Below are 138,181 nucleotides of genomic sequence, written 5' to 3'. Positions count from 1 at the left end.
CAGCAGGTGTCTGGGTAACCCCACAGCTGGGGCAAGGAGCACTGGCCTTGCTCTGGGGTTGGCAGGATGCCCCAGCCTGGGGTTATTCTGTTATCCTGCAGCTGGAGGGGCACAGCCATGGGCAGAGCTGGCATCCACCTCTGCCCCCGCCCCTGGACCCCCCGCTCTGCCCCTGCTCATGGTCCCTGGTGTCACCTCCCTCCCACCTGCCTCTCCCCACCCCGGTGCAGCTCCATGCACCAGGGGATGGTTCTGCTCTTCACAGCAGCAGCTGCAAGCTGGAGAAATAGGAAAGGAGCCTTTGGTGCCCTATCCTGACAAATTCAGCTTGCTCAGAACTGCCCTGGCAGCCTGTGTGCCGTGTGTGGGGACATGGCTCCTGCAGGAGTGTGGCCTCCCAGGTTAGGGCTGGGCCAGCACCAGTGAGCTCTGAGAGGAGCCAGGGGGAAGGGGCATCACCTCAGCTCCTGCCTGCCCTGTACACTCAGAGCAATTCCTGCTTTCTGCCTGGCTGTGGCAGAGATAAAGAAAACTGTCCCACCTGGTTTTAACAGGTGGCCTAATTAACAGAAGATAACTGCCCCACCTTTAACCGATGGCAGTAGAATAAACAGCCCCAAACCACATCTTACAACCCAGGACACTGGGACAGTGGAAGGTGTCCCTGCCATGGCAAGAGGGGTGGAAGGAGATGATCTGTAAGATCCCTTCTTGCCCAAGCCATTCCAGATTCTGATGCTGGAGGCTGCTGAACAGCTCGGCTTTCACCCAAAGTATTCCCCCCCACTCCTCCCCACCTTGCTGTGGCAGAGACAGGTTGGAAAGGCTACTGAAAACCCTGGGAGACAGGAGCAGCATCCCTGGGAAAAGAGCCCCTGTCCCAGCTGAGAACTAGACAGTGTTCAGACCCCAGGCAGCTCATTCCCAGAGCTCCAGGCTGTTTTGTGTCCTGAGCCCTCCTGCCCTGTGTCCCCCGGGTGCCGGGCAGGGGCTGTGGGGGTCCTGCTCTATGCGTGCCTGGCAGGCTGTGAGGAGCTCTGGGAATGCCATCCTGCTGGCAGCACTCCCGGGTGACATGGGGACATGGCTGTGGGGGTCTGGCAGTGTCAGAGGAGAGCCACTCTTTGTGCAACAAACACTTTGACAGCAGCTTCTTCCTGCCCCTCCTTTCTCGCTATTTTTTGGGGGGTGCTGCAGACAGGTACTGGTCTGTCTGAAACCATCCTGGCTGGAAATGCCGTGGCTGGTCTCTCATCTGGCTGATGCTAATCCCTCCCCACTGAGAGAGAAGGAAAACACAGCAAACCCCACATCTTAACAACCAGGATTTGCCTGTGGTGTTTGCTCCCTTCCAGGGCTCCCAGGGATTCCTTTCCCTGGAAGGGAAAGCAAGTTTTCTTCCTTGCCTCTCAGGGAGGAGAGCCAGACTGAAGGGGGCTCTGCTGCAGTGTGGCTAATGCTGAGTGCCAGGGGTTGTGTTTTGGGGTCAGTTGGGCCAGAAAGGAACTCAAACCCTATCAAATCATGGAATCATTAAAGTTGGAAAAGCCCTCTAAGATGATCAAATCCAACCACTAACCCAGCACTGAAGGTCCACCACTCACCCCTGCCCCCAAGAGCTACATCCACACATTATTTTGAGGAGAGATTTGAGGTTCAAGGCATCCCTTGGCCACATCACTCCACTCCTGCCCCAGCTTTCCCTCTGGATGAGCTGTCAGCAGTCATTTCCTGGGGGCTGAGGGCTCAGGCACATCCAGCAGTGCTTCCCAGGAGTGAGCCATGCTGGAGTGCTGGCTCTGAGGCACGGGGCAAAACCTGCATCCCTGCAGAGCCCTTCTGGGCCCGGGGACAGGCTGGAGCTGCCTGCTTTTTCCAGGGGCAGTCTTCCCTGCACAAGGCAGCTGCTCATGCATTTGTGAGTTGCCTGCCTGGCACCCGGGCAGGACACAGAAAAGCTCTGGAGAGCAGCCTGGACACAGGGAAATGGAGTCTGGCTTTAACCCTGCTGTCACCTGTCCCTTCCCAACAGGAATGTGAGCTCCAGTGTGTCCGCGGGGTGAGGGGGTGCTGGCACCCCTGGAGCAGGGGAGTGGGGAGCTGCCAGCTGTTCCCAGCTTCTCTTGCCACGGGAGCAGTGGGTTCTGCTGGGAGAGGAGCACTAATGGAGCTCCCCAGAGCCCCAGCACAGATCCGGTTCCTGGTCCGGAGAGCCCAGGGACAGGATGCTGGCACTGGCCATCCCCAGCTGCTCTGGGGGAAGCTCTGGTGCTCCACATGAGCTGCTGAGGGAAATCTGCATCCAGCCCTGGAGCCATGAGCAGCATGGGGATCAGTCACTGGAGGACAAGCACAACACAGCTCCAGATGACAACCCTGCTGCCTAGGGAAGCAGAGGGAGTAAAAGTAACACTTAGCTCTTCAGAGCAGCCCATCCTTTCAAACCCTTTAATGCACAACATCTCCTTAAGCCAGTCCTCCCCAAGAGCACTTCCTGTCACTGTGATTTTGTACACTGCCTTCAACATGGCAAAATTTACCCAATTTCACTGCAAAATGAACATTCCAGTCTTCTGCTGTAACACCCAGCTTCTGATCTAGGAAAGAATTCAACAAAAAACAAACAAACAAACAAACAAAAAACCAACCAAACAAAAAAAAACACCAAAAAAACCAAAACAAAGGCAAACCAGGTGTGGTCTCCTTCCTTCCTTTTCATTACCTGGCTGCAGGCAGAGGGGCAGTGTTTGCACTGCTCAGCTGCTCTGTAGAGCTGAAATGGCCCCTGAGCATTGTCACCCTGTGCCTGGGCCACTGCCCTCCGTGTGGGACCACTGGCCTCACCCTGCAGCACGGCCAGGCCTTGGGGGCCCCTTCCTCACCTGGGCTTAGGATGAAAGTTTCCGTGCCCCATGGATTATTCTCAGTGCACCCTGAACTGCTCAGCCCTCATGGGAGGCCGTTCCCTTCATAGTTTTCCCTGAGCTTGAGAGCCCCAAGGATGCAAAACTGCTGAATTCCAGGCTGTTGGCTGCTGATTAGACATGGGAGCTGGTGCTCCTCTGGCACATCAAAACTCCACTGAGACTGGTGGGGGCTTCATAACCCTCCACAGGAAGGGCAACCTGTGATCCCTTATCCAGACTGATGGGACACTGTCAAAGGCACTTATCCTTCCAACCTGACCTGCTGGACTGCTCTGGTCAGCCCTTGGAATGCAGCTGAGCAGGGATCTTGGTGGCACCAGCTCAGCTCCTGCTAGCCTTGCACAGCAGAGGGGATTTGTCACCACATCACCTCTCAGATCCAGCCCTGGGTCCATTGTCAACGCAGGTGAAATTTCAGGCAAGGAGGAGCAAGAGCCACGTTCCCATCTGATGGCATCTGTGTTTTTCCACAGAAGCAGAGCTTTTCCTTAGCAAAAGACTCCAGTGCTTGTGCTCTTGAACTTCTGGGGTGATTGAAAATTGCACTCTCAGAAAGGAGAAGAGTAATTAAAAAGGCCCTCAGCCTTCTCTGTTCAAAATAACTCACGGTTTTGAGAGCCTGGGCTCTGACTTGGGAACTCTTGGAGGCTGGAAACACCATGATTGCAACCCAGGGCCCGAGGCAGTGCCTTTGGAGGGCCAGCTGGAAAAGCAGCAGCTCAGAAAACTCTGTAGGGCTGTTAAAATCATGGATTTAACAGCTCTTCCAAGTTTTTAGGTATCAAGATGTTCTGGATGCTGGTTTTACTCCTCTCCCCCAACCACGGTGCCCAGGGCTACAGGAGAGTGAGATGTTCCCCCTCCTGGGCTGGGAGCAGCACCTTCATCTGCACAGGAGGAACTTTGGCAGGTGCAGAGGTCTGCAGGGATTTAGGATCCTCCTAAATGTAACAGAACTGTTTCTGCTGACCCCTGAACACCCTGGCCTTGTGGACAGCCTTGTTCACAAGAGCTGGAGAGCAATGTTTGCACCAGCCCCTTGCTGTGCCTCAGTTTCCCCCGGTGGGGCACAAGGGGATGATGGGCAGCAGATCCCATTGACAGGTGTTGATTTAAACTCTGGTACGAGCAGAAATGAGATCACAAGAGGACAAAGTGCAGTTTTTCTTTTCAGTATTCCCCTTAATGACTGCAGTTAACCCCCTTTGCACTCATTTAAGATGGATCTGGCTTTTCCCATGTTCTTTTATGGGCCTTAATTACCTCTACATTTCCTCTTCTCCCAGCCTGGAGCTCTGGCACATCTGGCCAGGCCTGACTGTGGGTTTTTTCCACTTCATCCACGGTGTCTTTGCTGTGTCAGGGCAGCATGAGCACATCTCCCTGCCCAGCCAGGGCCACTCCCAAGCCTCAGAGCAGCTCCCCAGGACCGATCTCTCCAGCTGGGAGTGTAAGGAGCCATCAGAGCCCCTCTCCCCCCTTGCTGGCTCTGTGCCCTGTTCCTCAGCTGAGAGCACCCCTGTCCATCCACACCAGGGCTCTGAGCATGGCTCAGATCAACACTCCCACTCTTTTAATCCAGCACAAGTTAGATCTGAGCTGGGCTCCCTCCACACCACTTGAGCCTCACTGGGGTGTTCTGAGGGCATTCCCAATCCTGAAAAACGGGCCTTGGAGCAGGAAGAGAAAGGGGAAACAATTCCCGAGCTGCTCAGCTGACAGCAGCCTAAAACCTTGAAAGGAGCCTTTAGTGTCACTCCACTGCAGGTGTGACAGGGGGAGTGTCCCAGCTGGAATGGCACAGCCTGGAGCTGGTGGGCAGTGTCCTGGCTGGAATGGCACAGCCTGGAGCTGGAGCTGGCAGCACGGCTGGGCTGGATCTGTGCTGGCAGCAGGACACGGATCCATCTCTCCAGGGGGGGCTGGACTTGGGATCTTGCACGGCACAGCCATGGATCAGCAGAGCTGAAGGGGTGGAACAGCATCTGGGAACACCTCCAGCAGTGTGGCCTCTCCCACAGGGGATCCAATGCCCTTTCTTTGTGTGTCTGATATTAAACAATCACTCGATTCAGTAAAAATCCACGGAACTGCTGGAACTCTTAAGTACAAAAACTTTCTTCACACAAAGAGTGCTCAGGCACTGGCACAGCTGCCCAGGACAGTGGTGGGGTTGCCATTCCTAGAAGGATTTGTCAACCCTGTGGATGTGGCACCTGGGGACAGGGGCTAGTGGTAACCTTGGCAATGCTGTGGTATTGCTTGGGCTCAATGACCTTAAAGGGCTTTTCCAACCTTAATGATTCCATGATTCAAACTCCTGCCTGAAGCACAGCCAAGGGAGCAGGTTGGTGTCCTGGGTTGTAAAATGTGGTTTGGGGCTCTGTATTCTATTTCTGTATCTGTCAGAGCTGGGGCAGTTCTCTGCTGTTCATGGGGCAGGTTTCTTTCTCTCTGCCACAGCCAATCCTCCCTCCAGGAGATCTCTGCTGTCCATGGCCACTGAGTGTCCCTGCATGGCTGATCCAATTCCATCATCCCATGGGGAGATGCTGCGCCCAGGGCAGGAGCCAAGCATTCCTGCCTGGATCCAATCTGAGCCTGGAACAGCACAGCAGCCTTTGCCCCCTGCATTGCCAGAGGAGCAGCTTTCTTCTGCCCTGCATTGCCAGAGCAAGAGCAGGCCCATCTCCAGCAGCCCTGGAGCTGCAGAGGAAAACTCCAGCCTTGTGCAGGATCACTGCTCCAGCAGAAGCACAGCTGGCCCTGCAGGAGGGCTGAGCCACCATGGAATGGCACTGCTGCCACCACCCTGACCCACTGGGGGCCAGGTCCTCTTCTGAATCTGGCAGTGTTGTTTTGTATTACTGCATTGTTTATTTTATTGTTATTTTCTTCCCTAATAAAGAGCTGTTATTCCTACTCCCATATCTTTGCTTGGGAACCCCTTAATTTCAAAATTATAATAATTCAGAGGGAAGGGGTTTACATTTTCCATTCTAGCAGAGGCTCCTGCCTTCCTTAGCAGACACCTGGCTGTTCAAACCAAGACATTTTGTCAGGGCCATCTCCACCTGAAACTCCAGTGATGGAGATTCTGCAGCCTCTCTGAGCAGCCACCCATGTTCAGCCACCTCATGGTAAAATGGCTCTTTCTGATATTTAGGAAGGATTTTCTGTATTTCAGTTTGTGTCTGTTGCCTTTTGTCCTCATGCTGGGCACCACTGGAAAGAACCTGGCTCTGTCCCCTTTGAACCCAGCTTCAGTTATTTATATCCAGCAATTAGATCGCTCACAAGCCTGCTCTGCTCCAGGCTGAGCAGTCCCAGCTCTCTCAGCTTTCCCTACAGCAGAGCTGCTCCAGTCCCTCCATGTCCTTCACAGCCACTGGTGTAGCTGCAGAAGCCTTTCTTGCTGCCTTTCTGTTCCCTGCCAGAGACCCAGCTCTAGGTGGACTTTGGCTGTCCTGACCTCATCCCAGCACTCCTGGATTTGTATTCACACAGTGTCCTTGGATTCCTTGTTTAATTCCCTGTTGCCTTTGCTGGATTCCCTGCTTGTCAGGGTGCAGTGGAGGAGCTGATCCTTGAAAATGAATTGTGGCTCCTGGACCCCTTTTCTCTCCAGGACTGCATCCTGTGAGACTCTTCCAAGCAGATCCCTCAGGAGGCTGAAGTCTGCTCTCCTGAGCCCAGGTTTGTGATCCTGGTTTTTGCTCTGCTCCCTTCTCTCAGGACTCTCAGCCGTGCTCTCTCCAGCCAAGGCTGCCCCTCATCCTTCACAATCCTCACCAGTTCTTCCAAGATTTTAGGTGTCAGATCCATCACAGCGTTTCCCCTCTTTGTGTTCTTGACCACCTGTGCTAGGAAATTGTTTTCAGAGTGTTCCAGGAGCTCCCAGGATTGCTGTGCCCTGCTGTGCTGCCCTCCAGCTGGTACCACAGGGGTTAAAGACCATGGCTGCAAACAGGACCCTTCTTCCAACTGTGCGAAGAAAGCTTCGTGCTCTGCTCCCCTATCCAGGGGTCTGTAGGGGACACACAGGACTCTGTCCCCCACATCCCTTTTCCTCCCAGCCCAGATTCACTTCCCCAGTTCCTGATCCATCCCAGGGCAGAGCTCCGCCCATTCCTGCTGCCCTCACACTAAGGACAGCTTCCTCTCCTTGGCTTCTCACCAAGGGCATCCTCGCCATCCACGGAATGACGCAGGGATTCATAGGAAAAAGCCTCACAAATGCCACTGAGACACGGCTGGGTGCCAAGGGAGCAAAGGGCCCGGCCAGCCCCGGCCTGGCGCCTCCTGGCTCCCACCTGGACCTTCCCACTCTCTCCAGTCTCTCTCTGGCCGTGGCACTGCACTCCCACGGCACAGGAACCCCTCTGACAGCCCCGTCTGGCGCTCAGCCTCTCTCCCACCTCCCTCTGTTTTCCCTCTCCCTCTGGACTCCCATTCATGTCTCATATTTAACTCTTCCCTGTTTCCTGACAGCTTTGATAGCTGCTCAGTCATGGCCATGCTCCAAACGTGTCTGCTCCTGGAATGCCTGTCATTTCCTGCCAGTTTGCCTTCTCTGAGGAGGCTGCAGCCTTCTCCCGAGGGTGCTGCACGGCTCCATCCCTGTATTCCAGCTGGGAATGTCACCACTGCCCCGGCCCCAGGCACGCCCAGCACCTGCTTTGGCACACAGCCCTGGGAAGAGGAGCTCCCCAGTGCTTCTCCCTTTAGGATGCGGGCTGTGAACACGCAGGGTTTGCAGAGCTGAGGGGGGATTTTAAAGGCAGGCAGAGTTGTGTCTCCTGCCCTCTTTTCCTGGTGGAGACCCCAAGCACAGATGGAGAAGCGAGCTGGGGCCTCAGCCTCAGCTTTACAATCAGTAGATGCTGCAGCACAAATTCTCTTGGCTGGAACACAAAACCCTCACCCAGCCAGACCCTTTGGAGGGGCTGGGAGCTGGGAACCAAGGTCAGAGACCTGTCCTGGGCACAGCTGCTGCGAGCTGGGGACCATGCCCTGCCACTCCCCGGCGCAGAGCTGCGCCTCCCACTCTGCCTCGCTCTCCTGAGGGCTCTGCTGCCCCTCCGCTCTCCTGGTGTGAGTTCTGTTTTCCCTGTGCCATCTGCGCTCCCTCTGCCCCTGCTCCCTGCGGGGCACGGGCTGATGGAGGAGGGACGGCTGGGCAGGCTCCGGGGGGCTCCTGGCCCTGGGAAAAAGGGAAAGCACCACAAAGATCCTCCAGGGGCCGGGGCAGCCCTGCTGTGGGGACGGGCTGGGGGAGCAGGGCGTGCTCAGGGCCGGGCTCCCAGGAGCTGGATGCACCTTAATGAGCGTTAATGAGCGGCTGGGTGGCACCTGCTCTGCCCGTGGGGCTGGACACCCAGACTGGGCACCGGCAGACCTCTGAGACTGGGGCTGCTCCCAGCCTGCAGCTCCCAGGGGCCAGGTGACCCTGCCTTGCATGTCCCCCCTTTGGTCCTTACCTCCCCTAATCTTGGGGGGCTGTAAAACTCTGGGCTGCCCACAGGCTCCGTGGTTTTCCTCAGCCCCACAGCGGTGTCCTGCTGTCTTGGTCCTGCCTTAGCCTGGTGCTGAGGGTGGAAGGTGCACCAAAGGACAGCAAAGAAACTTTTCCTGCTCTTCCTTTCAGGTCAGGGTGTCTCAAACAAGCACGGCAGAGCAACCACACCCTGCAGAACCTGCCTGACTCCTCAGATCAGGAGAGATTTTTCCCAGCTTCTGCTGGACTTCACCAGAGGCTCCTGCATGGCTCTGCCATCACATGCCATGGCCTCAGTGACCTGGGGAAGCTTTGAGTCCCTAAAAGTTGGCTCCACCACTGATGCACCACTGGGCTTCTAAAACAGGTGGTGCAGGAAGCAGGGTACGGAGAGAAGGTGAAGGGGAGGAGGAGGAAGAGGAGGTGTTCCTCCACTTGGAGAGGATCCCGTGCTTGGCTGTGGGAAGGGACCTGAGGGAGGGAAAGGGATCCATGGAGAGGAGCAGAGGGCCCTGAGGGTGCTGGGACTCCTGGATACCTGCAGCTTCCAACCACAGTGGCGCAGGAAGGGCTGGTGGCTGCTGGGTCTCACGGGGTTGCTGGTGGCAGCAGCAGTGGGAAGGAGCCAGGGGACAGGGGGACCTCACTGGCTGTGCCTCAGGAGGGGCACCAGGAACCAGCATTTCTTGGAGATACCACAGCGAGGAGGGAGGATCCAGACTTCCAAGGAAACTGCCTTTGTTTGCCTTGGAGCTTTAGGAAGCCCCTCTTTGATTCATGAACAAGGCTGATATTTACATTTTCTTCTTTGCGCTCAGCTGTCAGCTCAGGCCAAATTTGAGACAGGGAAAGCAGGAAACCAGGGAGGGAAGGGATGAATAGGGAGCTGAGGTGGGAACAGAAGAGGCAGTAAGGAGGGATGTGCTGGAGGATGGTAAGGAAGGAAAACACAAGAGGATCTGAGTATGGAGGCCTCCAGCCAAGCCACCAGTGCTTCTCTCAGGCTGTCTTTCATGTCTTGTAGTGTTTGGGTTTCTCTAAACTTAGAAAATCCCACATAAAGATTTTTTTATCTTATCACCAAGACTGCTAAGTGCAACCCAAACTAGGAGACACCACATAGAACAAATGCTTAAACATTAAACCCACAGAAATCACAAGCAAATGGTGCGTTAGTTATTTCTATGTTAACCCCAGGAGCTCCGGGCAGGATTGGAGGGAGCAGTGAGAGAGGAAGCAGCAGGAATCAAGGGGAACTTGGTAAAGCTGAGAGAGCGACAGGAAGGAGAGCATTGTGTGGGTGCAGGAGTCTAGAGAAAAGCAGGTTCAGGTTCCTGGAAGCAGAGTCCTACATGCCCAGAGACATGTGGAGGTGCCAGCACTCACACAACCTCAATTCTGACTCTGCATCCCATTTGCAGATTTCAGTTGGAGCTGGGAATAGCTTTCTGCTTCTTCCAGGGTCAAAAGTTCAAAGTTTTGTCATTTGCTGGGTGCTAAGTGGAACCCCAGTATTTACTGCTTCACTCCACCCAAGCTCTTAATTTCCTCATGAGATGAGGATCAGCACTCCCAGGCTCAGGGTGGGATTGTTGGGATGCCCTGGGCAGGACCAGGAGTTGGATTCAATGATCCCTGCGGGTCTGTTCCAATGCAGGATACTCTTTGATTCTATGATTTTAGCCTAAGCTTTTGAACTTTGCAGCAGACAAGTTTTTGGCCAGATTCTGCTTCACCCACTCTCACAACCCAGATCTTTACCTGTTTTCCATAACCCTGCCCAGCCCAGCAGCTGGCCCAGCTCCTTGGCAAGGCTCTGCTGGGGCACGTCCCCCGTTCCAGGTCCTGCTGAGCCAGATGTGATGTGCAGCAGATGTTGTGCCACCATCCTGACCAGGCTGTCACATCCTCACAGGAGCTCTGCAGAGGGGAGTGGCTGCAGAGTCAGTGTGGGGATCCAGCCTGTGCACCCCGGCAGCCTGGGGAACTGTAGGATGAGGGATGGCAGCACAGGGATGAGCTGGGGAGGGCTGATGAGCTTCCTGGCATCCTGCCCGTGCTCCCAGTGTCACCTCTCCCCAGATGTCTCAGCTGCTCTGAGTCTCTCCCTGCTCCCGGGGTGTCACCGCTGCCCGGGGTGGCTCTGGGGAGGAGCCTGCAGGAGCAGCGACTCATCTGCCATCCCAGCTCCTGAGCCTCCCACCTGGAAGCAGGCTGGAGCTGCGCTCCCGGCCTTGAGTGTCCCCAAACCTCCAGGACCTGCCTGTGCAGCCCAGGCTGGAGCCGTGAGCAGCTCTCTGGCATCACCTGGCACTGCCTGCCCGAGCCCTGAAGGAGCAGCACCCTTCCCCTGCCCCACTCCAGGGGAGACCTTCCCTCTGCCCCTCTGCTGGTGGCTCCATCAGCATCCGTGGCACAAAGCTGAGCCCTCCGGGGATGAGCCAGGGGTGGGACCTGTGTTTTGCAGCCTGCAGGAGCCTGGCTGAGCAGTGAGGAGAGGGTTTGCTACAGCCCCACATGCCCAGTCATCTACTGGGGAGCAGAAAACACATCCCCCTGTGTTTGGGCACGCTGTGCCCAGGTGCCAGAGGTTCTGGCCAGGGGAGACCAGTCCTCAGTGCTGCATCCCTGGGCTGGTGCTACGAGCAGACTTGGCTCACAGCCCCTTTTCCCAGCTGCTGGACCTCAGTGTGCACTGGGGTGCATCAGGGTGCCTTGATGGAACAGGGAACGTCCTGGTATCCTGAGAGGAACTTCAACAGCACTGGGGAAACCTCTGTGCTGGGTCACTCCAGCCCAGCAGGCACGTGGAGGGCAGCACACACCCAGCATGTGGACATGGCAGAGCTGAGCAGCGCCAGGACTGGGGCAGCAGGGACAGACAGGGACCAGAGAGTGTCGGGGCAACAACAGGGTCACTCTCTGGGTGTCAAGGACAGAAGGGCCTGTGGAAACCTGTCTCGTGTGCTGGCAGCAGGCAGCCCACATGGCCCAGCAAGGGTAGGGTTGGGCTGGCAAGCAGAGTGCAGCCCTTCCAGGGATTCCTCCCAAGCGTTGTGCCCAGATCCGTGCAGCCTAAATCCATCTGCAGTGAGGGGGTGGAGAGCCATCAGCACAAGCAGGAAGCACTGTCAAAAAAAGCCTCATCAGTGTTGTTACACCGGTGCAATCGTGTCAGAAACACAAAAAGGCAGCGCCACCTGCAAAAGAGCAAAAGAGCAGGAGCCGCCTCTGCAGGAGCCGCCTCTGCCAGCCCCAGCCATGGCTCCAGCCCTCCCAGGGACCGGCACCGAGCTCCTGCCTGAGCCCCGGGGCCCCGCAGGGGACAGGGCGCGGTCCCCTCAGCCACACCTCAGCCCTGCACTGCTCCCTGCCAGCCCCCCAGCCCAGCACAGCCAGGGAGAACAGGGGGCCCCTCTCCTTTCCCATCAGCTGCGCCTCGTGGGACCAGGCCCTGCCCCACTGTCCCCTGAGCCCTCACTGTGGCTCCAAACCCGTGGAGGAGCAGGGCTGCAGCCCAGGGGCGGCGTTCTGTAGGTGCCAGCTGTCTCTGGAGAGCATCAATCAATGCTGGCTGCTGCCCCCCCGGCTGCTGCTCCCTGCCAGCTCCTGCTGCCGCCTCTGGAAAAGCAAGGACGTCACTGAGCAGCCCCGGCCCTGTGCCAGGGGCCTCACCTGATGCCCAGGGAAAGGCAGACTTGCTCCCTGACCCTGCCTTTCCCCCAGTTCTGACAGTGAGCCAAGCAGGCTGTAGGCAGCATGTAGGCACGTGGGGGCTCCTCATCAGTGCTCCTTCCTCATCCTGCACTGCCCCCCAGTCTGGGGGACTGCTCAGACACCCCCACGGTCCCTCCCAGGTGGGCAGGGTGTGCCAGCAGCAGATGCCAGCAGCCAGGGGCTCCTGGGGCACCTGGGGAGCACACCAGGACACTTCCCTTCCCCTGTGCCAGGTAGATTTCAAACCTCCTGTACAACATCACTCCAAACCTGGCCTGGCAGCCCAGGAGCAATATGTGCTCATGCACAAATCCAGAGGCATGACAATCCCTGAGGAGGAGCAGCAGCTGGCATGGCCCGAGGAGCAGTTCCTGCCAAGCTGCTTATCTCCCCAGGGAGGATCTGCCCTGGTGCTTCCCGGCATCCCTGACCTTGCTGTCACCTGCCAGGGGCTGTTGAGCTCCTGCAGGCCCTGGGAGCTCCTCCCTCTGCTCTGCCTCTGTAGTTATGATATTTTATGAAAATCCCTTTGCTAGGATTTTCTTCTCCTGAGAAGCTGAAGGGCCTCAGCTTCAAGTGTGAACAATTTGTTATCTGCTGCTGTGGGATGCAGCAGGTGTTCCTCCATTGGTCGATGTGGGATGTTTCTACTTGCTGACCAATCAAGAAAGCAACGCCTCTCGGACTCTCTGGGTGTCACAGAACTTTGTTATTCATTCCTTTCTATTCCTGTCTCACCTTCTGATGAATCTTTCTCTCTCTTCTTTGTAGTATAGATATGGTGTGGTCTTTTTAATGTAATATATATCATAATGTAATAAACCAGCCTTCTGAAATGGAGTCAAGATTTCTCCTTCTCTCCACCAAGTCCTGGCTGCCCTGAAGACCACCACATCAAAGCCACAGCCCAGCTGCCGCATTCCTGATGGGCACAGCTCAGCCTGGCACCCTGACACTCCCCTTGGCACACCCACGGGCCAGGAGGTGCCTTCGGGAGGGAGCTGAGGATTCCTGGCACTGCTGAAGCACCAGAGACACAGAAGAGTCACTTTGAACTGACCCATATTAAATGTTTGGGATCTGCTTGTCGAGCCACAGCAGCTCTTCCCATGCTGGCAAAACGTGCTGAGTGCACATCAAACCCCCCCACCTGCTTTCCTTCTCCAGCAGGGACACCTCTGTTCTGTTCCTCGCGCCGCTCCACTTAAAGAGATCTGGTGTCTCCCTTTTTGGAAGGTGGATGCATTGTGTGCAGGAAGTTCTGCGGGGGAAGGAGAAGGTTCCTCTGCTCAGCTTGAGCCTTCGCTGCTCCTGGACAGCCCCAGCTGCCCACCCTACCCTGCCCCATGCCCTGGTGGGGATTCTGTGCTCCAGAAGGTTCTGCGCACCTGCGTTTGGCCATCCCCTGAGCTCCAGACACATCCCTGCTGGGGTAAATGAAGGGCTGGCAGAGCTGGGGGTGCTCACCTGGGCAAGAGGAGGCTCCAGGGGGAGCTCAGAGCCCCTCCCCTGCTCAGGGCCTAAAGGAACTCCAGGAGAGCTGGGGAGGGACTTGGGACACAGGAAATGGCTTCCACTGCCAGAGGACAGGGATGGATGGGAGATTGGGAATTAGGAATTGTTCCCTGTGATGGTGGTGAGGCCATGGCACGGGATCCCTGGAATTGTCCAAGGCCAGGTTGGGCAGGGCTTGGAGCGACCTGGGATAGTGGAAGGTGTCCCTGCCTTGTGGCAGGGGGTGGCATTGGTCCCTTCCAACCCAAGCCGGTCTGGGATTCTGTAAATTCATCCATGAGTATAAGAGATGCAGGAGGGAGGCTCAGGCTTGCTTCCCTCCTCAGCAGAACAGGATTTCTTGATGAAGAATGAAATTGCATCCAGGAACCCAGTGCCCCTGGCCAGCGAGGAGAAGTTTGTGTCCCATTTGAAAGAACTGATGGCAAAAAACCAAGAGGGAGAAATAAGAAAGTTTGATAAAAGCCTTCAGGAAGAATGGGAGGGTGCAGTGGAGCCCGAACAGGGCTGAAGGAGGGAGCGTGGTGAAGACTCCTGACACCTGAGCAGAGCACAGACAAATGCCAGCAGCAATGGGGACAACAGGGAAGAGCTGGGAATATCCCCTGGGAGCAGAACATCGCAAGGGCTCGTTGAGACAGCACAGGCCAGCTATGCCATGAAAAAAGGGAGAGCCTGGAAAAAGGGAATAGTGCAGAATTTCTATACATCAAGGATGGATGTGTGAAGATGAACGTAGAGCAAAGTACAAATGCAGAGAGGAAAATCAGGAAAAATGAGTTCTGTCTAGAGGGATAAGACTATGAAAATATAAATCTGTCTGTCCAGGAAAGTCTTGGTTAAGGCAGTGGGACAGAGAAGGGAATGCCAGGTGACACGTGAAATGGCTGAACCTTTGTGCTTTAAATACGTACAGAAGTGTTCACTCTAACCAAATTACAGTTGGCAACAAGAGGCTTGGAGCAAGAACAGAATAATGGAGAGGAATAGAGCATGGGAATATTCAAATTGTCAAAATCTCATATAGTTTACCTTGGCATACACAGGGAACCAGTCACAGCCATCTCTGACCTCAGAAAACACAGGCACAGGTGAGGTCCTCGTGGAGGGGAGCAGAGGGAAGCACAGCCTGTGGCATTAAAAAGGAGTAGGGAAATCCACTGGGCAGCCTGACTTTGATCCTGAAGAGATACAGAAGGAATTGTTACATGGCATATGCTAAACCTCTCAAGGATAAGGCATGGTAAGTGTTATAAATGTAATTGCCAATTAAGCCGGATCAAGAATTTGTGAAAGTCAAATTATTATAAAGTAACAAAGTATAAAATTTATTTCGCGTTCGAATTTCACAGTTTAAGCAAGCCATGAATTAAAACGGACAGAGTCAAGCCCGGGACTTTGGCTCTGGGTGACACACATATGCAGCTCTGGGCCTCTGTCGCTCCAGAGTGGCTGTTGCACCCCTTGCTCGAGTTTGAGTCCAGTTCTTATACGCTTTTTCTTGCTGAAGGCGAGGATGTCCTTTGTCCTTTTCATAATCAAGCGAGTTTCCAAAGCTCCTCCAGTCCAGGGACAATACTATCAGATGGAACACAGTCCAGGTCCCGGCGTCTCGGGAATAATTCATGGGTTACTTGTTCCTTGCTAGATGAGTCCTTGATGACCAAGTTTACAATACACAAACCCGTGTCTGGGAAGATATACAGTTTAAACAGTCTTTTACCTGTAGCTCTTTATAAGTTAACGGATTTCCCAGAAACAGACTATAGGCTGAGTTATCATCAAATATGCTATCTCTCTAGCTATCTGTGGCCAGGTGTGCCACAGATAGCTTATTCCTGACTTAGTCACGATTCCCCAGTTCCTGTGCTGCTTCTGTCTTCTTCACATGTAAATGTAGCAGGACTATGTGTGGTAAGTGTGAGACAACTGGCTTCTCCCATCCCCTGAGAGCCACTACACCAACCTCCACAGGTTAGCTCTAGTAACTAGCCTGGCCATGTTTCCTCTAGCATTCCTCATATGTAGCTTTAAACCTCTAATATTCTTCTAATAAATCTAAGTTCTTATAGTAAAATCATATTTCATTATAGTCATAATGATAATAACATCACACCCTGTACCTTTAATTGTATAATACTATTTTATCCACCTATGAATTTTGACATATCTCTAACAGTAAGGAACAGGCAATAGGGATTTGCCAATCATACAAAATATTGAACCATGCAGTGTCCATCACTGATGGGGATTCAGCCCAGCTGGAAACAGGAAGCAGTGGATATGGTGTGCCTTGGTTTCCATGGGATTTTGGGATGTCCCATGGGAATGCTCCTCAGGAAACACAGGTGAGGGGGCACAATCCCAGCTGGGTACAGCACTGAGGGGGGCCTGCTCAGCCTGGGTGCCACTGAGGTCCTGTCAGATCTGTCCTGGGGCAGGTCCTGGTCAACATTTTCATTAACCACAAGGTGGATGGAACAGTGACCAAGCTTATAAAATGCTGAATTAAAAACAGACCACAAAGGGCTGCAGCTGCTTCAAAGGACATGAGCAGAATGTGAAATAAAACTCAACTGCTGAGAAATGACTGGGAATTGGTTAACAGCAGTTCAGTAAAGACAAATGCAAAGCAGGCGACCTGCAATGCACCACCCTCGTGCAGAGATTCTGGCTGAGGACCAGAGCCACTGCTGGGCACTCTGGTGATGGCTGCTCTGCCTGGGCACCTTCTGCTGCCAGGGCAGGGCCAGCACAGGCTGGGCATGGCCAGAGAGGTGACCCCTGTAAGGCAGGGATAGAACAATGGAATGGTTTGGGTTGGGAGGAACCATAAAACTCACCTTGTTCCACTCCCTGCCATGGAGGGACACCTACCACCATCCCAGGTTGCTTCAAGCCCTGTCCAGCCTGGCCTTGGATGCTGCCAGGGATCCAGGGGCAGCCACAGCAAAGGACAGCCCCAGTGCTGCTCTGTTTGGCCTGGGGGGAACTTCAGCCATGTTGCTTTTTTTAGTTTTTACAGAGATTCAAAACAAATAAACGTACAATGAAAAACCCCAAAAAAGCTTACAAAACTATGAAAGCTTTCTTTCAAATTTTAAAAATTATTTACAAATCTGTTTCCTACACAGCCAGAAATTTCTGCTGATCATCTCAAGGAGCAGGAAGCAAACAGGTGAAAGTCCAGGGGAGATGGAGGTGCTGACAAGCTTAGTTAGAAGTTTGAAACACTTGAGCTTCAAGAAGGGGAAGAACAAATCAAATCTGGGTCTGGCAGGGTGAAGCCAGGGATATGAGAACACCCTTCTAAAATGCAAAAAAATACCAGAAAGAGATTAGTGATCACTCATTCTCAGGTCTACCAAGGGTGTTTTTTCCAGTAATTGGTTTAATTTGCATGTAGAGAGATTCAGGGTGGATTTTGATATTGCAAGGAGATTTTCCTTGTGCCACATGATGATGAATCAAAGGCTGGCTGGGATCGAGGTGCTCCAAAGCTGCCTGCAGTCCCAGCTGCTCTGGGGCTGCCAGGCACCCTGGAGGGACCCCCCTGTGCTGAGGTTCCTGGGGAGACATCCCCGGTGAGCCAGGGCTGGGCAGGGGAGGGCTGGGCAGAGCCACCCCGGGTGCAGGAGGGAGGAGGAGAGGCAGTGGGCTCATGTCCCCCCCCCCCAGTTCCCGCTGCCCCCTGCCCTGGGAGAGGGAGCTCTTTCTCTGTGCCAGACGGTGGAAGCCGTTCTGTGAGCTGTGCCACTGAACGGGAAAATCATCTCCATGAGCTCCAGTTGTGCCCTTTGTGCTACATCCCTCTGCCTCTCCAGCCTCTCCTCTCCCGTCTCTCCACTCCTGTTTTGCATCTCCTGTGTCATCCCTTTTCTGCTGCACCCCTCCCGATCTCTCATCTTCCCCGTCCCTCCAGCTGTGCTCCTCCTCCTTTCGAGTCTCTCCCTCTTCATTCCCGTTCTGTCTCACAGCAGCTCTTTAATTCAGCAGCACGGCATTTCCATTTCAATTGCTTCCCTGCCTCCATCCCGGACAGGAGCGGAGCCAGGGGCTGCATCCTGCCCGAGCCCCCGCCGGGGGCTGGCACACGGACAGGGCTGTCCCCAGCTCGGCCCCATTCCCTGGCCATGGCAGGGTGTCCCCAGGGTGTCCCCAGCCCGGCCCCATTCCCTGGCCATGCCAGGGTGTCCCCAGCCCGGCCCCATTCCCTGGCCATGGCAGGGTGTCCCCAGGCTGTCCCCAGCCCGGCCCCATTCCCTGGCCATGGCAGGTGTCCCCAGACCCTCTGCCCTGCCGGGACAGCGGCGCTGTCGCTCGGAGAGGCAGTGACAGGGAGCATCCAGTGCTCCCCACGGACATCCCGTGGGACTCACCACCATTCCCAGGGCATCTGCCGGGTCTGAAGGGTACCAGGCACACAACTGGGTGCCACCTGTGCCCATCCATCCTCGTGGATCCCCCCTGGCAAACCGGGGACCTCATGGCAAAGGCACAGGTGAGGAGGAAGCTCTGGTGAGGGTGTGTCCCCAAGGGCTGCTGGCTGTGGGAGCCTCCAAAGGGTTTCCAGCAGGCAGGGGGCCCTGGGAGCAAGGCTCTGCTCTCATCAGGGCACTGCACACCCAGGGCATCCCTGGGCTCTGAGGCTCTCCCAGTGCAGGGACCTGCCCAGCTCTGCACACACCCTCAGACCAGCCACAGGATCTGGCAAAGTCTGCTCCTTCCCAAGGGCCAGCTCCACATCCTCCTGCTCATCTGGGTGTTTTGGGGGGCTGCTGTTTTGGGGCTGCCTCTTTCCTGCAGTTTCACAAGGCCCTGTGAGCATGATGCCCTGGTCTGTGCAAAGCAGCAGAATCTCTGCTGGCCTGCCCAGGCTGCAGCAGAGGTGGTGTGTGCCCCCCAGGGCACCTGGCCAGGTCCTGCTCTCCCAGGGCACGCTCTGCCCTCCAGGCACCATCACAGCCACAGGTTTTCCAGCAGAGGCACCACTGGGCACCAAGGCTGTGGTGGCACCATCCCTGCTGGAGCACCGGCCCCTCGGCCATGACCTGTCAGGAAGTTTTACCCTGTTTCAACCTGAATATTTGAACTTTGCAGTGGAAAATCTTTTGGCCAGATTCTGCCATCTTTACCCATTTTCATAACACACAGGCAACCACGTGGGTTGGGTTTGCTCTTCCTCTTCACCAGTGTGCCCAGTCTCACCAGGACCCTGCCCAAGCAGAGAGCAGCCATGCCCTGGCCCTGGCCCTGGCCCCAGCCCTCCCAGGGCCAGGCTTGTGTGGTCTGAGAGCTTGTGTGTACCCCAAATGCCCTCTCCCACATCCCTGAATTCCCTTCTTGCAGAGCAGCACGTGTGAACATCCATCAGAGACCACTGAGCTGGCCTGGGACATGCTGGGACAGCTCCACTCCTGCCCTGGCTCTCCTGGGGCTGCAGTTGGGGTTCCTCAGCTGCATCACCTGGAGAATGGAGAGCTGGGAAATCCCATCCTGTGATATCCATGGATATGGGAGGCCCTGTAGTGAAAGTCCCCAAGAGCAGAACCATCCCCTGGTGTACCCCCTGCCTTGGGAGGCAGAGCTGGGGTGGGGACCTGTGAGCAGGTGGCTGCCCCCCCCCCACCCCTGCAGCTCCTGCCTGCTCTGGAGGCTCAGCCTCACCAGATCTGCCTGTTCTCCCTTCCAGTGCTACAGCCTGACCAGGCTCAATGGGATTTACACACAGGCCAAGAGCTTCCAGCCTCCCGGGCTGCTCCTCTCCTCCTCTGCCAGGCGCCCGTTAATGGTTAACACCCAGGAGTTTTCCTCCTGGCAAACAGGGAGCCCTTCAACATTCTCCTTCACCTCCTGGTTAAAGAAAAACCAAGAGGGCCAGCTGGTATCTGGGGAACTTCTCTCTGTACCAGGTGGAAGCAGTGCCCACTTTGCAGATGCCCAGCCAGAGCTCCAGCCACAGCTGTGGCACGGGGCAGAAGAGTGGCCAGGTTCACTTAGAGGACAGAATCATGGAACAACAGGATGATTTGGGTTGGAAAGGACCCTAAAGTCCATCTCATTCCACCCCTGCCATGGGCAAGGACACCTTTCTGCAGCCCAGGCTGCCCATCCCTCACACAGCATCTCAAGCCCACAAATGAATTTTCAGCAAGATCCAATCAAACAGAACATCCAGACTCCCTTGGAAGGTGTTTCTTTTAGGATCTATGGGAGTGCATTTCCAAACCACTGGACTTTAAATGTAGCCTCTCAAGCTCCAGCAACCAAGAAGGAGAAGCTGAGGTGGATGGAGTTCAGGAGTAGCTGAGGATGGGGGTCCTGCAGGGACCTTGCTGTGGAAAGGGATCCCATTGGGCTGGAAATCAGAATTCCAGCTGTCACCTTCTCCAGGGGCAGAGGGAGTGGGAACAGGGCTGGCACTCTGATGTACTCAGGGAGCCTCAAGCCCTTTTCCATGGATTCAAACTCACTCTCAGTGCACCTCAGCAGGCAGCTGGGCTGGGGGGAACACAGGTCTGCACTTGATGTCTCCAGAAGCAGAGCTGCTGCCCAGGAGTTCAGGTGCTTGAAAGAGGGTCAGGTTCTGCTGTAACAGAGCCAAGAGGAAGGACACTCTGTGGCCTCGGGTGTGTTTCGGTGGTGGCCATTGGGGGCCCCTGTTGTGGGGCCTGAACCAGAGGGTCTTTAAGGACCCTTCCCACCCAAACCATTCCATGACTCTGTGCCAAGCCGTGGACGTGTGGTGACCCTGGGACCATGAGCAGAGGAGCTGGTGCTGCCCTTGGGGACTGCAGCAGGGCCCAGAACTGTGTCCCTTCAGGCTGGGGTGTAAAAACAGCCCTTGATTCCCATCCTCTCTACCATGATGGAAAAAGCAAACAGGCAAAGGAGTTTTTGCTCGGGTTGTTAAATTTTCATGGCGATTTAGCAAGGCTGGTTGAGAGTCATTTTCCAGCTGATTTCAGTTCCTTTGAGCTGCTCTTGGGCTGCGGGGCCTGGGTTGCAAATGTGACAGCAGGGAGCTGCTGCTTTGCTGCTCAGAGCCTTGTCAAGGAAAAAGGCTGGCCTGGGAAAGGGTGCTAGCAGTGTTTGATAAGAGGTGATAATGCTAATTTTGGTCCTAAAATCTTTCTGTAGTAGAAATGAGGAGCTCGTATTGATCCCAGCAATTACAGCCACAAAGGGCTCATGCAGTCAGGAACATCCACTTCTGCAGCTGAGAGACAGCAAAGGCTCCCTGGATCATGGCTGCTAATCCTAACAGAGCTTTGTGGAAGAAATTTTGCCTTTGGAGGATAAATAAGAAATGTATCAGCTGTCAGAAACTGGGCCCTGCTCTCGCCTGGAATCACAGAGGCATGGAATGGTTTGTGTTGGAAGGGACCTTGAAGCCCATCCAGTGCCATGGCGGGGCACTGACCATCCACCCCCTGCCATGGCAGGGACACCTTCCACTGTCCCAGGCTGCTCCAGCCCATCCAGCCTGGCCTTGGGCACTGCCAGGGATCCAGGGACAGCCCCAGCTGCTCTGGGGACCCTGTGCCAGGGCCTGCCCACCCTCCCAGGGAACAATTCCTTCCCAATATCCCATCCATCCCTGCCCTGCCAGTGGGAAGTCATCCCTGTTGTGCTGTTCCTCCAGGCCCTTGTCCCAAGTCCCTCTCCAGCTTCCTTCAGGCACTGGGAGGGGCTCTGGGGAATGCCAGGACAGCCTGTGCCACATCTGCCTCCAGGCTGGGTGTCTCACCAGTCCCTCTGACCCCTCTGCCCTTTGTGTCAGCAGGAGCAGGTGACAGGACCTGTCTCTGCTCCAGTGCCAGCTGGGGCTGGTGTCCAAGGTCTGACATTCCCAGTGGTCTTTCTAAGGATGCCTGCAAAGAGCTTTTGCCAGAAGATGTCCTTTCTGGGGTGTCAGGTGCAGGTGGGCCCTGCGTTCCAGCCAGGCCTGACCCCTGGATCCTGGTGCAGTGGAGCTGAGGGCAGTGTGACCTGCTGGGGTGTCCCCATGTTGTCCCAAGGTGTGGCCTGTGCTTGCAGACACATTTTCCAGCAGGAAGGAGCATTTCCAGCCTGCAGCACAGCACAGCACAGTCGTTGCCTCAGCACAGCTGCTTTCCCCAGCAGCAGCCACTGCCCTTTCTGCTGTGCCCAAACCATCCTGTGTCTGCAGGGCCTGCGAGGGGGGAGCAGTGCCAGCCATGGCCCGGGCAGGGAGGAGCCAGGTGGGGCTGCAGGAGGGCACCAGACTGGGCTGCTCTCCTCTGGGTGACCCGTGTGACCAGTGCCCCTGTCACAGCTGCCCCCAGGACAGCCTGGCAGTGGGCAGGGGCTGGCAATGTGCCTCACAGGCAAAGCACCAGAGCTGAGGGGGCAGGATGAGTTCCCCAGGGCTCCCACAAGGCAGCCCCAGGGCTCTGTGCCAGGGGGAAGCCCTTGGTGGTGCTGTGCTGGTGCTTGTGCTGCTCCGGGACTCATCTGGAGCTGTCCATGTGAGCACCTCCAGTGCCAGTGTGGGAAATGGACTTGCAGAGAATTCTCCAAGCCTGACAGAAGGCCCACACAGTGTGCATCTGTATATAAACCTTGAGATAAGAAATGCTGACTTGAAAATGCCATGGAATAAGACAGACATTGTTGAGAGAGAAATTCAACTACAAACAAGGTTCGAAGGATGGCCTTACAAATAAGACTAGATAATTTGGAGAACTGTGAAAGATGCATTGTAGTAGGACCCACGAGGGGTAATTTTAGATGATTTGCTTTAAGGCTTCTATAGCATGGAGTGGCAAAAAGCTGATAGACCTAGAAATGCTTATAGTGTGTTGTAATTAGGAAATAATTGACTTCAGGTTGTGATAGTGTGAATTATATCAACTGCATTGTCTCACCCTCCTCATGAGACTGAAAATGGAATAAAAGCTTTTAAAATGCCTCTCAGTTGCCCCATCTCTGGTTCAGAAAAGGGTATAATCCAACAGCCAGTCTGGCAGTGCTACCCACTCCTGGTGAGCATTGGCCACCAGCTCCCTGATCTCAGGCCTGGAGACAGGCCCTGGCTCCCTCCAGGACAGGTCAAGCACACGTGCTGAGGCTGCTGAGGCCAAGTTACTCACAGGGGACATCCCAGGGGACGAGGTGGGGATGGACATCCCTCCAACACTGGCTTTGCTGGGGGGTTATGCACAGAATGCAGCGGCTCCCCCTGGACCCAGCTGGCCACTGGCACTGGGGATCTCCAGCTGTGCCACTGTGGAAGACGGGAGCATGTCCCAAAAGCACCCAGCTGCCATCAGCACTGGCTGGTGGTCCCTGTGCCTCCAGCTGCAGCAGAGCCCTCAGGGCTCCTCTCCAGGCTCAGCACCTCAGAACTGTCATCAGAGAGGTCCTGACCCCCCACATCCCTTCCCAGAGTGACTGCCTGCAGTGTCTCTGAGCCCAGGTCTCTGGGGCCACCCCCTCTCGGTACAATCACAAAGAAACTCTCTTAACTTTGTCACTCACTGACTGCCTTGCATTACACAGCTCTGCTATAATTGGTATTTCTTTTTGCTTGTTTGAGGCCCCTCTCTTGCTTGCTTTAAGCGTTGCTATTTTACACCACAGCAGTTTTAATGCTCTAAAAGGTCTGCTCTGTTCAAAGGATAAAAGCCAAATCTGGTGATGGTTACTATTTACTGTTCCAATAAGTCTCATCCATTCCAAGGTCTTAATTCAAAGCCTTCCTCCATGCCTATACCTTCATCCAATATCTCTGGGAGATTTTGAGACCTCTCTGTCATTCCATTTCCTGCATCTCTCTCTTGTACAATAAAAGCTTCTTTGATAGCTCTGTCCAACATTTGTTGCACACACTGAAGTATGCAAGGTATCACTACCGGTACCACCACCACGACACCCAACACGTATGAGCCCATTTTACAGAGTTCCCTCGGCCAGCCTTAACCACTGGGCTTCCCCGAGGGCACTGGGGCAGGCCGTGGCTCAGCAGAGGCTCAGTGCCACGCCAGTGCACCCTGTGCCAAGGGCAGTCAGCCCCTCGGCTTCTGCCAGCGCTGCAGGCTCCATGGCTCGGTCCTTTCCCCAGATCCCTGCTGTCCCGTGCTCAGCTGCCATCCCCTGGGGCTGGGGGAGCTTTGGTGAGCCCTGCCCTGCCTGCAAGGGGTCAAACGAGACCACAGTGACCACAGGAGCCTGGCCAGGGAGCAGAGCTAGCACTGCTGCACGGGCCCCTTCCCTCCTCCTCACTTCTGGACTCATCCACCAGCATCAGCCAAAGCTGGCACGGGGCTGGAGGTCTCAGCACCACAAATAAACACCCTGAAAAGAGGCCCCCACGACCAAGCCTGGTCCTGTGCTGCCGGGAGAGGCTCCAGCTGGGTGTTGGACATGCCTGGCAGGGGCTGGCTCTGCACAGATCTTTATTTTCCAAATATTATTCATGACCCTGTGTGTGATGAGCAGTAACAAGGCTGGGATCTCACTGAGTGCCACTGTCAGGGTGCCTGGGCCAGGGAAATTGGCTGTGGAGCTTTGGAAGTGCTCTCACAGCACGGGGGGCTAAGCCTGGCAGCCCCAGGGACGCTGCCCTCGCTGCCCTCGCTGCCCTCAGCCACGGGGTCGGGGTTGGCTCATGTCAGAGGCTGCAGTGGATGTTGCTTGGAGTCCAGGGCAGCAGGAATCTGGGACAAACAGGGTTTGTTTCCCCAGGCCTGACTTCTCTCCTCAGCTCAGCTCTGGGCTTGTGTTCCCTGTCTCAGTGGGGTGCAGCCCTGTGCGGATGCTCCTCCTGTCCCATGGCATCTGTGGGGCCCTGTGTCCTCACCGGAACCTCGCTGAGGACCTCAACTCCCCTTTCTGGTGCTGCTCGTGGGACTGGGCCCCACAGGGAGACACAGCACAGGCCAAGGCTGCAGGAGACAGAGGCTCAGCACAGCCCTGGAGCACCAAGAGCAGCCTGCCAGGGGCTGGGCTGGCTGAGCGCAGGGACATGGGGGAGCAGAGCTTTTCCAGGTCCAACACACTGAGGGGCCACCTCCAGGCTGAGCTCAGGGGTGTCTGGGATGGAGACAGCAGTAGGGAGGCGATGGCACAGCACTGTAGCAGCCCCACGTGCAGCGACCCCGTGGCCCAGGGACCCCCTGAAGGTGCAGAGCTCCCTGCTGCACCCTGCCCGTGGATCCCAGTGATCCCCTGGTCCCGGTGGCCCCATCCCCATGCTGCCCCCCTGCCCACGGGCACAGCCAGCAGGGGGGCAGAGCCACGAATGAGCCCAGCCCTGAGCCTCTCCCTGCTGTGATTTAGCAGTACTGGCTCGGGCTTTTCCCATTAACCTCCCCAGGCTGCCAGGTGCTGATGTCCAGCAGTGAGGGACAGTCCTGCCACACCCTCCCAGGCACTGGGAGCAGCAAGGTAGGATGAACTGCCCAGGGCTCAGCTCCGGGGGCCCCCCACCCCATCAGGGTTAGGCCATTTGGGGAGGAGCCCTGCGTCCCAGGGCAGGACAAGTATCCCGTCAGCCTGGGGGACACAAGTCCCTTGGAGAGGGCAGGGCCAGGCTGTTGGGAGGCAGCTGGGGAGGGACTGGCAGGAAGGCAGGGCTGGGGAGCGCTGCCAGGGGCCAGCCAGCCCTCGGCATCCACCCTACCTGCCCTGGTGGAGCGGGGATGGAGGGAGTAAGAGCTGCTCCTGCTCTGGCACCAGCAGGTTCCTGGCAGGGACAGGGACAGCACCGACCCAGCTGGGTTTGGCTCTGACTGACCCAGGGCTCCCATGCTGGGGGGATGTCAGGGACAGGCTCTGCTGTCCCGGGAGCTGCAGAGCTCCAGTTCCCATCAGACAGGGGCCAAAGGCTGGCGCTCCACAGGGCTGGGACAGAGCAGGAGGGAGCATCTGGGCAGTATCTGGCACTGAGAGGGGAGTGAGGTGGGTGCCCATCGAGGAGAGAGACTGCCCTGCCCTGCCCACCCCACTGATGCCAGCAGTGGCACCGTGGCTCTTGGGAGCACACAGGACCCTCTCCAAGGCCAGGGTTTTGCCTTCAGGGAAGGCTGGCCCACCCTATAGCTGCAGTTGGGACACTGAGATCTGTTTCTGCCCAATCTCTGGGTGAGTTTCTGATGTTCTCTGGGATACTTGGTGAGAGATGGGAACCATGTGAATCCTGCATCCAAACCCAGGAGCACCATGGCAACATCCAGACCTCAGTCCAGAGTGTTTAGCACCAAATGTGGCTTTAGCAGAGGTTTTTGTAAGCTATTCAGCCCTCCCCATTTGCTGATCCCAGACCAGTCTTCTTTCTTGTACCTGGCAAATCCTTGCAGCCTCGCTCAGCCCTGGGGGTTTTGTTGTTGTATCCAGGGGGAAGCTTTTCCTGGATTCCATTCATTCAGCAGGCATCCCAGGAAGGATGGTAACCACTCTGTACAACATTGTAACCACAATATCTACTGATTGCTTTGAAGCTGCTTGTTGTGATCCACAACCCTACAACTTCTCCGCCTCTCTGCATCAGCAGAGAAGGGAGGGGTCCCCACCTCTTCCCCAGGAATGGAACCCAGGTAGGAAGCACAAACTGCTGGGGACCCTTGGGAAAGAAAGTATAGTTCTTCCTATAGTGATCCTAAATCCTCGCTGTATGAAACTGAGTCTCAAGTGTGTCTTAAACCCACAGACATTTACAGTCATCAGGTATGAAGCTGAGAGAGATCCTTGAGAGCTGCCAGCCCAGCCTGGGGCAGGGGAACCCGCCTGGCAGCAGCTGAGTGAACTCCAGCACCCTGAGTTTCCCCAAGAGAACGCCACAGAGGTGTGGGAGCCACAGGATCCAGCGTGGGAAGAGGCTGGTGTGAGCACTCTGTAACCTGACACGTGCAGCGAGACTCGGTAATTGGGCTGGTAATTAGAGCTAAATGATGGCTGGGATGCTGCCCCTGGAGTGGAGGTCATTAATTTCCTTAGGCTGTGGCCAGGTGACCACCACTCCTCAGCTGAGTGTCCCCCCACAGCCAGCTCAGCCCCCTGGGACTCTGGGGGATGGGAAGGCACGGGATATCCCACTGCTCTGCCTGGCGCAGTCCGGGGCAGAGCCTTGACATCCCAACGCAGGATGGCAGTGCCACCCTGCAGGAATGGTGCAGGATTGCATCCAGCTGGTCTGCGCAGGGAGCCTGGCTAAGGAGGGAGTGGATCCAGGGGGCTCAGGACCCACACCTGGGGTTGGAGCAGGACCTGCCCAGCCCTTCCCCTTGCCCCTCACACCCCACAGCACAGCAGGAACCCCTTGCCAACACTGTCACTCTCTCCTGCCCCCAGCTGTGCTGCAGCACCACTGCTCTCTTTGCACCTTGTTACAGCTGTGCTGGGTGGCACCAGGGACCCCACACCCCTGCCCTGGGTCTTGGGGACAAATATTCCTTCCTCCCAGTGTCCCAGGAGTGCTGCAATGCTTCCCACTGCAGGCCTTCTACCTGCAAGGCAGCAGGTGGGATGTGTCCTAACTCTGACACAGGTCATTAATCTCTTTGATTAATTAAAAAAATGCATTTCCTGACCATTTATTCCTGTTTTTCCACCATGTGCATAACTACCCACAGTATCCCAACTGTCTGAAGGCCAGGCAGTGAGAGCATTTGGGGAGAAGGTCCTTGGGAGCCCTTGGGAAGCAAAGGATGAAGGCAGTGGGATGTCTGCTTATCCCCTGAGACTTCAGGGCTGCAGACATGCAGGGATAATAAGGGCTTGATTGCCAGATCTGGTGACAGTCCCTGATGACATCTGTCCCAGGCACTTCTTTGAGCTTGGGATCCCACTCAAACATCCCGGAGGAAGATGGCATCAAGAGCTGGAAATGTTTTCTTTGGCTGGAAACACTTGCCTGAGCTCCCCAGTGCTCACGCCACCCAGAGGAGTGAAGGGCAGGAGGTGCCCAGGAGCTGCAGCAGCTGTGGCCCCTCTTCTGTGCGTGCCACCCCCTGCCCGTGGGCACCCCCAAGCCTCCTGTGGGGGGTTTTGCTGAGGAGGCTGGAGCAGAGGAGCACACAGGGAACGTCTCACTGATCCCAGCTGGCAGCCAGCTCCCCGAGCTGCACAAAGGGCCTTTTCATGCCCTGCATAAACAAGCAAGAGGCATGAAAGGCTGTTATCGCAGAGCATCAGCACCAGCAGCAGCTCAGGCAGGGATTCCCAAAATAACCTCCTCCCAAAAGACATAGACACACACACACACACCCTTTTCCCTGCTGCTGGGATTTAGGGAATAAAGGCTTTGGGTGCCCCCAGCCCCTCTGCAGAGCCCTGCAGCCCCAGCTCTGTCCCCCTGTGCAAGGCAGGGCCTCCTTCAGCTCAACACAGCCCTGCTCCAGCTCCTGCTGCACCCCTGTGTCAGTGTGTGTTGCTTTGAAGAGACAGGTGTCTGCTAAGAAAGACAGGAGCCTCCCTTGAAATTGAGACTGTAAATTCCCTCTGATTTGTTGAAATTTTGAAATTAAAAGGCTCCCAGGTAAAGATACGGGAATAGGAATAACAGTTCTTTACTAGGAAAACTAAAAATACAAATGCAATAGTACAAAAAAAGAAAACAAACCACTGAGAGAGTCAGATTAGGCCCTGGCCCCCTGTGGGTCAGGGTGGTGGCAGCAGTGCCATTCCATGGTGGCTCAGCCCTCCTGCAGGGCCAGCTGTGCTTCTGCTGGAGCAGGGATCCTGCACAAGGCTGGAGTTCTCCTCTGCAGCTCCAGGGCTGCTGGAGATGGGCCTGCTCTTGCTCTGGCAATGCAGGGCAGGAGAAAGCTGCTCCTCTGGCAATGCAGTGGGCAGAGGCTGCTGTGCTGTTCCAGGCTCAGATTGGATCCAGGCAGGAATGCTTGGCTCCTGCCCTGGGCGCAGCATCTCCCCATGGGATGATGGAATTGGATCAGCCCTGCAGGGACACTCAGTGGCCATGGACAGCAGAGATCTCCTGGAGGGAGGGTTGGTTGTGGGAGAGATAAAGAAAACTGCCCGGGGAACAGAAGAGAACTGCCCCAGCTCTGCTGGACGGTGATTGAATGCACACCCCTAGCCACATCATCTGACCTAAGACGCGTGGAGCATCCATGGAGAATCCTCAGCAGGGCTGGCTGATGGCTGCATGTGGCCCTTCCCAACACGGGGCTGTGAGGGCTGACTGAAGGTTTGCTCTGGCCTGAAAGGTGGAGCTCCAAGAGCCCCAAGGTGCTCTTCCTTGCAGGAGGTTTGTTTCCACAGCTGCACCCTGGAGCTGGGCCCCAAGCTGCACCCCTCTGATCTATCTCCTTCAAAGAAGAGCAGGTTTCCATGTAGAAATGCATTCCAGAGGCTCTGCTGGAGGATGTGCTGCTCCTCTTGGCTTTCCTTCCCATAAAGCCAGGCCAAAGTCACTGCAGAGGCAAATTGAGAGGGGAAAACTAGTGCTGGAATGAAAGAGCTTGGAGGCTCTCAAAGAGACAGAGCCATAGACCCAGACTGGTTTGGGTTGGAAAGGGACCTTGGAGACCATACAGTTCCACCCCCTGCCATGGCAGGGACACCTTCCACTGTCCCAGGCTGCTCCAAGCCCTGTCCAGCCTGGCCTTGGGCACTGCCAGGGATCCAGGGGCAGCCACAGCTGCTCTGGGCACCCTGTGCCAGGGCCTCCCCACCATCACAGAGAACATTTTCTTCCTAATAACCAATCTAAATATCTGGTCTCTTAGTTTAAAACCATTTCCCCTTGTCATGCCACCATCTGCCTGTGTAAAAAGCTGCTCTCCCTCATTTTTATAAGCCTAAAACACTGCAAGGGGCTCTAAGGTCTCCCTGAAGCCTTTTCCAGACTGAACACCCCCAGCTCTCCCAGCCTGGCACAGAGCAGAGGGGCTCCAGCCCTTGGAGCATCTCTTTGGCCTCTCTAGACTCGCTCCAGCAGCTCTACATCCTTCTGATGCTGGACCTGAGGGCTGGGGGCAGCTCTGCAGGTGGGGTCTCACCTGAGCAGGGCAGAGGTGCACAATCCCCCTTGTTCCCTGCTGCTCACTCCCCTTTTGATGCAGCCCAGGATGTCTCCCTGGGCTGCTGAAAATGTGGGAAAAGCTTGATGGCCAAATCTGTCCTAATGCTGAACTGTGAAACCTCTGCCAGCCCTTTGCAATTTATGCCAGTCCTCGTTTATTTGTGGGGGTTTTGTGTTGTTTCAGGTTGATTCTGCTGGACAGTGGGAATCTGGCCAGGACACCCTCACTTGGGTTGCCTCACTCTCAAAAGAGGGAGATTTTCCCATGGAGCTCCCAGGGCTCACAGGTCCCTCTGTTCACATGGAGGTTGCAGGAAGCTCCAAGGTTTCCCTTGTGCACCCATGGAAAACCAGGGTGGACACTGGACAAGGGACAGGCAGAAGGGCAGCTCCACCACATTAGTGGTGCCTGCATTTGGGGTTTAAAACAGCTGCACTTTCTGGAAATATGTTCAATTAATCTGAAAAAAACCCAAAAACCCTGAACAAATGGCAGCTCCCTTAAATGTCTTTACATTTCTTGAAATATCCTTTAATTTTCAGTTAAGTTCCTGAAAACTTTGCAAAATTTACACTTTCTTAGTGTTTTCTGGGGGAAAAGTCTTGCTGTCTCCTCCCTGCCCACCCCATCTGCCATGTGTGGTATTTCCATTTGCTCCCATCACTGCAGCAGGAATTGGACAGGGATGCAGGAAAGCTCATTTATCAGTTATTGAACAGCCGGGAGAGTTCAGCACAGCTGTGGCCGCCGAGAACTCCCAGGGGATTATTTTGCCAGGGAAGCTCTTTCCCTCTCCTCAGCAGGCAGAGGTGCATTTTCCATGCCTTCAGGGCAGTTGGAGAGTTTCAGGCTTTAGCTTGGTGGTCAGGGGAAGACAGGTTGAGTTGTTTGCAGCAGTGTGAGACGAGGAGTGAAGGATTCACTGGGGAAATCTGTTCTATACGTTCTTCTTCCAGCTCCTTGGCTCCCAAAGGGGATCCTACATCCCAAGGGGACAGTGACATTAAGGATATCTGTGCTCAGAGTGCTGCCAGTGCAGTCACCCACTGCCTTATCTGACCCAAATTCACTCAAAAGGGTGAATTAACATTTACATTTCCCAGGCTTTCCTTTGGAGTGTGACAGAACCCCCTGAGCAGCCATCACTGTTTTCCCTTTGAAGGCCTGGAAGATGAATGCAGACAGTTACAGCAGCTTGCACACAACTGCAATTATTTTTTTTTCAACAACACAGTGCAGCTTTTCTCTTGTATAAATTCCCTACAAATTCACACCAGTTGTGTCCCTTGCAGCAAATGCTGTCCCTTGCAGGGCAGCAACCCCAGCAGCAGGCAGAGCATCTCTTCAGCACTGTCCCTTAAGGATGTGAAGCAGTGGAAGATTGGGAGGGAAAGCTGTGCCTGCACACGGGATCTCAGCAGCCAGCTGGAATATTTATTTGTAAATGAATGCCCTCCCTCAAGTTGGCTCTCATGCAGTGGGGTGTTTCTTTTTTTTCCAAGAGGTTCCTGCTATTTACCCAACTTTCCAGCTGGGCTTCTCCACAGCACAAAGGGCATGACCTGCCTGAGTTTGTACAGTGAGTCAACAGCTCAGCAGGGGATTAGAGCCCACAATCCCGCTGGCATCGCTGCCTTGGCTCGAACCACTGGACCATGCAGCCTCATTTTGTTCCTGGTACTCTCTGCTGGTATGTGGCTTGTCAGGGAAAAAGCCTCAGCGTGGCTAATAAAGGAGGCACTTTCTAAAGCATTCAAACAAAGCCTGCCTCATCCCAGCGCTCCAGCCCAGCCCTGGTGCTGAGGGGTCAGGCTCCCTGGGGGGCTGGGAACCGCAGGATTCCCTGGGGCTGGGGGGGAGGAAGCTGAGGAGCAGTACCCAGAGGCAGCTGGCACAGAGCCCTGGCACCCACAGCTGCCAGACAGGTGACCATGTGCTGACACACTGTGACTGCCTGGCTGCAGAGGACAGGCAGAGGCTCCAGGTTGGAGCTTCCCGCTGGGAAGGGACCCCTGGCCTCCCTCACACCACTGGAGGCCTTTTCTGCCCCTCACACCAGGAGAGACATTGAGGGTAGCTGTGCCACCAGGTAAGGGAGCAAAGCCAGGCCCTGCGGGGCAGGCAGGGCACGAGGTGCTGTTGGGAGTCCTGCTTGGTGCACGATAGCAGAGGGCACTGGGTACTGAGCTGGGAGCCACCACAGGCTCTGGGAACAGGGAACCCAGCCCCCAGTGCTGGGTGTGCACCTCCCTGCCCCTGTCTGAGAGCCAGCCCCATACTCAGGGCTCACACTGAGAGCAGAGTGGCTGCTGCATCCTTGCTGTGCATCCAGTGCATCCCTGTGCCCCCACTCCATCCCTGCTGTGCATCCAGCGAATCCCTCTGCATCCATTGCATCCCTGCTGTGCATCCAGTGCATCCCTGTGCTCCCAGTGCATCCCTGCTGTGCATCCAGTGCATCCCTGTGCTCCCAGTGCATCCCTGCTGTGCATCCAGTGCATCCCTGTGCTCCCAGTGCATCCCTGCTGTGCATCCAAGTGTGCCCATGCATCCCACGTGTCCGTGCTGTGGGTGCATGCATATTTTGAAGAGCAACAGCCTACCCTTCTCATGTGCATCTCCTGGGGGAGCTGCTTGCCCTGACACCCCCAAAATGCACAAGTCTGGCCAGCCGCTGATGTGGAGCTCTCCCGGGGCCGGCTCATGGGTGTGTCCCCAAACGCCCCTGGTGGACAGCCCGGGGCGCTCCGCGAAGGGCCGGGCGCTCCTGGGAGCTGCCGGACCCGCCGCATGTTCCGCACGGGATTACAGAGGAGGCTCAGCAGGGACGGGGCCGGGGGGAGGAGACTGAAAGTACCGGGTGCCGCCGCGGGATCCCGCCCGTGCCCGGGGGGGGCGTCCCGCGGGACCTGCGTGGGGACACCCTGGGGGCCCTCGGTGCCCCGGGGACGGAGGGAGCCCCGGCGCACCCCGCAGCCCCCGCCGCCCGGCGCGGCCCGGGAGCGGCTCCGGGCGGGGGCGGCGCGGGCCGTGCGGGCGGTGCGGGAGCGGGCCCGCCCCTCCGCAGCGCCGCACCGCGCCCGGCCCGCCCCGCGCTGCGCCGCGCCCGCCGCACGGCGGGGCAGCAGCGGGCACGGACGGGCGGCGGCGGCGGCCGCGCCCGGCACACGGCGGCGGAACGGAGCCGAGCCGAGCCGAGCGGGCAGAGCCGAGGTGAGCGGCCGGGGGGGGGTGCGGGGCCGCGGGGCCGGGCAGCCCCAGGTGCCGCGCGGGGCTTGCGAGGAGAGAGGCGGGCAGGGCTGCAGCCCCGGCGCCGGGAAAACTGCCCCGAGCCGGGCCTTCCCGCGGCGGCAGCGGCGCATCCCGCTCCGCGTCCTGCCGGGATGCTGCGGGCGGGGCCGGGCCGGACCCCGCGCTCCCAGCGCCGGGCAGCGCAGCGCGGGCAGGCGGCAGCGCCAGCCGCGTCCTGCGGGCGGGACCGGGCGACCCCCGGCGTCCGTAGCCCCGGGGATCTGTAGCCCCGAGCTGCGGCATCACGTTGAACTGCCGGGCTGTGATTTGAGGGAGACGATTTACATTAGAGGCAGAATGTGCAGAGAGCCAGGAACAACTTGGAATGGGTCCTCGCATATTTCTGCGGTTATTTTTGGAGTACCGTCATATGGCAGGAGGTGGGCTCTGGAGGTATCCTTGAGCTCAGCATTTTCTCCATAGGCTGGTTACCCGGGAGATTGTACTAGAGGACCTGCGTGGCCCTTTCCCCATCGGTGGCTTCTGTATTTCCCATCGCTGTTTCTCTGTATTGTTCCCTCTGGCGTGCCCGGCCCTTAGCCTGTCTCGGTGGGGACCCTCCTGTGGGCAAACAATGGTCTGGATGTGTGGCTGGGCAGTCTCAGTGTGCTGCAGGCAATGGCAAAGCCGTGCTTCATTCAGCTGTGGATGCTGTGAGGTGACTCCTGATCAGCCCCTTCTCCATTGCTGTGGATGAGGTGTGGCTTCTCCAGCATCCCCAGCGAGACCAGCCCATGCCTCCTTCTCCTTCCCGCACTTAGCTGGCACTTTCCCTCCAGCTTTATCCTGCTACACTTGCCCAAAGGGATTTTTACTCCAGAAAAACTCGGGGTGTGGGGAAGCACGTTTTTTCTCTGCTCTGCTCCTTGTGGGTCTCCACATCCATGGGAGGCCTCCGGCTGTGCCAGGCCCCTCGGACCACAGCTGGAGAGTGGCTCTGGTGGTCCTCAGCTGCGTGTCCTTGTTGGCATCGGGCGAGTTTGGAGCTGAGGGGAAGCTGCCTGGCTTTGGGTGATGGTCCTTGCAGGAGGGGAATCAATTACTCTTCAATGATGTTGGTTCAGAGTCTGGCTTGGCGGGCACGGCGCCCGTCTGCGGGGCTCCCCAGGGTGCTCAGTCTCTCCACGAGGACCTGTCTGCTGCCTGCAGGGATGCAGGGCATGTTCTGCAAGCTGTGGCAGGTCCAGAGCTCCCCTCCTTACCCAGGGATGGCCTCTGTGTTTGGAGTTAAGGACCAGGGTGCAGCTGTCTCCTGTGGGCTGTGAGCCCCTCTGGGAGGGGAGGATTCCCATCTCCTCTCCTCTTCCCACCATCCCTGTGCCATGGGGATTGCTCTCCTCGATGCAGCCATTCCCAGCAGAGCCCTGGGCAGGGCTGTGGGGTGCAGAGCCTTTGTTTGGCTACCTTTGGCAGGAGATGGGTTCTTCCCCTGCTCCTTTGGCTGCTTGTAGATGTTGTGCCTAGGACTGCCTAGAATTTTTGATTTTTACCAATTTTTGAGATATGAGCATTCTCCAGAACTCCTAGGGGAGATGTTTTGGCCAGGAGGAAGCATCTAGAAAGGGTTTTTGAAGTGCAGTATGGGATTTCTGAGCTAAAGGTATGAGTGTTCCTGGTGTGCAGAAGGGGAAGGTTTTGGTGCCTTCTCTGTGCAGACACAGAGCATGCTGGCCCCCTTCCCTGGGCTGCTGCCACCACCACAACCGTCCAGGGTAACACACAGGGTAAGTATGTGATGTCTTTGTGGCCAGGAGGGGTGGCTGGCTCCACTGAAGAAGTCACTGCAGCATACAATGGGGAAAGTCTTTTTCTTCCCCCGGGCAGCTGAGCTCCTTGTTAAGCTCTGGGTGGTGACCTTGGTCCTGGTGAGGAGCTGGATCCCTCACTGGTTCCTGGAATTACATTAAGGCTTTCTGCTGGCAGCACTGAGCCCTCGTCCCGCGGGGGTTCCGGCCTCACTCCGGGCATCCTGCCTGCCTTCCCCTTGCTACAGCACTGCTGGGGACTTCTGCTTTCCTACAGGAGCCTTCCAGACACACACAGACCACTCAGGTGCTTGACTAATTCTGTCCCTAACAGAAGAAATCTTTCCCATAACTAATTAGGGTTTCTAAATTAGGAAGCTGCTGAGAATGACCTGTCGGTTAAAGGGCAGGGGCTGGGCTTGACTCTTCCCTGCCTTGCTCCGAGCTTCCTGCTCAGACTCACAGACATCACTGGAGTGTCCTTTGCCTTAATTCTCTTTGGCTGTGCACTTGGGCTATTTCCCTGCTGCCTTGGGCACGGAGCTCTGGTGCTGAGTGGCAGCTGGGACGCGATGGGGAGCGTGAGGAGATGGGCTCGGCTCCGCACAGAGCGGCGTGGGCGGCTGCCAGGCCTGCCTGTAGTAGACTTTCATGCGGTGCCTGTCACTTGGAGGTCTGAGCTGAGCCTGAAGCTCCCTCTGCCAAAGGAGAAACACAAAACAGTGGCAGTCCCTGGGTGCTGGGAGCTCCTGCACAGGGAAACTTATGCATCCATAAACATCTGATTCTTGTGAGGCACCTAAAAACGTGCTGGAGCTGTGACAGCCATGGCTGCGGGGCTCATTGTTCTCATAGAGCAGTCAGTGGCTCTGAGTCAGCAGGTTTGGGTTTGTCACAGCCTGTGCAGGTCTGTGGTGCTGAGCAGTGAGGCTGGCCCACACCCTGCTGCAGGGGGATATGGGCTTTGAGCCTGGACTCAGAGGCACTGGGAGCTTGTGCTGTCCCTTGAGCCTGGAAGGAGTTGGGTCTTTGCGAGCTGCAGGACAGCCTCCCTTCAGCCTCCCTTGAGAACCCCTTCCAGCCCCTGCCCTGTGCCATTCAGGGACGTAAAGCTGAGCATCACCTCTGCTGGCCAGGCTGGTCCTTCATCATGCTCTTGTCTGGATTACAGGAGGTGGAAAGCGTGGTGGGAGGAGACTGTCAGTGATGGGGACATGTTGAAAGGCTTCCTCGTGGCTGCAGATCCAGCCTTCCTCTCCTTCCAGCCCTTGAGGAGAAGCTTGTGGGTTGTCCAGGACCTAAGTGTGTCTTCAGATGAAGAGGAGGAAGTCTGGGCAGCTACGTTTTCCAGTGTGGAAGCAGTGGCTGCTTCCTGCAGCAGCTCTCCTGTCCACACAGCGTGTCCCTGGTGCAAAGCAGGGTGCTGGGCCCAGGCCCCATGGATGTCCCTTGTCCTGGATGGCAGCTGCTCCCTCTGTCCTGCCTTGCTCCAAGGGGATGTGTGGAGCCATAGAATCATGGGTTTGGGTTGAAAAGGACCTCCAAGTTCATCTCAATCCATCACTCTTGTCATGGGCAGGGACACCTCTGGCTATCCCAAGTTGCTCCAAGCCCCATCCAACCTGGCCTTGGACATGTCCAGCCACAGCTTCTCTGGGCAGCCTGTGCCAGGGCCTTCCCACCCTCTCAGGGAAGGATTTCTCCCTAATATCCAATCCTAGGAAGAGCTGTTGGGCTGAAGTTTGGTACAACTAGGACAGGAGTCAAGGTTTGCTCTCCTTGCACTAGGCAGGGAGTGATGGGAGCGTGTGGAATGGGACAGACATCCCAGAGCCCCAGATGGGTCATTTGATACGAATTCTTGTCTGCTTGTCCCAGTACAGAGCTGAGGGAGCTCTGGATGCAGCTCAGAGTTGTCAGTGTCCTGACTGGTGTGTGCACACCCCTGAGCCCACCCATACCCCCTCCCCAGGAATGGAAGCAGCGGACAGAGCCTTAAAATCTGGATGATAAATCTCTGGAAGAGGATTTTCTTTCCATCTCCTGCTGATGGTCTGTGTCTTGCCCTCTGCAGGGCACTCCTGGCTCCTGGGGGCTCAGCAGTGCCCAGGCCGGGATCCTCCCGCAGGAGCTGCCCAGCAGCCGGGGCTGGCAGGAGCACAGCCAGGGGGATGCTGGGCTGACCCATTGTGCTCAGAACACGAGACAAATGAGGCTGAAGCTGCAGATCTGTGCCTGCCAGCAGGTCAGCAGTTTCACTCGGGCACTTGGCCTCTTTGTGGCAGTGAAATGTGGCCGCAGGTCGGGATCTGCTCCATCCCCCTTTCAGTGCCCAGCCCGCTCCCCACCAGCTGTGACTGGACCCTGGGGCCGCCTGGCTGGGTGGTGCTGTCCCCGAGCCCCCCTGGAGCCGTAGCGAGGCGCCGGGTGGGGAGCAGGAGCAGGTGCTGCGCCAGTGTAAAGCGCATCCTGCGTCTGAGGCGATGCTGAATGGGGATTCACAGCCCAGCCCTGCTGCCAGGTTCCTCCCACCGGCTCCTTCCTCCCTCTGCTCCTACTAACCCACTGCCGGGGCCCCTCGCTGCCTGGCAGCAGCGGAGATGTCTGCTGCTATCCTTCCCCGAGCATCAGATGGAGAGGAAAACATAGGGTGGAGTCAGCTCCCGCACAAAGGAAATGTTGAGGTATCGTTTCTGCCTTCGGTGCGTTTTTGAGGTGGCTGGGGAGAGATTAAACAGGATCTTAACACATTCACAGCCCCCTTCCCACCTCATTTTCCTGTGAATCTGTTGCTGTCATGGTATCTTTCGGATGATATTTTTAGCTTTGCCTTTTCCTTTTTTTTTCCCCCTCCGCTCCTCGTATCAGGCTTTAGAAGGGAAACACGTTTCTATGGGAGAACAGAATGAGCCATTTCACGAGACATTTTGTTATGGGCAGAAGGGCCGGGAAATCTGATTGTGTGTTTGAAATGACACATTCCCCTTTGTAATCAGCTCATCGGCCTGGCTGGGGCGAGTGCCAGCAGCGAGGCGTCCTGGCCGGCCGGGGGTGGGGGATGGCCCGGCATGGCCCCTCGCATCTCCAGCAGACCATGCCCAGGTGGCCACATGTGAGGGGCTCGCAGGTCCTGCAGGTTTTCCTCTCGGTGATCCCGTGGGAAGGAGCTGGATGCTGTAATGAGGTGCACTCTGGATCTGGCAGTGTCTGTGCTGGTAGGAGCACGGGGGATCGGGGCACCTGACACACCTTTGGGGCTCTGGTGATGCTGAGAGGGATGTGGCAAAGGGCTCGAGGTGGGAGAGAGGTGGTTGGACAGTGGGGCTGCCCCCCGCTGTGGGAAGGTGTCATTTTTCACAAGGATACAAACTGATGTTATGTGGTGACAGTGCACTTTGGCAGGGGAAAATTCCAGCCCGAATTCTCAGCAGTATTTCCCTTTAGCAGATTTACTCAAGTCCTGATAGACGAAGGTCCTGTGGAGTGAAGTGGCCAGAACAAGAGAAGCCTCCTGGGAGGGTTGATCTGGCTTGGGTCTGCACATCCCTTCGTGGGGCAGGGGCTGTTACCTCTGCAGGTTGCCTGGGGCTGTTCTTCAGGGAACCAAGGAATGCTTCCTGCTGGTAGGGCATGGTGGCCATGGTAGCATAACATGTCTGGAAGTGTCCAAGGCCAGGCTGGATGGGACTTGGAGCATCCTGGTCTAGTGGAAGGTGTCCCTGCCCACGGCAGGGGATGGAACGAGATGGGTTTTGGGGTCCCTTCCAGCTTAAACCATTCTGGGATTCCATGGGATGAGTAAATTCCTGCTTGTCGCCTTGGTCTGGTGTAAGACCTGTCTGACTTGGGGTGACCAAGGGAAGGACCACTGGATGTAGAGAAGGTGCAGCTGCCCGTGCTGTGTTTTGGGGACAGGGGCACTCTCAGCCGTCCTGGGCCCCTCCATGCTGCTGACAGAGCTTTGGAGCTCAGTCACAGCCCAGGCAGGCCTGGGAAGGCCATGGTCCCTGGTGTGGTCTCTCGTCCCTGGAGCGGTCCCTGTGTCTCCTGGGATTCTCTCCAGCTGCACTCCCTGCCCTGTGTGTGCCCCTGCTGTGCTGGAGGGGACACTACGAGTCCTTGTCCCTCGGTTGGACCCATCAGCAGCTTTGCCAGGTGCTGGTTTAAATCTGGGTGAGCCAGGGCAATGCAGGGCTCTTTCCTAAGCCCGGCCAGTGGTGCCTCCATCCGTGTGCCACCATGTCCCCGCGCCTGTCCCCGCACCTGTCCCTGGGCAGAGGCACCCCGACCTGTCAGGGCTGGGCCGGCTGGCTGCGCTGACGAGGTGGTGACAATGTGGTGACAGTGTGGGTCACTGTGGGATGTTTGTGAGCCCGGGACAGTGTCTGTGGCTGTGCATGCCAGCCTGGCACCGGCAGGGCTGCGTGGCAGGAGCTCGGGGCACAGTCTGGTGTGGATTTCTGCTCTGGGGAGCTGCTGCTCGTAGGCAGAAGCGAGCAGGGCTGGGGGAGGCCTCACTCCCACTGCCGGGATTCCCATTAATGAACGCTTCATTAATGTGATCCTAATTGATGCAGTGGCTCACACCCCAAAATGGCCATGGCTCAGCAGGCACGGTGACCTCTCACGGGGCAGGAGGGATGGTCTGAGGGGAGGGAGAGTGCAGGGGCTTTGTTTGGCAGTGTCAGCACAGGCAGGCTGGGCAGTGCTGAGTGCCACTGCCCTTCCCGTGGTGGCTGCATCCTCCATCCTGCCTCGCAGCAGGAGCAGGATGCAGCCCTGGGAGCCCCGATGCCATACTCCGCTTTGGGGGTCTGTGGAAAGCTGGCTGCTCTCGCACCTGCCTGCCCATCTCTGCTGGGCATCTATGGACCCCCCTTGAGCTGGGATGAGAGAAATCCAAGCACACAAACCTGGCAGCAGTGTGGAGTACCCACAGAAATCACTGGGCCCCACAGAGAACAGGGGAGCTGTGCTGGAGCAGGGAGAGAATCCCATGGATCCCCTGTGTGCCCTGTGTCTGCTGCTGGAGTCCAGCCCGTGGATCAGCTCAGCCTGGTGGCACCCAGGTCCTGCTGGGGAGACAGAGCCCTTCTCACAGGGGCTTGGTCTGTTCTGCCTCCTGAGCCTCTGAGCAGGAGCATCTCCGTGAGCAGAGCAGGCAGGTGAAGGATGGCAGGTTTGTCTGGGCTCTGGGATGGAGCGCTGTGGGCATGAGGATACTGGCATGGGACAGCAGCCCCCCCACACCAGTGGCATCCCTGAGTCACACTGGGACACACACCCAGCTCCAGTGCTCCTGCTCCATGACAGTGGTGCCTGTGGGTGGGGGGACCTGGGGCTGTGGGTGCTCCCAGCGCTGGAGCTGGGCACAGGCTTGCCCTGCGTGGCACCCAGCCCTGCTCCCCACAGCCCAGGAGAGCTAAGCCAGGCTGGGCAGGGATCTGTGCCTGCTGGGCAGGGGTGTACCCAGAGCCAGCCCGAGGTGACATCCTGCCTGTGCTTCCCCAGGGTGACAGGCACGGGGCAGGGCCATGCGGGTGGCAGCTGCCGCCCCCTCCTCTTCACCTTATCTCTCATGCAGCTCACCTGCTCAAAGGTGGGTTTGTCTCCTTGGAGGTGCTGAAGCTCACAGGTTCATTTCATCAGGTTTTGTGGCTCGGAGCAGCCTTTGTGCCTCCGGGGAAAGCTGCTTGGGTCGGTGCTGCTCAGGGCGGGCTGTGGGCTACACACAGCTGATGTTTGCTTGTGGAGAGCGAAAGGATTTTGCTGAATCCATGGGAGAGGAGGGAGCTTTGCATAGGCCTGCTTTGCTTCTGCCTGGGGGAAGGCTGGGCCTTGCCTGTCCGAGGATGTTTGAAAATTAACCCTTGGAGAAGTGGGAGCTGTGCCAGACCAAACCGTGCTTCCTCCTCCTGTGGCGCTGTAGTGCCACCGGGCAGATTCTTCTCCCTGGCTAGGTGCAGTTGTCCTGTAAAAGAGGCTCTGAAAACGCTGTCGCAGGCTGGGCTGTCCCCGCTCGCTGCTGGTTCTCCTCCTGCCCTGCTGGAGCTGCCATGGCCAGGGAGCGGGGCTGCCCCGCAGCCAAAGCCCTGCTGGCCAGGTGCTGCCTTGGAGCCACAGCCATGGGTGACAAAGAGGTGGCACAGATGGCCTGAAAGGAGAGCCTGGGCTGTGCCCAGGGGATCTGGTGGCACTCGGAGGTGTGTGGGCTCTGCTGTAGTAAATATTTGCTGTTCTCCGGGAGGGAGCGGGGCTGGCTGCACATCAGGAGAGCAGAACGAAGTCTGAAGCAATCCACAGCTCCCATTTCCAGCAGGGAGATTTGTATGGAATCCAAACACAGTGCTGGAGCTGGGCAGGCACCCTCTGGTGACAGCTGCAGCTGTCCTTCGAGCTCTTGCCACATCTCTGGGCAGGACTTTTCCCTTCTTTTTAACCAAATCTGGTTTCTTCTTTGCAGGTTGTAAATCGTGCCCGAGCCGAGTGCTGAGAGCAGCCCCTGGAAGCAGCGTGAGTTTATCCTGAAAGCTTTTGTTCTCCTTTCCACATCCCACATAAGGCTGAGTGGGTTTTACAGCACAGAAAAGGTTGCTCAGCACGGAGAGGTGCTGCAGGGAGAGGCTTGTCTGCCAGGAACCCCTAGGAATCTGGCCTGCTCCCACCAAAACACTAAACTGCTGGGCTTGGGCTTGTTGTGGCTCTCTTTGTGTTGGGATTGCTTCCTAGTTTAGCTGGGACTTAGGCAGCAGCCCCTTTGCCCACAGAAATCCTCCAGGCTGCCACATCCCTGTCCACTGCCGGAGGGGTTTGGGGTCTCAGTGTTGGGTTTCCCCACTCTGGGTTTCTTTTGTGAGGAGGATCTGAGGAAGGCAGTGCGTTTGCAAACCAGCTCTGGGGTTTTGCTGGCCGTGGATCCCAGGACTCAGGTCCCTGTGCTCACAGGGCTGGGCACAGCTGGCCTCAGGTGCAGCTTAGGAAGGCTGGGAGCACAGCATGGGAGGGGGCTGAGCTGCAGAATTCAATTGCTGTGATGCTTGGAAGAGTCGAGGCCCTGTGGCCCAGCCTCTTCAGAGACACCAGGGTCCCTCCAGCTGTTGGACTCCTCCATTCCAGGGCACCCCTGCCCAGCACAGTGACAGCCATGTGAAAACAGATGTGAGCTGCTTCCAGCAGTCCTGAGGGCTGGGGGGCAAGGTCCTGCTCATGCTTTGGCTCTCTGACCTGCAGAGCGAGATGAGCCTGGGCAGAGCTGCAGCACAACCCTCACCCTGCCTGAGATGGGAGGACAATGTCCTTATCTGAAAATTGGGATGAGGAGCCCCACAGCTGCAGCCCGCTGTCCTGCCTCTGTCCCAGGTGACAGAAGTGTGTGGCAGTTTGCACCACAGGGCTGAGACCCTGCTGCCCATGGGGCTTGGCTCCTGCCCACACAGGGCAATGGGTGCAGGTTCTTTATCCAAGGTTCCACACCCAGAGGGTGCTGACACTGCCCAGGCTCCCCAGGGAATGGTCAGAGCCCCAAGACTGCCAGAGCTCCAGGAGCATTTGGAAAACACTCCCAGGCACAGGGTGGGATTGTTGGGGTGCCTGTGCAGGGCTGGGTGTTGGACTGGATGGTCCTTGTGGGTCCCTTCCTGCTCAGGATGTTCCATGGTCTGTGGGTGTGAGTGTGGGCAGGGGATCTGGATCCCTGCTGAGGGCTGTGATGGGCTGCTCTGATGGGCCCCTCGGGGCTGGAGCTGGCTCTGGCTCACAGCAGGGCAGGTCTCTGTGTTTTATGTGCAGTTTCTCACCAGCTCTCCTCCTCCAGGCACTTTGCAAGATGCCAACTCCTCCCATGCCCGGGGGTGCAGGTCTGCAGGGAGAGCCAGGAGAGTGGCAGGGATCCTTGTCCTGCCTTTGTGTGCTCAGGGGTTTGGGAGTGGGGTGAGCAGTCTGGAGTTGGCTGAGGCAGAGCTGCAGGCCCGAAGTCAGTGGTGGGTTTCATGTGGGTTTCATGTGGGTTTCATGTGGGTTTCATGTGCTCCTGCATGGCCACAGTGTCCCCCAAGGGTGGGGACAGGGTGCCTTGGGCCCTGTGCTGGGCTCTGTACCTGGGGTAGGTGCCTGGGCTGGGTACCCATGGGGAGTGTTCTGCTCCTGGGCAATGCCACCAGGAAGTTCTGCCTCTGGATGGGTGCAAATCTCTGTTGGGGTCCCCCCATGCTGGGCTGGCATGAGGAGCAGGAAGGAGGACATGTGCCATCCCCATGGGGACCCTGGTACCAGCCAGCCACTTGCCCTTGCTGGAGGCTTTGGTGGCCCAGGTGCAGCTGGGGGCCCTGGCCCAGGTCTGGGTGTCTTTGCTTTCACAGTTGCCCCTTGTATCTCATGGGTGCTGGGGCTTGGGGAGCTGCAGCTCTGTGCCCAGGGAGGTGTCCCCTGCTTTAGGAGGGTTGGTGACACTTCAGTCGTGGCACAGGGATTGTGCTGGCAATGAGCTTCTCCTGTCTCTGGGTTCCAGCAGCTCCCTCACTGTGGGGCTGGATCCCTCCTCCTGGGCAGGGTTCCTGGCTGCTGGGGTTGGCTGGGGGCTGATCCTGTGGGAGCTTGCTCAAAGGACGTGGTCATCCACCAGCTGGCCTGATGGTCACTGTAGGTCCTTCCAACTGAGCTACCCCATCCTCCTCAATGGTGCACAAGGAGTCACATTACCTTGGGGAAAATGACACTTTGTCACCACTTCAGACCCTGACAGGGCCTTGTGGGGTGCAGAGCAGACGATGATGATGGTGAGGAGAGTGCTTGGCCCTCCTTTGGACAGGAGAAGATGGGGGAAGGCAGGGCTGAGCCTGTGCCGGGACTGGGCTCCTTTTGGTGCCTTGTGTTGCTCTGAGTGTAGTTGCCCTCCTCAAATTCCTCTCCTCCTCCAGCCCACTGCTTCCCAGGGTGTCTGTCCCCATGTTCTTCTTGCCCAGGGAGCAGCTGCTCTGCCCTGGCTGCCACATCCCAGCACAAGGCAGATGAACCCGTGGTCTGTGCCTTCCTCTGCAGGCAGGAGGAAGGATGGGAGCAGCTCTGTGCCATCCCCTGGCAGGGTGAGGGGTGCTCCACAAGGGCTGCAGCAGCCCTGCCTGCTCCTGGAGTGCAGCCCAGGCACCGTGCTGGTGCTCCACAGTGGTCAGTGGTATCTGAACTGGGTTCCCAGGGTGCTGGCTCTGCCATCACAGCCTTGGGCTCAGCCCCCCTGCCCTGCTGCACCAGAACGTTCCAGGGCTGTGCTCTGGTGCCATCCCTGGGTGAGGGTTGGAGGAGGAGGGCAGGGATTGCTGCAGGCTGATGGTCCTGCTCCCTGCCCGGGCTGACTTGGCTGTGGCACCTTTTGGACAGTCACTCTCATTCCAAAAAACGGAGGGTCAGCAGGGCAGGGCCAGCTCTGGGCAGGGCAGGGCCAACTCCCAGCACTGCTCCCAGGCAGAGCCCAGGGTCTCTGGGGATGTGTCACTGGCGGGTTCAGTCCCACAGCTCTGCTCACAGGCAGTTTTTAATGCCTGCAGAGCTCAGGTGAGCAGGGAGCACCTGCCGAGGTTCCCCCTCAACACCTTGGGCAGAATTAGGTCCCTGTAAGAGGAGTTGGCCCAGGGCACTGCACAGATCCCCTTTGGCCTGAGAAGAGCTGTTGAGCTGTTTTATGGAGCAGCTGGGGGGGATGAGGCTGCTCTGTGCTCCCTGCCTTCCACCCCTTGCTGCAGCAGGACCCTGGCAGGGCTGGCAGCCCTGGCACTGGCAGTGGGAGCTGGCAGTGCCGCCTGCAGGTACCAGGGCAGAGCCCTGCCTGGCCCTGCCCTGCCCTGCCCCAGGGCTGCTGCTGCACTTTCCTCTTGATTTGGGCCCCATCCTGGCTGCAAGACATGCCTTGGTCAGCGAGCCCTGCTCTGTGCCATCCCAGCTGCTGGGGCTGAGCAAACAGGTTTGTGGTATGTGGCAATGTGGGCCCTGGAGGCTGGGGGAGCTGCCAGCTCCCTCAAACTCTTGGGAAAGGCTGGCTGCTGGCCAAACCCCTGCTTGCCTTGGCCGAGCTTTAACCTCTTGTGCATCACAGCACTCAGGAGCTGGGCTTCCCCTGAGCTGGGTCACGGCAGGGCAGCCTGGGGTGCCCACCCATGTCTGACCCCTGTGCCCGGCTGTTGGAGCCTCCTTGGCCCAGAGCCACGCTGGGGTGCTGCCCCTCCTGTGCCTGCAGCGCCGTGTGCTCAGGCAGCAGGAGCTGGGGCTCTCCAGGAGGATGCAGCTTTGCTGCTCTGATGGCCCCGTGCTCACCCAACCCCTCGCAGGTGATGGAGAGCTCTGGTCCCACCCTCCCCACCCCTCCTGGCCAAGGGTTTGGGCTGGGCTGGGCTGGGCTCCTGCCCTGCTGCACTGGGGATGCCTGTGGGGCTGGGTGGAGGGGAAGAGCTGTCTGCTCTCACATCCCTGCGGAGGAGGACTTGCCACTTGGGACTGGTGTTTCAACAGCTTTTCTGCCACAGCAGGGCCCAAGGGATGTGGAGCTGTGGGCAGCATCTGAGCAGGCCCACTGTGGGCTGGGGATCTGCAGGACTTGCTCCTGGGGGAACAACAGAGGCTGAGCCGTGTTCAGGAGAGCACCTGCCCCAGCGTGTGTGTGCTCCGGGGCATCATCTTCCAACAGCACCTCTCTGGCTCCTTCCAGCCCATTTCCCACAGCCCTTGCTGTTCTTTCCTTTATTGCCGGGCCCCCTGTGCAGCAGGCAGGACACTTGGTGGGGCATTGCAGGGAGCTGTGCCCTGTGGAGAAGCTGTCAGGGCCTCAGGCCACTGGGCTTGCTGGATGGAGTGGGAGGTTGGGGCTTGTGGCCACTGGTGTCACCTGTCCAGCTCCCATGTGCATGCTGTCATTAAAGGCAGCCAGTGCTGGGACAGTGCTGTCACTCCACCTGCTCCAGCCCCACCTTCCTGCAGCCAAAATCCTGGAGTGGGCACAGCCCCTGTGTGGGGGCAGGTGGGCTGGGCAGGAGCGCTGCTCCTCCCGTTCCTCGCTGCAAGCTGGTGCTTCATGATGGGCTTTGGGTGGAAAATTGAGGCTGGATGGATTCGGGAGGGTGAGGGAAGGAAAGGGCTGCCCAAATCCTACTCTGGATTCAGCTGGGCTTTTGTGCACAAGGCTGCTCAGCTGCGAGTGAGAAGGTACCGGGTTGCCGGGGAGACAGAGCCGTGGGATGTGGCGGATGCTGCGGCCAGGGGGAGATTGTGTCACCCTTGTGCTGCCACCAGGGCCAGCCCCAGGGACAGTCCCTGAGGCTGCTGCAGGGGACACAGTGCTGAGCCATGTGAGGCCCCAGTGCTCTGTGCACCCTCCTCGGTGGCTCCTGGTGGCTGTGGCTGCCCTGGGTGGTGCCCTGAGGTCAGGGCAGGCTAGGAGGTCGGGTGGCTGTGGGTGCTCCTGGCATGGAGCAGGGCCCAGAGGCATCTTCAGCTGTGTCTCCTCTGCCAGCCCAAGCAGGGTGATGCTGTCTGGGGGGGGCGGGTGGCCTTGCCAGCACTCATCTCATTCCCCTGTTGATCAAGATGGGCAGCCCCAACTCTTGGAACATCCAGGCTTCTCTTCTAGAAGGGTCACAGATCACCTTCAGGTCCCCAAGAGGTGACCAGGACTGGTGAGCAGAAGCACACGGTGCTGTGCTGGGACAGAGGCTGGCTGGGACAGAGGGCTCAGGCTGGGGTGGACCTGGCTGAGCTGGAGCCACCTCTGGCTTTTGGTCCTGGTCCTGCCTGAAGCTTTCCCAGTTTAGCTGGGAGGGCAGGAGCTGTGCCAGCCTCTGCCCGAGACTGGTGCATGGTCCAGGACCTCCTGGACACAAATTGCTGTGGTGGGATTTGCTGTGGTGGGCCCAGACCAGCTGTGACAGTGGGATCCCTGCTCCCAGGGTAGGGCTCAGGGTGCCTGGGTTGGGACCCTCCTCTCAGAGCAGGAGGTTCTGGTGGTTCTCTCAGGCTCTGCCTCCTTTGGGCTCTGCCCTTGGGTGTGGTGGGGAGGCTTTGCTCAGGTTTGCTTTTTGTTTCACCTTTATTTATTTATTTATTATTATGTTTTTAAGTTTTTCCTGCAGCCCTTCCTTCTCTTTTAATTGTCCAAGTTCCCTGAATACTTGTCACCTGGCTGGGGGTAGAATTTGAGACACATCAAAGGTAGCTGAGCTTCTGCAGGCACTGAGGACATCCTCTGGGAGTTGGGGAGAGATTAAACAGCAAGGGAAAAAAAGCCAGCTGCTGTGCTCAGGTTTGGCCAGGAGGTAAAATGGAAGGGCTGGGAGAGAGCGAGGGAAAATCAGCAATATTGGCTTTCCAGAAATTGTCTGCCCCGTGCCTGGCAGGGACTGGCCTGGGAGTCCCTCCGTGTGCTGAGGCCTTGGAGGAGCTGGGTGGGAGCAGAGGCTGGAGCAGCTCTGCTGCAGGAGCTGGGGGCTCTGAGCTCTGGGGGATTCCCAGAGCCCCTGGGGTGGCTTTGTGCAGCTGTGGGTTGGGATTAGGGCTGGCCCTGCTGAATGACTCAGCTCCCTGCTGCTGGCTGGAGTGCAGGAGCGGGCAGAGACCAGTGCCAGGCTTCCCATGGAGCGGCAGAGCTGCTGGCACACCTGGGGTCCCACGGGTTCCGAGGGCACAGGAGGGTCCAGCCTGGGAGTGGAGCTGCTGCCTGCACAGGGCTGAGCCAGACTCCAACTGCAGCTCAGCAAAAAAGGAGTTTTCAGCTTTGTCCTTGGGAGTGATACAAAGCAAATGGGATAAATCCCAAGCAGTGGCATTTTGTGATGTCAGGCCTGGATGGAGGCAGTGCTTGCAGAGGTGTCAGCACCTTGGGCTCTGGCAGAAACCAGTGCCAGCTGCACCTCCTAGGCCTTGGCAGAGCAGCCTTTGGGCTCCTGAGGCTGCCCTGGCCCTACTGGGGCCTGTGACCAGCCCCTGAGCCTTGGTGAACCTGCACTCAGGGAAGAATGGATTTTTGGGGGTGTTTCTTTTGGTTTAAAACCCTTATGGCAACAGCCATTTTGTTGCAGAAAATATCTCCTTAACATATCTTAAAAACAAAACCAACAAAATAACCCACCTAAGATATTCTCCTCCACTTCCCTGAAAAACCTTAGGGATTGATGCTGCTGGTGGGTGAGCCAGTGTGGGATGCTGTGCCCCATCACATCCACGTGCCAGCAGGGATGGATGCCCTGGCTGGGGGTGAGGGCAGGGGTCTTTGGGGAGCAGACAACTGCAGCTCTCTCGGGCTCCTTTAGTGCCCAGGGTGCAGTGCCAGGGTGCAAGGGGGCAGTGCCGTGGTGGGAAGCTCATGGAAGCCTCCTTGTGCTGGTGGGTGCACTGATTTCCTGCAGCAGAGTGCTCAGTCAGATTTTCAGGTGCCAAGTCAAAGGGAAAGCTCGGGTTTACTCTCTGCCTCTGACCTGTGAGAGGTCAGAGCTCTGCTAGAAGCACCAGTGCTGGGAGTAGTTTAAGGAAGCTCCCAAAGGTCTGTTTTCCAGCCATGGTTTTCCATGGTTAAGACAGCAGTTTCCTGCTCCTCTTTCTAGCCAGGTAATCTGTCTTCCCTCAGAAGGGAGATGAACAGCAGCATAAATTGCAGGCAGGGCCCAAAAAGACATTTGCAAGAGCAATTCTCTTCCTTGAGCTCCTGCCTGTTTCACTTACAGATCTGCTGCTCTTCTCCTGTCAACTCGTAGTATTGTCTTCCATACAAATGAATTTTGAGGTGTTTGGAGGGATGTTGGCCTCTGTTAGCTGAGGGTGTTCAACCTGGAGAAGAGAAGCCTCCAGAGAGGACTTAGAGCTCCTTCCAGTGCCTTAAGGGGCTCCAGGAGAGCTGGAGAGGGACTGAGGACAAGGGCCTGGAGTGACAGGGCAAGGGGAATGGCTTCCCCTGCCAGAGGCAGGGATGGATGGGACATTGGGAAGGAATTGTTCCCTGTGAGGGTGGGGAGGCCCTGGCACAGGGTGCCCAGAGCAGCCGTGGCTGTCTCACCCCTGGAAGTGTCCAAGGCCAGGCTGGATGGCACTTGGAACAGCCTGGGATAGTGGAAGGTGTCCCTGCCCATGGCAGGGGTGGCACTGGATGGGCTTTAATGTCCCTCCCAACTCAAACCATTCTGGGATCCCAGTCAGCTGGACTGGCTCTTGAGATGGGCTCAGATGTGATGAAGGTGTTTCCATGTGTCCTTTCCCTTCCCTACATGGCATTTATCAGTTTCTGGAGGCAGCAGCTGGACCTGGGCTGGGAGGGTCCCATCTGGAAGTGCTGCTCCCTTTCCTGGAGGCCTTTGGGCCGAGGTGGGGCTGAGCTGTGGGGTGCAGCTCAATGCAGAGGAGCACATCCCAATGGAGCCATCCCGGTGCTCCAGTGGGGAGGGGGAGGCTGGCAGGCACCAGGGCTGGTTCCTGGCTGGTTTCTGCCCCCCCTCTGCTGCCAGGCTCTGCAGCAGGGCTGGTGCTGCTGGCAGGGCTATGGTAGCTCCTGCGGGATGCTGGTCGCTAAGCAACAGGCAGAGGTGGAGCTTCCCGGGTACCATTCCCAGCGCATCCCTGCCTGCATCCCTGCCTGAGCCCTGCCTGCATCCCTGCCTTAGCCCTGCCTACCTGCTCTGGCATCCCCACATCCTCCCAGGCAGCTCAGTGGGAGCTCCTGCTGCCCACACCCCCCTGTCCTGGGGCACAAGAGCATCACCAAACCCTGATTTGAGGTTTCTTTGCCCAAGATCACTCAAACCTTTTCCGGGGAAGGAAGACGTCTTGAAGATCTGTTGACCCTTTTGCTTGGGATTCCCACCCCAGCACTGCCCTGCCTGGTCCTGGGAAGCAGGGCCAAAAGAGGGGAGCCCCAAGGCTCCTGCACCCTGAGACTCCCTGCAGCCCTCTGGCTGGGCTGGGGGCTGGCTGTGGAATGCTGCAGGAGCAGCTTTCCCCTCTGGGACAGGTGTGCCCAGGGAGCCTCGGTGCCTTGGGTCATCCTCAGGCTGTGGCTGTTTGTGACAGGGACACCCAGGCTGGCACAGGAGGGCTGGGTGTCCCTCAGGGTGACCCCAGCCCTGCCTGGGCACATTGTGGCTTTGGCTCCTGTTTATTTGTGCCCTTCCCAAGGCTGGGTGCTGGTAAGGCACTGGGAGGGTGTTTGGCTCAGGTGACATCCTTCAGGTGGGAAGGAGCCTTCCCTGTCTGCCTGGAGGATGGGGAGGATGTTCTTTACAGAGATGTTCAGGGAGGTGGCTTTAGCCCTTCAGTGCCTCCCCGGGGCTGATGCATCATGTGCCGTGGCACTGGGGGATGTTGTGTGCTGAATGCGGAGCACCTGCTTTATCCCCAGCCTTCTCCTGTCCAGCCAGTGCCCCTTGCTGGACTTTGCTGGAGGAACTGGAAGCCCCAGCTGTGCCATCAGATCATGAATTTCCCCTCTCTCCACGCCTGGTGTGTTCCCCACTCTGCTGACTGTGTAAGCCATGCCTTTTGAAAGGCCGCTGTTTCCCTGGAAGAGGCACATTCCTGCCTTTATGGGGCGGCCTGGAGTGATGGAAGGGACAAGCTGGACCGCCTTTGGCTGTGCAGGAAGCCCCAGTGAACTGCCAGACCCCTGGGCCCTTCCCTGGAGCTGTGGGCAGGGATCAGGCAGTGGGGTGGGTTTGCCGTGGATCCTGCCACGAGGATCTGTCCTTGATGCACCCCCTGCTCCCAAGTGCCCCACTCGCGGGATGTTGTGCTCTGGGCCGAGTTGTGGGGTCCCTGTGAGCCTGCAGGGGTGTGGCTGTGCTGGCAGGAAGGCTGTGTGACAGCTGTCCCCAGGCAGGGAGGGCAATGGTGAGCAGCAGGGATGGCACTCAGGGAGCCAAGGCTCTGCCTGGGAGCAGAGGATGGTTTCTCATCACTGGTGACAGAGAAAAACTTCTGCTTGTGCTGCTGAGTGGCTGTCCCAGGGAGGGAGTGGGGGAATTGGGCTGGAATGGGGAGCTCTGGCATAGCAGCATCCCCATGTCACCTCCACGGGCTGTGGCACTGTGGAGCTGCTGGGCAGGTGCAGTCAAGGCCCTGGCATGGCTGAGGGCATCAGTGGAGCTTGGCTTTTGGAGCTGAGATGGGAGGGGCCCGTGGTGCCAAGGAAAGCAGGAAAGCCCCCAGAGCAGGCAGGACATGGTCTGCCCCGAGGGTGGTGCTGTGACGCCAGGGCTCAGTGGTGGCGCATCATAGCCATGGTGGTGCTGCTGGCCCCATCCTGCTCCGGGGGAGCAGGGGGAGAAACCAAGGGGGACTGGGGGCTGCGGGGTCTGCTGGCTCTTCCCTCTCCCTGCTCCGTGGTGTCTGGGCTGTGCTTCCATCTGGAGAGGCACCGGCTGCTCGCAGGGGCTGACTCAGGGCTGTCCCCCTGCCAGCTGGGACATCTTCATTTAAGCATTAATGAGGCTGTGGAAGGTGTTTCTTGGCTTCTGAAGGGACACAGCAATTCATTCCTGGACTTGTTTGCTCAGCTGGGAGGTGTCACTCGAAAGGGTGGGAGTGGAACCTTGCTTAAAGTGGCCCCACAGTTCCCATGTCTGGCAACAGGACCATGCTGTGTGAGGGGAGCAGGGAGGATGCTGCCTTTGCATCCTGGTGGGCTCAGAGAAGGAGGAGGTGCCTCAGCCCCATCCCCCAGGATGCAGCAGAGGCTGTGCTACTCTTCCCTGGTTTTTCCTGGTGCCAGAAGGGTTGGGGCCAGAGCAGGCTGGAAGGAGGGTATGGTCTCTTGGGATGGGCTCTGCCCCGGCTGCTCTCGGCTCTGGCAGCTGTCATGGTGAGCTGCCATGGCTGCCTGACTCCAGCCTGGCTCGGGGGACAACTGCCTGTCAATTTGGTGGCTTCTTTTTCCCCCTCTAAGTTTCTCATGATTAATTTTTGACATGTGGCACAATGCTCTGGAGCCGCAGGGATGCTGATCTCCACTTCCAGGGCGTCCTTTTGTGGAATAAGCTCAGGCTGCTCCATTAACCCGGGATCAGGGGCTGGCCTCGGGGCAGGAGGGCACTGCCCGTCCCCTGCAGGCGATGATGCCAGGGGAGGATGTGGAGGGAGGCCCTTTGCTGCCTGTCAGCAGGGTCAGATGTCTCCGTGCTGCCTGGCTCGGGCATGATGAGCGAGCAGATGTCTGGGCTCCTGGCAACTGCTGACATCATGTAAATCCATAATTGCCCAAACACACACTCAACACGTGTCAGTTAAGGCTGGGCTGGCTGCAGGAGAGCAGGGAGGTGGGAGAGCCCCACACCACGGGCTCCTTCGGGTGGTGGATCTCAAAGCTTATGGAGGTGTCGCACAGGATCACTGTCCTCACGTGAGTGTGTTCCCATGAGATCATCCCACCCTTACTGCCTTTGCTCTCCTGTTTTTCCCCACTTGACCCAGTTCTTCACTTGGCAGCTCCAGCCTGGCTGTCACACTCCGTGTGATGACGAGCTGCTGTCTGCTCTGTCTGCTCCAGTGGTGCCTCAGCCGGGCCTTGGCTCCTTCTCCCTGGCTCAGCATCCCTGGGCAACTGCAGGTCAGGTCAGTGAGCTGAGCACACCAGCTCGACAGCCCCAGCCTGCCTCAGGGCAGGACAGCACCCACCTGTCTGGGCAAGGGTGTCTGAAGTCGCCAGCAAAGCCCTACAGGGCCTGTCCCCAGAAAGGGACCGGTCCAGCCAGCCTGGAGGAGCCCTTCCTGCCCTCCCTGCTCAGGCAGGCTCTGGCCTGGACCCGTCACTGGTGCCAGAGGGACAGGAGTGGACGTGTCTCAGTGGTTTCCCTGGGAGCAGCCTCCCATGGTGATTTCCTCCCCCAGCAGGTTCAGACCTCCTAGCTCTTCCCTTCTTGAGCTGCAGAACCATTCAGGCTGGAAAAGACCTCCAAGGTCATCGACTCCATCCTGTGACTGATCACCTCCTTGTCAACTAAACTGTAGCACTGAGTGCCACATCTAGTCATTTTCTGACCACCTTTAGGGATGGGGACTCCACCACCTGCCTGGGCAGCCCTTCCAATGCCTGGCAACCATTTCAGTGAAGAAATTTTCCCAAATATCCAATCTAAAACTCTGCTGGTGCAACTTGAGGCCATTCCCTCTCCTTCTGTCCCTGTTTCCTGGGAGCAGAGCCCAACCCCCCGCAGCTGTCCCCTCCTGTCAGGGAGTTGTGCAGAACCAGAAGGTGCCCTCTGAGCCTCTTTTTCTCCAGCCTGAGAACCCCCAGCTCCCTCAGCTGCTCCAGCCCCTTCCCCAGCTCGGTGCCCTTCTCTGGACATGCTCCAGCCCCTCAAGTTCTCTCTTGTGAGAGGCCCAGAACTGGACACAGCACTCAAGATGAGGAGCTGGTGCTTCCTGGTGCAGTGCTGCCGTGGGGTGGGACAGCTGAAGTCAGGCTGGCAGGACAAGGTGACAGAGCTCACCTGGGCTGATGTCAAACCTGCTCACAGGCTGAGGTGAAGAGGGAATGCTTACTTCCTGCCTTTCATGCTGCCCTTCATGTTCCCAGTGCCACGTTTTTGAGCTCAGTCCCACCCTGCTGGGCAGGAGAACAACGAGATCTGCTCTGACCTCCTTCCAAATGCTCCTGGCCAAGAACGAGGGGGGAGCAGGCTCGGAGGGGGCTGGGGCAGCGGGGCCCTGCCCCTGCACATGCTGTGGGGACAGGGATGGGGCTGTGGGGTGAGGCTCGGGGGGAGAAGAGGGACGATGCCTGCAGGCACCTGGTGGCTGCAGGGAGGGTGGGGTGAGGTGGGTGGTGCTGGCAGGGGAGGAGCACAGGTGTGAATGGAGAATACAGGAGAGATTGTGGTTGTCTGAGAAAAGACTAAAATGGGCTAAAAAACCCATCTGTGTGACTGCCCTGAGGAACGCTGAGGAAACAGCTGGACCTGAGGAGGGAACATGGGAGAGGAGGCTTGAGAAAAGTGCGCAGGGATTAGGGGTCAGAGGAAGCTTGCACCAGAGGCAGATTCTGGTGCTGTGATCACAAAGCTGTGCTGTCTCACTAAAGGGGACCTGCAGGAGCCAGGCAGAGAGGAGGAGTGAGCCCCAAGGTCCATGCAGCTGCAGGCAGCGGGGTCTGCTCCCTTTGGGAGCTGCCGAGCCCTGCAGGCAGGAGGAGGAACCGGGTGGGTGGGGTTGGACCCCAGCAGGTGCCCAGCTGCCTCTGCCTGGGTGGGCAGAGAGGAGCTGGTGGGGCAGCAGGGAGCTCCCTGGGCAGCTCCACAGGGCTCTGGAGACCTGCTGCTCTCCAAGAGCCTCCGGATCAGCCCTGGCAAGGACCAAGGCTGGAGCCTGATGGACCTGAGCAGGCACTTCCCACTAGGGCTGGAGTCAGGTCCTGCTGGTTGGATGTTGAGGGCTTCTGTGACCGCCCCCCCCAGGGCTGTTGGCTTCTCCAGGACTGAGCTGTCACTGCCACTGGGTCTCTGCAGGGCTGGGCCATGGCGGGCACAGAGGCCTGGGGCCAGTGGGGAGCTACAGAGCTTCCAAGAGTGGAAAGACAGAAGGGGCTTTGCTCTGGCTGCTTGAGACAGGGACAACAGCCCAGACCTGGAGGAGGAGGGGGAGGGAGGGAGATTTGCTGAGATGGAGAACTCTCTAAGCTGAGGAGGATAAAGCCCTGGTCCAGGTGGTGGTGGAGGAAAGGAGTTATGGAATCCCAGAGTGGTTTGGGATGGAAGGGACCCTAAAGCTCATCTAGTCCCACCCCCTGCCATGGCAGGGACACCTTCCACTACCCAGGGTGCTCCAAGCCCTGTCCAGCCTGGCCTTGGACACTGCCAGGGATCCAGGGACAGCCACAGCTGCTCTGGGCACCCTGTGCCAGGGCCTCACCACCCTCACAAGGAAGAAATTCTTCCCAACATCTGATCTAAATCTCTCTTGGTTTAGTTTGGAATGGTTCCCTCTTGTCCTATCATTCCCTCTCCATGTAAAATGTCTCTCTCTCTCTCTCTATTTCCAGTGTCCTTAGGCCCTGGAAGGGGCTCTGAGCTCTCCCTGCAGCCTCCTCCTCTCCAGGTGAGCACCCCCAGCTCTCCCAGCCTGGCTGCAGAGCAGAGGGGCTCCAGCCCTGTGGCCCTGGGTGAGGAGCCTTGTCCCACTCCTGTGGGGACAAGGAGACCACGGACTGCTCAGAGCTTGCTGGGATGGATGGATGGATGGATGGATGGATGGATGGATGGATGGATGGATGGATGGATGGATGGATGGGTTAAAGCAGCTCTTGGGGCACTGTGTGCCTCTGCAGTGGGGCTGCAGGGCCCAGGGGAGGCTGCAGAGCTGGAGCCCCACTGGCTGCCCTGGGTGAGTCAGCTTGATGATTCAGTGGGACAGCCCCGGCTGCTGCAGCGGGAGGAGCCACGGGAGATGTTTTCCCTCATCTTATCAGCAGTTCCTGAGCCTGGCTGCCAGGTACAGCAGCTCTGAGCTGGGGAGAGGTGCTCTACCTGCCAAGGGAGCTCCAGCACATCTGGCACAGCTGTAAATCCCAAGATAGTTTGGGTTAGAGGGACCTTGAAGTCCTCCACACTCCATCCTGTTCCACACCCTTGCCACAGGCAGGGACACCTTCCACTAGCCCAGGGCGCTCCAAGCCCCATCCAGCCTGGCCTTGGGCACTTCCAGGGATCCAGGTGCAGCCACAGCTTCTCTGGGCAGCCTGTGCCAAGGTCTGCCCACCCTCACAGGGAGGAATTTCTTCCCAGTATCCTATCTAACCCTGCCCTCTGGCAATGGGAAACCATTCTCTCTTGTCCTCTCACTCCAGACCATTGTCCCCATCCCTCTCCAGCTCTCCTGGAGCCCCTTCAGGCACGGGAAAGTGCTCCACGCTCTGCCCAGAACCTTCTTTTTTCCAGGCTGAAATCCATTCAGCTATTTTGAACCAACCCAAGCATGTGCTTCAAAAATCTTACTTTTGCATCTTTCCATGTCCTTTCTGGGCTCAGATGCCCTCACCTGGAGCCATAAGAACTGCCCTCAGGTACAATCCTCTCAGGGCCTTGGCCCAAGCTTGGTGCTGCAGCTTAGAGTGGGGTCAGAGGCTGTTCTGCATCCCCAGTGCATGGCCGGGCTGGTGCTTCCAGCCTCTGCTTTCCTTCTGAAGGACTTCTGCAGAGCAGGTGCCCTGTGCCAAGCTGAATTCTGGTGGGGGGGGGTTTGGTTGCATTTTGCAAGTCATTGAGGGGTTCTCAGTCTGGCTGTTTGTGGTGTCTGAGCACTCAGATGCCAAAGGATTCTCCTCAGCTTTGTGGGGACACAAATGCTGTTGCTGTACCTTTGTACAGAAGCGAGACCAGGGAAATGTTTTCTTAGCAGAATAGAGCCAAAGCCAGGTAAGAAAGGTTGTTCCAGGCTGGACCTCTTGCCATCCATCTCTGCCAAGGCTGCTGGGAGCCAGCTTGAGGGGATGTCTGGACATGGTCCTTCCCTGGATGCTATTTCTGGCTCTTGTTCAATCTCCTTTGACACCCTTTTAGTCCTTTTGTGTATCTGTGAGATGCTTCAGAGGATGGAAATTTCCAAGTTCCAGTTTCCCTGCAGCAGCTGGAAGCCAGCTAAGCCACACGTGTGCTGCAGGACTCGGACAGAGTTTCAAACACTCAGGTTTGGGGGGTTGCTGTGGGCAAGTCTGGGCACTTTGGTGCTTTGGAGTTTGTGCAGGACGGGTCACGGTGTGGTGTCTGTGTGGTAGTGACACTGCATTAATGTGGATAAACCACCCTTTATAAATACAGCCTGACCTGCAAACAGACAGGGAAAGCAGCCTGGGCAGGGCTGATCACTGCTCATAGAGATCCAGGAACGTCTGAAGGGTGCTAAAGGGTGTCAAGGAGGAGGGAATGGGAGTAAAGCCATGGGGTGTGGGCATTTCTCACCTGCAGCAGCACTGGGGCTGAGGGGTCCCAGCTCCTGGGGGATGGGGGAAGATAGTGGAGGGCTGGGAGCATGTGGGGCTCATGGAGGTGGGCATGGGGCAGCTCCACTCCTGCTCCTCCAGGCTTGGTGGCATGGCCTGTCCCCTCCCTCTCTCCTCCATGGAGGCTGGGGAGGGCTGGGCACCTCTCCTCTGTGCCCTCGAGGTTTACCCTACACAAGGAGCTGCTCGGGGGAAGGAGGTTCTCCCCCAAACAGGGACCTGCCAGGGTCCTGGATCCAGCACAGCTGCTGGGGAGCTTTGCTTTTTTGGTTGCATTTTGCAAGTCATTGAGGGGTTCTCAGTCTGGCTGTTTGTGGTGTCTGAGCACTCAGATGCCAAAGGATTCTCCTCAGCTTTGTGGGGACACAAATGCTGTTGCTGTACCTTTGTACAGAAGCGAGACCGGGGAAATGTTTTCTTAGCAGAATAGAGCCAAAGCCAGGTAAGAAAGGTTGTTCCAGGCTGGACCTCTTGTCATCCATCTCTGCCAAGGCTGCTGGGAGCCAGCTTGAGGGGATGTCTGGACATGGTCCTTCCCTGGATGCTGGTCCTGTTTCACCTCCTGGGGAGCTTTGCTTCAGTGAGAGCCCAGGGGGTTATGGGGACCCCAGGCACTGGAGCACTGTCCATGATAAACTGGGAAACACAAGGATGGATATCAGCATATCAGCAAGCCTGGCTGTGTGGGAGGCCCTGGAGGCTCCCTGGAGCAGTGGGGACACCCCTGTCCCATGGGGCCTGGGGCATGGCACTGCATGTCCTGCCTCTGGGGCGGGGGAAGGTGACAGGAGCCTGGTGTCGGCAGCACTGGGGGGGCTGGGTTGGGCTGGGGGGTTCCCTGCAGTGCAGTTCCAGTCCTAGGGCAGGACTGAGGTACCTTTTCCTCTGCACCTGGGTCCCCTCTGTGTCCCACTGTCCCAGGGTGTCCTCTGCAAGGAAGGTCAGAGCTGCTGAAGGAGCCCATGGGCTGCTTCCCATCCTGCTGCTACTCTGAGCTCACTCGCTCTCTCTTCTCCCCACTCTCATCCCTCTTGCATCCCTTCCCTTAAAAACATTTCTCTCTTATCTTTGATAATTGCATGTGAGGCCTGAGCACCCCCGAGGCCTCTGAGCTGCCCTTGCCTTGGCAAAAGCTGAAAATCCTCTTTCTTCCCACGCCTGGGTTCCCACAGAGGGGCCGTGTCCTTCCCTGCAGCGTCCTGGGCTCCCTGTGCTGTGGCACCAGGGGATGGTTCCATGCACAGCAGACATTCCTCATCTGCCCTGTGGATTCTCCTTGGAGCTGTGGGTGCTGCCCAAGGACAGGCTGCTCCCTGGTGTTCCTGTCCTGCTGGATCCCGTGAGTCAGTGGCCCTGCCCCTGTTCCTTAGTATGGTGTGGAATCCCGCCATGGACAGGGGGCCTGTATTGCACATGCTTGTGTTATTTAGTCTCATTTGGGGACACTCTGGGGTTTTTCAGGGTCCTGGTCCTGTTCCAGTCTGTCAGTGGTGGCAGTGGGACTCGTGGCTGAGCAGCCACAGGGTCCCCTCTCTGTGGCAAACCTGGGGCTACGCGCCCCGGTCAGATGGGGAGGAACCAGAAGGAGTCCTGCCCTGGTGTCTGTAGACGTTCAGAAAGTGTGAGTCAGGCATCCCAAAAATGGGGAACTGGGCTAAACCCCACAAATTTTCAAAGAGCAGCCTCTCCAGTGAGTGCTCCGAGGTAGGTGCTGAGGACAGAGCTGAGCAGGCATCAACAAGGACAAGTGGTCCAAGTGGAGTGTTTTGGGAAAAGACTGGTGTGGGCGTGGGTCAGCCGTGCCATGCCAGAGCTCCTGGCCTTCTTCTGCTCACCCTGGGAGGGCAGCAGGACACGTGTGGGGCCAGTGTCTGCCTGTGGCTGGGTGTGACTGGGGGGCCTGAGGGTGCCTCTGGTGGCTGGAGGTTACAGGGAATGAGGAGCCCTCACCTGGATTTAAGCCCTCAAGGACTGATGGGGCGTTTCCCTGCCGGGGCCTGAGATGGCAGCTGGGTATAGGATGAGGCTGGTCCCAAATGCCCATCCCCACCTGGGTGAGGGGCAGGAGGGTGCCTTGCTGTGACTGAGCTCCACGTGCCTCAGTTTCCTGTCTGGACTGGGTGAGCTCAGGGAGGGAACACAGGGAGGACAGTCCTTTCCCCCAGCACGAGGCCACTGCAGCAGCTCTTGGCCAGTCTGGTCCCCACAGGGAGAGCCATCGTGCCCCTGGGCCCAAGGGCCAGCCCCAAGCAGGGCTGGTGCAGCCCAGAGCCCAGCCCGTGTCCCCCCTGCTCCAGGCCCCCCTTCCCTGGCCCTCAGCTGTGCCAGCCCTTCTCTGCTGGGGGTGCAGGGCAGTGGGGCAGCCCCTTTCAGCAGTGCCCCCAACACTTCCCTCCTTCCCTGTGGGCATGCCAGAGTGTCCAGGGAGGGATGTGCTAGTTCAGGTGAGGTTTTTCAATTGATTTTTCAGCCTTTCCAGCACAGCTTGGCCATCCCTCCCCTTCCTCCACCCCAGCTTTATTGCTTCCAAATTAATGAGGAACATGTTGATGCTTGAAGTCAGAGGCTCTATCAGCAGCTCTCTGCCTTCCCCCAAGTTCCCAATGCCTCCAAAAGGATGGCTGGCAGCTCTGCCAGGGTGAGGGTGCAGGAATGGCACCGGTGCCTCTCCACCCCCACAGCATCCTCTGCTGGGATCTAAGGGCTTCCTGGGCCTCTGAACTGAAACCAAAGCCCAGCTCAGCCTTGACCTCTTCCAGGACTTGAGCTGTGTCCCACTGTGGTCCGAGATAGCTGGCTCTGCTTCTGCCTGAGTCACCAAATCGTGCTCCAGGTGGCAGTGGGGGATGCAGGCAATGCCCTCCTGTGCCATGTGGGATCGCAGGGATGTGAGGAAATGCCATGGGGTAAGAGGAGCAAGGGAGGACCCTCCAGCACCACTGCCTGTGCAGGAGCTTGGCTCAGTGCTTGCTTGGGGGGCACTTCTGGGGCAGGGGGAGCACCTTTGGCGCCCCCAAACTGCTCCTTCCCCCTAGAGGCATCTTGGTGTAGTTTCTTAGTGGGTGAGGAGGTGCAGGATCAGGCCCAGGCCCATCTCCATGGGATGACTCAGGAATTAGTTGGGTCCTTGCTGAGCCTGTTGTCACCATGGCAGTTTGGGGGGCTCTTCTGGGGGTGGCACCGTGGCTGATGTCCTTCTGCTGGCCTCATCCCTGCACTGAAACACAGATGAAGGTCTCTGGGCTCTTCCTCCCCCTCCAGAGTGCTGCCTAAGTTGGCCTGTGCCAGCCCAAGGGGTTCACTTGCCTCTTCTCAGAGTGGAAATGTGAGAGCTTGTCCATGGAGTGCCAAGAAGACAAGGCCAGGCTCTGCTCAGTGGTGCCCAGGGACAGCCCCAGGGGCCTCGGGCACAAAGTGACACACAGGAGGGGCCCTCCGAGCTCAGGAGACACTTCTGCACTGGCAGGGTGGCTGAGCACTGGTGCAGGTGCCCGGGGAGGTGGGCGAGTCTCCATCCCTGGAGAGACTCAAAAGGCACCTGGACACATGCTGGGCAGCCGGCTCTGGGTGGCCCTGATGGAGCAGGGGCTGGGCAAGGTGACCTCCAGAGGTGCCTCCAGCCTCCCCAGCCTGAGATCCACTTCTCGAGCACCATGCAGGGGCCTCTGGCCTGGGCTGGATGCAGGGGTTCAGCAGGGAACAGTGGCACAGTGGTTCCTCCCTGGGCATGGTGAAAGTGCTGATGCCACAAGGCCCAAGGGCCTTGAAGGACCCCCTTTGGAACTTGTAGGTGTTCAGGTCTCCCCAGTCCTTGTGCACCCTGGGGGTCTCACCAGTCATGAAACCACTGAGGCTGGAGAGGAATTCTGTGCGTTAAGTCCAACCCTTACTCCTGCACTGTCAAGGCCACCACTCACACATGTCCCCAAATCTGAATGTCCTTTAAATTCCCCCAGGGATGGTGACTCCACCACTGCCCTGGGAAGCCTGTGCCAGTGCCAGACCACCCTTTCCAAGACCTTTGGAGCCCAGAGGAGTTTCCACAGGCCCCTCTGCAGTTAGTGGGTAGTGGATGCAGTGGGTCTCTTCCAGCCTGGCCAGAGCCTGAGCCCCTTTCTCTGGGTCCATCATTGCTTCCTGCCAGGGATGGAGGGAAGGTCCTTCCTGTCCCTGTTTTCCCCAGGCTACCTGATGGAGCCGCCAGGGACTCTGTTCAGTTGTGGGTGACACCAGCCCTGACCAGTGCTGAGCAGCCAAGAACTGGTAGCCCCAAGCCCCAGTGGCTGCACCCTCCTGGAGAGTTGGGAAGGGCTGAGATTCAGGGCTGGCAGTGCCATGGGGGATGCTGAGGCTGCCTAGGCACAGTGGGTGCTCCCATGGGGGCTGCAGGGTGTGGGGGAGCTGCAGGCCCCACTGGCCCATGGCCTGCCTGAATTGTGGGGATTGCACTGCTGAGGTTTTGGATTAGAGAGCAGACCAGGCAAGGATTTTGGAGGAGTATGAGTTTGCTGGGAACTGTGGGATTCCTGGTTCTCCCTGGCTGCAGGCTTCTGTGTTTCAGAATGGGACCCCTGGGCTTTCCCAGTTCAGTGGCTCAGGAGTCCCTGTGAAGGTGCCCAGCCTCAGCGAGGGCTCGGAGGGAGGGCTGTGGGGGCTGGGACCCCTTCCCTGCCCATCTGGTTCCTCCAGGACTGATGTTCTTGACTGGGGGAACAGTCCATGAGCATCCCAACCCATGGGTATCACCTGGGGAACTGATAGTGGTGAGCAGCTGGGCAGTCTGGGTTTCTCCTTCTGCATCCAGCATGGTCACCCACACAGTGAGTGCTTCTACCCCGACAGCCAGAGCCTGACAGGGTCTCCCAGCAAGTCCCCAGACTTGTGCTTTGTCCCCTTGTGTTCCTGATTGCTCGGCATGCCCAGGACTCCCATCAGCGTGTGCCGGAACTGGCAGGTCCTGCCTGGGCACCGCTGCTCCCACCAGGCTGCCCACACCTGGTGAGGAGACCCCAGCCCCTGCCTGTCCCCCGGGACCTCGCCCGTGTCCCTGCCTGTGCTCTGGGTGTCCCCGCTGCTAGCAGGAGCCGTTCCTTTGCCCGGCGGGGTCAGTGCTGGGCTGCAGGAACCCCCTGTTGCGTTGTGGGGTGCAAGCACCCTGCAGAGTGTCCCTCCCGTGTTTGCTCTGTGGGGCTGTCCCTGCCAGGAGATGGGCAGGGGACGCGTGCCCTGGGGACAGGGATGTCACGCTCGGCACTTCACCCTGGGCAGGGCCGGTGAAAGCGCCTTTGTGCAGCCGCCGCTGCTGGGACAGCTCGGCCCAGCCCGGGTCTGGATGGCAGGGCAGTGTTTGCTGCCTCGGGACCCATGGTAGGGCTGGGGAGGGCAGGACGGTGCCCGGTTACCTTGGCATAGAGATGAGCAGCCGAGCTCTTCTTCCCTGCCGGGCGTGAGCAGGGAAGGATCCCGGCGGCAGTGCCCGGCCCGGGATGACTCAGGTGTTTGCGGGGACGGGGGCGATGGGGCTGCCACCGGCATCCCGGGGGACACGCCCAGCACGCCCGGGGGGGCAGCCGGCGCTGGGCCGGGAAGGCAGCCCCGCTCCCAGCTCCCATCCCATCCCATGCCGGCTGCGGCAGCAGCGCACATCCATCCATCCATCCATCCATCCATCCGTCACCGCGCGGGGCGTGGGAAGAGGCGGCTCTGCAGAAGGCGCTGCCTCGGACGTAGCGCCAGCCCGGCGGGATGAGCCGTGCCGGGCTGAGCCGAGCCAGGATGAGCCGCGCCGGAGCCATGGGCAGCTGGCACCCAGGTAGGGCCCCCCAGGGGCACTGCGCGATGCTCGGCCCCGCTGCTGCTGCCCTGGGTTTAGCCAGCAGCGGGTGCCTGGGGAGGGCTGGGGAGGATGCGGCTCCTGGAGCCCGGGGGTGATGAGCGCGCTTGGACTTGATCTTAGAGGTCTTTCCCAAACTTGACGGTTCTAGGATTCTATGACGGGGCACTTTTACAGCTCAGGACACTGCAGAGCTCTGCCCCTGCCAGTCCCCCGTGAGGAGATCAGGGCTCAGTCTCCAGGAGCAGGGGATCTCCTGTGTTTCTGATCCCCCCCCTTCTCCATAAACAGCTCGTAATCCTGTGGCCCTGCTGCAGAGCAGCACAGGAGAACTCTCAGGCTGCACTGCGGAGTTGTTTGGGGATTTGAGTGTCCCGTGCCAGGGGGCTGAGGTCCCAAGGGTGGCACTAGGGCCTGGGGGTGGCACTGAGGCTCAGGGTGCTGTGTGCTGTCGGGGCTTTGAGGCTGCTTTCCTTGATTGCTGTTTCTGTGGAGGATTCCCAGGAGTCCCCGCTGGGCTCCCCTCAGGTTTGCAGGATGGCTGCAAGGCACTGCCTGTGCCCCTGTCCCCTGCCAGCTCAGCCCTGCCCAGTCAGGGTGCTGGGTGCCAAAGCCCCGGTGAGCATCTCCGTTCTGCCTGGGGGCTGGCAGGTGCCTGGCCCCCTGCCCTGTGCCATGCAGCCACTGCCACCCTCGCAGGGTGCCCCCCATGTCCGTGTGTCTCTGTGGCAGCATCTGTCCCTAGTGTGACCCCACAATGTGATGGGGGCTTTGCTGCCACCAGCAGCCCCACTTGGCAGGGGTGGGGGGAGGAGGTCACTGGCTTGTCACCCACCCCTGTGCTCCCCACCTGAGCTGGAGCCCTGTTTGGGCACTCAGCAGGGGGCTGCTGCCTGCCTGGGACCGAGGTGCTCCAGAGGTGAAGCCTCGTGGATGGGCAGAGCCTCCGCAGGGAGCGAGGGGTGTAAGGGGGAGCCCAGGAGAAAAGGGGGATGTTTAGCCTTGGAGAGCAGCCCGGCAGCTGGGAGTGACTGGGCAGGGAGGGGGGAGCAGGCTGCAGGGAGGGGAAGGGAAGGCTCTGCGAGAGGAGCGCTGCAGCGGCTGCAGCTGGGATATGCTGGGAAAGTGCTGGGGCAAAGCAGCTGGGAAATCCACACTCCAGCTTGAAGGGGAAGGAGGAGGAAAACACCAAGGGGAGGAGGAGGAGCAGGCAGGGAGATGATGGGAGGAGATTTCAGGCATGACAAGCAGGTCTGCGTCTGATCCGGCTGAGGCTTCCTTTGCAGTCACCATTCCCACGTACCCGTTCTGGTAGCCTGGAGCTCCATCCGGCTCCAGCCCTCTCCCCTGAGGAGAGCATCCCCCAGCCCTGGGCTCCAGCTGCAGCAGCATCAAGCAAGGCCTTGATGGAAACTGGGCTTGTGCTGAAAACTCACCCTGGCTGAAAACTAGGCATGGGGCACCAGGGCCTGCGGGTGCCAGGACAGCCCTTTGGCCACTGCCTGCACAGGGCAGGCTCCGGGAGTTTGTGCCCACTGCCTCCAACAGCCTCAACAAGGGATTTGCTCCAGTGGGACCAGCATGAGCAGGGCTGGGTGCTGGGAGGGCTGATGCCCAGAGGGGTGGGGTCCTGCTCCTGCTGTAGGACGTATTTAGAAAGAAATAACTTTAGAACTCCATCAAGTTCACTGCAATTGTGTAAACCTCTTTTACAGGTTTGTGACAGCAGGTATTTCAGTGGAATTGTCTCTTTGGCAGCACTCTGGGACCTGTGTCCTTTCTGAACCCATGGCCTCCATTCTGAGGTCTCTGCTGGGACAGCAGGAGCTGAGTTTGCACAGGAGGGTGCTGTGGGATGGACAGGGCTCCATGGCTGCTGCTCCCTGTCAGTGCTGTGCTGCCCCCTCCCATCAGGGACACCTCTTGCCCATGGCACAGAGCTGCTCCCAGGGCAACATCTCCTTCTGCAGCTCTTGAGGGCCATGGGGACGCCATGGGATAAAAGAGGGACGGGGGGCTGGGACAGGTTTCACCGTGAGTGTGCTCAGGTCCCTGCAGAGCCTGCAGATGCCATGCTGAGCACCCCCAGCCAGGCACAACGGGTGCTGGTGCTCATGTGGGCCTTGGTGTCCTTTTCCCACAGCCCCTGGTGCAGGTGAGTGCAGGTGACCAGGCTGCCACGGAGGGTGGCAGCGTTCCACAGATGGTGCCACTGTCCCTAGGGCCTTGGTGCCACCAGGCTGGGACTGACCCTGGGCTGCAGCAGCACTGGGGTGAATGGCAGTGCTGGAAGAGCTCTGGCCTTCCCACTCAGCCCCAGGGTGGGCCAGGAATGGCTCCTGAATGCGGCCCTTGTGGCTGTGCCCGGGAGCGTGGCAGTGCCAGCGTGGTCCCTCCATCAGGGCTGTGCAGCTGCAGGGCTCAGCTGCAGCAGGGCTGTGCCTGCAGCCACTGCCCCTGCCAGCCCTGGCTCCCTCCAACAGCTCCTGGCCCCCAGCAATGACCCTGTGTAGGGACTAGAGCCTCCCCAGCACAGCTGTAAGGCCAGAGACTGAGGGATTCCCTGCCCTGGGAGCAGGGAGATGGTCCTTGGGGATTTGCCAGGCTCCATTAGCAGAACTCTGCCACCCTGGCACTGCTGTGCCATGCTCTCACTGGCTTCAGCTGCAAGGCAGTCCCTACGATCAGGTTCCTGGCATACCATCAGAAGGTTGGAACTGGAGCTCAAGATGCAGAAGTGAGATGGGATGAATTCCCAGTTTACTATGCTTAAAAAACCCCTCATTTCCTCAGGGATTGCTGCAGGGAAAAAGTAGTTTGGAAGAAAGTTTAGAAATGTCAAGTGGAAAACTGATCGTGTGTTTGGCCCAAAGTGATGTGTTGTCATTTTAGAGATTTCATGTTGATTAAAAATTCACACACTAAGATCCAAGCAGAAGTGCTTGGGAACGATCCACACAGGGACCAGGGCTTCGTGTGAGCAATTGCTTGAATATCTAGTGGAAAAAAGCAGCTCTGTTTCCTCTGTGGAAAAAACAAACCAGCGGTGACCTCTGAAAGCTCCTGGTGGCCTTGGCCGAGTGGTGGGGTCTGTCAGGAGGAGCTGATGCTGCTCAGGGCGGGTTGTCTGGCCTGTCATGGCCAGGAGAACATGGCTGTGGCACAAGGGGGTGACATCCTGGGCCTCTGGGTGTGAGCTGAGGCCTCTTGGTGACCACCAGCCAGCCCAGGCACTGGAGGGGAATATTCCCGGGATCTCCTGGCTGCGAATCCGGCGGAAGGCGTAGGCTTGACTCCCTGTCTTCTCCGTCACCTCCTCTCTGTTCCCTCCACCCCCAGAGCCAGTTTTAGTCATTTTCCTGGGAAGGTTTTGCATCTTCCCACGGCTGAGGACACCTGAAGGGCAGCAGTGGGACACGAGCTGTGGTGTGGGATGCGTTTTTTTGTGAGTCTTTGTGACACTGAGCTGAGCCTGAGCTGTGCAGTGGATCCAGATCCACCAGGAATGGGGCACCAGGAATGGGGCACTGCTCCTCCTGGGCAGGCTGGAGGAGCTCACGTGAACCTCATGGAGTTCAGCCAGGCCAAGTGCAAGGGCCTGCACCTGGGTCAGGGCAGCCCCAGCACCAGCACAGGCTGGGGCTGGCTGGGTGGGGAGCAGCCCCGGGAGAAGAACTTGGGGGTGCTGGTGGTGACAAACTGGATGTGACCTGGCCATGGGCACTGGCAGCCCAGAAACCAATCCTGCCCTGGGCTGATCCCACAGCGTGGGCAGAGGTGAGGGGGGGATTCTGCCCCTCTGCCCACCCAGGTGAGACCCCACCTGCAGAGCTGGTCCCCCAGCCCTGGGGACCCAACATCAGAAGGATGTGGAGCTGCTGGAGTCAGTCCAGAAGAGGCTGCAAAGATGCTCCAAGGGCTGGAGCCCCTCTGCTCTGGGACAGGCTGGGAGAGCTGGGGGCGTTCACCTGGAGAAGAGGAGGCTCCAGGGAGACCTTAGAGCTCTTTCCAGTGCCTAAAGGGGCTCCAGGAGAGCTGGAGAGGGACTTTGGACATGGGATAGAGAGACAGGACAAGAGGGAATGGTTTCCCACTGCCAGAGGGCCGGGTTAGATGGGATGCTGAGGAGAAGTTTTTCCCTGGGAGGGTGGGGAGGCCCTGGCACAGGGTGCCCGGAGCAGCTGTGGCTGCCCCTGAATCTCTGGAAGTGTCCAAGGCCAGGATGGGCAGGGCTTGGAGCACCCTGGGCTAGTGGAAGGTGTCCCTCCCACAGCAGGGTTTCGAACTGGATTAGGATCTGCAGGCATTACTTGGGGCTGCTGGTGTGGCTGCTCTGTGGGCAGGGTGGGTGATGTGACCACAGGGTCACAGATGCTCCATCTGAGCCACCTTGTGCAGCCACAGCCCTTGGACTCAGGTGGAGATGATCCCAGCAGGTGCTGCACAGCTGGACATGGCTTGGTGGGGAGCTGGCACGGCCTGAGCAGCCTGAGTGGAGAGTGGGTGATGGTCTAAAGGGTGCTCCATGACCTGTGGAGTATGGACCCTCCCAGGACACCTTGCTAGCCCATGCTGTGTTGGCAAAAAATGTTTCAAAACCATAGAGGTTCCAAAAACACACTGCTGAGCATCTCGGCATGGAAAGTGCCTTCCCCTCCCTCTTCCTGGCCCTGGGTTTGTTTTTCAGGCAGCTGGGGTTGGAGGCAGGAATCCACAGGGTCCCAGGCTGGCCGTGGGAACCCAGCGTGCTGCTGCTGCTGCTGCTGGGGTGGCCAGAGGGGAGCAAACCAGCCAGCCCGGATGCGAGCTGTGGAGCTGTCCGTGTTTGCCATTTCCTGTGTCACTGCAGCCTTTCCCTTGACTCACAGCCTGCCTTTTCCTCCCACTCCTAGAAAACAGCGAGTGAAGGTTCCAGCCAGTGCAGGGGTGTGGGAGCAGGGGGTCAGAGCAGCCCCACTGCCTGCTTTGCATGACCAGGTGCATCCCTGTTCATGGTGGGTCCCTGCCACTGGTGTCCCTCTCCACTGCTGGCTCTTGCCCTCCAGCTCAGAGTATGAAATCCTGGTGTCCTGTGCTGCTGCCACCAGCCCTTTGCAAAGGGGCTGCAAAGAGCTGTGCCAGCTCTTGGCACAGACAGGGATCTGGGCTCTGGCAGTGGATCTGTGAGTAGACAGGGATCTGGGCTCTGGCAGTGGATCTGTGAGTGGACAGGGATCTGGGCTCTGGCAGTGGATCTGTGAGTGGACAGGGATCTGGGCTCTAGCAGTGGATCTGTGAGTGGAGAGGGATCTGGGCTCTGGCAGTGGATCTGTGAGTGGACAGGGATCTGGGCTTTAGCAGTGGATCTGTGAGTGGACAGGGATTGTGCTCTGGCAGTGGATCTGTGAGTGGACAGGGATCTGGGCTCTGGCAGTGGATCCGTGTGAGGCAGAGATGGGCACATCCCAAGCGTGTCCCAGCCTCCCCCGAGCAGCCAGGGCATCCCAGCCGGCTGCCCGGGCAGCATCCCCAGCCCCGGGTGACACCTGCTGTCTCTCCCCCGGCGGCGGTGACAGCGCGGTGACCGGCGGTCATGACAACGGAGACGGGCCCCGGCTCTGAGGTGAGGAACGCGCAGGAGGACGCTCCGCAGCAGCAGCTGGAGGCGGCCGCACAGGGCCCCACGGCCGCGCCCAGCCCCGCCGGCCGCGACACCGACCCCAATGAGAAGCTCGGGGCACAGCCCGACACCCGAAACATGGAGCCGGTGAGTGGGTGTCGGCCGGGGAACGTGGGAGGGGACGGGCAGGAGCAGCACGGGACGGGCCGTGCCGCCGCTCGCTGCTGGCCGTGGTGCGGGCCCGGCCCTTGGGGCCTCCGGGGCAGCCCCGAGAGGAGCCCCTCAGGCGGGGCCGGCCGGGCTCTGCCGCTGCCCCCGCTGCCCGCGCACCTCCCAGCAGGACGGGCCGAGGCCGCCGGGTGGCAGCGGTGGGAATGGTGGGGCCCTGCTGGCCCCGCGGGCGTGGGCAGTGGTGCCGTGTCCCCACCGAGCTGCCCCGGGCCCGGCTGGGAGTCCCGGCTGCAGCCGGTGTTGGCTGTGGGGCTACTGGGGAGGTGAGCCGCTGCCCTGGTAGTTGGGCAGGGAGATTTGGGTGCTGAACTGACCGCCGGTGTCCGTTTTTGAGGGAGCTGGGCCATGCTGGCAGTGTGCGTTGGTGGAACTGCCCTTGGCTGGGCACTGTCTGTCAGCAGCTGCCCCGCTCTGCTGTGCAGAGCTTTCCCCCTCTGCCCTTGTGTCCCTTGGCAGCGGTGCCAGGTAACCCTCTGTGTATCCCTGCTCCAGGGCACAGACGTGGAGGACAAGGACTACAGTGAGACCGACGGGCTCTCTGACAAAACAACTCCCAGCAAAACCCAGAAGTCACCCCAGAAAACCACCAAGAAAGTGAAGAGTGCCCTGTGCAGGGTGACCCTGCTTGATGCGTCCGAGTATGAGTGTGAGGTGGAGGTGAGTCCCAGATTTGGGGGCCTGTGCTGGCACCAAGGAGGGGACACCCCTGTAACCCTGCCCAGTCCAGAGAGTCCTGAAGGACAGGACTCTTCCTAGGACAGCTTTGTAGTACCTCTGTCCTAGGGAAAAACACAAACAGAAATAGCTGTTTAAGTTGAAATTTCAAAATTAGTTAAAAATCTGGAAAGAATGACCTTTGCAGGGGATATCAGCCCAGTGAAACCAAATTTGGCAGCTACTCACAAGAGAAAACAGTGTCTAAGTCAGAAGCTTAATGGCTGGGGATAGAGCTCTGCCTGGCAGTTCAGGTACCTAGCAGTGGCTGCAGGATGGGACAGGGGCAACACACACCTAGCAGTGGCTGCAGGGAGGGAGGAAGGGAGGCAACAGGCACCCACTGGTGGCTGCAGGATGGGACAGAGGGGACACACACCTGTCAGTGGCTGCACCAAGGGTGCTCTCCATCACTCCACATGCTCCTGGCTCCTGGTGGCTCTTGTTATGCTGTGCTTGGGGATTCAGCCACCACTGCCACCAGGAGCCCAAGCCTGCAGCCCTGGGACACCCTTTGGCACCACTTTAGGCACACACAGGTGATCCTGGGGCTGCAAGGCTGGGAAGTGCTGAAGCCCACGCTGCGTGAGAGCATGTTTTGGTGGTCACCTGGAGGGTGCCCAGGAGCCCAAGGGACCAGCTGACCATCAGCCTGTCCATGTCTCTGACAGAAACATGCCCGAGGCCAGGTGCTCTTTGACATGGTGTGCGAGCACCTCAACCTCCTGGAGAAGGACTACTTCGGCCTCACCTTCTGTGATTCAGACAGCCAGAAGGTGAGCATGGGGGGTCCCTCTGCAGCCACCCCTCCAAGGTGGGGGCCCCTCTGACCTGCTGTCTCCTCATTGCAGAACTGGCTAGACCCCTCCAAGGAGATCAAGAAGCAGATCCGCAGTAAGTGCCTGGGGAGGGTCCGTCCTCCTCAGCCCTGGGGTGTCCCATGGGGCTCCTGGATGGCTCAGTGTGGCTGTCCTGTGGCAGGTCACCTCCCCTCCTGCCCTGGAGGGTACCTTTGGCAGCTGGCCTGGGGACAGGGACACTGTTGCTCATTCAGCTGTTTGTTACCTACCTCTTCTCTTACTCATGAGAGGTGAGGGGACAAAGAACTCTGCCTGTGCCACTGGAGAGCTGTCTGAGACTTGGTGCCGCTCTGGGCACCACCTGCCCCGTGCAGGGGGGACAGGGATGATGGGGAGAGTGGGGGTCCTTGCTGGGACAGGTCCTGGGGTGCATTTGCCATGGTATTGCCTTGCTGGGGTGGCAGAAGAGCTGTTGCGCAAGGTTTCACCTTCTGGGACATAGGAGGCTTTTGCTGGGACATTGAGTTTGTGGCTCCTGCAGTTGTGATGCTTTGCTGTCCTCAGCTCTCTGTGGAGGATTCCCCAAAAGCTGTGCTGGAGTCCCAAGGGCTGTGCCCCTGGCAGCCTCTAGAGCCCCCTTGTTGCTGCCCTGTGCAAGGCTTGGAGGGAGCAGCAGGATCCTCAGTAGACACATGGATGCTCCTGTGCCCTGTGTGCAGCCCCATGGGTGCTGTCCTGAACTGCTCTCTCCCCTCCCCAGGTGGGCCCTGGAACTTTGCCTTCACTGTGAAGTTCTACCCTCCAGACCCTGCCCAGCTCACAGAGGACATCACTAGGTGAGGACAATGGGCTTCCTTCCCAGGGAGTCCCAGCCTGCTCCAGAGGGCTCCAGATTCCTTCCCAAGGAGTCCCAGCCTGCTGTGGGATGCACAAGTCTCCTTCCTGGAGAGCCCCAGCCTGCCCTGGGGGGGCACCAGATTGGTTCCTGGGGAACCCCGGCTCACTCCCCTGCCCCACTCTGACCACCTGCCCCTCCTGCAGATACTACCTGTGCCTGCAGCTCCGTGCCGACATCATCACGGGGCGCCTGCCCTGCTCCTTCGTCACCCATGCCCTGCTGGGCTCCTACGCCGTCCAGGCCGAGCTGGGTGACCATGACACCGAGGAGCACGTGGGCAACTACGTCAGCGAGCTGCGCTTCGCCCCCAACCAGACGCGGGAGCTGGAGGAGCGCATCATGGAGCTGCACAAGACCTACCGGTGAGCCCCGGGAGGGGACAGCACGGACAGCTGCCCCACGCCCCTGGGGCGCCCAGCCACGTATCCCCCTCTCTGTCTCCCTGCAGGGGAATGACCCCCGGGGAAGCAGAGATCCACTTTCTGGAGAACGCCAAGAAGCTCTCCATGTACGGGGTGGACCTGCACCATGCCAAGGTACGGGGCTGGGGACTGCCAGAGCGCTGCCCCTTCCCAGCCTGCTCCTGCCCACCTTCCTCCCGCAAGGAAGGCTCCTGGCATGGCTTTGGGTGGCACCAGAGAAGCTCCAGAGATCAAACTCCAGCAGCCTAGTGTTCACTGTTCCCTTTGCCAGCCAGGCCCCTGCAGCACTCTGCAGGAGGGATGTGGCACTTCTGGCCAGGCTGGCTCTTGCCGAGCTGCTGACCTGTCCCTTCCTCTCTCCTTGTCTCCTCTAGGACTCAGAGGGCATTGACATCATGCTGGGCGTCTGTGCCAACGGCCTCCTCATCTACAGGGACCGGCTGCGCATCAACCGCTTCGCCTGGCCCAAGATCCTCAAGATTTCCTACAAGAGGAGCAACTTCTACATCAAGATCCGCCCGGGGGAGGTGGGTGCCTGGTGCTGGTGCAGCCCCTGGGTACCTGTCCTGAGGGATTGGGGCTGATGGTGAGGATTTCCTCACCTGGCTCTGGCCTCTGCTCCAAGGATCCCACATTTATGATCATACTGACCAAGAGAGCATATTTCCTGTGGCATGGATTTTCTTTTGTGTTCTCTTGTGACTTCAACAGCTGAAGGACCCCAGGATCCCATTCCTGACAGACATCATGACCCTGCTGGTATAGGGAACTTGCCCAGGAGTGGGGGTTAAGGGCCATTTTTGTCACATCTTCACAAGGTTTTTTTCATTCATTTTCAGACTTTATTTCCACTCATTTATGCTGGTAAAATGCATTTCTACCCACGTGTTCCAGCAGGCTGGAGGGCAAGGATAGCACACCTGGGAGGGATGCCCTCAGACCAAAACAGTTGTAAAAGTTTGGTTTTTTTTCTTGAGGAAATTTATTTTGCACTGAAAAGCCTTTTACAGCTGAGGAAAGTGGCCAGAGGTGTGGGGTGTATCCCATCACACTGCTGGGCATGGATCATCCCAGCATGGATTTGAAAAAGATTTTTGAGGGTCTTTTACATGGTCACAGCTCCTGCCAGGGGAACCTGGCATGTCCCCCGGGGCAGGATGTGCCAGTAACAGCCTGTCTCTGTCTCCCCCAAGTACGAACAGTTTGAGAGCACCATTGGCTTCAAGCTGCCCAACCACCGCTCAGCCAAGAGGCTCTGGAAGGTCTGCATAGAGCATCACACCTTCTTCAGGTGAGGCACCTTCTCTAGACCTTCTCCAGTCCTCTTTTCCTGGAGGCAGACGCATTCCTGCTTCTGCTGCAGTGGGTGCACACGGGGAGCAGTGCCAGGGGGCCTGACTGGGGCTCACTGACACCATCCCACCCCTGTGACCCCTAGGCTGGTGTCCCCAGAGCCACCCCCCAAAGGCTTCCTGGTGATGGGCTCCAAGTTTCGGTACAGCGGGCGCACGCAGGCGCAGACGCGCCAGGCCAGCGCCCTCATCGACCGCCCCGCGCCCTTCTTCGAGCGCTCCTCCAGCAAACGCTACACCATGTCCCGCAGCCTGGACGGAGGTACAGGGAGACAGGGGAACACTGCTCCTCTGGCAGGAGCAGGGGAAGCTGCCCAGCCTCGCTGGGCTGGGTCACAACGGCATCAGGCTCCCTTCTGGAGGGTGTCCCCAGCCTCATCCCCGTGGCTAATAGGGGCTGTTCCCTACCCCTAGGGGTAGCTCAGACTGTGTGTGAACAGGGGGACATGGCAGGGCTGGGGTCAGGCAGCTCAAGGACACATCACCCCTTCCTCTGTGCCCTGGGACCCCTGGAACCACCTGCCCCAGGTGTGAGCTGACAGGGGCAGGGGGGCTGGGGCAGGGGCAGGGTGGCAGGGCTGCAGTGACCCAGCTGTCAGAGCTGGCAGGGGCAGGGGGCTGAGGCACGAGCAGGGTGGCAGGGCTGTGGTGACCCGACTGTCCCCCATGGGCAGAGTTCTCGCGCCCAGCCTCTGTCAGTGAGAACCACGACGCCGGGCCTGAGGGTGAGAAGCAGGATGAGGACGGTGAGTTTGGCAGCAGGAGACGCTCTGAGACGGAGGATGAGGAGGTGACCACCCCAACGAAGATCAAGGAGCTGAAGGTACAGCCGAGGTGGGCAGAAGAGGGTGGGGGTGGAGGGGTAGGCAGGCAGGGCCCGGGCACAGGCAGCAGGGCTGGGCTGCAGGCCGGAAGGGTCACCTTGGGGCAGGGTCCCTGCAGCCCTGTCAGTGTCAGCTGTGCCCCAGGCGGGTGGGACCCTTGGGATGTGGCTCTTGGCCCCACCAGTGGAAGTGGAGCTGTCACAGGGGTTCAGATTAACTTGGATTCCCCAGAGCCCTCCAGGTGGTCTCAAGGCTCATCTCCAGGCAAGGCTGGATCTGGGAGCAGCCCAGTTCTGGGACAGGGATAGGGACAGGCTGAGCATATTGGTGCCCACCACTGCCTGGGCACAGCCCACCCCCTCCTGCCCTGGTCCCTGGGCTGTCCCAGCCCATTTCAGCCCCATGCTGGGAGGGGAGGGGGGTCCCTACCAGACTATCAACTGTGGTGTTTGTGACAAGTGCCCTCAACTGACCCTGCTGGTTACTTTTAACCCTCTCTTTGCTGCCAGTCGGAACACGAAACAACCCCCAGGCACAAGCAGGAGGTATTCTCTCTCTGGAGTATCTTAGTCCTCATTGGTCCATCATATTGTCCATCCTTCCCAAAACAAGTCCGTCTGTCACCCTATTTACTGGAATACAAGATGCGCCGGGCTGGGGGTTGGGTGCTGGAGGAGCCCGAGGTTCAGACAGCTGGGGATCAGCTGTGGCATCTTCTATCCCACTAAGTAAGGTGGTCCTGATCGTGCCTGTGAGCAAGAGCCCTCCCAAGGGCAGGAGAGCCCCTGGCCCATTGGGATGACGTGGCTTCTGCTCGTGTTCCTGACCCCGCCATGTCCTCACTTTGTGTCTCCTCTTCCGTGGAGCTGGTCCCATCCTCCTGCTGACACCTGACCCACGCTCTGCTCCTGCCTGACCCAAACTGCCTCATCCCCCCCTGCCCAGCTCTCCTGCTCCCCCAGAGAGATGGGCTGGGGCTCCCCAAGCGCTGTGGCTGCCATCCCACCCCACAGGGGTCAAGAGGCTCTGAGCTGCCTGGGGGGGCCTGCACTCACACCAGACCTGTACCTGCCCACCCTGAGAGGGGCTGAGCAGAGAGGGAGGCTGAACCCTCCCTGCACAAATTGTGCCTGTGGTGGCCCCATCAGGAAGGATTCATCCTGGCCTCAGATCCAGGGGTGCTCCCTGGGGGATCCCCTCAGTGAGCAGAGATCCCAGCTGGAGCTGCCAATGGGAGCAAGCACTGCCAGGGAATGGGGCTGGCCACGCCGGCACCACCCAGGCTCCCTGTGCAGCCTCACCGGGGGTGGGCGCCGGCCCCGACCCCGCCCACCTCATCGCTTGCCCACTGCATGTGCATGTGCTGCGCCCAGCCCAGAGGTGGGCACACCCGAGCCCCCCTCAGCTCGGACATGCGGGGCCAGGGTGGGACTTTTCCTGATTCTGCTGAATCCTCTGCGTCTGGAAAATTTGGTGGGGCTTTTCCTGGGACTCTCACGGGTCTCTGCTCTGTTGCCGAGCAGGTACCAGGGAGGTGTTGGGGGCCTCCTTTTGAACCTCAGGAGAGCTTTGGGCTTGGGTTGGAGGCAGAAGCTAGGTTCCTCCTGGGAGCCGGTTTGCCCACCTCTGCGGCGGGAGGAGGGGGCACCCCGGCGCTGTGCCCTCACCGAGCCACGCTCTGACACTGACCTCTCTCCCCTGAGCGCTCTGGGCTGTCCTCTCTCCACAGCAGATCAGACCCACCCCACCCTGGGCTGATCCACAGGGATCCAGTCTTGGATCCATGCTGGACATTCCTGCCCAGCCCTGGACCTCCACCCCTTTGTCAGAGCCTGCTCTGGAGGAGCTCTGCTGGAAATGCCTTTCTGAGACAGAGCCTGGGCTCCCTTTGTGCCTGGCACCAGACAACAGCAGAGGCTGCTGGTGTTTCCAGCAGGGCCCCATTCCTTGCTGATCCCAAGAGAGAGCCAGCTCTCCCCTTCAGGAAGCTTTAGCATGTCCAAGCCAGGAGGACACAGAGCCCTGGAGATGCCACCAGGCCATGCTGTGCCCTTCACTTGCTACACACGTTCTGCTGCTGCGTGCAGTGAAAGAGCTGCTCCCTCTCCTACAGTGAGACCTGCAGACCGTGGTGCTCCATTACGCTCCTCATTTGGCTCCTGAGACCCTAAATTCCAGCCCAGTGTGACACCAACCCTCCCGGTGCCCCTGCTCATCCCTTTGGACTGGGCTGCTGCTTTAACCATTGCTTTCTTCCTCTCTCCTTCCCAAGTTTTTAGACAAGCCAGAGGATGTTTTGCTGAAGCATCAGGCCAGCATCAATGAGCTGAAGCGGACCCTGAAGGAGCCCAACAGCAAACTGGTTCACAGGGACCGGGACAGGAGGCTGCCTTCCTCACCAGCCTCTTCCTCACCCAAGCACGAGGATGAAACACCAAAGGGAACCCCTGAAAAGGCCACTGAGGTTTGTTCTGCTGCTTCTCTTCCAGAGAGGATCAAGATCTGTTGGGGAGGAGTCCTTCAGCTCCTGTGCTGCCCTGAGGGAGCTCAGTGGGAGTGACGTGCTGGGGACAGGGATGTTGAACCATTTTTACTGCTGTTGGGAGGGGTGGTCTCCCTGGGGCACTGCAGGAGACTGAGCAGCCCTTGTCTGGAGGGGTTTTGGGACTCCCTGAGAGTGGGCTGTGGCTCTGGTGGCCCATGGGGTGGGGTTTTGCTCTCTTTTCTCAGGAGCAACCTGTGGGGCAGGGCCAGTGCAGCTCCTGCGTGGGGGTGTGCAGGAGTGCCCCGTGGTGCTCTCAGCAGTGGAACCTGGGTGGTGGGAGAAGGTACAAGATGAGTGGTGCCACACTGGATCCCACAGCCACATCCTCCCTTCTGGGCATTCTGCACACTGGCTTTGCACTGGGACCATGGGGGCAACAGGAGAGTGCTGGAACTGGGGTGCCAGGACAGAGCCTCTGGTGCTGGAGGGGTGTGGATGTGGCACAGCTGGGCTCTGTGGCCTGGGTCCCTGCTGGGCTCAGTGCAGGCAGCATGTCACAGGAGTGTTCCCCTGCCAGCCTGGATGCCCTGTCTCTGCCAGGGACCTTCCCTGCCTGCTGTCTCTCGGCGTGGCTCTGAGCCAGTGCTGTGCCCGCAGCAGGGGACGAGGCTCCAGGAGAGTGGGTGCCACACGTGGGGCTGCTCTGCCCTGGTTGTCCCCTGTCATGGAAAGGGCACGGGCTCTGCAGGGAATTTGGGATGTGCCCATGTTCCCAGTGGGCCCCAGCACTGCCCGGAGATCAGGCCTGCAGGGGGGCCATGGCCCCTCACAAAGCACTCGGCTGGGAAGAGGAAGAGGGGCTTTCCCCCACATTGCTTTTAGCATGGACTATATCAAGTGCAGAGATGTGAATGGAGCATCTAGAGCTGGCACAGCTGTGACCTCTGTCCATCTATCTATCCATCCTTCCATTCATCCATCCGCTCACCCATCTGCCCACCCTTTGTTCCTTCATTCCTTCTCAAATTCTCCCTTTCTCTCTCTCTCTCTCTCTCTGTCTCTCTTTGTCTCTGTCTCTCTGTCTCTGTCTCCCTCTCTCTCTCTGTGGGTGCTGGGGTTTCCGTGCTGGCACAGATGATGGAAGAGGACACCTTAGACGATTTTGCATCTGAGCATGGAGCTTCCCTAAGCATGGAGTCTTTCACACAGAAAAGCCTTGTCTCCTCTCCTGAGGTTGTCACCATCCCCTTTCTCCCCCACCTCTCACTCCCACCATGGGGGTCCCCAGCCTGCTGAGGGTCTTGTTCCCTCTGAGCAGAGCTGCCCATGGGTGGGTGCCCTTTCTGGTGATAGGCAGGACCCCTCCCAGACAGGGCTGTTGGTGAAACCTCTCCCCTGGCTGTTCGTGCTAGACTCTTGAGATGTTTTCCTGGAGAGAATTCCCAGTGCTGGTGTGGGGCCATGCTGGAGCCCAGTACTGAGGGTCCCAAGGCAGGGGTGACCCGATGGCCTGGACACCTGAGTGGCTGTTCCAGCAGCCTCAGCCTGTCCTGGCTGCAGCTGGAGTTCCCTAGACCCAGGCACCCTGACAAAGGGCATCCTTGGAGGCATCCTTGGACCTGTGCACAGCCAGGTCACGCTCCATCAGTGTGAGGGTTGTGAGCTCTCAGCAGCCCCTGTGTGTGGGTTTAGCTCAAGGGAAGGGACAGCCAAGAGTGGTGCCTTCACTGAGCAAAAGCATGCTGGGGTTTGAGCTTTGGTTCTGGCATGGTTGGCCCCAGGGACATGTGGTGCTGGGACACTTGTCCTACCTGAGCACCCCAGGGAGAGGCAGAGGGGTGGGGGACAGGCTGGGCACACTCTTGCTCCATGTGGATGTCCCTTAGACCATGCAGAAGTCACTAGCATGGGCAGGAGCCTGAACCTGCTGAAGCAATCCCCAGGAGGCAGGATGGGGGTCAGGGAGGGCTTGGGCACAGTCTGGGCTTCAGCAAGGATATGGCACCTTCAACAGAGCAGCAGCATCTCCTGGTCCATGTTGGCACCCTCCCCATTCCAGTATTTGGGAGCTGGAGGACAGAAACAGCAGGTGTGAGGTGCACATACATCTCCTGAGTCAGTCTTGCCCTCAGCATGCCCAGCCTGAGCTGGGGTGCAGGTGCTAAGGTGGCCTCACCAGTGGTTTCTTTCCAGGCATCTGTAACTGAGACTTGGCCCTGACATGTCCCCATGTATCCCCACAGGCCAGAGCCTGTGGTCTCCCTGAGAGATTCATGGCCCCCAGGGGGTGATGGCACAAGGACAACACATCTGCAGAGTCTGGAGCTCTCATCACTGCCAGAAGGTGCCCTGGTGCCCATGGGCTGCAGGCCCATTGGGGTTGTGTGGTCTGTCACTTCCAGCCCTCTGGCCCCACTCCTGCTGGGGGACAGGAACACTGGATTGGGCAGTGCCAGGAGCCTCTCCAGGCCGCTGTTTTTTCCCAACATTTGATTCCCTCATTATCCTTGCCTGAGGCTATGCTTTCCTGTCAGGTGAGCTGGGTCTCCCTCAGAGCAGGGCAAGGGCAGAGAAGGGTAGCAGGGGCACTGAAGGATGCCCAGGGGAGAGACCCCCCCCCACGTGCCCGGGGCTCTCTGAGGCTGTGGCCCCTGTTGGCAGGAGCAGAGGCTGTTTCTGCTCCTTGCTGTCTTCTTTCCTTTCTGTCTCTTGTGCTCCCTAGGCCACAGTAGGAATGGCCTTCCCAGTTGCTCCTGTCCCTACAGCAGATGCATGGGGAGGGAGGGAGGGCAGGAAGTATGAAAGTCACTTATTCCTTGGGAGGTCAAGGCTGGTCTCTGGACACAGCCTTCCCAGCATCATCTCTTTGGAGGCAGCTTTGCTGTGGCTCCATCCTCCAGCCCACTGACCTCCAAAGCTCAGGAGTTCCCTGCTTCCCTGGGGGATGTGCCCCAGTATCCAGAGATTTGCTCCAAGCATCCCCCAGAGCCCTCAGGCTCTGGAGACAAAAGGGCTGCCGTGAGCTGTGAGCTGAGGCCAGAGCCCTCCAGAACTGTGCCCAGAGCAGAGTTCACATCACACCAAGGAGGAGCTGGATGTCCCTTGAGCTGGGCTGTGCTCTTCTCAAGAGTCTGAGGAGAAGGAAGAAGAAGCTGGTTTGGAAATAAATCTGAAACTTTGGGGTTTTCCTGACTGGTGAAGAGGTCCTGTCATGGATGAAAACGTTCCAGAGGTCAGACTTTTTGATATACATTTATCTTGGGCCTTAACTCAGAAGAGGAGCCTGAAGAAAATCATCCCCCTTGCTCAGGGAAGATCTCCTCCGAAGGACTCTGGTTTGCAGCCAGAGAAGAGGGATGAGAGGGCTTTGCTGAGGAGATTTGTACATGTGCCCACAAGCTGTCCATCCTTGTCCTGGCTGAGAATGGTTTCAGCAGTGGGACAGCAGGGTAGGAGCAGGAGAGAAGCTGCTGCACCCTCAGGAAAGTGAGCGGTGTCCTGGCTGAGCGTGGCTGTGGGACGGCAGGAGGGAGTGCAGAGGGACTGAGGGCCAGACACCAGCAGGGCTGCCCAGCAGCCCAGGGGGCCTCCCAGTCAGGGGGGATGCTGCTGCCACGGGTCACACCCACCTGGGAACAACCCTGGGGCAGGTGCTGCTCCTGGCAGCCACTGATGGGCTCTGTTCCCAGTTCCATGGACTGGGAAGGAACAAAAGCTGCACTGGAGGCAGGAGTGGAGGAAGGGAGCTGGAGAGCAGCTGGTGCAGGGTAAGGAGCTATGGGAGAGGCTTGTGCTGGAGGGGGCTGGGGGTCAGGTCTCCTGCAGACCCTGCTGCCCAGTGGGGCTGCCTGGCCAGGGCAGAGTCCTTGCCAAGGATTCCTCGGCACCAGAGGAGGAGGCTGCCCTTGCTGCCCATCTCTGTGGATGTCCTGGCACTGCAAGGAGCTAGTACTTTCCTGCCCTCAGGAGTGGGGTATTCTCTTGGGGGGCCCATGGGCTGTACCATAGCACAGCTTCCTGGTGCTTCCCTGCAGGCTCCTGGAGGTTTTTGGGGGCAGAGGGAATCTTGGCAGAGCCTGGGGCAGGGGCAGGTGGGGGGCTGCAGTGAGGGCAGGGCCTGCAGCACTGTGCCGAGGGACCTCTGCTTCCTTTGGTACCTGGCAGAGAAAGCAGCAGCTGGGAATGGCATTTTTCTGCTGGGGGATTTCACTGACTTCTCATTTCCTTGGGGGAGCTCTTCCACTAGTAGCTGGTTTTCCTCCTTTCTTTTTCTCCTCTAATGTTATCTTCCCTTCCCTCCCTCTGGCTCTGCTCCCCTCTGCCCCCCATTTCCCCTTCTCCAGTATCAGTCACTAGGTTTGCATTTTGGGTGCAACTGCTCCAAACATTCCCCCAGTGCCCTGCATGGGGGGAGGCTCACATTTCCTGATGTTTCCTCCATGGATCCTGGCTGGAGGGGTCACGGACAGGCAGCCCCCTCCCTGGGCCTGGAGTGCATCCTGGTGCCCTTGAGGGCCATCTCTGCCCCTCCTGCAGACTGTGCCCAGGCAAGCTGTTCCATGGGCAGTGCCAGCCCCATGGGGAGCCCCAGCTCTGCCCTCATGTGCTGCTAGGCGTGGCTGAGCTGCCTCATGGTGCAGATGTTCTCCTGAAACTCTCTTCCTATGAGTTATTTCCTACCTGCTGTTCCAAAAGTGGCTGGATTTTAGCAGTGCTTTGTTCTTGGCCCTCACGAGGCCTTTAGCTGACGTGCAGGATGAGCACGTGGAGGTACTAGGTGTCCCTGGCAGCAGTGACCTGGTGTCCCCTGCCAGCAGCACGGTGACGTTCCCGCTGTGGCCGTGCTGCAGGATGCTCTGTGTCCTTTGCTTGGTCCTGCTGCTGAGCCCGTGGTCTTTTACACTTCACATGGAGCCTTTCACAGGTGACAGTTGCTGAACACTTGTTTTCAGCATGGCTGGGTTCTGAGGAGATGTCCCTGGTGAGCTGGAAAGGAGGGATGGCCTTTTGGGGAATCTGAGCTGCATCATCTGGTAGGAAAGGGACAGGGCCTTGCTGATGGCTTGTAGTGGTTTCTTTCCCTGCTTGTGCTCTTGGCAGTCTGACAAATTCTTAGGGTGCATGGATGATGCTGAGACTGAAGCTATCCAAAACCCAGGGCCTTGCTTCCACTGAAATCTTACCCCTGGGAGTTGCCAGAGCCAGCTCAAAACAAGGGGGCAGCCAGCTGTGTTCCCCTGCTTCCAGAGAGACCCCGGTGGCTGTTCTTGTGTCTGCTGGGAGCTCCACTCCCACTCTGTGCCACCAGCAGAGCCCCAGGTATTGCAGGTGTGTCAGGGAGCCACCACCCAGAGCACAGTATTGTCCCCAGAGAGGACACTGGCTCAGTCCCCAGTGTGGTATCAGCCCCTTATTTCTAGCCCCTCTCTCCATCAATGAGTGGCTAGGCTCTTTGTACAGAGCTTCAACTCTGGCCTTGATAAGAATAGCAATAATAATAATAATAATAATAATAATAATAATAATAATAATAATAATGACAATGATGGTGATGATGTAGCCAGCCATGTGCCAGGCAGACCAGCTGTGCCAGTTGTGCCAGCAGCACTCGGGGCCAGGGTGTCTGATGCATTTAACTCTTCTTGCTCCAATTGCAATACAGGGCTCGGAGCACTGGGTATTTATAGAGAGAGAAGCCCCTAGGCTGGAAGCTGTAGCTCTGAGGAAAACTCTGAGAGCCAAGACGGAAGAAGCACATGCAGGGACCTTGGAGGGGAGCACGAGTGGGAGCCTGACGAAAGTGGTGGTGACGGTAGGGAAAGCCAAGGACGTGGCAGGCCAGGAAGAGCCAGCAGCTGCAGCCTTGGAGACGAGGAAGAGAGCCAAAATGATTGCTAGTCCCGAGGATTTTGAGTCTGTGTGGGAGGATGAGCTCTATGAGAAGGAAAGCAGGGGTGAGTCCAGCCCAGGGGAGGCACATCCACCTGCCGAGAGTGCAGAGGGGGGGCCCCAAGAGCCGGGCAAAGGCGCAGCCACCAGGGAGCCAGGGCTGCCCAAGCCCTGTCAGCAGCCTGAAGAGAGGCAAAGGACCAAGATTTTGGAGCCAGGGCCTCCCCAGGGAGAAGGTGAGGTGCTCTCCAGGGACCGTGCTTCTGCAGCCTTCAGGAAGCAGGAGGCCAGAGTGCCAGCCACGGCGCCAGAGCTCCTGAAAATTAAAGTGAAGGCTGGTGATGACAGCTCAGAGACTTCTGCAACCCAGAGGATCATCTACTTAGGAGATCCAGAAGGGGAGGAGAAGGACAGTAAAACACACCTGGTCTTGGGCACTGGTGGGTGGCTTGGCTTGGAGGAGAGACTAGAAGCTCCAGTAAACGTATCTGGGGAGGGATCCGAGCATGTCACACCTGTGGCAGAAGGGTTCCAAGCCCTCTCCTCAGCAAGTCACCAGCACAGGACAGTGTCTGAAAAACCCACTGGAGCACCAGAGCCACCTGGGATGAGCTGTGATGGGACCAGCCTGGAGGGACATCCCCTCTCGGGGTGGGAAGAGCTGTCCCTGCAGCCAGAGAAAGCACCTGGTGCTGGGGTGCCTGGAGGAGCACCCATGGAAAGTGAAGCCCTGCTGAGTTCCCAGGAGGTGAGACCAGAGGAGATGGAGCTGCAGAGCTCGGTGGGAGGCTTGAAGCCATGTGACCTGGCAGGGGATGGCCCCAGGGCTGAGGAGCACAAAGGGAGCCCAGCAGAGTCCCCAGATATCTGCCCAGCACTGGAGGGGCTCTCAGGAAGGGTTGGAGCAGACAGTGACAGGGAGGAAAGTAGCAGAGTGGTTCTTCAGATGGAAGAGATAGAGCCCAAGTCACCTCCATCATCAGCTGGGTCTTGGCAGGGCCACACTCACACCATGGGGCTGGAGGGGGACAAACCCAGTGCTCCTGTCCCTCCACCCCTTCCCCAGAAACCCAGCCCAGTCCTTGTGGAGCCATCTCCAGGTACGGAGCCTCAGGGCACCAGCCCTGCCAGAGAGGTGGCCATGCCTGAGCATGTGAGCCCCTCCATGGAGGTGGCACTACCCATGGGCACTAATCCTGAAGCTGAAGAGCGATCCCAAAATGTGGCATTTGCCTCATGGAAACACCATGAGGTGAAAAGTCCTGTTACAGGAAAACCACCCCAAAACACAGACACTGCAGCAGAGTCGATCCAGGTTAACGACCTGGCCCCCAGGGAGGTGGCCCAGGACATGGACACAGCACAGAGCAACATGCTTGCCACTGAAGAGCTGCTGCAGGAAGAGAAGCCCATGATCAAAGAGCTCTTCCAGGGCCCAGGGTCAGGGAAGCCAACCAGAGATGAAGGCTCTGGGATGGAAGAATTGTCCCATGACAAAAGCCTTGGCATGGCTGAGCTGCCCCCCAAGAGAGAAGAAGCAGAACACCAGACTGAGACAATCCTGAGGGACTTGCCCCTCCACACTGCAGATCCCAAAGCGCAAGAGCCACACCGGGACTTGGAGTTCAGTGTTGGACAAGATCTGCAGGGTGGGAGCCGGACAATCAGAGAAAGCACCAGGGACAGTGACCTGGCTCCGGGGCAGCCACCACAGGATGACTCTCCCCCTAGAGCAGCTGCTGATGTCCCACCCTTCCAGTCCCCTGCAGCAGGATTGTGCCAAGGAAGCGAGGATTCCCAGCTCTCTGCCCTGGTGAATGAAGGCAGGACGGGGCAATCAAGTGGTGAGACACATCCAGCAGAGCCTGGGGTGTTGGTGTACATGGCTGGGCTGGCAGGAGCTGTGGCCCAGGAGCATGGGGATGCTACCATGGCCCCAGGAAGCCAGGAGGACAGCAAGAGCTACAGGGAAACTTCCGTGGCCTCCAAGATCAAGATGTTTGAGCAAGGCGAAGCAGAGCGAAGGGCGGCCCAGGAGGGACAGGAGCATGTGGCTGAAGCTGAGACATTCGTGACAGCCATGGGGAAGGCAAATCTGGCACAGGATCTGCCTTTGAGCAGCAGCCTCGCCTCACCCTCTGCAGTGGGACCTGTGTCCAGCGTGGGCTCCTTGGCCCTCGGGCAAGGGGCTGGTTCAGGAGACACCTCCCAGCGTCACTCCCTGAAGAAACGAGTCTCTGCTGAGCCCGAGCACGAAGAAGACAGTGCCGACCTGGCCTCGCCCGACTCCGGCTGTGAGCTCACCCTGGCCGAGGCCGTGGTAACTGCACCGAGCCGTCCGGACGGGACATTCGTGCGCATGTTCTGTGGCTCTGCCCGTGTCCAGTGGCTCCTCACACATCCATTGACTGGCAGCAGGCGCTTTGCATCCCTGTCCTCTCTGTCTGTGTGTGTGGTCAGGCTTCACTGGCTGCATGCGCAGCCGCTGCCCAGTCGGTTCATCAGCTTTTGTTTTGCGCCCCCCCAACATTTTGGCTCCCTGGAGAATGCCGCTCGCTGAACCCAGGAGGGGCACCCGAGCTCCGTGGCCGGGAGCAGGAGAGGGCGCCGGGAGGGTGGCCGGAGGAGCTGGGACTGTCACGGACACGCAGCCCCAGCAGCAGCGTGCCCACGCTTCCAGCTTCACCCCTGCATTTCCTACGTTGGTTGATTACCCCTTCTTGCTTAGCTGCCACCCTGCCCTGCCTTCAGCAAGCTGGTGGTGGGGTGATGGATTAGCTTCCCTCACTCTTGTGAGCGCTAGAGCAGCTCCTGCAGAGTTCATTTCCTTCCGACTAACCCTTTTCTCTAATCCAGAGCAAATCTCAGCAACCAAGTGGGGAAGAAAAGGATTTATGTGACCCATCAGTAAAATCCAGCCTGAAAGAAGAGAATGTAAAGGCTGCTGTTCCAGTGGTCTCGCAGGTCTCAGTGCTGTTTTGCTAAGTGCTTCTCCCGGCAGTGTGAGCGCTCGCCCCGCAGCCAGGGCTGTGCTGCCCCTCCGCTCCCCTTGCAGGGCTCTCTGTATGTATTGGTCAGACACACCCCCCCCACGTGTCTGCAGGCGTGTTCCCCCGGTGCTGCTGGACACCCTGTGTTTCGCCCATACCTCTCAACCTCCCACAGTGCCGAGAGAGGGGTGTGCCGGCACGGCCCAGCCCGTGGGGGATGGCCCTGGCTGTAACGCCTGGAGCAGAGGCCAGGAGGTAGGGTATCCTCTGGCATCGACGAGCTTAGAGATGTTCCCAAGGGACAACTGGGTGTAGATTTCCCATGGCTTCATGGCAAAGTGTGGCAATGGGACATGTCCCCTCCGATGGCAGAGTTGAGAGGTATGTCCGTGTCTGGAGAAGAGTGGATGGAGGGAGGTCATCCCTTGGCTCTGGCCGTGCTGTCAATTACACTGACCAGGTCACCCTGAGACTCACCTGAGGCCTCTGGAGGGGCAGGTGGAGTCAGTGGGGCAGACTCACCCCAGGGCAGCTGTTGGGCTGGACCTCCCCCCAGGGTGATGCTTCACAGGATGCTCAGTGGAATTGGCTCACTCCTCCTCAGTGGAATTGGCACCCTCCTTTGCTTCTCCCTCACAGTGCCTGGCTGATGGGCCCTTTCCCTTCAAACTCTTCTCTCTTTCTTTCCCTTGTTTGTTTTCTTTTGAGTCACTGACATCAGATAGCCCTTCGTCTGAGCTCTTTCTGAATGTCTCCTGTCAGACCCATTGTTTTGCATCCATCTGCTTCCACCGGTGCACTGAAGTTGCCTCCAAGCTGGCCAAGCTTTTTTTTTTGTCTGACCGAGCCTTTTTGAGATGATTCATTGCCAACAAACTTTTGGCACAATCCAATGGAGTCGCCTTCTCTCTCTCCCAGCAAAGCCGCTGCTGTCAGAAAGGTTTCGGTCTCCATGCTTGAGTTGTGTTTGACTCTACTCTGTGATGTTTGCTGCAGCCTTCCTTCTCCTCCTCCTCCTCCTCCTCCTCCTCGTCCTGCTGCTGTGTCCCCACCGGCGCTGCCCTGCGGTGCTCATGGCCCCATCTCTCCACGATTGTGTCTCCTTCAGAGAGCAGGTGTGAGGGAGGGCCCTGAGGAGAGGGTGAAACCGCCCCGGCACAGGGCCCCCGAGAGTGACACCGGTGATGAGGAGCCCGACCAGGAGAAGGACTCGGTCTTCCTGAAGGACAATCACCTGGCCATCGAGCGCAAGTGCTCCAGCATCACCGTCAGCTCAACCTCCAGCCTGGAAGCGGAGGTGGACTTCACCGTCATCGGGGACTTCCATGGCACAGCCTTTGAGGACATCTCCCGGAGCCTGCCCGAGCTGGACAAGGACAAGAGCGAAACAGAAGATGAAGGCCTGGTTTCCTTCCAGCACACTGACAAAGTAGTTCCCGGACTGGAAGAGGATGTCAAAGGCAGGGATAAGGTGTCCCAGCCCAGCCCAGATGTCTCCCAGCCAGAGGTACACAGGGACACCATTCACCGGGACCAGCCCGGTGCCATCATGCCTCCGTGTCCCTTGTGCCCGGCGCTGCCTGGCGGGTGTGCGGTCCCGGCTGGTTTTGGGGAGCATGCTGGCTGCCACCCCTTGTTCCTGCCTGGTGCACGCTGTGTCTGTGTTGCATGGCTCTGTCGCGTGCTTCGTGCATCTGCTAACCAGGAGAAGTCACTGTCATCTCTGTCCCTGCGTGTGGCTGCCCCACCACAGCCCACAGCAGCATGTGCGCCACAGGGAGGGCACGTGGCACTAACCATCGGAGCTGTCCTCGTGTCCTGCATGAATTCAGTGACCAGTCTGTGTAGTGCAGAGCCATGTGCTGCCCACTAACCTCTCTGGTCATGCTGGGGCTGGGAGGGATTGGCCTCATTGAGCCGCCCTGGAGCTCATGGAGGGTCACTGTGTACTGGGAGGGGTCGTAGCAGGGCTAACAAAATTGCATGTGCATGTGTGTGGGGCTGAGTGCACTCACGGGGACGGAAGAGCAGAACCAGCCCCAGCTCCGTGTGGCCTTGTCTCTGTGCTGGGCCAGGGCCATCTCTGGCCCACCCACCTAGGGCAGCCTCCAGACCTGCAGGTAAGTCCCCAGTTCTAGCCAGAGCTGCTGAGATTAGTCCAGACCTAAAGCCAGGAAAGAGCTGCAGAATTAGAGGGAGCTGTCTCTGAGCCAGCCTGGAAACCCTGGTGTGTAGCTGTGGCCATGGGGGATCCTCTCCAGGGCCGTTGGCTTGAGAATACTGAGCACTGGTGAAGCATCCCCCATGCAGGAGCCCTTGGCAGCTCCAGTTTCCTGCAGCAGGGCAGTGCTGGCAGCCTGTGTGCATTCCCCCAAGGCTCTGACACCCCAGGTGTACCCAGAGCCACCAGGAGCTGGTACAGATCACAAAATGACTGCAGCATAGGTATGAAACTGGTTCGGTGGGTCTCACTTGGCTTTTGAAGGACAGTTTGTCCTTCTCCATTGTGTCTATAAATCTATCCAAAAAATCCCAGGGACAGAGCAGCAGGCCTGATTTGGGGTGTGTGGGTCACAGGGCACTGTGGGTGGTGCCTTGTCTGCCCAGGGCAGCAGGCCAGCCCTGCTGTTTGCCCGGGTAGGACTCAATGTGACACTCACAGAACATTGTGTGGCACCTGCGAAGTAGCAGGGCAGGGGTGCTTTGCCAGGGGCTGCTGCACAAGGAGCACAGAATTAGAGTGTCTGGGCTGGAAGAGACCTTAAAGGTCATCTCTTTCCAGCACCGTGCCACGGACAGAGCACTCAGGGCTGTTGGCATCGTGCCCCAGGACCTGGCTCTGCTGACTCTCTCCTGTTCCTCCTGCAGCCCTCAGCCCCAAAAGCAGACACTGTGACTGTGAAGAAACCCGAAGCAGAAGGCTGCGCTCCCCATCGGGTCAGCACCACAGACACAGCCCAGGTGACATGGTGGCTCCCCAAAGAGCCTGAGCCCTGAGGCTCCCCAGAGCTTCAGCCCACAAAAGCCTGTCCCTGGCAGCAGCGCTGGGAGGGCGGCAGCTTTGTGGGGTGGTTGAGGGCCTCTGCTCACCCTTGGAGTGGTGAAGTCCTCAAAAAACACAAGCTAAAGTCCAGCCAGAGATATTGTCTGAGTGTCCCTGACCCCACTGGCCATGCTGCTGGGCAATGCTGGCACACAGGAACATCTATAGTGGGTGACAGCCACCAGCTGTCTGTAGCTTCACTGGCCTCCCTGGCTTCCTTTGGCAACAGGATATGGCCACATTGTTCCTGCAAGTGTCACCCACTCCCTGGTGGCACCTCCAGGCTCACCTGGTTTCCTTTGCCCTGGCAGGTGGACGGAGGCACCCCAGGCAGCAGGGATACCACCACCACTGCCCAGGCTGGCACCACAGAGACAGCGCTGGTGACCTCAGTAAGCAGGGCTGGCCCTTGAGGGCGGGGGAGCCACTGTCCCCTGCGGTCCCTCTGCTCCTGTGGGAGTACCCGGGGCCAGCTGTGCCGGGGGGACCCTGCCCCACTGGGGGTGTCTTTGGAGGGTGACACCTGCCATGTTTGCCCCATGCCAACATGAGCCAACGTGCCCGTCTGCTCTTCTTTCAGGATCACAGCACCAAGGCTGGCAAAGGGGCCGCTCCCACCACAGACCTTCGCTCCCTGTCACCGGTGAGGGGGGACCTGGTGCCACCAGCAAGGCCAAGCTGGGGAAGGCAACCCTGTGGGGCTGGAAGTGGGTGGGATTGGTCCCGCTGGACCCCCTGCTGTGTTCCCAGCGCTGGCACCCGGCTGATGTGTTGGTACTGGGAAGGGAAGAAGCATGCTCAGAAGGTTGGGGAGCAAGAAGTCAGGAGGCCCCAACCTGTGGCCTTTTTCCTATGCCAGATCCATACCTTGAGCATCTGCCTGAGGAGGATAATTCCCAAAAATTCCCCAGTCCCTGGTGCATTGGGCTGAGATGCATTTAGCTCTGGGTGTCTTGCGGGGTCACCCAAGACCACCCACAAAGTCTTCTGACTCTCAGTGGAGGTGGTGGCCACCAACCATCCTGCCCAACACAGCCCTTCCTCTGGAAAGGGATTTCTTACTCCACCCCTTTGTTTTGATGAAGTCCAGCCTGGCCAAACACCAGGTGCTGCCCCAGGCTCATCCCTTTGTGCTGCAGGGAGAGCAGCGCTGGGGTACCAGTGCATCCTTCCCAGCTTTCCCAGCCATTGGCATGCAAAGTGGGATGGACAGAGACGGAGGCAGCCTGAGAACTCTGTGCTAGAGTGGCCCTGAGCGTGGCTAGGGAAGAGCCAAAAGCAGCCATGAGACCCTCTACCCACTGCAGAGACCCTCTGCAGCTGCTGTGGGCCTGAATACCTGTGGAAACCTCTCCCTGTACCCCCCCAAGCCCTTGGTGCAGTTGGAAGCACAACTCATTGCCTTTTTCCCTCGCTGTGCTCTCCCCTCCTGTGCTTGGCTGAGGGGGTACATCCCAGTGGGAGGTCCTGGCTGGCTGAGAGCTGGACTGGGGCTCCCCAGGATGTCCCCTGACCACACTGCTCGTGTCCCGCAGATCTCAGGCGGCTCCGCTGGCAAGGAGGTGCTCACCAGCATATTCAGCGCCACTGCGGAAACGCTCTCCACCTCCACCACCACCCACGTTACCAAGGTGAGAGCAGCTCCAGGGCTTCCTGAAGGCCACTGGAATTAGGGGATGGGTGGATTCATATTGTGCTAGGTACAGCAGAAAGGGCCCCTCTCCTTCCAGCAAGCCAAGAGCTGTGTGCTGTCCCATGGAATGGCAATCCCACAGAGTGCCCTGTGCCCTGGGTGCTGCCTGTGCCATCCAGCCGGGTGTGACCACAGCAGGCAGGCACAGCCAGGGGTGTGCATTCAGCCAGGGGCAGGCCAGGGGTGGGAGGTGATGGAGATGAGGCTGCAGCAGAAAGTCTCACCCATCGCCGTTGCATCCCTAGATTAAAGACATGCTTTTCTTCCAGGGAACGAGGGGCAGGATGGGAGGAAATGGCCTCAAGTTGCACCAGGGGAGGTTTAGATTGGATATTAGGGAAAGTTTCCTCACAGAAAGGGTGGCCAGGCACTGGCACAGGCTGCCCAGAGCAGTGGTGGAGTCCCGTCCCTGGAGGGGTTTCAAAGATGTGCAGCTGAGGCACCTGGGGACGTGGTCAGTGGTGGCCTTGGCAGTGCTGGGGGGAACAGTTGGGCTTGATGATCTCAGAGAGCTTTGCCAGCCTCAGTGATTCTGTGATTCTATAAAGATAGCAGCAGCTCTGTGAGGGAGCTGAGCAGCAGGAGGGTGCTTGGCACCTGCCCCAGCCCTTCTCCTTCCCCCCGCGGGCTGCTGTGTGCCACAGTTCTCCCTGAGTCAAGGGCAGTGGGAGCTCTGCTGGATTACAGGGCACTTCCTGCGGGGATGCTGGTGCTGTTCCTGCTCCTGTGGCAGAGTTCCCTGCCTGGAGCTGGCTGCTGGGACAGGGGTGAGAGCTCTCCTTCTCCTCACGCAGACTGTGAAAGGAGGGTTCTCCGAGACCCGGATAGAGAAACGCATCATCATCACAGGAGATGAAGATGTGGACCAGGACCAGGTAGGAGCAGGACGCTCTGCTTTGCCCACTTCTGGCTGTCCCTGGATGCAGCACTGCATGTTTTTACTTCTGGCTGAACCTGTTTACCGCTTTTGGCCAAAAACTGACCACCGAGGCCTCAGACCTATCCAGCAGGGCAGGTTCCCATGGGTGCAGTGACCCTCAGGCCATCTCCCACCACGAAGCCATGGCAAAGGCCACATCCCAGTGCAGAACAGAGTGATGGCATCACTTTTTTATGCTCATAAACACATTTCTAGGTGTCCTTTCTCTGTTGAAATACTCCTAAGTGACCCAGGTCACCTCTCTCTTCCAGCACAATATCACTACAGATTGAGCCTCTCCAGGTGACGGTGCCTCAGTGTCAGAGGACAAAAAGTGACACACTTTTGGGATGAAATAACAAAGACTGAGACAAGTCTTTAGGTCCACAAGGTCACTTCCCTGTGGCCTCACCCTTTGGGATTTGTTACTTAAGAAAAAAAATAAAGAGATAAAGTAATTAAAAGGCTCTGAAATAATTTTTAGAATTATAATAATAAATTGTTAATTCCTGTAGATTTTTCTAGTGTTTTCCTCTGCCCAGGTTTCAGTAGCACATCTGTACAGAAAAACAGCAAAGAAAGGCAGCTCATGAGGGCTCTGAGTCATGGATGAATTCCCAGTCATGCTGGATTCCCATGCTGGGCTTCAGCCTCTTCTGCCAGGCTGCTGTGGATTCAGCTCTGAACCCCTGCATTCCTATCCTCCTGGAATCCCACTCTGCCCCCTGGAATGCTACTCAGCTGCTTTCTGGCTGCAGTCAGGGTGCCTGATTGCAGGAGAGGGAGGATAAATGCTCTCTCTCACCCTTCTGCTTTCCAGGCACTGGCTTTAGCAATCAAAGAGGCAAAACTCCAGCACCCTGACATGCTGGTAACCAAAGCTGTGGTGTACAGAGAAACAGAGCCCTCTCCAGAGGAAAGGGACAAGAAACCTCAGGTAGGTGGAGAAGCTGCCAGGTGTGATTTATACCTGCTGGTAATGGGTGTGTAACAGGTCACAGTGTCTGGTCCCTACCAGCCACAGATGTTGGCATGGTGGCTCTGGGCTGGTTGTGGTCAGGAAGCCACTACCATGCCACTGAAAGCAATGCTGTGGATGTCACCCTGCTGTCCTGCTCAGCACAGGGCTTAGAGGCATTTGATGTAAAAAGGAAAGAACTACAAAGGACCTCCTCATCCCCCTGGGGTGGGAAGGGAATGAGGGAACCTCAGGTTTTTGGGTAGGCTGAGGCACTTGGCTACAGGTTATGCAAAGCCAAAGTATCAGAACAGAAATTATATTTTATTTATTATTATATTATATCAGGCAGAAATTATATTTTCTTTACAAAAACTGTACAGGCTTTCAGTCCCACGCACATCCCCAGGTTTAGTTTTCACACACACACAGGTATAGGCAGCAGCACACAAGGTTTGCACCTCCCTGCAGACACCCCAAAGCTGTCACTTCTTTAGGGTTTGGGGAGTCCTGCCCCACCCCAAATCCCCTCTTTGGCCCCATTCCCCCTGTCAGCCAGGAGATGCAGCTCCTCTGGGTTGGCAGAGCCACCAGACTCCTGTGTGGGAGCAGTGGGGACAGAGGTGGAGAGGAGAGGGAACACTTTTGGGGGCTCTGGCAGCCGCCAGGCTGCAGCTGTCTTTGGAGAGGCTCCTCAGAACTGGGATTTTCCATTTCTTTGTCATATGAAGGTTCTGATTGGCAGCTTTTAAGCCTGGAAAAGTGACCAGCAATGCAGCTGGGAAGGTCATGAGAGGCTGGTGGAGCTGCCTTGCCCTGTCCCACGTTACAAACAAGTCCAGACATTTCTGCGTCCCACAGGATCCACCCAGTTTTAGTTGAATGGCTTAAAGTGAGGGAGTGACAGCTCCCCTCATGTCCTTCACACGTCAACACCAGCCCAATGCCTGAATTCCTGCTAATTACCAGAGCTCCTGCTAATTAAATGCAAACTGTGGCCCCAAGTGTTTGCAAAGTTTCTATCCAGTGCCCTCATCTAAAGAGGAGCCTCCATGGACTGGCACTCCATGACTTGCTCCTTTCCATCTGCCTTGCACAGGAATCTTGACCAACATGTTCCTGGAAGCCAACATCTGTATTCCAACCTGGAGAACAGGGGAGAAGGAGCCTTCATGCTGGATTTATCAGCAAGACATAGACATCCTGGCTGCAATGTTCATGGCAAGAGACAAAAATTTTTAAAAAAGGAATAGCAAATATATTATATATATATATACATACACCCATATATATATATATATATATAAAAACAGGAAACAAAATGCATCCTTGCACTGCTGCTATATGCTGGAAATGAATAGCGAACAACACCACCAACAAACAAAGCCAACCCTCTGCAGATAAATTGAAGAATTTCCTGGATTGGTGATCAAATCAGATTTAAAAAGTCATAATAATAACAATAATCTCGGTAACAATACAATAAGCCACCATCTTGCATGTTACATGAAAGGACACACAATCATGAGTTCATTTGTTGCACACTGAATGGAAAGGAAAACTGCTTTGCAACAAAGCAAGTAAGCAAACTGAAGTAAAAAACCACAAGCAGAAGCAAAACCATTCCCCACCTCTGGAAAGAAGAGAGAAAAACATTCAAGTTATGACCTTAGAGTTATTTTCCAATTCACAAGTGTCGTTTCGCCCTTCTCCTCATTCCATGCTGGTTTTTTGCATTTTTTGGGGGTTCTGTTAACTCTTCCCCTTCCCTTCCTTATCTTCTCTGTGCACTTGTCCAACCTCTTGTTCTCTGAAGGTATTTAGGAATGGGTTTCATTTCAAACAAAGCAAATGATATGTACATGGTTTCTCATCTCTAACGAGCAGCCTGTGGGGTTTCATATGGATGTGCATTTCAGTTCTGTATATTATTCTATATAACGGAGGGGGAGGGAGGGAACAATGCTGAAATAATTCAACAGTGCTGGTTCAGATGATGCCAACATTTTAAAATGGTTAACTCTTGGATTGACTGTGGTTGGTGTACTTGGAGACTCTTGGATCACCCTTGGGACTCTGAGTCCCACAGGAAGGAATGGGAAAGGTTTTGGCCGCTGCTGGCTGGGGGGGAAGGGGAGAGGGCGAGGGACAGGAATGTCCTGCTGGTGATGTGTAGTGTGTGGTGGTGAGGTTTGGAGGGGCAGCGGTCACCTGGAGGGGCATGGAAGGCTCCAGCTCCAACAGCCGTAGGCAGGATGGGCTCCCAGCCCCCCAGAGCCACAGGGTCAGCTGGGAGCGAGGTGGGAGCTGAGGGGTTCGGGGCTCCCCTGCAGGAGCCCTGCCGGTCGGTGGGGTAGGTTTGCTTTGTTTCTGGATCCCAGTAATGGAGGTATTTGAGTTTTGTACTAGGGTCAAAGGCAGAGGGGCTGTTTGTGCCCTGCCTCCCCCACTACCAGGGGTGTGATGGCAAAGGGCTGGGGACAGCGCTGGCAGGGCCATGGCAGTGCTCCCCTGTCTGCCTAGGGAAGGGCAGTGCAGGGAGCGTGCTGTGTCCATCCCTGCAGAGTGTCCCCAGCGTCCCAGGCTGGATGGGACAGCCCAGGAGGTGTCAGTGGAGTTGCTCCCAGCTCAGCCTTCAGCCACAGGCTCCTCCAGGGCTGCCTTTGGAAGGGGATCGTGGGCCAAGCCCAGTGCCCCGTACACTGTGAACCAGGCAGTTCAGGTAGGCTCCCAACCAAAACCAGAAAGGAAGGGAAAGAAATGGGTTTCCTTCTTGGAATTGTCTCTAGCTCCCACAGAAACAGAAGGGCCCATGATTCTGCACCATTTTGCCTTTAGTCTCCCACCCCTGACACAGGCTGTGCCCAGGACCAGGTGTGTTCTGCCAGGCCCTGCCAGGACTCGCAGGATGCCTGAGCAGGAGCGCCTGAGCCATGAGGATGGCGTGGGCAGACCCTGCTCCCACTTGCCCTGGCCCAGCAGGGAGCTGCTCCCTGGCAGCTGCTCACCAGTGAGTCTGTTCTCCTGGCAGAGAGGCGTGGAAGGCAAGAGCACAGGGGCTGCTGCCAGTGTCCATCCCCAGCTGCCAGCCGCGTGCCCCCAGAGAGCACAGCCCCAGCCCCACAGCACTTAGGGCAGTTGCAAAGAGGCTCCTTTTCTCTTGTTTGTTTTCCCAATGCACCCAAGCCAGCCGTGCCCAGCAGTGGCCCTCCCAGGGGCGGTGGAGGGCATTCACCAGTACATGGCACCGTTCAGGGTTGGGGAAGCCCACCCGGCTGGGGCACCTCCACAGCCCACCCCAGGCCGCTGTAACCCTGCAGAGTTGCTTTTGGCATGGTGCCCAGCCTGGGAAGCGAAGGCTGCCCTGGGATTGAGCAGCCTTACAGAGTGAGGCTCCCTGTACGCTTGGGCTGCCGTGAGTTCCGTTTGCAGTGAGCAGCCCCTGGCTCCTGCAGTGTGTTCATGAGTGGCACTGTCAAAACCTTTGTTGTGTTCTTAAAAAAATTTTTAAAAGGAAAGAAAAAAAGCTCACTGCTTGTTCTCCTGGCAAGGTGAGGCTTGCTGCTGCTCAGCCCCAGCCTGCCCATCACCACACTCTGTTTCGGATAGCTAGCCACTGCTTGTTTTCTTCCAGGGGCCTTTTCTGTGGAAAGGGGTGGGAGACATGAGTGCCTGTTTTTACCCAATCCCACAAATTCATTCTGAACCTGGCCTGCAATTGCATGAGTAATAATAGCAGTAACAATAATAATAATAATAATATTTATTTTTATTTGAGAAGCACCTTACCAACCAACTGCAACACTCTGTTGTTCCTTCACTAACTCTCCTTTTCTCTTCCCTTGTTCTCCCTCTCCCCCTTTGGTCATACTCCTTTTCAGTGCTCGGTGGTGTTTGCGTGTGTGCTCACTGTTCTTGTATTCAATAAAAGTGAAATAAATGTGTTTGATGCTAAATCAGCCAGAGGCCTCAGTGGACTCTTTCCTGCTGAGAGGATGGAGAAGTGATACCAGGCTTTGTCTAAAGAGAAGATTGTAGAAATCACAGAATCCCAGAATGGCTTGAGCTGGAAGGGAATATAAAGCTCGTCCTGTTCCATCCCCTGCCTTGGACAGGGACACCTTTGGCTAGACCAGGATGCCCATCCAACCTGGCCTTGGACACTTAGAGGGATCCAGGGGCAGCCACAGCTTCTCTTGGCACCCCATGCCAGGGCCTGCCCACCCTCACAGGGAAGTATTTTCATTAATATTTCGTAATACTGGGAGTAATTCCCTCCCAGTATCCCATCTAACCCTGTCCTCTGGCAGTGGGAAGCCATTCTCCCTTGTCCTGTCCCTCCGTCCCATGTCCCCAGTCCCTCTCCAGCTCTCCTGGAGCCCCTTTAGGCACTGGAAGGGGCTCAGAGCTCTCTCTGGAGCCTCCTCCAGGTGAGCACCCCCAGCTCTCCCAGCCTGGCTGCAGAGCAGAGGGGCTCCAGCCCTCGGAGCATCTCCACGGCCACCTCCGACCCCAACATCTCCACATCCGTCCAGAGCTGCAGAGCCCAGAGCTGGAGGCAGTTCTGCAGGTGGGCTCTCAGCGCACCGAGGGCAGATGAAGTTGTTGCCAGGTCGGGAACAGCGGCTGCTGGAGCCGAGAGCGGCTTGGTGTGGCAGGTGCTGAGCCTCGGACACAGCGCGGAGCAGCGAAGGTGCTTGCGAGAATGCTCGGGATGCGGGGAGGTGCTGGGAACTGCCCATCTCTGGGGACCCCGAGCCTGTCTGCTGTCCTGGAAGGGAGGACGTGGTGCTGGGACAGTGTCTGTGTGCCACAGTGAGGGTCCCCGTGTGTCTGTCCCGGAGGGCCTCTCGGTCCATCAGTCCCAAGCAAGGCTCTTGTCCGTCTGTCCCGCTGCGGGGCTGGAAGCACGGGGGCCCAGGGGAATGGCAGGGAGCTGGGGGGCTGCGGACCGGCTTTGAGGACAGCCGGCCAGCGGGGTGCAGCCGCCAGCCACGGAGAGGCACAGGGCAGCAGCGCCGGGCCGGGGGCTGGGGATGGGCAGTGGGGACAGGGACCGAGCAGGGACCGAGCCGGGGATGAGCGGAGGGGACACGGACGGATCGGGGGGCACTCGCCGGTGCCCGCAGCCCGGGCAGCGCAGCCCGGCCCCGCCCGAGAGCGGGGTGGTGCCGGGGCCGGGCGGCGCGGAGGCCGCTCCCGCCGCCGTGCCCGGAACCGCCGGGCCCGGATATCCGGGCAGGGCCGCTCGGCGCTCGGTGCGGCCCCGGCCATGGCGGCCCTGCGGTCGGACCCCGAGCTGGCCCGGCAGCTCTTCTTCGAGGGCGCGGCCGTGGTGGTGCTGGACGTGCCCGAGGGCACGGAGTTCGGCATCGACTACAGCGCGTGGGCCGTGGGGCCGCGGTTCCGCGGCGTGAAGATGGTGCCGCCGGGGCTGCACTTCGTGCACTGCAGCGCGGCCGGCGCCGGCGGGCGGGACGCGGGGCCGCGCTCCGGCCGCTTCCTCAGCCTGCGGCGCCGCGAGGTGCGGGTGCTGCGCTGGGACCCCGCGGGCGAGGCCGTGCGGCCCGAGCCGCCCGAGCAGGGCGAGGCGCTGCGGGACAGCCTGCGGGAGCTGGACCCCTTCCTGGGGCCCTACCCCTACGAGACGCTGAAGAAATGGGTGTCGCTGAGCAACTTCATCAGCGAGGCGGCGGCCGAGGAGCTGCAGCCCGAGAGCGGCCAGATCTGCGCCTTCGCCGAGGTGCTGCCCGAGGCGGGGGGGCGGCACACGCGGGACCGCGCCGGGCAGCGCCGGCCGCCGCTGGGCGCCGAGTGCCGCAGCTACGCCGAGGGCCTGGCCCGGCTGCCCCGCATGCGGCCGCGGGCCGGCACCCAGATCCGCTTCTCCGAGCTGCCCCGGCAGGCCTTCCCCGACGGGGCCACCCCCGAGGAGATCACCCGGCACAGCATGGACCTGAGCTACGCCCTGCAGCGGGTGATGGAGCAGCGCTACCCCGGCCGGCCGCTGGGCCTGCTCGGTGAGCGCCGCCCGGGGAAATGTCATTTCTGTGCTCCGGGGTGGAGCCTGTGCCTGCTCCTGGCGCGCCCAGGGGCCTCTTCCGTGCAGGGCCGAAGTTTGTGGAGTTTTTAGCAGCCGTAGGGGCTCTTCCCATTGCCTGGAGGAGGCTGAGGCCAGAGCTGCAACTCCTCCCGAGGGGCAGCTTCGACCTCTCTTCTGTGTTACCAGAGAGATCACCCGAGGGAGCGGCTGGAGCTGTCGGGAAATTTAGGTTGGATATTAGGAAAAGGTTCTCCCCCAGAGGGTGCTGGCACTGCCCAGGCTCCCCAGGGAATGGGCACGGCCCCGAGGCTGCCGGAGCTCCAGGAGCATTTGGACAGCACTGCCAGGGATGCCCAGGGTGGGGCTGTCTGTGCAGGGATGGGGCTGGGCTGGGTGATTCTTGTCCCGATTCCTCTTGACTCAGGATAGTCTGTAATTCTGTTCTGTGACTCTGGTGTGGGAACATGGTGCTGCAGCCCAGATTGCCCCAGATGAAGTCAAAAGCAGCCGTCAGAGGTGGCCCTGGTGTCTGGCACCTTACCTCTTCGAGGAACCTGTTGAGGCTTGAGGACATCCCTTACAGAGTCCTGGGAGCATCGAGTGGGGATGGGCACCCCCAGACACTTTTTCCTGTTAGGCTGGGCAGGGGCTGTGGGCCTGGTTCCTGCTGCAGGGACTGGCCCCTCCTGGCCCAGCTCCATGTGTGCTCCATGTGCTGCTGGTGACAGTGGCAGTGTCCAGGCTGTGCCAGCCCTGCTGTGGGGACATCACACCTCCTGGAGCTCAACTGCTCCCCATCCTATTTTGCAACCTGTGGTACAAATAAATGCTGGGTTTGTGGAGGTCCTGGAGCAGGGTTCTGTTTTGTTGCAGGATGGAGGGAGAAGCCCTCCCAGCTGGAACCCACGTTTGGAATAAGCCTTTGTTTGTCCCTTCTTCCATTTTTTGTGCATTACCATACAATTTATTCTTTTTCAGAAATACCAAAGACAACTGTAGGATGTAGAGAGAAAAAATTACCTTAGGGAATGGTGGCAAAGCAGCTGATACCAAGCAAACAGTGTGATGAACCCTGGCTCTTAATTCAACAAGGCAAACACACTCGTTGAGGCACTGCTGAGCTCTCCCAGAATTCCAGGACAGTGCTGTTTGCAGTCCCATGTGGTGCTGGACACTCAACACAGGCAGGCTGAACACTCACAGAATAACAGCAGGGTCTGCCTTGTTGTTTGGTTGTTTGCTGTCTGTAGAGTCCCTCTCCAGTGCTGTTAATCACAGTTACAGGTGACCTGCCCCATTCTGCTTTGCTTTGCTCCACCACAGGGTCAGTGTTTGAGGTGTGAATGCCCTTTGCAAAAGCCAAAGTTTAGAAATCATTTGCAGAGATTTGTGGAGGACACATTCCCAGAATATCTGTTTAGTCTTATGTGTTTTGTTTTGTTTCCCTTCTCTGAACCCACACAGCTGAGTTGCAGTTTGCCTTCATCTGCTTCCTGATTGGGAACGTGTATGATGCCTTTGAGCACTGGAAGAGGCTCCTGAACATCCTGTGCCGCTCAGAGGAGGCCATAGGGAAGTACCATGACCTTTACATCAACCTCATTTCTGTGCTCTATCACCAGCTCAACGAGATCCCAGCAGATTTTTTTGTGGACATTGTCTCCCAAGACAACTTTTTAACCAGCACCTTACAGGTATGTTTGGGGCCGTTCCCTGGGAAATGGAGTGGAGGGAGGGCATCATCACATTTGGGGAGAAGCTGCCAAATTAATTAAGCTGTGTGGGAGATTGCAGCCTGTCTGAGCACACAGGGCTTTACTTTGACTTTTTCCCTCTTTTATTCAGCGAGAAATTCAGCTCAACAGCTACAAGAGAGGCTGGGCAAGTGCAGCATGGTTTCTGTTTGTTTAATTTTTCCAAAGTGCCGTTCATTCTTCAAAAGAAAAAAACAACACACAAAGCTTTGGCATGAAGAACTGATGATGCTGATTTTTGGAATGGTTTGCTCAGTGTGCAGGGAAGCTGCAGCAAAGCTTTATTGTGCTAAGGGCAGTGGTGGTGTTTAAGAACCTTTTCCATTGCTTAGACCAGCTGAGGATTTCCTGTAGTCAAGCTCTTATCCAGAGGTAATTTATGGTTATTCCAAAATGCAAAAGGTGCTGCCTCTGCTGAGACAGGTGGGGCAGATGTGTGCCTCAGCCCCAGTGAAGGCAGTTACCACTGATGGTGACCATGCTGGCAGTGCAGCAAACTGGCTTAGTTTACAAAAAAGAGCCCAAATCAGACACACTGATAAAGCTGAGCAATGGGAACCAGCCCAGCAGGAAGCTCTGCTGCAGGTGCAGTTCCATTCCTCTCCTCGTTGGCCCCAAGTTCTTGCTGTACTTCTGGGGAAGGTGAAGGTGTTTAGGTTTAATTGCTGGGTAAAATGTTTTGGGAAGCATTGCTTTAATCAAGTGGCTTTCAGATTTTTCAGTTGTGATTATTACAAGTCTTAGGAGGGTTTTAGTTTACATTTTATTTCTGTTGGTAGATTTTTTTTTTCCCATCCCACTACAGGACAGGACAGCCCAGCTGTGTTTGCAGCACGCTCAGAGCAGTGCTGTCAGTTCCCAGCAGTACCCAGAATATGGCAACCAGCCATTCTCTCCTGCTGAGAGGAATCTGGGAAACCCTTATTGCTGCTTCTGGCTGCCTGAGTCTTGTCCATCCCTGGGCTCCCTCAGTCTGTGTTTCACTGCCTCAGCAGGAGCTGTGCTGGTGTCAGGATCACCCCTAAGCCCTGGCAGGAGTCACCACATTCCCCTTGCAGACTGAGCCCCTCCTCACCGAGTTCTCCACTGCTCTGCTCCCATGGAGTTTCCTGAAGTGGAGCCAGGGAAGCTCTGGGCCTCGCCTTACCCGCACTTCACACACAGACCTCAGAATTCTGTGCCTCAGCTGGCCCAGGGCAGATGCTCAGAGCTGCGAGGAGGGCATCATCTCTGCAGCTCCTGCTCAGCTCTGGAAGCAGCAACTTCATTTTTGGAGTTTGAGCCAAGGCAAGAAGAGCACAGCACAGTCACCAGTGACTCTGCAGCCCTACCAGTGCTTGAAGAAAAAAAAAAAAACAGCTTGGTGAAATAACTAATTTAATGTTCAGTTCATTGAGAAGAAGTGGGAAGTAAAATCTTCTAATCATTTTTTCCCTACCAGCAGCATTTCTGTGTAAGAGTTCTGTTACAAAGAGGCAGTTTTCCAGTAGAATGAGCAAGAAAAAGGCAAATGTTCATCCACAAAGCAGTGAACTTTGCTGCTCATTGTCAGTGTTTTATCCAGTTTCCAGTAAGTAAGAAGCTGTGTTTTCCTCAGAGGAGATTTCTTTTTATGGCAATTAGTTCTGGATCACAAGTTCAGGAGGAGCAGAACCAGGCTGGGCTGGGCTCTGGGGCTCAGTGCCCTGTTCATCACACACAGGTGCTTTCCCCCTGAGGTCCAGCAGAGGCTGTGAATTTGTGACATCTTAATAGCTTTGTGTTTGAGGATGGAGGGCAGAGGTTCCTCCACACTGCAGCACCCTGTGCACAAGGGGATGGCTGTGCTGGGGATAACCAAGCTTTCTCCAGAGAGCTCCCTCTCCTTTCTGACATTCAAGGTATTTTCATTAAGTTTCCTCTGTATCCTGAAGTCTTGGTAATACTATGTTAGAAAAATACTTTGAGAGATCTCTACCCAAGGAAATGAGAGGTGCAATTATTTACTGGTCTTTTGGACACGTGCTGGAAGTTTGCCTACTTGTATTTGAATTTTTTTAATGCCTTCTGTCAAGATGTTTTCCTGAGCTCACCCTTTGGCATATTTCAGAATTCCACAGAACAAATTCAGTTACAAACACACTCCTGCTTCAGACAGAGTTCTCACCTGAGTGCAGATGTGGGTGATGCTGACTCAGTGGTGTGAAGGCAGGATGGGCTTGGGCTGTGCGGTGAGAGGTGTGGGTTTGGTTGGGTCCCCCCAGAGCTGCAGTAGTCCCAGGGTGCAGTTCCCAACCCGGCTCTCTCCTGGTGCTCCCTGGTGTCCCTGCAGGGAGGAGGTGCCCAGCTGGGGCCATGGCTGGGCTCTCCCTGACCTCTGCTCTTTGTTTCAGGTGCTGTTCTCCTGCACCTGCAGCTCTGCTGTGGATGAGGCTCTGAGGAACAAGGCTGAGAAGTTCAAGGCTCACCTGACAAAGAAATTCAGATGGGACTTCGAGGCAGAGCCTGATGACTGTGCCCCTGTGGTGGTCGAGCTGCCTGAGGGCGTGCAGGTGGACTGAGCCGAAGGCCTCCTTGGGAGCAAACAGCTTCTAAAATGACTCTTTCCTTCTCTTCTCCAACCCTGCCAGCTTCTTAAGGGCCGTGTCTGAAGCTGATCCTCTTTCTGCTGGAGAAGCAGATGTTGGAAACCCAGGAGGATGCTGAGCTTTGTGAGGAGCCATGGGGTGTTGGAGGAGTTTGAATGTTGCCATGTGGCAGCTTTGGACACATTGGGGTTTTCCCAGCCCTCCTGCAGTGTCTCCTCCTAGAACACAAGCCACAAACAAAGTCACATAATCATTAAAGTTCCAAAAGACCTTTTGACATCATGGAGTTCAGCCCTAAACCTGACACTGCCACGATCTTCCTACACTCAGCTGTCCTCTCTGCATCCCTGCTCCCCTCTTCTGCTAGGCTGGAGCTGATGCCCTGCTTGGGGAGCACCTGTGCTTTAGGGGTGTGTCTGGGTTTGAACAGCCAGGTGTCTGCTAAGGAAGGCAGGAGACTCCCCTGGAATGGAAAATGTAAACTCCCTCCCTCCAAATTATTATAATTTTGAAATTAAAAGGCTCTCAGGTAAAGATATGGGAATAGGAATTACAGTTCTTTACTAGGAAAACTAAAAGTACAAATGCAATAGTACAAAAAAAGAAAACAAACCACTGAGAGAGTCAGATTAGGCCCTGGCCCCCTGTGGGTCAGGGTGGTGGCAGCAGTGCCATTCCATGGTGGCTCAGCCCTCCTGCAGGGCCAGCTGTGCTTCTGCTGGAGCAGGGATCCTGCACAAGGCTGGAGTTTTCCTCTGCAGCTCCAGGGCTGCTGGAGATGGGCCTGCTCTCCCTCTGGCAATGCAGGGCAGGAGAAAGCTGCTCCTCTGGCAATGCAGGGGCCAAAGGCTGCTGTGCTGCTGCCAGGCTCAGATTGGATCCAGGCAGGAATGCTTGGCTCCTGCCCTGGGCGCAGCATCTCCCCATGGGATGATGGAATTGGATCAGCCCTGCAGGGACACTCAGTGGCCATGGACAGCAGAGATCTGCTGGAGGGAGGATTGGCTGTGGCAGAGAGAAAGAAACCTGCCCAGGGAACAGAAGAGAACTGCCCCAGCTCTGACAGATGGCGATAAAATACACACCCAGCTGAACCTGAGACAGGGTGTAAGCCCAGAGGGTGATTCTGGCAGTCCAAACCCAGGCTGGGAACTGAAGTCCAGCTCTTCCTGGGCTGGTGTTGCAGTGCTGTGACAGTTGCTCTGCTGTGTCAGTGCACTTGCTGCTCACTGTAGTTTATCTGCTGGGGAGGTGGCTCAAAGCCACAGCAAACATTCCTCCAGTTTCATACACCCAGTACCTCAGTGTCTCATTCCTGTTCCTCCCATTCTGTTAAACCCTTTTGTATTTACTGCTGACATGGTTTTGCCTGGTGTAAAAGGAAATATTTACTGGACTGTAGTCACTCAGGTGTTAAAGAACAGAGCCAGCAGGAGATAAAGGATCAGATTTCCACATGAACAGGATCCTCTGTTTTGTTATAATTGGAAATCCTATGGTTTTGCTCAAAAACAGTGACTGAAAAATTAACAGTTTGTAATGGTCAGGTTCCCATGATGAACTGCACTTTTAGCAGCTGAGAAAAGAGAATATAATTGTACTTGCATTGTGGTGGGGTTTTTTTGTTTTTGTTTTTTTTTTTGCACAGTCGCAGTAGGGACAGCTAATACTAGAATCCCAGAATGGTTTGGGCTGGAAGAGACCTTACAGACCATCCTGTGTCACTGCTGCCATGGGCAGGGACAACTTCCACTAGCCTAGGTTGTTCCAAGCCCTGTCCAGCCTGGCCTTGACACTCCCAGGGATCCAGAGGTAGCCACAGCTGCTCTGGGCACCCTGTGCCAGGGCCTCGGCCCCCTCCCAGGGGACAGTTCCTTCCCAACATCCCATCTAACCCTGCCCTCTGGCAGTGGGAAGCCATTCCCCTTGTTCCTATCACTATCTAACCTTATAAATGTTCCTGTCCCTCTTTGTAAGCCCCCTTGTATCTCCTTTTATCTCTCATTAGTATCTCTTGCTAGACCACAGCCCAGCTGGGGAGGAGCCAGGCCCTGGGGCCACTGTCCTTCTGTGGGCTAGGAAACAGAAGCAGCAAAGCCTCGGCCAAGTGCAGGTGGAGGTGCTGGGGATGCAACTGCTTTATGTGATCCCACTGCACACTGTGAGGGAAAGGGAAGTGGCACATAGGGAGCAGCCTGTTGGATGTTTACAAGGTGGGGATATAAATTTGGGGGGAAAGTGTTGGAATCCAGGACATCCCTCTGGGTGCCCTGGATGGCCAGAGCTGCTGGCAGGGGGCTCTGAGACCCTGGCATGCAGCCAAAGACACTCTTGGGGGTTTTGATCTTAGCCCGTGGAGCAAATTACTAACTCTGTATGAAGAATTACAAGCCACACACAAAAGTTTAGATAGCATAGTAGAAGTAATCACGAAGTGAAAGGAAGGATTTTTGAGTGCTGTACAGGGGGGTTTTAAGCCTTGTACGCAGGGGTCCAGGTTTTGTACATGGGGGTCAGGAGATCTAAGATGGAGGGATTTGGGTGTGCCCTGTCCTCTTTCTTTCTCCTTCCTAGCCTCCATGTCTTTGGTGATGTTGGCACTCACAGATTGGTCTAGAGTAGAAAGTCACCATTCAATATGGATAGTAGGCATTGGGGAAAAGGTATAAACATGTAGTACGTAATATATGATATAAAAGATGGCACCAGCCCCTGGGAGGGCAGAGTGCCTTTGTCTGACCTGCTGAACGGGCCACAGCAGTTCAGGAGAAGAATCTTTTAGATAACCAACAATAAACAACCTTGAGAACAGACAACAGAAGACTACTGAGTCTTTCTTTGAAAGCACGGGTTGGAGGAGGGACTTTTCCATCTTTTGGGGTCACCCCAATCTGGGGCTGGAAACCCAACAGGAAAGAGAGGGAGCCAGCAGGAAGGAGGGTGTGTGTAAGTGGCTCCATGGAATGGAGGAATGTTTTCTTGCCCTGCTGAAGGTGATGGTAACGCTGCACCTTCCTCCAGCTGAGATAAATGTTGTTATTCAGAAGCAGAAAAGAGACTTTAGTAAATACACACTGCTGCAAGGCAGGGAAGTGGAACTGGGGATGTGTTTGCAGCTCTGGTTCCGTGCTGGACTGGGCTCAGGAGCATTGTGCAGGGGCACTGAGGCGTGAGCTCCATCCACCTCCTGCCCCTGGGGAGAGCTGCCAGGCCGTGCCAGGGGGCGGACTGGCACCAATCCTGCCTCTGAGCTGTGCTTCCCTGCAGGCTGGGCTGGAGCAAAGCCCTGCCTAGCCCAGGTGAGGCTGATCCTGTGGGAAGCAGCAGTCGGGTGAGGTGGGTACCCTATGGCTGCACTGACCCTGCAGTCACTGTGCAAAACCTACAGTGGGGGTACCCGACCCCAAACTGCTCTTCATTCCTTCTCCCTGCTCCACAGGCTCTCTGGTGTTGGACAGACCAGAGTTTTCAGTCTCAGGGACAGTTTCCTGGTGGGAGGCCTCTGGCTTGTCCTGCACCATGGATTGCTGCTGTTTGTCTCATCCACCTGCAAATCCAGGCATGAAGAATGTGCTGCCTTCCTGTCACAGTGGGGCACAACTCCCTTTTTTATTGGTGTGGCAGATGAGTTATGCCATGGTTGACTCTCACAATTAAAGGACAAATATCCTGTAGATATGTTAAGTTTTGTAGATTTATAGTTATGTTTTACCCCCTTGAGTTGTTATCAGGGGATGGCCTGGGTTTGGGACATTTGGGGGGGTTGGCTCATTACTATGGCAGCACCTGAGCTCCAATTAGGATTTGAGGAAGTGATCTCCACCACTGGACAGCGAAGAAGGAGGCGATGGACAGAATGGGCTAAAGGGTTAAAAGGTGAAACCTCCATGGTGTGGGTGAGCTCATGGTGGGAAACATCCTCTGCTCCTGACACTGTAATATTTTCTCTATTCAGTCTTCTGTTGTATTTTTTGTGAAAAATGCATATTTCATGATTGGCTTTTTGCAAATATTAGATGAATATTACATGTGTTATGTTAGAAAGTTATGCTGTATTAATTTTCTCAAGTAGTGTGTTAAATTTTAGGTTATAACATAATGTTAAAATAAAAACTATGTATGTGGGATTTTTTTTTAAAGAAAGGAATGAGGAGGTACTTGCACCAGATAGCAGCCACAGGACACCTCAGTCTTTCAGAGAAAGAGAATTTATTGCTCCCTTATCAGAAGAAACTAACTTCTTCCTGCCTCGCTCAGCCCTGAAGATGCCGTTAGGATTCAGAGGAAGAAGTGGGCACTGACCAGACAGAATCCTTTGTTTGAATGGAAGTTATGCATCATGTAAGAGATGTATGAATATGCAACAGGCTATTGCTTTTAAGGGTTAATCCTCTGCTAATGTGTGTCCTTTTTCAGGCTTATTTTGCCCAGAAAAAGGTACCTGGACTGTCCATAACTCTTTGTTTTTATTGTGTTGTATTGTCCTAATCCCAATTGTTCAAATTTTTATTACTCTAATTATATTACTATTTTTATAATAATTTTATTACTATTAAACTTTTAAAATCTTAAGAACGAGTGATTGGTGTTTTTCACATTTTTGATAAGGTTTTAATAAACCTTTTAAATGTTTCGAGAGTATAATTTCTCACATTGGGGAGAAATTCAAATAATTAAAGACATATAAAGCTTTGCTCAACCTCATCTGAGGTGTTGCTTGGGCCACTCCCCCATTCTGTTGATCTAGAATGTGTTTCAGAGCGTGATGTGTCCTTTCAACAATTGCTTGACTTGTGGGGTGTCGTGGTGCAAGGGGGACTCCTCTCTCCTTGATGAAATGAGGGGTGATTGTCAGAAGGGTGGAGATGGACTGAGTTGATTATCTGAAGGGTGATGGACTGGTAAAAATCTAAGGTTTTGTTTTATGCTGTGGGAAATTGAGTGGGGGGAGGAGAAATGTTTGGGAGGTTTCCATTTTGCTCTCTGTGTGTTCATTTTATTATAATTGTAAGGTAATAAAGTTTTTTCTTGTTCACAAGTGGAGGCCTGCTTTGCTCTGTCTCTGATCGCATCTCACAGCACACACCAGGGAGGATATGTTTTCATGGGGGCACTGGCATTGGGCCAGCGCCAAACCATGACATGGGGGAATAGGGAATTCCAAAAGTGAACAGCCCAGTCCATCAGAAATGTGGCCAATTTTTGAGCTGCGTATGCGGGGCCATTGTTACTCCGATGGTGACTTCCCTGTTACTCTCACCCCCCGCTGCCCACTGCCAGGGCACCAGGCAGGGCACCTCTGTCTCTTTTGGGGTGGGTTGGTGCCCCGATTCCACCCTGGCACTGGGAATCTCTCGGGGTGTGGTTCTGCAGCTCAGGCTGGGTTTGTGCAGCCCCGTGGCAGCAATGCCTGCAGCCCTCGAGCAGCGCTGCTTTGTGGGGTGTCAGATGTGAGCCAGGGAGGTTCTTGCTCTCTAAAAGCAAACTGAAGGGGAAAGGGAGCAGGTGGGAAGGTGCAGAAAGCTTGGCAGTGCTGTGTTTTGAATCTGAAGTTAGCTCAGGGTTAAATTTTTTTTGAACCAGCAATTCTTCCTTGGAGCTTTCTCTTGTCCTTCTTAAGGGTAAGTTGAATTTCTGTTCTTTGCTCAGTGTTTTGCTGTGGCAATCCTGCCTCTCTCTGTCCACTGTGCATGAGTTCCAGTCTTTTTCAGGTTTTATTAGGTTTTTCTGGTGTTTGTTGTTATTGTACCCTTATTTTTCTTCAGAAATAACAGAATAGAAATCCATTTGTGCCTCCAACAGCTCCCCGGAGGGAGAGGTTTTCCAGGGTCTCTTAGACACACCACCTTTGTTTGGAGCACTGTTTGTATCTGCTGTGCTTTGGCAGCTGGACAGGGCCTGCCCCAGCTGCTGCAGATGGACTGGCTGGCACTGAGCTCCTGGAATATGGAAAAAGATGGAGTGGAGCTCCTTGATTCCTCTCTCTGAGAAAGAAATAATTTACTCCTGGAACTGCTGGCAATTGTCAAACAGTCTCAGTGGCTCGCTGGGCAGCCCTGCTCCTGCAGAAGGGATGTGCTGGCTCTGGCCATTCCTTCCTGCCATGCTCAGCTCTTCCACAGCCACTCCTGCTCCCCTCCAGGAGCCTCCTGTCCTGCTCTGCTGGCATATGGGAGCTGCTCGTGGAGACAAGGGCGGCACCAGCTGGGCTGGGGCTGGGGCTGGGCAGGGATGGGGATGCCCCACAGAGCCCGGTTTGTGCTGGAGCCCGGGAGACCTTCACTTCAGGGGCTTCATTAGGACAGGGCTAATGAGCTGCAGGGCAGCCTTCATGCAAATGAACCCCATGTGGGTCAATCAATGGGAGGAAAAATCCATCGGGCCGCTGCTCCGGGTGCCCTGGTCCCGCTCCTGCCCTGCCCGCTGGGCTCCCAGTGGAGCTGAAGCAGGAATGCCCTGCATCCTGCAGGGCTGCACCTTCCCCAGCTGCCCTTGGCCACTGCTGCTCGAGGGAGCCGTGGACTGGGAACCAAACTGTCACCATCATATTTTCCGAAAAATCCTCTTTGCCTGGGATTCTTCTCCTGGGAAGCTGAGAAGCCTCAGAGGAAAAGGAAAACAATGTTATCTCATTTGCTTCTCCTGTGTTTTGCTGCTTTGGAATGTGGTTGGAGATTGTTTATCCAACATGTGAATTGTTTTGACTTAATGACCACTCATGGCCAGGCTGTGTCGGACTCTGAGGAGAGAGTCACAACTTTTTCATTAGTATCTTGTTATGCCTTCTGTCTGTATCCTTTCTCTATTCTTTAGTGTAATTTTAGTATAGGATTCTATCATATCATATCATATCATATCATATCATATCATATCATATCATATCATAATAAATTAGCCTTCTAAGAACATGGAATTAAATTCATCATTTCCTCCTTCATCCTGCAGACCCAGCAAATACCACACCAAACCCTGAGCCACAGCCCCTGCCAGGCCCTGGTGGGGCAGGAAGGGACAGGGGACAGAACAAGGCTCCCTTCCCTGGCTCCATCCCGGGGCAGTGCCCGGCTGTGGGCAGTGCCCCCGTGTCCTGCACAAACTGGGAATGTGTCACGTGCTGCTGGGACACCTCCCAGCCTCCAGAGCCCTGAAGCCACAGCCTGGAATGTTCCCCCTCGCTGAGGGAGCTGCAGCTCTCCCAGGGCCAGGCAAGGCTGCCCTGGCAGGAGGAAGGTGCCAGCAGGTCCAGTGCCCCTCCAGTGCCCCTCTGCAATTTGCTCATGTGTCTGCCTGGACAGATTATGTCTCCTTCCAGCACAACCATTAAATAATTCAGGAAATCAGCTGGTGTTTGTAAAGGAGGGTTAGTGAAGGGTGGGAAGATGAGGAAGGGAGCCTGGAGCCCCTCAAAACCCTTGGGCTGGAGGTTGGGGTTAGGGTTGGGGGGCAGTAGTTGCCCCTGGCATGTGTGGGGCTGCCCAGAACGGGTGTAGTTCTATCCTATGCTAGAGGATTTTTAGCATTTTTTAGTATATTTTTCCTCCCCCAAGGGCAGGTTTAGCCACATTTGTTGATTTTTAATAACAAAATCTGCTTCTCCCCCCAGCTGTGAAGGCTGTGCCTGCACACCTTTGGGAGAGGGCAGCATAAAGAGGATTGCTGTGATTTTTATACATTACAGTAAATACAAAAGCAGATTTCAAGCTTCTAAATAAATTAGTTAAATAAAAGGAAGTTGTCGTTGGTTTTTATTCAAAAATCCCTGATTTCTCCCTCAGCTGAGGAGCAGCTGGAAGTGCAAGGAAGAACCTGGAACACCCAGGAAAGCTTAACCTGGGTGGAGCTGTGGGCACACAGGAGGCTGAAGAGGTTTGGAAAAGCAGTATGTAATGGATATTATTGAAATAGCTGGGTTTGGAAGAGACATCCCTTCCCAGCAGACATGGATTTGTGGAGGTTTCAGATAATGCACAAAACAAGAGCTGTTTCTTTTGACTGGACAGAACTGGGGATTCTTTCTGCACTTGAGCAGGCAAAAAGGTGGCCATGTCTGTGGGGAAAGGATCTCTGGGGGACAGGAATTTCCTTGAGAATCTGACCTGTTTCATCCTGTTTAGGTTTTTTTATCTTTTTTTTTTTTTTTTTTTTTTTTTTTTTTTTTTTTTTTTTATGAAATTATCTTTGTTTAAACAAAGGCATGAAGTGACAGGACAAGGGGGAACGATTTCCCACTGCCAGGGAGCAGGGTTAGGTGGGATATTGGGAAGGGATTCTCCCTCGTGAGGGAAGTGAGGCCCTGGCACAGGGTGCCCAGAGCAGCTGTGGCTGTCCCTGGATCCCTGGAAGTGCCCAAGGCCAGGCTGGATGGGGCTTGGAGCAGCCTGGGACAGTGGAAGGTGTCCCTGCCATAGCAGGGGATGGGTTGATCTTTAAGGTTCCTCCAACCCAAACCATTCTGGGATTCTAAAGAGTGGGAATTCCCAGAGATTGTTTTTCAGGAGTCAGTGTTGGGTGCCCCACACCAGCCAGGACAGGAATTCCCGTGGGATTCTGCCCTTATTGTGCCACTTGCTCATCCCCTCCCTGGCTTGGCAAGAAGCTCAAATGTCCCAGGAGCAGTGCTGTTAGAGGGAGGAGTTCCTCTTGTTTCCCCAAAAATCCCTTTCCGTGTGTGCTGGGAGGGAGGGAGGGAGGGAAGGAGGGGCTGCCCGTGCTGCCTTTTTCGGAGAGTTCCCATGAGCAGCATCCTCAGGGGCTTCAGATCCAACTTTGCTGTTAAAATTTGGCCGGCAGGAGCAAATGCTGGCTGCAGAGAGGGAAAGCTGCTGTGTCAGAGCAGGAGAGGAACCTCTGGGTGGCTCCATCCTCACAGGTTTAGCGGCCGATGTCGGGATTTCTGCATCTGTGCTACAGGAACGTCTCTGTGTTCCTGGTCTGTCCCTGTGTTCAGCAGGGAATGCCGGGGCTGCCTGACACAGCTGGCTGGAGACAGCCCCACTGCAGTGTGGCAGCAGCTCTCTGGCCACAGAGAGAAACACACAACTTTCCCAGAATGATGCCTGGGGAAGGCTGTGAGGAGATCAGAGAATGAGAAACAATTCTTATCTTCACTTGCTGCACCTGGTATTGTGAACATGTGGAATGTGGTATGGAGATTTGGTTACCAAAGAGTCGTTTCTTAATTAGCCAATGGTGATGGTTTGTTGATTGCTGGACCAATTAGGTCTACCTGTAGCAAACTAAGGTATAAAAGTATGGGTTTCTTAATAAAGGCTATCATTATTGATCAGCCTTCTGTAATACATGGAGTCTATACTAATTATTATCCAGCCTGATTGCTGTTACACTGCAGCCATTCCAAGGAATTGTTATCCCAGGGTTATCCTGAGAGTGCTGTGACACATCCTGGGCTGTCCTGGGCATCCCAGCTGGGAGCTGGTGCTTCCCACATGCCCCAGTTCCTGCTGGTGTGGAAGGAATTTCCCAGGACTGCCTGGTCCATGGAGCACCAGGGTGTTGGATCACACCCAAGATCATACTTGAGACAGCGTCGTGGCTGATGCTCAAAATGCTGGATTGGAAATTTCAACATCAAAAATACAAGAAATCTCACCCTTCTCATGAGACTAAAAGAATAAAAGTTTTAAAATGCCTCTCAGTTGCCCCATCTCTGGGTCAGAGAAGAGTATAATCCAACACCAGGACAGGCTTTGCACCACAGCCCTGGCAGAACCTGATTTCGGGTCAGCTGCTCCCTCCAGGCAGAGCGTGACTGCTCCCAGTGACAGAAAGTGAATTATCCTTTAATAAGGCTTGATGGAGGATTTTATGGGGCCACATTAATATGTATTCGCTCAGTGCTGAAATCCTTCTCTGGGTAGGTTCTTAGGCCCTTCAGAGTGGTGTGAGCTGCTCACACATTCCGTGGGACGGGATCCCCTGTTCTGCCACCTGTGCTCAGCGGCTCCAGAGCAGGGTAATGCCACAAGGACTGCCTGACCACCTCTGTGACATCCACAAATGTCCCTGGGGTGAATTCCTGGCACCTGGGCAGGAGGGGCTGGAGACAGGATGAGCTGGCAAGCCTTGGGAGAGGAGAGGAGTCAGGCAGAAATGCTGGGCAGCCCCTCGGGCTCGATTTTTCCCTTTGTGTGAAGCACAGCCTCCTGTCTGGGGGTATTTTTGTTTTGTTTGTCAGACAGCCACTTCAGGATTTAAAAAGCATCACTTGAGAGTCTGCTGAGCTCCACAGACTTCTGAGAGACCTTGCCAGTGCAGTCAGTGCAGCAGGGAGCAGTTAAACACTCACCCAGCTGTGCTGCGTGGTAACTTGGGGCCTCTAATGGCTTTATTTCATTAGCACCAGCCTGCTGGGGAGGGCTCTGTGTGCTGAGCACTGCTGAAACTCCTCACTGCCCAAGTGTGTTCATTTAATGGACTGAATTTCTTAACAAGACCGATAACCAGTGTACCTAATGTTCCTTCCGGGGCTCTCACTCGTTTCATTCCTCAGCAGAATCGGGTAGGTCAAGAGCTCTCCTGCATTAGCAAAAGATGTTCCACCTTCCTTATTATCCACTGTTCCCTGCAAAGATTCTTTTAAACTCCCAAGGGAAAAGCTACCTTTGATTTACATTTTTTTTTCTTCCTCTCCCTTTCCTTCTTCAGTGGCAAAACATTTACTGCTGCTTCAAAAGACGAGACAACTCCTCTGATTGTGGCTGGGGTCCTCACCCAGCTCCAGTGAGGCTCAACTCATCAGCCTCCCCACACCTGAAGAGTGGGAGGACATGGAAGGAGATGGAAGGAGATGGAAGGTCTTGTCGTGCACCAGCAGTAAACCATTTTTTTTCCCCATGGTCACCACCCAGTTGTCACCAAAGCTGTGGGAAAACCAAAAACTCTCCAACATTTTCAGTGTAAGAGAATCAAGGCATTACTTCATTCTGGCCAGGATGTGCAGCAGAAATCATTGCATCCACACATTGCCCAGGTGTGCAGAGGAAATCATTCCATCACATATAAACTTTACGAGAATTTTTACATACACTGTCACAACCCATAGAAATTCATTGATTCAATGTACATTGGTCCCACATTGCTCAGTTCTCAGTATTTGGTTTCCTATTGCTTATCAATCTCTTCACTTTCGATGTTAATTAGGCTCTCATTTTTATCTCTCTTTTCCCAGACCAGGTATCTCTGACCAAGCCAGGGGTGATGTTTGCCGTTGATGGTCATTAATGGTTGTTAATGGTCATTATCTCTTGTGTACCTTCGTGCCACTCCCAGTCTGTTGAGTTTTAAGCTCATCAGACCTTGCCTGCTGGACCAATCCCCTGCAAAGAAAGTTCAATTCCCTTCCACTGTGCCAAGGGTGAACAAAAATGACTAAAGCTATAGAATAAAACAATTTAAACTTGGTATATATTTCCAAAACAGTGAAAGCATCTTTTGGTGGCTTTGCCTGTGCACCCAGGAGGGTCCCTCAAAGCTGAAGCCCAGGGTGCTCAGTGTCAGGAAAGTTAATCCACAAACATCAGAGGTTTATGTCCAAAAAGGAGGCAGAGGAGTCCTTTTAACTTTATTTAAATAAAGGGAGAGGCCATGGGACATTCCCCTGGGGTCTCTCAATTTTTGGAGGACACAGCCTCCTTTTTATCCCAATGTCCCGGCTGCATTTCCCTTCTCTCTTTCCCCATTGCCTGAGGTACTTGGGAGGTTCAGACTTCCCGGAACGCCTGATACCAAAGATCCCCCTCTAATGCATAACTCTCCCCTTTAATTTTTAATTCCTATGGAAATTAGGGTTTTCCCCCATTGTTTCTTTCATCTTTCAATATCCAGTTTCATTTGTCAGCAAACCTTCAGTTTGTTTGTAAAGGCAAATACCTTTTTCCATTCATCAATCAGTGGAGTCCTTCCCATTGTTTCTTTTATCTCTCAGTGCTAGTTTTATCTACCAGCTCACAGTTTCATTGCAAAGACAAATCCATCATTCCTCTCATCAGGAAGGGCAGCTCCCATGTGTGCATCACTCAGCTGAGGGCCCTGGGCAGGCAATGGGGCTTGGGCTCAGCTTCTTCTCCTGGTTCTGCCCAGTGCCCTCAGAATCTCCCCTCTCCCTCGTGTCCCTGGTGGGTGTTAGAGATACACATTATAATATTGGCTTTCTGCAAATATTAAAATGCATTGTATACGTGTAGTGTTAAAGTAACTTTGTTATAAAGATATAGTTTTTATTTCTGTTGTTAATTAAGCTTAGTGAAATAGCTGATATCAGTGTTCTTGTGTTAAAATGCCCGCTGGGATGGGATAACACCCAATGCACACAGGACGAGGACACCTGTACAGATCTGCCAACCATCAGCACTCACCGGCTGAAGGCAGTGTGGGCAGGGCCCAGAACTGGAGGTGATAAGAATGGACTAAAACCACACCCAAGGAATGCACGTGCTCTAAAAAGGTGGACCCAAGGAGGAGCCGGGCTAAACAGTTCTTGGAACATGTGAACTAGTTTGGGGGAAAGTTTACTGTGCATGAGGGTCTCTGAATTTGTAACAGGCTGATGTAATTAAAAGTATTTAAGGGGTACCCCAAAGGTAAGAGTGTGCTCTTGGCTCAGTGCCAAAATGCACCCGGCCGTGATAACCTTTGCTCTGTACTCCTTGTCTCCCATTGTCCTTTACTGAACTTTTTACATTTTCACAGGAGAGTGAACATGTTTTTCACATGGGTGAGGGGAGGCTCGAGTGATTTCTGCTCTGCAGGGCGGAAGGGGAGGTGATGGATAGAGGAATCCCTGGGAAAGGCTGCGGGGATTCCTCTCCAAACATGCAAAGCAGGTGTGCAGTGCTGCGGCTGATGTGCCCGGGTGTCCCTGATCAGCGCTGCTCCAGGCGAGGAGCTGGGCTCGGCTCAGGTGTGAGCGGGGCTGCCTGCATCCAGCCCGGCTGCCGGGACAGGACCTGCTCAGCCTCCCTGTGCTGATGGTGACAAAGCCTTGTGGCCACCAAGGGACGACAGCAGCGGCTCCACTTGTCCTGCAGGGAGCGGGGGTGAGGGAAGCGCCCAGGAACGGGATGTCCCGGGCAGCAGCTGCCTGAGCACTGCTGTGCACCCATTCCCTGGGGCTGCCCCGCATGCAAAGCTGTTCCTCCTCCTCCCCACGCCCTGGTTTCTCTCTCTGCTGCTCACACTGGTCTCTCCTGCTCTGTGCTCGATGGGAGATGCGGTGCTGGAGAGCTCTGCGTGCCCTCCCTGCCCCAGCTGTGATAGATGAGTTATGCCATGGTTGACTCTCACAATTAAAGGGCAAATATCCTGTAGATATGTTCAGATAGGTTTTGTAGATTTATAGTTATGTTTTACCCCCCTTCTGTCGTTATCGGGGGGGTGGCCTGAGTTTGGGACAGCGAAGAAGGAGCTGATGGACAGAACTTTGGGAGGGGCTAAAGGGTTAAAAGGTGAAACCTCCATGGTGTGGGTGAGCTCATGGTGGGAAAGATCCTCTGCTCCTGGCACTGTGATATTTTCTTTATTCAGTCTTCTGTTGTGATTTTTGATAAGGTTTTAACAAACCTTTTAAGTTTTTGGAAGTGAGGATCATTTTTCTCCCACCGGCCTGGCTGCCTCCCAAAGGGAACGGGAATGAGAGTGGAGGCTGTCCAAGGTACCTGCCCTCATCCACCGGCCCCTGGTGTTGTGGTGGCTGCAGAGACCTGCTGCAGGACACGTGCCAGGAGCCTGTCCTGTGAGATGGGACACAGATGTGTGACCAGCATGGTGCCACAGCATCCCTGGAAGAGCCCTTTTCTCTGGAGAGCCCACGGAGGCCGAGGCAGGGATGGGCGCACACATCAGATCTGGCTCACTGTGGGGGTCAATGTGTGGAGTGCTGAGCACCAGAGGCACCATGGGCTGGCCTGAGGAGGTGCTGGAGGTATTTTGCTTCCTCCCAGCCCTGTGTGGCACCAGCAGCCCATGAAAACACCCGGTGGGATCTCCAGGAGAGCAGAGCCCCTGCAGGTCTGGGGAGCAGAGCAGTCTCTGAAGACCTTCCCAGATGGGGATGGTGGCACCAGGACATGGGGCAGGAGTGGGTTGGAGGAGGTTTGAGGAATGCAGATGCTTGGATTTAGCAAGACACGAGGAAGGCAGTTCTGAGGGATGTGTGAGAGGGTGAGGTGGGATGGGAACCTGTGTGGGCAGTGGGATTTGGGGGAGGCGAGACAGGGGATGTCTGGCATGAGGAAGGACAGCAAAACCTGACAGGGCTGAACAAGGGGATCTCTGCCTCCAATCCCACAGCTCTTCCTCCCTGGGATGTACTGGGACAGGGCTCAGCACCAGGGCTGAGAGCAGCCAGGGAAAGGTCTCTGCAGCAGGGCCAGTAGCCAGGGGAGGCCCCAGCTCCACACTGGGGATGAGAAATGTGCTGGTGGGAAGATGATGTGGAGAGGCTCAGCAGGGTGAGCGGGGCTCGGAGCCCGTGCTGAGAGTGCTGCCCCAGGGCTGGGGCAGAGCCACAGGGACATCCCTCTGCCAGCTGGATGTGCTCTGAGCTGGAGGTGACGTGTGTAAGGAGTGACCCTGCCCAGGGGACAGCTCCATGCTGCCCTGGACTCCCTCTGTGCTCTGCAGGAATCGGGTGCCAAAGCAGGAGCAGTCCATCAGTGCCACAGGCTGGGCTGGGGCTGGGGCTGTGCAGGCTGCCCTGGGGGCACCTCCTGGCAGGAAATGGGGGCACTGGTGCTTCCCTGTGCCCTCCTGGTGGGCAGCAGAGGCCTCGGGCAGTGCAGGTGATATGTGCTGGGAAGACTTCAGTCCTGCTTGTGTCCTTGCAAGCAAGGAGAGCTCATGGAGAGGACAACAGGAGGAGCTTTTCCTTGAGGTGACCTTTCCTGGTGTGCTTCTGCTTTCCTTCCATCCTGCCTGGACAACATCTGGTGGATTTTCTGTCTCTCCCAGCAGTGCCTGAAGCTGCTCCTAGAGGAGCCGTGAGCTCTGGTGATGCTGATTGAAGGCAGCTCTAGTATTCGAATGTGAGCTGTGCTGGGTGCTGCCCTCAGCCCTGTCCCCTCCCCAAAGGACAGCCTGGCTCGTGCCAAGCCCTGTGGTGGATTTCCCTCAGTTCTCCAGAGGAAAGAACTCTATGCTGTTTCCAAAATATTGGGCCCTGAATCTCACCACACTTCTTGGGATATTGCCCATGGGGATGCCCAGGATTTCTTTGGACTGATCTCAGGCTTTTTATCATGTTCTTATTAACCCAGCTAGTGGGAGCAGGCTTGCTATATCTGACAGAGAATGCCTCTACTATTTTAGGAAAGCTGCAATGGGAGTCGCTCCCAGCCCTTTTCTCCTCCATCCCTTCTCTCCTGCCCTAACAGCTGAAATCAGCAGCAGCCTCTTTCCTGTTTGGACTTTTGCTGCTATGGATGAGCTCCTCCTCTGTCACCCAAACACTCCTCACCTTAACACAATTAGCCACTCTGTGTGCAATTTTCTTCAAGAACTAGGAGCACGAATCAGCATGGATAAATCAACTCCTTCACTGACAACAAGCATCAGATTCCGGATACAGGACCATCACCTGAATGTTCCAGATGAACCACGGACTAATCTAAGAGCTGTAATAAAGAAAATTAAAGGAATTAAACTATTAAAGGAATGAAGATTAAAGGAATGCTTCCTCATTCGCAGCCCTTCAGCACATTCCCTCATTTCCCTGAGCCCCGGTGCCAGGCAGGGCAGGACCCAGCTGAGCTGGGGGAGGTGTGGCCACCCCAGCCGGGCTGGGACAGGGCTCCTGCAGGGTTCTCAGCGGCCCCAGGGCTCTGTTCAGAGCAGGGACGTTGCAGCTGACCCTGGGAAGTGTCGCGGAGTGTCCCCAGCACTAAAAGCTCTGTTTGTCTGCAGCTGGCAATGAGTTACACCAGCATCTCTCTGGGGACAGGGAGCGACACCATCTCAGCTCGCACAGAGTGCCACAGAGCCAGGAGGAGCCCTGAGGCTCCTTCCAGCATCGTCCCAGCTTCTCCTGCCTCTCTCCCACCAGCGCCCCAACCAGGCTGTGTCTGACTGCCGGGCACCTCTGGCACCCTCTGGATGCCACACTCCGGGTGTCCCGCTCAGGACTGGGGTGGCCGTGGGGCTGCAGGTGTCCTGTGGCCCAGGAGTGAAGCTGCTGGTCATTTCCTGACTCCTCAGTGACCCATGGGTCCTGGGAGGAGCTTGGAGGCCTGGCTGTGCTGTGCTGCCAGCCTGGCACACTGGAGGGTGTGAGTGTCCTGAGTGTCCCCTGCCCACGGGTGGCAGCCCCAGGTGCGGGGGAGTCGGGGAGTCAGTAATTGCTGTGTTCCAAAAGGAGAAATAAATAAAGAGGCCTTTGAAAGGAGTGTAATCTCCTGGGGAAGAAATTGCAGCTCTGCTCCACCCACACCGTGCACGAGTGGCCTTGGAGCACTGACTCATTCCTCCTTTGGGGGCCGGGGGCAGGGCTGGGGGGCAGCACGGCCAGCACCAGGGCTCTCTGCCCTGTGTCCCTGCGCTGCTGGGACAGCAGTGGACCTGTGGGGCCTGCAGGGCACCTCGGGACCTCAGCTCTGGGCGACTGTGGCCCTGCAGGAGCTCCCATGACCACACCTGGCCAGGTAACCCAGCTGGCCTGGAACCCAGTTACCCACAGGTAATCCAGTGCCCTCAGTGCTGTCAGTCTGTCTGTCTGTGTCCCCTCGGAGACCCCGTGTGTGCCAGTATCCCCGCTGCTGCTCTGCGGTGACCGTGGGGCTGTGGGGGGGACAGGGGGATTTTGGGGATGGAGGAGGGTGTGCCTGTGTCGCAAGCACAGCAGGCACTGCTGAGACTGAGAAACCAGAGAGGAGTGGAGGAGAGGTGGGAGCCGGGACAGCTTCCATCGAGCTGTCCAGGGAGCACCTGATGGCCTCGGAGCCTCCCTCCAGCAGCCCCGGGTTTGCCTGGGAAGCAGCTCCTCACAGGGTGGTGTAAAGACCTGAGCTATGGGAGAGAAATCCTCAAAGAGCATTGGGAAACATCTGTGGCTGAGGGAACCCCCAGATGTGGCTAGCTGGAGAGAGTGCAACATCTGCCTTGTTCTCGTCCTGGGGGGGGCGGTCTGTGGCTTTGGAGATGGCCCTGGTGAGTCCTTGTCCCCCTGTTCTGTGCCTGGGCAGCTGCAGGACCAGGAGGACAGTCTGGAAGGTGCCTTGTCCCCTGGGGACCGAGCTGGTTCTTCTCTGTCCCACACTAGGCTGTTCTCTTTCCTGCTTGGATATTCAGGCTGGGAACTGTTCCTTGGCTAAAGGGCTTGTGCTCCAAGTGTGGCACCTGGCAGCACCCTGGGCATTTGGGGTGAGTGGCAGAGGCCAGGTTGAGGCTCCTGCTGTGGCTTGTCCCTGCTCAGAACAGGCACCGTGCAGCTCCCCAGCCGCGCAGTCCTGTCTGTCTCTGCCTCCATCTCATCCCAGGCCAGGAGAGGATCGAGCTCCAGAGCCCTGATGTGGCAGCTGGCCCAGCTGGCAGGTGGGCAGCCTGGCTCCAGGGCCTGGGGGCCACCAGGACGTGCCGAGGGTGCTCTGCTCCATGGGTAACGTGTCCTGGTTCTGGCAGCCTCGAGTTACACCAGGGGCGGTTTAGATTGGACAGCAGGGAAAATTTCTCTGCGGAAAAGGTGGCCAGGCAGGGCAGAAGAAGGCAGGCGGAGTCACCGTCCCTGGAAGTGTTGAAGAAAGGTGTGGATGTGGCACCTGGGGACATGGCTTAGTGGTGGCACTGGCAATGCTGGTGGAACGGTTGCATTCCATGATCTTGGAGGGCTTTTCCAGTTTGAACAATTCAGTGGCACCTCCCAGATGCCCCTCAGGGACACAGTCCCAGTGATGGCAGGAAGGGGAAGGGGCAGAATTCCCTTTGCTGTTCCTGCTGCTGGGCAGCACAGCCCTCCCTCAGCTGTGCCCCGAGCACGGGCCACGGAGCAGAGCAGCAGTGCCCAGAGCCCTGCCCAGGGAAATGCCCGAGTGTGGCTGGGCAGGGGGAGCCCCAGGCCATCCAGCCCTACCCCCGCGTGCAGAGCAGGGCGCTGGGAGCACGGGGAGGTGGCCGACAGAAATAGAGGAATGCTGCTCGCTCCCCTCCCTGCCACGGGGCCAGCGTGTACCAGGAGATCAGGAGCTGGGTAATGGCAGCAGGGGGTGGTCTGGGAGCCAGAGCACAGTGATGAGACACAGCAGCATTCAAGGAGCAGAGCGTCTTGTGAGGAAAAAATAGGGAGATATGGGAAGGAGATAAGGGAGGACTGGATCTGGCTGTGGTGGGATTGGTGTCTCCAGGTCAGGGCTAGGGACCGATCCACTCCGGGGAGAGGAGGGGCGGGCAGGAGGCTCCTCCCTTCACCTGTCTTACCTTGGCCCACCTGGAACACTGCCTCGGCTCTGGGGCCCTGGCTCAGTCTGCCCAGGGCAGCTGTGGCTGCCCCACCCCTGGCAGTGCCCAAGGCCAGGCTGGACAGGGCTTGGAGCAGCCTGGGACAGTGGAAGGTGCTCCTGCCACGGCAGGGGGTGGGACGAGATGATCCTTGAGGTCTCTCCCAGCCCAGAGCATTCTGTGTTCCCACGGCAGAGGGCCCCTCCCTTTGGCTCCCCTGTCACACGTGCAGGGAGGTGACAGTGCTGCTTTCCCTCCTGTCAGACTCTGCTCACCACCGGCAGTAGGGCTTGGCAGCCCAGGCCGGACTGCTTCCATGTCTGCTTTGAGTTTTGGGGTTTCAGTAGAATAAAGCCCTCAGACGTCAGCCCTGGCTCTGCCAGCAGGTTACTGGTGCCCCTGGTGCCCCTGGTGCTGCGGTGCCCAGGGATGTTGGCTGGCAGGAGCAGCAGGGCTGGGGATGCCACATGCAAATGCACAGGGTGCAGAATTGACCCAGCCAGACAATGAGCACCAGGACTGCCCATGGGGCTGCTGCAGGCTCCTTTCCTCCACTCCTTTCCTACCCTTGTTTCCTTCCAGGCACCACTGGGGCATTTTTAAAATTAGTTTTTTAACCAAAAAGTGTATAGTATCACATAATAGAAAACTTTAAAGTTTTGAAATATCGTAATATAAATAAAACAAAATAGACGTTTTAAGACAAAAACTAATCCTTCTTCTTTACCTTCTTCTTCACCTTCTTCACCTTCTTCTTGATAAGTTTAAGTAGTATTATATAATTAAATTTAAAAATCCATATTACAGAACACAAATAATTAGTTATTAAGTTAAAAATAAAAATAATTTAAATATAATTTCTTAATTCAACAGTTTACCCTTAAAAGCCTTATAAAAAAGATACGTCTCCATTTTTACCTTATTAGAATAAAATATCATGAAACTCACAACTTATAAAACTATAATATAGTATAATATTATACATATCACTATATATATTATAATATATGATATATGTTATATATAATAATAACATAATATATAATGTATATAACCATAATATAATATAAATACAAATGAATAAACAGCTAAATCCAAACAAAAAAAACTATCTCACAATTTAATCCCAACCTTAACAAAAACAAATAAAAAACCAAAAACAACAACAAAAAACCAACAAACAAAAAAAAACATTAGTGGTCCCATCCCATGTGAGGGACGAAGGCATCTCTGGACAGCTCCTGGCTGCTCCCCAGGGCTGCAGGAGCTCAGCACAGCCCCAGGACTCCCTGTCCTGTCTCTCCTCCTGATGATTTTCACAGAAGTGGCTTTGGGACTGTATTTTCTTTTTTTCTCTGTTGGTTCCAGCTACTCCTGGTGTCCCTTTCCCTCGGTGGTGTGGGCACCCTGCAGTCCCTGCCCAATCCCTGTGGAGGCTGGCTCTCTGGCGCAGCAGCACCAGCGGGGCTGTCTGTCTCCTGGAGGAAGCTCCGTGCCCAGGTTTGGCACCATCCATGGGCTGCAGCCCTGAGCTCACCCCAAAGGAGCTGACCCCAGGGCCATGGAGCCCGGGTTTGACCCCAGAGCTGTGCCACCAGGGCACGGTTTCCTTTTTGGTTGGAAAAGCCTTTAAGATCCTCGAGTTCAGCTGTTCCCCCGGCACAGCCAAAGGCACCACTGACCCTTGTCCCCTGCCACAGCCACATCCCCAGGGATGGTGACTCCACCGTGCCCTGGGCAGCTATGCCAATGCCTGACCACCCTTTCTGGGAAGAACTTTTCCCTAATTTCCAGCTGGTGCAACTTGAAGTTGGTTCTCTTGTCCTCTCACTCATTACTGGGAGAACCCTGAGCCCTATCTGTCTAAAACCTCCCTTTTTAACTTCAAATTATGCCCACTGTTGGAGGCAAAAACATCTGAGAACTTCTCTGAGAGCATCTCCAGGGATCTTGGGACCCTGAGCAGCCACAGCCTCAGGGTCTGACCCCCTGATGCACCTGAGAGCAGCACCCAGGAGTGTGGGAAACACAAATTCCCAAACATCTCCCTCATCCCCAGGGCTGGGGGCTCCCAGCAGGGACAGGTGGCACACACCGTGGCACCCTCGGGTCTGGGAGCGGCTGGCAGGGTGGGAGGCGTGGATTGGAGGGAGGGACTGGGGGGAGGAGGGCAGGAGCCCATCCCAGTCTGGCACTGCCAGGTGTTACAGCTGCACATCAGGGAGGGCCCTGCAGAGCCCCAGGCTGGGCTTCAGCAGGGCCCCGTGTGCAGAGCAAGGTTTTGCCTCTGGATTAAAGGTGCAGAATTGTGTCCCCTCGGCACCCCTGCTCTGACCTTCCCCGCCCTTTCCTCTGCAGACACCTCAGCCTTTTTTCCTAGGAATTCTTGAATTGTTTTAACCAGAGCAAACCTTCCAATTTTAGGACTGGGAGGCAGGACCTGCTTTCCTCCCTAATGGCTGCACTTGAGCAACCCTTCCTCCCAGAAAATGGGAGACTGGATGGAGGCCATCAGCCCCTAATGCAGCCTTCCTTTCCTCTGCTAATGCTTCCCGGGGAGGAGGGGAGCTCCAGCTCCTGCCAGCCAAGCCCTGCACTTGTCATTAAAGCCCTGAAGCAGCGAAATGCTGAAGAATATCTCTGAGGTGCTTTCCAGAGGCGGGCGTGAGAGCTCACAGCTGCAGCACAAGATGCCTGGAGGAGCTCTCATCCCCAGCAGATGGGACAGCAGGGCCCTCCCTGGACAAGGACAGTACCTCCTTCCCCTGGGGCCAGTGCTGCTCACAGGGACAGGACAGTCCCTGGAGGGCCCTTGGGACGGGCCAGGGGAGGTGTCTGTGTGTCACCATCAGTCCGTGCTGCCCTGCCAAAGCTGACCACGCACTTGGGCTTCTCCATTGGTGTCCTGAAGTTCTGAACCAGGCTGGGGAACACGTCTGGAGTGTGATGGTGCAATTGGGGTCTCTTGCAGAGAATTCTTACCTTTCCTTGAGGAAATAAGGATGTGCAGGATGTCTGTGGGATGTGCTGGGGTCCTGCTTCACATTCCCGGCGGGGTTTGGAGCTCCCTGGGGGTCTGAGAGCCCGAGCAAGGCTGGGCCCGGGGCTGTGGCTGCTGTGCCGGGGGGCTGCACCAACCCCTGGTGGGAGCCACCCAGGGACCCCCACCCAGGGCAGTGGGTCCCACCCCCCCGCACCTCCGTGCCCCCCACATCTCTGCTGCAGGGCAGGGGGGCAGCAGGGCTGGGGCAGCCCGTGCCAGGCCCGGCCGTGCCAGGGAGGGGCCGGGGCTGCGCAGGCATCGCCTCGCGCCGCGCTGCATCGCTCATCCTCTCCTCCCTGCTGCTGCCCTCGTTTGGCTGCTTTTTGTAGATGAAAAGTGGCCTTTAAAATATAGGACAAGGTCACCCTCCCCTCCCCTCCCCGGGCGGGCGGCGCAGCCCCTGCGCAGAGCCTGGAGCCGGCAGCGCTGCAGCCGCTGCCTGGGGGCGCCGGGCTGGGCACGGACACAGCCCCGGAGCCCAGCTCGGCTCGGGCTGCAGGGGACCCTGGAGACCATCCCAGTTCACTCCTGCCATGGCAGGGACACCTGTCCCCTGACCAGGCTGCTCCAAGCCCTGTCCAACCTGGCCTTGGACATTTCCAGGGATCCAGGGGCAGCCACAGCTGCTCTGGGCACCCTGTGCCAGGGCCTGCCCACCCTCACAGGGAACAATTCCTTCCCAGTATCTTATCTAAACCTACTCTCTTTCCCTCTGAAGCCTTTGCCCTTGTAAAATCTCTGTCTCTCTTTTTAATAAGCCGCTTAGGCCTTGAGAGGGGCTCTAAGAGGGGCCTGCTCCCCCCAGGATGTCCCCAGAGCCATGGCACTGAGGCAGGTGGCTCTGCAGCCACCCGTGGCCCAGCCTGAGCTGCTGCAGAGGAGAGTTTGTTTTCACATGAGCAGGAGATGTTCCTCCTGCTCCTCCTGGTGCTGCCAGGGTGCTGCCAGGTTTTCCTTCTGTGATGTGTGCTGCGATACACCAGGAGCCCAGCGAGGGTTGGTGCAGCCAATGCAGTGCCAGAGGGGCACTCGAAGGTGCTGTCACCTGCATCAGGGTGGCCTGAGCCCATTTTATTGCACCTTCCTGCTCCTTGCCCTACAGACGCTGTGGTCTGACCACCTAAACCCTCCCTGGTCTGGGAGACAGCCAAGGCCAAGTGTGCAAATGAACTTCCTGGGGAAGCTTCAAAGTCCTGTGCCCTCCTTCCAAGCATCAAGATATGGAGTATAAAAGGTTTATTATTTCAAGAGGACCCAGGGGTCTAAAGCAAATGCTCCCAGGAGCAAATGCTGAGCAGCAGCAGCCCTTCTTGATGAGAAACGTCCTCCTGACCATCCCTGATGGCTTTCCAGGTGGATGCCAGCACTCCCATAGTGCTTTTTGCTCATGGAGAAAGATAATCCTGATGTCCTGGCCAGTACTGTGTCAGTGCAGTGCCCAGGGCTGTCCAAGCTGCTGATGACTGTTCTGTTCCTTAGCCTGCTGTCCTGCCAGGATCTGCTCTCTGGCTGCAGCCCCTGATGCCCTAGGAGAGGACAAAGTGCCACCCCAGCCCTGGGGACCATCCTGTTCTCAGGGGTGCCCCAGCGAGCAGGGGGGCTGAGCCAGAGGTGAAGGGGCAGGAGGCCAAGGGCAGCCCTTGCCAGGGGGCTGGCAGGTTCCTACTGCCTGCAGCCTTTCCATGCCAACCTCCTGGCAGAGCACTGCTGTCGCTGGAGAGAGGAGGCAGGTGCGCAACCCAAAATAACCAGATGGTGCTGGGCCTCTGAATGTAGGACAGGGGCACCTGTGGCTCCCACTGCTCTTGGGCAGTGTCTGAAGGGCTCAGAGATCTGAACAGAAGTGCAGGAGCTGGCCTGATGCTCCGGCCCCTGCTCCAGAGAGGATCCAGGGGAACACAGGGACCCACAGCCACGCTGGGGACACTGGTGCTGCCCCAGGGCTGAGCTCAGCCAGGCACTAAGGAGCTGTTCCTGCACAGGATGCAGCAGGGATGGCTTTGCTCTCTGGGCTGGGACGATTTCCATTCTGATTTCTGAGGGATGGAGCTGCATCCATGCCCTCACATCCCAGAGCCTGGGGAGAAAGGGGAGGTGGGCACAACAGGCTGTGAGTGCCAGTGGCACTGCCGAGCTGTGGGCAGCTCCCTCCTGCACGTGCCAGGTGTGCTGTGACACCCATGTAGGTGTCCCTGTCACAGACCTACACCAGCCAGGGGAGCCAGATGACGCCCCGGCTGATCACTCCTCAGCACGGACCCCCTGCCTCTGGCTCTGGCTGGCACTGGGAGATGCTCCCAGTCCATCTGGGAGATGCTGGCACAGTCCTGGGTGACTGCCCATGTTTAAGAGGTGTTTACCTGATTCTTTGCCTCGTGCCATTCTCAGGATGGTTTTTGCAGCCCAGAGGCATTCACCATGGACACCTTTCAAAGCCAAGAGCTCTGAATTCCAGACCTGGAACTCCAGCCTTCCTCCCTACCTCTCAGGAGATGATCCCATGGGAAAACGAGTCCCTAACTAACTGCAGGTCTGTTCTGTGCCCTGGCACTGCACAGAGAGGTAAAGCAGTGCTCCTGGTTTGTCCCCCAGCTAGGGCTGGAATTCCAGCTGGGGAAGGGAAACGATTGCCTTGCCCTTCCCCACCATCCTGCCACCTGGCTTGATCCATCTCAACTTGGAAGTAACCAGGCTGGTGCCATATCTGAGTCCTGGGTGGGGTTTGTCATGCCAGGAGCTTCCAGTCTCCTAAACAGACTGACACCACCTTTGGCGCCCAGACCTTACTGGGGGCTCTCAGATCTCAACCATGAGGTGCCCAGGGAGCTTCTTCTCCTTAGATCCCATCAGACTGGGAGTCTGCCATGCCTCAGTGAAAACCGCAGCCCAGCCTGGCTGACGTGGTGGGACCGGCTCCAGACCCACTCTGGGTGTGCTGGGAGCAGCCTTGGGGTGGGTGCCCATGGATGGGCTGGAGCCTGAGCCACGGCTGCTGGGAGGGGGCTCCTGAGGCCCTGAGGCTCCAGGCTGGCTGGGGAGGTTTGCAGCTCCAGGCTGGGGAGGTTTGCAGCTCCAGGCTGGCTGGGGAGGTTTGCAGCTCCAGGCTGGGGAGGTTTGCAGCTCCAGGCTGGCTGGGGAGGTTTGCAGCCAAGCCTGGAGCCAGCTCGGGGCAGGATGCCTGTGCTGGGGCTCTCTTGGGCAGTGCCAGATGCTGACACCTGCACTGGGTGCAGCAGTTTGGGCTCCCAGGGGAGCACTGGCACACCCGGGCAGGACCACACTGGGCTGTGTCCTCTCCAGCTCTGTTGGCTCTTCCCAGCAGACTCCTCCTGGGATGTAGGGACAGCATTTGCCTGGCTCTCTAACCTAGAGCAGCTTGGTTCAGAGCAAAACCTGACTGTAAAACCCAGAGCACAGCTTTTCACCATGCTGACTCATTTGCACAAAATACCCACGAGTGCCCAGGGTTTTCTCTGCTGTCTCAGGAGCACAGCTGCCACGTGGCTCACCAGGCCTTGTTCCTCATGCTGACAGATCAAGTGAAAGAGGCAATGGGGACGAGAGCTGCCTCCACCAGGGAGTCTGCCGAGGAGCTCTGCTGTGAAGTTCAGGCACCATCAGCCTTTATTAAACAGCATTAAAGTCGTCCCTGCAGACTGACAACATGAAAATTTCATGTGGCTTTTAAATAAGGCTGGGTGGAGCTCTTTAAACATCGACATCTTGGGAGCAACAAGGAAGAAATCTGTGCCAGGCTGGGGTCTGGGGAAGGGCCCCCGTGGAATCCAGCAGGAGGAGTTCAGGGTGGGAGGTGACCTGCCGTGCACTGTCCATGGCTCAACCAAAACCACCTCCTCTCTTCAGCATCTATCTGATTTTGGGGCAGGGATTGGAGGCAGCAGCTGCTTGTTGCAGATCTCTTTGCCTTGGAGGGAGTCCAGAAGAGGCCACAGAGATGCTCCGAGTGCTGGAGCCCCTCTGCTCTGGGACAGGCTGGGAGAGCTGGGGGTGCTCACCTGGAGGCGGCTCCAGGGAGAGCTCAGAGCCCCTTCCAGTGCCTAAAGGGGCTCCAGGAGAGCTGGAGAGGGACTAGGGACAAGGCATGGAGGGGCAGGACAAGGGGAACGCTTTCCCACTGCCAGGGAGCAGGGTTAGATGGGATCTTGGGAAGGGATTCTCCCCCATGAGGGAAGTGAGGCCCTGGCACAGGGTGCCCAGAGAAGCTGTGGCTGTCCCTGGATCCCTGGAAGTGTCCAAGGCCAGGCTGGATGGGGCTTGGAGCAGCCTGGGATAGTGGAAGGTGACCCTGTCATGGCAGGGGGTGGCACTGGATGAGGTTTGTATTCCCTTCCAGCCCAAACTATGCCACGATCTGATGATTCTGTGATCTTGGAATCTCTGACTCAAGAAGATAATTTTGTTCCTGTGGGGAATGAATGTAAAGGGTTTAAAGGACATTTCTCATCCTGGTCCCAGTGCTGCTGACAGGAACACTTGTAAAAACAGGAACCAGAGGGAATTCTGTCCCTGTGGGCAGGTGAAGGCCCTGGTCCCTCTCCATCCTGTGTCACTGACTGTCGACTCCATGAAACGGGACAGACAAAACCTCACAGCAGAACAGAACACCTGTCACTCAGGCCAGCATGAGCTCTGTTCTGCCTTCTGTGAGAGCTCCAGAGCTGAAAGGGATTTGTCCAAACTCTTCCTCCAGTTTTGCAGCTCCCACTGGCATTGCCAGCCCTGAGCCTTTACGGGATAAAGAGCCAAAAGCTGCCATTCCTCAGAGCTGTCAACCCCAGGTAAAATACCTGAGCTCAGGGCAGGAGGGGTTCACAGCCAGGCTCACAGGCAGGGCTGCAGGGGTGAGAGGAAGAGCAGCACAGTGGGAACCTGTGGCAGCAGCTCTCTGGCCACAGAGAGAAACAACTGTCGCAGGCACTGTTCTGGGAAAGGCTGTGAGAAGATCAGAGAATGAGAAACAATTCTTATCTTCGCCTGCTGCACTTGTTACTGTGAACATGTGGAATGTGGTATGGAGATTTGTTTACCAAAGAGTGGTTTCTTAATTAGCCAAAGGTGATGGTGTTTGGATTGGTGGACCAATTAGGTCCACCTGTATTGTAACTGTCTCTAAATGAACAATGGGTTTCTTAATAAAGATTATTATTGATCAATCCTCTGTAATACATGGAGTCTATACTAATTATTACCCAGCCAGGGGCCTGTTGTTGTGACAGGAGCACGGCCCAGACCATGCCCAGGATTCCCTTGGCTCTGGCAGCCTCAGCCAAGGCAGCTGCTCCATCCTGATTCCTCCTCATGCACTCCAAGGCCTCCTCTGTTTGTGAGGATCTGCTGCTTTGGCCTTGGTCATGCTGGCCCTGAGCCCCTCTGTGGGGACAGTTACCCCACAGTGTGTGTGGCCTCATCTCCTCCAGAGCTGGGATGTGCTGGGCTCTCCCCAGGGTTTGGCACAGGGAGGGAAGTGGGGGAGGAAAAGAGAAGCTCTCTGGCCCTGGTGGCCTGTGGCAAATGTCCCAAGTGTTCAGTGCCCTCAGACTGCACAGGTCCTCCAGAGCTCAGGGAGAAGGAAGGGACAGTGCCCACCCTGGCACACATCCCCACGGAGCTCCGGGGCTGTGGGAATGTCCTGGGGTGACTCCAGGGGCATTACTGGGGTGGGAGCCAACTCCAGAGGAAGTTCTGCTGAGTGCCAGAGATGGGGGTTGAGCTGCCACCTGTCAATAATTAATGCAGCACTTCCTCTAATGAGTGCCACTAATTGCAGAAGCTCAGCAGCCCTGCAGTGACCTCGGTTCCCCAGGTGGCACTGGTGACATTGCCCTGTAACACAGAGGGTCCCACACTGGTGGATTAGCTGGTGCTGATCTCTGCAAGCATATTTGGCCTCTCCATCCCAGCAGCTGCCCCTTGTGGCAGCATCTCTCTGGCCACAGAGAGAAACAACTGTCCCAGGCATTGTTCTGGGAAAGGCTGTGAGGAGATCAGAGAATGAGAAACAATTCTTATCTTCATTTGCTGCACCTGGTATTGTGAACATGTGGAATGTGGTATGGAGATTTGTTTACCAAAGAGTGGTTTCTTAATTAGCCAATGGTGATGGTGTTTGGATTAAGGACCAATCAAGTCCACCTGTAGCAAAGTAGGGTATAAAAGCATGGGTTTCTTAATAAAGATTCTTATTAGCCTTCTGAAATATATGGAGTCTGTATCACTTATTACTCAGCCCTGGCCCTGAGTCCTTTCTGGGACTCTCTGGGGTCCTCCCCATCCTGGGCCACCGGGCCAGAATCCCTGAGTGTGGCACAAATGCCCTCACACTGAGGACAGAGCGGGTTTTGGCATTTCAGGGACAGAAACAAGTTCCCCTTTAAGGCACAGGAAATAGGGGTGAGACCCTCTGAGCACAGTGGGATCACTAAAGAACCCAGAGGAACAGGGGAAAGCCTGGGAAGCAAGAGGAGAGCTTCTTGCAGATGTGCCTTCCTTTCACTCCCTGTGACCCCCATCTCCTTGCCTGTGGAAAGCTCTCCAGAAGGTAAAAATCACCATTATTTGGGTTTTCTAGCTTTAGCTCTAAAATAATAGTTAAATAAATGTTCCTGGTGCAACAGTTGTTTCCAACAAAGGCAGCACACGGCTCCTGAGGTCCTGCCATGGGGTTGGGATGTGTGGAGGGCAGGAAGCCATCCTGCACTGCCTTCAATGTCCTTGCCCCATTGGCTGAGCTCAGATCCCTGTTTCTTCCAGGCCAAAGCTGGACATGGCTGTTGACAGCCCTTGGCCTCACCAGGACTTTGCTGTGCCCCCTCCAGCCCAGCCTACAGTGGTGCCCCAGCAGACCTGCTCCTCTCTGGCTGGCACTGAGGTGAGCAGAGCTCTGGGGCTGGGGGAGAGAGGAAGGAGGAAAGCTCCAAGGAGGGCACCCTGAGGAGGGAGTTAGGGCTGCGAACCCCCAGCTCTTTGTACCCCTTGCTGTGGCCATTCAGCTTCCTCCCTGCCTGTGCTGGGGTGGCACCTGCCTGTCCCTGTGCCCTCCTGGGGGCTGCCCCTCACAGCCCCCTCCAGCTGCCATGCCAGGGCCCATCTCCTCCTGTACTTCCCTGGCTGGAATGACTCCATTCCAGGCATTTGGAAATCCTGGCCTTGGCCTGTTCCTGTTGCCACCTGCCTCCCCCTTGTCCCCTGGGGTCACTCGTGCCCTGGCTCCAGCACCGGTGGCTTTTCATGTCCTCGGCAGAGCTGATTCAGTAACTGCCCCTCAGAGGGACACAAGGAGGGAATCACGGTGCCCCTGGGGATCAGGTTCCTGAGCCAAGGACTGGAGGGTGGCAGGGGAAGCCATCAGCCACCCCAGTGCTGTCACCAGTGCTGCTGGAGCCCAGTGCAGATGGACAGGGCTCAGGCAACGTGTGGTGGTAGGCACAGGGCGTTCCTCGGGGACCTCCTGTCCCCTGTCACCCCCCGTGGGAGCCGGTGCCTGGAGCTGCCGAGCCCCCACAGAAGCACGGCTGGGCTGGGGGGTTTGTTCAGAACCCCCGGCTCCACCTGCCTGCCCAGCCACAACAGTCCCAGCCGCAGACACGCTGCCCTCCTCCCCCGGCCTCCGGCTGCTGATGCTCCCCTCACCGGCCAGGGGCTGCTCGCAGGCGCTGCCAGCCCTCCCATCGCTCCTGCAGCCTGTGCCGGGGCCACTGCCAGGGGGCACGGTGCCCGGGGGAGGCCGCCTGGGCTGCAGGCGTTCAGGACACACAGCCTCTGCCCTGTGCTGCTGTGCCCAGCCGCAGGCGGGGCTGTCCCCGCTGCTGGCAGGGACACCAGGGACAGGTCACAGCGGGCTCAGAAAGGTCCTGTACCCCTGCAGAAGCTCTGCCCTCCTGCTCCCGGCCTGGCAGAGGGGGGATCCCACCCCAAAGGGATGCTCCTCCTCCAGGAGTGGGTCTGCCACCTGTCCTGCCTGCCCAGCACACAGCCAGAGACACGTGAGGTGAGGGAATAGGTCCCTGGGAGGTGACACCGATGCCAATACCACCAGTGAGAGGTGATGGAAAACCTGCCTGTGCCAGAGAGGGGGTGCCCAGCTCCCTGGCAGCCCCTCTGCCTCAGTTTCCCCAGTTGTGCCATCCCTGGCTTTGCTTTAGGGTCCCACAATAATCTGAATTTTCCAAACCTGGGAGCAGATGTGATGTGAGCCCCCATTCCTCTCCTCAGCCTCCTGCCAGCTCTCCAGTTCTGTGCTCCCATGGCAAACCCAAAAGCTTCCTCCTCTTCACTCTTCTCCCAGCTGCCAGAAGAGCAGAGTGCCCTGATCCAGGACTTCAGCAAGCTGGAACTGAGCTGGGCCTCATTGCGCCAGCGCTGGGGCTGGTGCTGTGCTGCTCCTGCAGCTCCCTGGGTGTGGGGCCAAGGGCCCTTGCCGGCCCTCCCCTGAGGGAAGGCTATTTTCTCACCACATCTCACTTGTGTTGAGCACCTCCCTCTATTCGCGGACTTTCTGAGCATCATTTGCTTCCCAGGCATTCTACCCCCACCCCCTTTATTTTTAAATTAAAAAGAAAAAAAGCCATGTTTCCATAGGAACTTGGAGAGAGGCTGATCCCGACCTCATTATTTGCTCAGTGAAAGGAACTTTATTTTTATCTGTTTGTGTACATTGTCAGATTTTGGCTAAACCTACTTTCCTGACTTTGTACAGTGAGTTCTTTTAATCTTCATTTCAGATGCATTCATCCCGAGGCTTAATTTATCCTGTATTGTGATCAAATTTAGCTGAAAGCGATCTGCTTTGCCAATCCTGAATATTCATCAGCTGCCTCATTCATTCACTGGAGCGGGCGGTGCCGCCGGCGCTGCCCCAGGTGCTGCCCGAGCTGCCCCTCCCCGCTCCGGGAGCTGCTCCCGTCCTGTTCCCGCTCCGGGAGCTGCCCTCCCCGCCACTGCCACCGCTGCATGTGGCCCTGGAGGAGCTGTGCTGTGCAGGGACAACAACAGGGACGCAGAGGAGAGGATGGATCTGGAACCCCAGAGTGGTTTGTGTTGGAAGGGATCTTAAAGCTCTCCTGGTTCCAAGGGTGCTCTGAGGTGTCGCTGGAGCCTTCTCTTCTCCAAGCCCAGCTCTCTGAGCCTTGCCTCATGGGAGAGGTGTTCCCAGGGCCTAAAGGGGCTCCAGGAGCATTGAAGAGGGACTTGGGACAAGGGATGGAGGGACAGGACACGAGGTATTGGCTTCCCACTGCCAGAGGGCAGGGATGGAGGGGATATTGGAAGGGAATTCTTCCCTGGGAGGGTGAGGAGACCCTGGCACAGGGTGCCCAGAGAAGCTCTGGCTGCCCCTGGATCCCTGGGGAGTGTCCAAAGCCAAGCTGGAAGGACTTGGACTACCCAGGCCAAAGGGACCCACCAGTGCCAGGGGCAGCACATGGCCAAGGAACCGAGCACTGGCACATCCCCTGCCTCTGCAGAAGGGCTGGGGTGAGGTGTCTGGAGTGAGCCAAAGCAGAAATTTGTGCCTAATGCTACCTCCAAGCCTGCCATGTAATCCATCCCTCCCATCCCATTAATGTCACTTGGCAGCTCTTCCCCTGGAGACTGCAGAGATTACTAGCAGGGAAGCCCTGGTGCTGTGTCCTGGTCCCCCAGCCCTGGTGCTGAGTCCCAACCCTGGGCCACCTCCACCCCCGAGCAGCTGCACCTAATCTGGTTTAGCCAATCCAGCCCAGCAAAGCCCCTAAGTGGATTGGCTTATCTCTCCTCACTGACCCAATCTGCCAATTGGATCTGGCTGGGTTTGCCTGGTCTACAAGTCTGTCCTGGATTTATCCAGGAGATCTGCACAGATGCTGCCTTGGAGGCTCAGTGCCCCCCCCCCCGAGCCCTCTGGCTGCAGCCCCCTGATGCCAGCACTCCAGGCCTTTGGGAGCACCGTGGGGTGCCAGTCCTGGGCTGCTGGGCACGGTGACATGGTTCTGTCTGCCTCATCCCTGCAGAGCCACAGCACCTCCCACCCTTCTCCCTTGGCTGGCACAGCCACGGCAGCAGCAGGACGAGCCCCTGGAAGGGTTCGTTCCTGTCTCTGCAGCCTTGTCCAGGCTCACAAGCCTTCAGAGCCTGGGAATGCTGCAGGAGCAGCTGGGCTCTGCTCTGGCACTCCGAGGGATGGGGGAGAGGGAGGGGCCAGCAGGGTCACTGGAAGGTGGCTGGGGACACTGGTCTGGGTAGCAGAGCCCACAAGTCTGTCCTTGAAATGTCCTGGTGGGATGTCCCTGTCCTGGTGGGAAGCTCCAGCCTCTCCCACCCTTTGAGGGACAGGGCTGGCAGGGAGCACAGCCATGGATGCTCCCAGCCCTGGGGACAAACACCCAGTCCTGCCCCACCCTCCCTTTGCTCTGCCACCCCCAGGTAGCTGGGATGAAGGACGGGAGGCAAGGGCTCCATTTGGGCCAGAGAGCCCAGGCTGAGCCCCTGCAGAGGCACAGCTGAGCCACTGTGCCCATCAGCCCTGCAGGGCCCTGGCAAGGACAGAGTGACACGGAGCCACCTGCCACCACTGCTGCAGGCACGGCCCAGCAGCAGCACTGTCACAAAGCCAGACTGAGACAAAACATCCTGCACAGACACCCATGATTGATGGAAGAAAAGTAACTGCAGCTCAAAGCATTCTCCCTCCCAGTGGAAATGGGGAAGGAGAGTTCCAAAGTGCCCAGAATCCCTTCCCACCCCATCCCTGTTCTGTCAGGGAGCAGGGGCAGGAGAGAGCAGGGATGTTCTCCCTGCTGTGTGCCCGTGGTGCCCGGGACACGCTGGGACTCCTGCAGGCCCTTCTGATCCCTGGGCTCATTCCTTAGCAATTCCTGCTGGCTTTTTGACTTCCCAGGCTGTTTGCTGGGCAGGAGCACATGGCTCACTGGAATCAAGTGAGTTGGGTTTGTTCCTACTGGGACAGCCCCTTTCTTGGGTGTCTTAAAAGAAGAAGCTTGCAGAAACAGGTTAAAGATTGCTCAGCTCCTCAAGGCTCCAATTTAGATCAAGACTTTCTTGCTCTGAAGGGAAAGGTCAGAAGGGAATAATTTCTGGCCAGCTCGTGAGAGCTTTTCCTCTCCCAGAAGTGGCACAGTTCCCGTGTGGGCCAGGCTGCAGGTGCAGCCCCCCAGGTGCTCTGAGCACAGGAGGCTGCAGCAGAGGGGACTCAACCTTGCTTTTCTTCCAGCAGCACCTGAGCCTGTCCGGAGCCCTGTTCTGAGGGCTGCTGCTCTGAGCTGGGCGTTCAGAGCAGACACAGCTCCCCCCTGAGACCCCTGGTGTTCCCTGCACCGCTGCTGCTGCTGCTGTCCCCACTGCCACTGCTGCTGCTGTCCCCACTGCTGCTGCTGCTGTCCCCACTGCTGCACCACTGCTGCTGATGTTCCCACTGCTGCTCCTGCTGCCACCACCACCACTGCTGCTGTCCCCACTGCTGCTCCTGCTGTCCCACTGCTGCTCCTGCTGTCCCACTGCTGTTCCTGCTGTCCCACTGCTGCTCCTGCTGTCCCCACTGCTGCTGCTGTCCCCACTGCTGCTCCTGCTGTCCCCACTGCTGCTGCTGCTGTCCCACTGCTGCTCCTGCTGTCCCCACTGCTGCTGCTGCTGTCCCCACTGCTGCTCCTGCTGCCAGCGCTGCTCCCGTCGCTGTCTGGCCAAGCCTAAAAGCAGGGCTGACACCACTGGGGCCCATGAGCCTCTTCTGCAGCCAGCCAGGGCTGGGGCAGTGCTCAGCTCTGGCTCCCGGGGCCACCTGGGACCTTTGCAGCTCCAGCGGGTGCTGAGGTGCCCTCGTGCCCGTGTGCTCGGCGCTGCCCATGCTAACAGCAGGGCACCGCTGCCCTGACGTGATGCTCAGTGGCAGAATGAGGCAAGTGCTGCGCTTGGCAGGACCTCACCTGCCTTCCTCAGCAGCGCTGCGAGGAGGAGGAGGAGGCACAGGAAGCGCAGGAGGAGTCACAGGAGGTGCAGGAGGAGGCCTGCTCCAGGCTGGGCACCCTCCCTGGCTGTTCTGGGGGAAGCAAGAGGGAAGGGAGCTCATGGCACACTGGTGGTGACAGGGGTTTGATGAATTGTGAGACAACTCATCACAGCAACTCCAAATATTTGGTGATTTCCAGGGATTTGGGTGACCTTGCAGAAGGGGGGAACAGGAGGGTCCCAGGGCTCAGCCTGGAGCTGATGCTGTGTCTTCTGGGAGAGCCAGTGCTGGGAAAGACTGTGGGACTCTCATGGCTCTGAGAGCTCCTCCCCTGTCCCTGCACAATGACTGCCATGTGCCCTGCCACCCTGGAATCAGCTGGCCCCTCAGCAGGGCAGTGACAGGTGACCTATGTCCTCAAAGCACCCAGATCACCCTCTCACCACACACTGCTGGTCACTCTGTGCCCGTGCTGGCTCTGGGGCACGGGCATCATTCAGTGTCAGCTGGTGAAGGACAGGAAGGCTTTGGAACAGGCCCCATCAGTCCCAGGAGTGAAGTGGCCACCTCAGCCCCTCAGTGAGTCCTGTGGGATGGGCCATCTGTGCCACTGCTCTGCTCAGCGTGGCTGTCCTGGTGCTCAGAGAGCCCCCAGCCCCAGCAGAGCTCAGGGGCTGTTCTGGGGCACGTGGGGATGGAGCAGCTCAGAGCAGCCCCTGGCTGAGGCTCAGGGAGGGACCCAGCGCCAGAGGCTTTGCTGGCCTGTGCCCCCATCCTGGCTGGCCACGTGTCTGGTGTGGGGCTCCCAAGGCTCTGGAAAGGCATCCCCCAGTGCAGCACAGCCCAGGGTGCCTCCCCTCAGCCCACCCCAAACCCTGCTGTTGCTGCAGGGCACTGCAGCCTGGCCCTGCTCAGGTGGCCCTGCCTTTGCCTCAGTCCTGGGGGACAGTCCCTCTGGGGACTCAGTTCCTGCTCTGGGGACAGCCCCGTGCTCTGGGGACAGCTCCTGCTCTGGGGACAGCTCCTGCTCTGGGGACAGCCGTGTGCTTTGGGGACAGCTCCTGCTTTGGGGACAGCCCTGTGCTTTGGTCTCTGTGAGGTGGAGAGAAAAGGCTGAGGGAAGGAGTTCCTGGCCTCCCACAGAGAGCACAGGATGTTGTGATGCTCTCCATCAATGTAGGCAGAGGAAGATGATGATCACGGGGAATGGTGGAAAATTGAGGAGTTCTGTGCCCCTCAGAAAACCCAAGGAGCTGAGCAGCACCTTTGCCTGAGTGCAGAAATCAGCACAGAGAATTTGTGGCTCTTGTGAGTCTGAAGAGGAAATGTTGCCAGGGCTGATGGATTCCTCAGAGGAAATGAGGGCTTTTAGCAATTCAGAGATGAGGAAAAACTCAGACAGCACCAGAAGGACACAGAATGAACCCAAAATGGTCAGGATACAGTCCCCAAAGGTAAACACAAAAACTGGCTCATGGAGCATGAGCTACCCTAGTGCTCTTGACCTGGCAGAGGCTCTGTTTGTTCCAGGAAAGGACACGAGGTGAGAGTTTGCGAAGAGCAGAACGTGGGGCTGCAGGAGCTGCAGACACAGTGATGGATGGGAACTGACTGGAAGGGGGGAGAGGGGGAGAGCCCTGAGGGGCTTCACATGAAGTGGTGCATTCAGGAGAGCAGGGCAGAGCCCAGGGACTCCACTGGGGCCTTTTAATCCAAAGGCAACCAGCAGAGACACCGCAGAGGTTTGGGAACCATCAGGGGTGAAGCAATGAAAAGGATGGAGCCAGTAAATAACAAGTCTGGGGTGATGCTGGGCACAGTGAGATGCCAGGCTTGGCTCTGAGCAGTTACTGGCAAACACCAGTGACACCACACAGGGGAGATCTGGCACTGGCAGAGCGGGCAGGTTCACCCCAGGCTGTGAGGGTGAGGACCTGAGGGCTGTCCCCTCATGCCCTGCACCTCTCCTGGCTGGTGCTCACTGGATCAAGAGTGGAGTCAGAAAAGGCAGGAGAGAGCCAGGGCACAAACCCTGAGCTCTGTGTATTTCCAAATGTGCCCCCGCTGCCCAAGGTGCTGCCCTGTGCCACCAGCCACCTCCAGAGCCACCTCTGGGGTGCCAGCGCTGGGGACAGTCCCTGTCCTTACCCTGTCACTTCACTGGGGTGATTTCACACGAAGGTTCTGACAGCTCCCCAGGAGCTGCTGCTGCCAGAGAGGTGAGAACAGGGAATGTCAGTGTCCTGAAAGTGCACTGGGCAGGGGAAGGGGCTGGGGGGGGCTTGGGGTGACCTGGGCAGTGCAGGTCCCTGCAGGAGCCTGTGCCACACCCTCCTGTCCCAGCTGCACGGCTGCTGCTTGGGCTCCTTGCTGGGAGAGCCCCAGTCCCCCCTCCTGGCATGGGCAGGGTCCTGCTCTGCTCCAGCCCATCCCTATGGATCCTGAGCCAGCCCTGCTCCTGCTGCCCTCGAGCAGGACCCTGCCACCCCATCTGTGCCTCCTACACTACTCCAGTGCTCAGATGTCTCAGGGGAGGTTTGTGGTCAGCAGTTCATTTCATTCGGGGCTTTTTGTCCTTTATACCCAAACTTTGGTATCCCAGGGACACAAATACAACCAACAGAGTCTAATGGGAGTTTCCTGGAAGGTCCCAAGGAAGACAAACCCACCATTTTTGTGTTTTCTTGTGCTTTGAGGAAGACTGAGTCCTATCCTGGAGGAGTCCCCAGGCTCATTAGTGACATACCTGTACAACAGAGGTGTGATATCAGTCCTTGGAGCTGGGGGAAGTGACAGCAGGGTCCTCTACCCCAAGGGACAGTGCTGGATGCACTTTGAGGACTCAGGTTCCCATCCAAGCCCAGCCCAGCTCGGTGCTTTGGGGATGAACCACAACTTGCACTGCAGCCAGCCTGCCCCAGCTGCCTCCCAAGTGGCTCCTGCAGGTGTTCCTCAGTGTTGCTTTTACCCCCAACACATCCCCTGGGCTGCAGTTACTGCAAAACAAAATTACAATTAACAGACAGCCACTGGGGCAGTGTTTATCTCTGGAGGAGTTAAACCAGCAGGGTCC

The 138,181-nt window shown here is 57.0% G+C and overlaps 2 protein-coding genes across 16 annotated transcripts; both read left to right on the top strand.

The window, feature by feature from the left end:
* Positions 1–32,792: 32,792 nt before the first annotated feature.
* EPB41L1 (erythrocyte membrane protein band 4.1 like 1) lies at positions 32,793–95,260 on the top strand. Of its 14 annotated transcripts, none has more exons than XM_038158927.1 (26): positions 32,793–32,879; positions 41,166–41,215; positions 68,040–68,230; positions 68,807–68,971; positions 69,700–69,804; positions 69,880–69,922; positions 70,589–70,664; positions 70,870–71,088; positions 71,175–71,262; positions 71,523–71,675; positions 72,342–72,439; positions 72,587–72,762; positions 73,175–73,323; positions 73,834–73,869; positions 75,597–75,788; positions 76,944–77,042; positions 81,472–84,018; positions 84,555–84,662; positions 85,797–86,195; positions 87,557–87,625; positions 88,043–88,123; positions 88,312–88,374; positions 89,267–89,362; positions 90,219–90,299; positions 91,164–91,280; positions 92,401–95,260. In XM_038158927.1, exons 3-26 carry the CDS (start codon positions 68,057–68,059, stop codon positions 92,407–92,409), a joined length of 5,343 nt encoding a protein of 1,780 aa, XP_038014855.1. In that variant the 5' UTR covers positions 32,793–32,879; positions 41,166–41,215; positions 68,040–68,056; the 3' UTR covers positions 92,410–95,260. The 14 variants fall into 14 exon arrangements, with proteins under 14 accessions (XP_038014855.1, XP_038014852.1, XP_038014856.1 ...); XM_038158924.1 differs by having other exon boundaries at positions 87,557–87,649; XM_038158926.1 differs by lacking the exon at positions 32,793–32,879 and adding an exon at positions 37,300–37,386 and having other exon boundaries at positions 87,557–87,649.
* A 1,203-nt stretch (positions 95,261–96,463) lies between these two features.
* Positions 96,464–102,432, top strand: AAR2 (AAR2 splicing factor). Of its 2 annotated transcripts, XM_038158958.1 has the most exons (4): positions 96,464–97,321; positions 98,809–99,038; positions 101,188–101,308; positions 101,471–101,598. In XM_038158958.1, the coding sequence occupies exons 1-3, from the start codon at positions 96,574–96,576 to the stop codon at positions 101,281–101,283; spliced, it is 1,074 nt and encodes a 357-aa protein (XP_038014886.1). In that variant the 5' UTR covers positions 96,464–96,573; the 3' UTR covers positions 101,284–101,308; positions 101,471–101,598. The 2 variants fall into 2 exon arrangements, with proteins under 2 accessions (XP_038014886.1, XP_038014885.1); XM_038158957.1 differs by lacking the exon at positions 101,188–101,308 and having other exon boundaries at positions 96,504–97,321; positions 101,471–102,432.
* Positions 102,433–138,181: the final 35,749 nt, after the last annotated feature.

The sequence above is a fragment of the Motacilla alba genome, chromosome 20 (genome assembly GCF_015832195.1).
Source record: "Motacilla alba alba isolate MOTALB_02 chromosome 20, Motacilla_alba_V1.0_pri, whole genome shotgun sequence".
Classification (NCBI taxonomy): Eukaryota; Metazoa; Chordata; class Aves; order Passeriformes; family Motacillidae; genus Motacilla; species Motacilla alba.
This window is presented reverse-complemented; position numbering and strand designations above follow the sequence as displayed.

Excerpts from the sequence above, each read along its gene's own strand:
- EPB41L1 (XM_038158924.1), top strand. The coding sequence starts at position 68,057 with ATGACAACGGAGACGGGCCCCGGCTCTGAGGTGAGGAACGCGCAGGAG. Across the intron at positions 68,972-69,699 it reads AGTATGAGTGTGAGGTGGAG|AAACATGCCCGAGGCCAGGT; the intron begins GTGAGTCCCAGA and ends TGTCTCTGACAG. Across the intron at positions 77,043-81,471 it reads GCCTTGTCTCCTCTCCTGAG|GGCTCGGAGCACTGGGTATT; the intron begins GTTGTCACCATC and ends ATTGCAATACAG.
- AAR2 (XM_038158957.1), top strand. The coding sequence starts at position 96,574 with ATGGCGGCCCTGCGGTCGGACCCCGAGCTGGCCCGGCAGCTCTTCTTC. Across the intron at positions 97,322-98,808 it reads CCGGCCGCTGGGCCTGCTCG|CTGAGTTGCAGTTTGCCTTC; the intron begins GTGAGCGCCGCC and ends GAACCCACACAG. Across the intron at positions 99,039-101,470 it reads TTTTAACCAGCACCTTACAG|GTGCTGTTCTCCTGCACCTG; the intron begins GTATGTTTGGGG and ends TCTTTGTTTCAG.